This window comes from Phoca vitulina, unplaced genomic scaffold (genome assembly GCF_004348235.1).
Source record: "Phoca vitulina isolate PV1807 unplaced genomic scaffold, GSC_HSeal_1.0 scaffold5, whole genome shotgun sequence".
NCBI classification, from domain to species: Eukaryota; Metazoa; Chordata; class Mammalia; order Carnivora; family Phocidae; genus Phoca; species Phoca vitulina.
Window position 1 is genome coordinate 53874874 of NW_022589708.1, and position 144179 is coordinate 54019052.

The following is a 144179-nucleotide window of genomic DNA, read 5'->3' on the forward strand; positions in this document are numbered from 1 at the left end:
ATAAAGAAGCATGGCACAGTTATGATTTCATGTCCAAAACAGCCTAGAGGAGCTACAACTAGCAAATGAACCAATGGTGTAGACTCTCAGGGATATGTTTCTCTACTCTCCTTGCACCAAACAGCCCTTTCACCCCACCCACCCAGCCTCTGATTCTCAGTATATCTATTCAAACACTCTCTTTTACCCCTTCCTCAAAGTAGTCAGAACCGTGTACTGTGGTTGTTCCTGCACACAACAGCTATGGTTTGAAATATCCAATGCTTTCCTTTCCTCTTCATCCAAATCCTGTCCATCATTCCAAAGATAGCTCATGCTCTTTATTCCTCTGAAAATTTGTGAAACATAGTGATACTTCATTATACTTACCCTTCCCCTGTTGCTCAAGTGATTCATCTGTTTCATGTCTTACTGGCACAACTGGGTGTGAGATAAAGGAGAGAAAGAACTATGTACTGCACATTATATTATGTTGCAGAGAGATGCAGTTAGTAGATGTACAACTGTTGAATAAGTGATCCAGAGTGTCTGAATAAATAGCTCAGAACTTTGGAATATTTAATTAAATCAAGTTACATGTTTGTGTGGTGCCCAAGCAAATGTCTAGTATTTCTTAGGTATTCAATAAATATTAGCATTCCACTTGTAATCTGAGATATTGAATTTAGTTTTAAAATAAACCAACAAACCAAACTACTTCCCAGGTATGTTTTGAGTTCAGCCTTATCTTTTATAACTTATATATGTAGCACTATACTACCATATTGAGAATAGCTGTTTAGGGGCGCCTGAGTGGCTCAGTCGGTTAAGCATCTGCCTTCAGCTCAGGTCATGATCTCAGGGTCCTGAGACTGAGTCCCACATCGGGCTCCCTGCTCGCAGGAAGCCTGCTTCTCCCTTTCCTCCCTGCTTGTGCTCTATCTATCTATCTCTCAAATAAGTAAATAAAATTTTTTAAAAAGAGAGAGAATAGCTATTTAAAATGATGACTCTGAGGTAAAAATCCATAATTATTAAGAAAGAAAAGTTAAAATGTGTTTGATGTACTGAATTTATTTAATCCAATTTCCATCCCATCTTTTGCTGTGCCTCCTGATCCTAGACAATAGAACATAGTAGAATAAAAATAGCAAAACTGATTTTAGTAGGCTTACCATGGATTTACTCTAATCCTTACCACTTAGATCATTAATGCCAATCTCATTTTTTCATAGATTTATACACCATTTCATTCTCCTCAAACGTGCTAACTCTACACTGTCACCTTCTGATCCCTCCTTTTCATCTAAACAAGAACTCCTTGCATTTCCTTTCTTCTCTAGAATTTCCTTTTCCTTCTCTGACTGACTTATTTCATTTAACATAATACTCTCTAGCTCCACCTACGTCATTGCAAATGGCATTCACTCACATGTGGAATTTAAGAAACAAAACAAACAAGCAAAGGGAAAAAGAGAGAGGCAAACAAAGAAACAGACTCTTTAACTATAGGGAAGAAACTGATGGTTACCAGAGGGGAGGTGAGTGGGGGGATGGGGAAAGAGGTGATGGGGATTAAGGAGGGCACTTGTCCTAATGAGCACAGGGTGTACGGAAGTGTTGAATCACTATATTCTACACCTGAAACTAATATTACACTATATGTTAACTAACTGGAATTTAAATAAAGACTTAAAAAAAATTTCCTTTTCTTTTAGTCTTTCTCAAATTTCCTTTTCTTTTAGTCATTCTTTTTTTTTTTTTTTTTCCATTCTTTCTCAGAAGTGATCTTTCTCCTCAAGGCTACCCCCTTCCTCTCTGCCCTGGAGCCTCTTCCCACCTGGCCTCCTGGGATCCACTCCATGAATTACAGTCATGGTCTTGTATCTTCAATGTTGCCCTTTTCAAGAGATCTATAAGCATGGTCAGATTTCCCAGACCTTAGAAAATCCTCTTCTTCTTTTTTTTTTTTTAAGATTTTTTATTTATTTACTGTTGCACACATGTATGTGCGTGAGAGAGAGAGAAAGAGTGAGAGAGAGTGGGGGTGGGCAGGGGGAGGAGCAGAGGGAGAAGCAGACTCCCCACTAAGCAGGGAGCCATACGTGGGACTCGATCATGACCTGAGTCAAAGGCAGATGCTTAACTGACTGACCATCCAGGTACCCTAGAAAATCCTCTTCTTAACCCTTCTTGCTACCTTATAAATTATTGTTGTATTTCTGGCTTTTCATTTACTATCTTGTTTCTCAAAAATGCAATCAACATATGTTATCTCTGTTTATCTGCGTTCTTGTTTTGATGCATGGCATTCCTCCAGTCCTCACACCTGAAGCCAGGGATTCTAGTCCTAAGGGGTGAGTTTGTGCTTAGATTCTAGGTTAAATCTAGTCATAAGGAAGCAACTATCACCCTTTAGATTCCCAGTTTTGAATCTCTGTGTCAAGTGCCCCAACCTAGAAGTAGATTCTGCTTATTTCACTACTACTAGAACTTACTGAAGCCAATCACCTATCATCTTCAAGTTCTGCCTATTGCTGACCCCTATTACACTCCTTTCTTCTCCTTTCATGTTTGGACAAATAGACATCAAAATGTTAACTTCATTATTGATAAAGGTAATTGGGAAATGTGTCTGTAGATGTTTGGGCAAATAGCTTTATTGAATGGAACTTTGTCCTATTATAGAAGCCTAGAATGTACCCTCTCTGCACTTGGTTTGCAGGCTGGCTTAAAGCAAAGAGTCAGGGGCTAAGCCTCCTTCCAAATTAATAAAAAATAAGTCACTCATCTATTGGGATGAAAGATAAGCTAGAAATGTTCTTCCCATAATTTTCCATGCCTGGAGAATAATTAGATTGGCCATTCTCTTCCCTTTATGGAACTATGAGTCATGGGCAGTAAATGTTCCACACCACCCATCTTCTGCCTCCTCGCTGGGGCTTCTCCTAACTCCTGCTATGCCCCAGAAGGCTTGTCTAATCTTAGCCACCGTGCCAGCCCTGTTGCTGCCAAATACATTCATTCCTTAACCTTACACACTGTGATTTCTGCCTCAGAAATCAACCATAAGATCTTAATTACTTGATCTGGTCACACCTTTTCAGTCCTTATCTTCCTCTGACTTCTCAGCTCTAAAATTTTGATCACTTCCTATTTGACTGTGGAAAAAGAGGCAAAGATCATGGCGTCATGCATTATGCTTTTGTACACTAAGTTTCTTGTGTAATTGCCGTGGTTTCTAATCAGAAGAGAATTCCCTTAATAACCATGTCCCTCTATTGTAGGCTTTTCTAAAAATCAACATTTATGTAAAAATGACTTTCAACTGATATAGTGGAGGGATAGGAGCTTTGGAGTAAAAACAGATCAGAGGTTAGGTTTATTTATTTTATTTTATTTTTTTTAAGATTTTATTTATTTATTTGAGAGAGAGAGAATGAGAGAGAGAGAACACATGAGAGGGGATAGGGTCAGAGGACGAAGCAGACTCCCTGCCGAGCAGGGAGCCCGATGCAGGACTCGATCCAGGGACTCCAGGATCATGACCTGAGCCGAAGGCAGTCGCTTAACCAACTGAGCCACCCAGGCGCCCCCAGAGGTTAGGTTTAAATCCCAATTCTGACACTTACTAGTTGTATGACTTTATCTACTTTGTCATTGCTTCAGTACTTTTATTCATAAATTGAGAAATTTATGAAATAATTAGTACTAATTTTATTAACAGTAGTTAATATATACTGAATACTTAATTTTAATCTCTAAAAACTTTATATATATTATCTTATTTAACTCTGCAAGTCCATGATGTAAATCCTTGTATTATTCCCACTCCACAGATTTAAAATTGAGACTTAATGATGTAAGAAATTTGCCCAGTCACACCACCAGTCAGTGATAGTTTGGAACTAATCTAGTAAAACACGTATTAGAACTCAGGCTTATATAACTTCGAAGTTAAAGCTCTTCACAATTGAGTTTTTCTTCTTTCCTTATACTTACTGTGTACAAAGACCTCCTATAGTTCCTTGTACAGAATATGAAGTCATATTATCATTATCATCCTCATCTGCAGTAGGTTGTCACCATTCCTGTTAAACAAATGATCACATTCTAACTTGGCCAGCAGTCGTCGTGTAGTCCTTTATCAATTTGGTTTATTATCATGTTTCTGCTGAAAGGGGTCAACTCTTTTTCTCTGAAAACCTTACAGTGTTATTCATATACTAGAAGAAAACATGGCATGTTCCTTTATAAGGTAAGCATAGGGAAACATTTCCTTTGACATGAAATACAGGAGCAATAAAGAAAAATATTCATAACTTTAACTACATAAAATTAAACAACTTTTGCATGGTGAAAAATAAGTACTATAAACAAAGTAAAAAAAAGAATGACAAACTGAAATAAATATTTGCTATTTGCATCACAAACAAAAGATTATTCTGGCATCAAGACAGACATGCTGACAAATGAAATAGAATACAAAGCCCAGAATCAAATCTTCACATATATGGTCAAATGATTTTTGACAAGTGTGTGAAGACCATGCAATGGGGACAAGAGAATCTTTTCAACAAATAGGGCTGGAAACTGGATATTCCTATGCAAAAGAATGAAGTTGGACCCTTACCTTTCATCAAATACAACAACTAAGTTGAAATGGAGTTTTGCATTTCATGTGACATCATTGCATGCTAGGCTGGCTGCTTCCAGAACCCCAAGCAGATCTGCTCCTGTGATGGCCTCACCATCTGGAAAGAGCGAGGCCAGCCTATCGCTGGTGAGGGACGAAAGGAGCCGGCCAACCCCCCTGCTCATCTCTGAGCATGGCCTCAGCCTCTGGTTTGTGACTGTTCTCCCAGCTGAGCACTGTCCACTTCCAGAGAGAAGGGAGGGAGGCCCTGCTTGCCTGGTCCTAGGAGAACTTGGGTACAAGGTGTGAAGGGTCGCTATGATGTTCCCTTGGCAAATTAAAGTTTTATTTTTATATAAAAAAAAGTGACAACCTTCCAAAGATTGGAAGACCTAAATATAAGAACCAAAACAATAAAACTCTTAGAAAAAAAGGTAGAGGAAAAGCTTCATGACATTGAACTTGGCAAAGATTTTTTTTTTTTAAAGATTTTATTTATTTATTCATGAGAGAGAGAGAGAGAGAGGCAGAGGCAGAGGGAGAAGCAGGCTCCCTGCAGAGCAGGGAGCCCGATGCGGGACTCGATCCCAGGACCCTGGGATCATGACCTGAGCCGAAGGCAGACGCTTAACCGACTGAGCCACCCAGGCGTCCCGAACTTGGCAAAGATTTTGTGGATAAGATACCAAAAGCACAAGCAAAAAGAAAAAAATAAATTGGATTTTATCAAAATTAAAAATTTCTGCACATCGAAGAACAGAGTGAAAAGTCAACTCATGGAGTGGGAGAAAATATTTTTGAATTATATATCTGATAAAGGATTAATAATCTAGAATATATAAAGAATTCCTACAACTCACCACCAGCAAAAACAACTCAGTTAAAAAATGGACAAGGACTTGAACAGACATTTCTCCAAAGAAGGTATACAAATGGTCAATAAGCACATGAAAAGATGCTCTACATCACTAATCATTAGAGAAATGCAGATAAAAACCAAATGAGATATCACTTTATGTTCATAAGGATGGCTATTATAAAATAAGTACTGGAAGATATTGAGAAATTGAAAAACTTGTGCATTGCTGGTGGGAATATAAAATGGTACAGCTGCTGGGGAAAAGGTATGGTGGTTTTTCAAAAAATTAAACGTGGAATTACCATATGATCTAGCAGTTCCACTTCTAAGTATATACTCAAAAACAATTAAAAGCAGGGACTCAAACACATTTGTACATAAATGTTCATAGCAGCATTACTCATAATAGCAAAAAGGTAGAAAAAACTCAAATGTCGGTGGAGGGATAAATGGACAAACGAAATGTGGTGTATACATACAATGAAATATTATTCAGCTTAAAAAGGAAGGAATCCTGACACACATTACAACATGGGTAAGTATGAGATTATGCCAAGTGAAATCAGCCTGATACAAAAGGACAAATGGCATATAATTCCACTTACATGAGGTTCCAAAGGTAGTCAAATTCATGGAGACATAGAATGGTAGTTGCCAGGAACCAGGGGGAGGAGGAATGGAGAGTTATGGTTTAATCAGTACAGAGTTTCAGTTTGAGAATATGAAAAAGTTCTGGATATGGTTGGGAGTGAGAGTTGATGGTAACAGCACAACAGTTTGAATATACTTAATGCTACTGAACTGCACTCATAAAAATAGTTAAAATGATAAATTTTATGTTATATATATTTTACCACAATAAACAACAACAAAGGATTTTTATTGCTTATATGAGGTCCCAAAAAATTGAGAAGAAAAAGTCATCAACTCAATTTTTTAAAAGGGAAAACATAAAAAGAATTCACAGAAAAAGAAATGCTTATGGCCTTTAAACATACGAAAGTTGCTCAAATTCAATTATTAGGGAAATGTCAATTAAAATGCATTTATATAAAAGTCCACTCTCCTATCATGTGGGCAAAAGTCCAGAAGCTTGACAATGTAGTCTGATGGCAAGACTTTGGAGAAGCAAGCAGTCTCATATGTTGTTGTTGATGGGAATACAAAATGGTTCAACACCACAGAGAAAAATTTGGTAATATCAAGCAAAATTATATATATATATATCCATATATATGTAAATTATATATAAAATTCAACTTGGCAATTCTACTTCTAGGAATCTATTCCGAAGATATACTGGCTAAAATAGAAAATGACATTTTTGGGGCGCCTTGGTGGCTCAGTCAGTTAAGCATCTGAATCTTGATTTCGGTTCAGGTCATGATCTCAGGGTTGTGCGATCCAGCCCCTCCTCAAGGTCCTTGCTGGGCGTGGAGCCTGCTTAAGATTCTCTCTCTCCCTCTCCCTCTAAAACCTCCCCCTCCTCTGTCTCTCCCTCTCTTAAAAAAAAAAAAAAAAATGACAGGGACACCTGGGTGGCTCAGTCAGCTGAGTGTGGAGTACCCAATTTTGGCTCAGGTTATGGGATGGTCAGGGTCCTGGGATTGAGTCCTGCTTTGGGCTCCATGCTCAGTGGAGAGTCTGCTTGAGATTCTCTCTCCCCTCCCCCACTCACATTCTCTCTCTCTCTCTCTCTCTCTCTAAAATAAATAAAATCTTAAAAAATGACATTTTCACAAGGAGACATTCATTACAGTACTATTTATAGTAGCAAAAGATTAGAAAAAACTCAAATGTTCATTAAGAGTTGAATAAGCTATATGGGGACAGGGAGGGTAAAAAAAAAAAAAAGAATAAGTTATGGATATCCATTAGAATGGAAAGCTATGTAGCTATAAAAAAGAAATTGGAAAGACTCTACCTAAAAAGATTGATCTGAAAGTATCTTATTGTTAAAAATAACAACATCATTTTTATTTTGAAACAATAAATATTCATATTAATGTGATTTAACAACTAAGATTTTCAGCATCAGAGGGAAAAAATACACATGAAATTGAAGGTGTTAAGTAAAACTACATATAATCATTGAGTTGAAAATTCATGATATTTTTTTGTCTAAAAATACTGATATCTCCTAATTCCGCCCACTGAAAAAGCCAGGAACAATGACAACCCAAGTTGCCCTTGTAAACTTAGGTTGCATTATTATAAAACGGAGTCTCAAATATAGGATGAAATAGGCTTCTACCAACAGCTGATCAGACTATATACCTTAAGTATCAAATTCTGGTCTGCACCTATCAAGGTAGAGTGTAACCAGAGAGATGTGACTAGGATAGTGAAGGAACTTGAACTTACATCATATGAGTTGTTACAAAAGAATGGGGGATATTTAGCCCAGAGAAACAGTAGTTGGGCTGGACATGGGCTAAATATTCCTAGCTTCTTGAAACACAACTCATAGTCACTTTTTAAAAAATGTAGTTAAAATATATTGTTCATAATGTTTTGCAATTTACATTTTCTCTTAACTCAGTGAATTCATACTCTTGGTAATATGCATATTAATAAACACTTTTTCCAGTATTTAATAAGGTATATTTGGCCTTTCATTTTTTATTCACTCCTCTCTAGTGCCCACCATTTTAAATAGTGCTACATTTTAATTCAGATTCAAAGAATGCATACAATTTCAAGGACTTGGGAGAATATCGAATTTATTTGCCGAAATCGTGATGTATTAGCAATTACAATAGTTAATATCACAGAATACACATTTTCCCTTTGGTATATGGGATATTAAACCATGTTACTATGGCTGCTTATCAACTACTTGGTGCTTTTCCATTTCTCTATGTAGATTATTTTTCAAATAACCCTGGTTAAAGCAGCCATAATTGTACTAAACTGTATCTGAAAATTAAAGCATCTGGGAAACATCCTAATGAAAGCTCAAAACTCCCTTTGTATGAGAAAATTAGTACTCTCAAAGACCTAATAAGCATGGTGAAGGATACCTCTGATGCCAAAACTCTGAAAAGCACTCAAAACCCCTGTGCCATCAGCTAATGGAATATTGTAATTCTAAGGGAAAAAAGTGAAGAATATTTGAAAGTGATTAAAAAAGAGGCTATTTTCAATGGTGTTAAAAGTAATATAATAGACTTAGGAAGCTGGTTTCCTGAAAATGATTTTGCTACAAATATAATTAGGAAAGATATAAAGTGTAGTATTGGTAAAATTATATTAAAATTATAGTTAAACTTCATAATTATGTATAACCCATATAGAAACAATAAAAACAAAGTGAAATTTCCCCAAATTATCCTAAATATGCATTAAATTTATGATTAATATACAATATTCTATTAAGAGAAATGTTCTGATTTCCATTTTTTTAATTTCCATTTTTAATACAGATTTTCTTTCTATTCCCATACAGTCTCATTTGTTGAGTTGTATTTTCATAAAGCTTATTATAGCTTTCTTTTCTAAAGGATAGAACAATTTACCTAATTTTTCAATATATAAAACTCTTTAAAAGCACTGTTCAATCAAAGTATTTGTAATTGAAGAAGACAAAAACGTATTTCTTGTGGCTTGTTAAGCATGTTTACTTTCATTAGAGCTAAACTAAAAGTATAATTTCATTTTCTAGAAAAGCATTTTTTTTTAAAAGTTTTGGTATTTATAAATATTCAGACTTTGATTTAAAATCAAAGTGTGAGCTCTGAATGAAGACATGGCATTTTTTTCTTTTTTTTTTATGTTATGTTAATCACCATACATTACATCATTAGTTTTCGATGTAGTGTTCCATGATTCATTGTTTGCGTACAACACCCAGTGCTCCATGCAGAACACGCCCTCTCCAATACCAATCACCAGGCTAACCCATCCTCCCCCCCACCCCCAGAACCCTCAGTTTGTTTTTCAGAGTCCATCGTCTCTCATGGTTCATCTCCCCCTCCAATTTCCCCCCCTTCATTCTTCCCCTCCTGCATTTTTAATGGAAAGAAATGTGAGAAAATGAGAGAGTTACACTAGTTATTAGAAAACTATGCAGGAGTAAATGATATTGACAGATTGAGACTGAAAGGCTTGGAAGATGAATAATCCAAATTATTGAAATATTAGAAAAAGACTGGAACTTTCTGGAAAAGTGAGTGCTTTATATAAATCATTATGAACCACAAATTAAAATAATATCAACATTATCTAACAACCCAGCAAAGTTAATGTTACACCTAAGGGATGGAAGTGTCCCCAAAGAGGTCTCATTCTAAAGAATGACAGACACTTGAGGATGGCTCTACAGTCTCTGTGGAAAAGGCAGATGAAGAGAAAACTATGTGATATTTTCAGTCAAGTAGATGTACTGACATCTGGCTGGATCACTGCACATGAGTTAGTTAACATTAGTCACTGAAGACAAAACAACTCATGCAGATTGCAGGCGTGCTATTTTTTTTTGCCAAGAAGCACTGTGGGCTCAAGGAGGCATCGTCTTAAGAACACCTTAAGAACACCTTGATGAAGCTTCTTCAATACAAGCACACAGATTACATTTGTCTTACTCTGTCGAATAATGTCACAGGGAGTAATAAGTAATAGTAGATGAGGTGGACGATATGTCTTGACTTGAACATTTTGGACAAAAAATATTTGAAAATGTATCTTAGATTGTCAGTGTATTATCACTGTCTCTAAATTACCTTGTGCCATGTGGACTGAGCAATATTGGAAAACGTGTAATTTATGTGTTTTATTCCAATTTTGACATGATTGTTATGCCAGAGAGCTTTCTGGGTAAGAAGCCTTTTAAAACTATTTCCATATGAGATCTGATTTTGCTTTTGGAATACATCATTTCATTAATTAAGGGATTTAAGTTTCATTACTTCATGTCTATCTTCACTAGATTATGTAAAAAGCTCTGTCATTACCAAATCATATACTATTTTTATTTTTCTAAAGATTTAGATCCCAAAACCATCATTCAAATGGAAAATTATAGAAGAGAAAAAGCAATTTGAGCATCCCATTCTTAGCTATGTATTGAGTAAAGCTATCCTGCTCTTAGCATCTTTTTCAATTTATTTTTCCTGGTTTTGGTCATAGTTCAGTTACATTCAGGAGAAAGTTATATGATAACTAATGTGATATAGAAAACCCATTACTCACACTGCCAAATTTATCAGAAAAGAAAAAAATCCTTTCCTTAGGAATACATTATAAATTCAAATAAACAAATATAGCATAGGTAATTTTTGACAGGCATATAATTTTTAGCTCCTGATCATTAGCTTTAGTAATCATTAGCTTAATGAAAAATAAAATATTTATAATATTGGAAATATAAGCAACAAATCAAACAGTTGCAAAGCTACAAGTTCTTCTGAACCTACTGATTTCTCCTGCCCCCCCCAAAAATAGTCCCAAATCTCCTAACATTAATATAGACCTTAATGATTTTTATATGAGCAATGGATACCATGTACAATGTTAGGTGATATAGGAATTTAGGGTTTTTATTGTGATCACCTATGTGAACTTTAAAAGGTTCCAAAGCAATATTTATACGCAGGATTCCTCTTTCCTTAGCCAAAATGTTTACTGATATTTTCCCTCCTGTAATGTTAACTATGCATTTGAGTGCTTTTTAAAAAAAGACTTTAATTTTTTTTAGAGAAGTTTTAGATTTACTACAAAATTGAGAGGAAGGTACAGAGATTTCTCATAAACTCCTTGTCCCTACACATGCATAGCCTCTCTCATTATCAACTTCACTTACCAGAATGGTACCTTCATGTCATAATCGCCCGAAGTCCATTGTTTACCTTAGGGTTCACTCTTGGTGTTATACTACCAATGGACTTGGATAAATGTATAATGACATATATCCATCATTTTAAATATCATACAGAGTATTTTTGCTGCCTTAAAAATCCTCTGTTCTCTACCTATGCATCTCTCCCCTGCCCCCCCAGCCCTGGCAACACCTGATCTTTTTACTGTCTCTGTAGTTTTACCTTTTCCAGAATGTCCTATAGTTGGAATCCTGCAGTATTGTTGCCTTGTCGGATTGCCTTCTTTCACTTAGTAACATTCATTTAAGGTTCCTCCATGTCTTTCCATAGCTTGATAACTAATTTCTTTTTAGCACTAAATCATATTCCATTGTTTGGATATACCACAGTTTATGTAGCCACTTACCTACTGAAGGATATCTTGGTTGTGTCCAAACTTTGACAATTATAGATAAAGCTGCTATAAATATCTGTGTTTTTGTGTGGACATCAATTTTTTAACTCCTTTAGATAAATACCAAGGAGCACAGTTGCTGGATTGTATGGTAAAAGTATGTTTAGTTTTACAAGAAACCGCCAAACTGTCTTCCAAAATGGCTGTACCATTTTGCATTCCTACCAACAATGAATGAGGGTTCCTGTTGCTCCACATCCTTATTAGCATTTGGTGTTGTCAGTGTTCCTGACTTTGGCCATCCTAATAAGTGTGTAGTGGTATCTCGTTGTTTAATTCGCATTTCCCTAGTGACATATAATGTGGAACACCTTTTCATATGCTATTTGCCACCTGTCTATCTTCTTTGGTGAGGTGTCTGTTAAGGTCTTTCACGCATTTTAAAAATCTAGTTGTTTCTTTTCTTGTTGTTGCATTTTATAAAGAGTTCTTTATTTTGAATAACAGTCCTTTATCAGATGGATATTTTGCAAGTATTTTCTCCCAGCGTGTGGCTTGTCTCATCATTCTCTTGTGACAGTGTCTTTTATAGGACAGAAGTTTTTAATTTTAATGAAGTCAAGCTTATCAATTATTTATTCTAAGGGTTGTGCCTGTGGTGTTGTATCTAAAATGATAACACCATACCCAAGGCCATCTGGATTTTCTCCTATGTTAGCTCTCCTATGTTAGGAGTTTATAGTTTTACATTTTATGTTTAGGTCTATGATCCACTTTGAATTAATTTTTGTGATGGGTGTAAGGTCTATGTCTAGATTCATTGTTTTGCATGTAGATGTCCAATTGTTTCAGCACCATTTGTTGATGGGACTATCTTTGCTCCATTGTATTACCTTTGCTCCTTTGTCAAAATCAGTTGATATATTTATGTGGGTCTATTTCTAGGCTCTCTATTCTGTTACATTGACTTATTATTTCACTAGTACCACACTGTCTTGATTACTGCAACTTGATAGTATGTCTTGACGTCAAATAGTGTCAGTCCTCCAACTTTGTTCTTTCTCTTCAATATTGTGTTGGCTAGTTTTTGGTCTTTTGCCCCTCTCTATAAACTTTATAATCAGTTTGTCAATATCCATGAAATAACTTGCTGGGATTTTGATTGGGATTGCATTGAATCTAAAGATCAACTTAGGGGGCTCCTGGGTGGCTCAGTCGTTAGACGTCTGCCTTCAGCTCGGGTCATGATCCCAGGGTCCTGGGATCAAGCTCCACATCGGGCTCCCTGTTCTGCGGGAAGCCTGCTTCTCCCTCTCCCATTCCCCCTGCTTGTGCTCCCTCTCTCTCTGTATCTCTCTCTGTCAAATAAATAAATAAATCTTAAAAAAAAAAAGATCAACTTAGGAAGAACTGACATGTTGGTTATATTGAGTCTTCCTACCAGTGAACATGGAATATCTCTCCATTTATGTAGCTCTTTTTTGGTTACCTTCATCAGAGTTTTGTAGTTTTTCTTATATAGATCTTGCATATATTTTGTTAGATTTGTACCTAAGTATTTCATTTTTGGGGGTACTAATATAAATGGTATTGTGTTTTAAATTTCGTATTCACTTGTTCACTACTGGTATATAAGAAAGCATTGACTTTTTTATATTACCCTGTAACTTGCTATAATTGATTATTGGTTCCAGGAGGTTTTTTTCCCCAGTTATTTTGGATTTTATACTTAGATGATCATGTCATCTGTGAAGACAGTTTTATATCTTCCCTCCCAATCTTATACATTTTATTTCTTATTCTTGCCTTATTACCTCAGCAAGGACTTACAGTATGATGTTGAAAAGGAATGGTGAGAGGAACATCTTTGCCTTGTATCTGATCTTAGTGGGAAATCTTTGAGTTTCTTACCATGAAGTATGATGTTGGCTGTAGGGTTTTTTGTGTTTGGTCTTTATCAAGTTAAGAAAATTCCCCTGTATTCTTACTTTCCTGAGGTTTTTTTCATAAATTGGATTTGGATTTTGTCAAATGATTTTTATGCATCTATTGATGTGATCACATGATTTTACTTTTTTAAGTCTGTTGATATGGTTTATGTTAATTGATTTTTGGACATTGAGCCAGCATTGTGTACCACTTAGCCATGGCATATAATTTCTTTTATACTTTTTTGGATTTGGTTTGCTCATATTTTGTTGAGGATTTTGCATTTATGTTCATGAGAGATATTGGTCTGTAGTTTTCTTTTTTGTAATGTCTTTATCTGGTTTTAGTATTAGGGTAATGCCAGCTTCACAGAATGAGTTAGAAAGTATTCCCTTTGCTTCTATCCTCTGAAAGAGATTATAGAGAATGGGTGTAACTCTTAAATGTTTGGTAGAATTTATCAGTGAACTGGGTATTTACCCCAAAGATACAAATGTAGTGATCCGAAGGGGTATGTGGACCCCAATGTTTATAGCAGCAATGTCCACAATAGCCAAACTATGGAAAGAGCCAAGATGTCCATCAACAGATGAATGGATAAAGAAGATGTGGTATATATATATACAATGGAATATTATGCAGCCATCAAAAAATGAAATCTTGTCATTTGCAATGACGTAGATGGAACTAGGGGTATTATGCTAAGTGAAATAAGTCAATCAGAGAAAGACAAGTATCATATGATCTAACTGATATGAGGAATTTAAGAAACAAGACAGAGGATCATAGAGGAAGGGAGGAAAAAATGAAACAAGATGAAACCAGAGAGGGAGAAAAACCATAAGAGACTCTTAATCTCAGGAAATAAACTGAGGGTTGCTTTAGTGGAGGGGGGTGGGAGGGATGGGGTGGCTGGGTGATGGACACTGGGGAGGGTATGTGCTATGGTGAGCGCTGTGAATTGTGTAAGACTGATGAATCACAGACCTGTACCTCTGAAACAATACATTATATGTTTAAAAAAAAAAAAAAGAAGAAGATAGTAGAAAGGGAAAAATGAAGGGGGGGAATTGGATGGGGGGATGAACCAAGAGAGACTGTGGACTCTGAGAAACAAACTGAGGTTTTTAGAGGGGAGGGGGGTGGGGGGATGGATTAGCCTGGTGATGGGTATTAAGGAGGGCATGTATTGCATGGAGCACTGGGTGTTATATGCAAAATGAATCATGGAACACTACATCAAAAACTAATGATGTAATGTATGGTGATTAACATAACATAATAAAATAAAATTAATTAAAAAAAAGAATTTACTAGTGAACCCACTGGGCTTTGTGCTTTCTGTTTTGGAATGTGAATTATTGATTCAATTCCTTAAAAAATATAGGTCTATTCAGATAATCTGTTTCTATCATTCAAGGAATTAGTCCATTTCATCTAGGGTATCAAATTGTGGGCATAGAGTTGTTCATAGAATTCCTTTATTATCCTTTTAATTTCCGTGAGATCTATAGTGATGTCCCCTCTTTCATTTGTGATATTAGAAATTTGTGTCTTGGCCTTTTTGTCTTAGTCTAGCTAGAGGTTCAGTGATTTTACTGATTTCTTCAAAGAACTAGCTTTTGGTTCATTGATTTTCTCTACTGATTTCCTGCTTTTGATTTCATTGATTTTTGCTCTAAATCTTATTCTTTTCTTCTACTTACTTTGGAAATAAGTTACTTTTTTCCCCTAGTTTCCTAATGTGGGAATTTAGATGATTAATTTTATTTTATTTTTTTAAAGATTTTGTTTATTTATTCGACAGAGAGACACAGCAAGAGAGGGAACACAAGCAGGGGGAGTGAGAGAGGGAGAAACAGGCTTCCCACGGAGCAGGGAGCCCGATGCAGGGCTTGATCCCAGGACCCTGGGATCATGACCTGAGCCGAAGGCAGACGCTTAACGACTGAGCCACCCAGGTGCCCCTAGATGATTAATTTTAGATCTCTCTTCTTTTCTAATATATGCATTCAATGCCATAAATTTCCATCTAAGCACTGATTTTACTGCATTCCACAAATTTAGATAAATTGTGTTTTCATTTTCATTTAGTTCAAAATATTTTAAAATTTCTTGAGATTTCTTCTTTGATCTATTTATTGAGAAGTATGTAATTTAACCTCTACCTATTTGGAGATTTTTCCAGTTACGTTTTTGTTACTGATTTCTAATTTAATTCCATTGTGGTCTGAGAGCAGATATTTTATGATTTTTACTCTTTTAAATTCATCTAAGTATGTTTTACGGCCTAGAATTATGTCTATTTTGGTGAATGTTCTATGTAAACTTGAGAAAATATGTAGTCTGCTGTTGTTGGACAATGTAATGCATAGGTGTGAGTTGTATCCAGTTGATTGATAATGTTGTTGCATTAACCTGGGTCCTTACTGAATTTCTGTCTGATGAATCTGTCCATTTCTGATACAGTGATACTGAAGTCTGCAACTATGATAGTGGAGTTATCTATTTCTCCTTGGCAGTTCTATTAGGTTTTGCTTCACATAGTTTGATGCTCTATTATTAGATGCATCCACATTAAGGACTGTCATGTCTTTTTGGAGAATTGACCCCTTTATTACTATGTAATGTCCTTCTTTATCTCTGATAACTTTCCTTACTTTGAAGTCTGCTCAGTTATGAAATTAATACAGCTACTCCTGTTTTTTTTATTATTATTAATGTCAGCATGGTGTATTTCTCTATCCATTTACTTTTCATCTGTATGTGTCTTTATATTTATTTTTATTTATTTATTTTTTTTAAAGATTTTATTTATTCATTTGACAGAGAGAGACACAGCGAGAGAGGGAACACAAGCAGGAGGAGTGGGAGAGGGAGAAGCAGGCTTCCCGTGGAGCAGGGAGTGCGATGCGGGGCTCAATTCCAGGACCCTGGGATCATGACCTGAGCCGAAGGCAGACGCTTAAGGACTGAGCCACCCAGGGGCCCCTATGTGTCTTTATATTTAAAGGGGTTTCAGGGCACCTGGGTGCCTCAGTCGGTTAAGTGTCTGCCTTCTGCTCAGGCCATGATTCCAGGGTCCTGGGATCGAGCCCTGCGTTGGGCTCCCTGGTCAGCAGGGAGTCTGCTTCTCCTTCACCTTCTGTCGTCCCTCCTCTGTCTCTCTTAAATAAATAAATAAGTAAGTAAGTAAGTAAATAAATAAAATAAAATAAAAAATAAAGTGGTTTCATATAGACACCATATAACTTGTGTTTTTTTGATCCACTCTGATAATCTCTGTCTTGTGCATTTACATCATTGACATTCATAGTGATAATTGATATAGTTGGATTAATACCTAGCATATTTGCTAATATTTTCTGTTTGTTGCCCTTGTTTTTGGTTCATAATTTTTGTCTCTCATTCTTTTTCTGCCTTTTGTGGTTTTAATCAAGCATTTTATGTGATTACATTTTCTCTTCTTGGAGAATATCAGTTATACTTCTTTTTAAACTTTTTTTTAGTGGTTGCTCTTGAGTTTGTAATATACATTTACAACCAATCCAAGTCCACTTTCAAATAAGACTATAAGATTTCACTGGTAGAATAAGAATCTTATAATAACAAAATAATTTTAATTCTTTCCTCCCATACCTTGTGTAATTGCTGTCATTCATTTCAAATATAGAAGCATTAATAACATATTTGTATATACATAAGCATATATATGAATACATTGTTCCTAATATTAGTATTTTGAACAAATTGTTTTTTTTAAGATTTATTTATTTATTTATTTATTTATTTATTTATTCATAAGAGACAGAGACAGAGAGAGAGGCAGAGGGAGAAGCAGGATCCCCACCGAGTAGGGAGCCCGATGTGGGACTCGATCCCAGGACCCTGGGATCACGACCCAAGCTGAAGGGAGATGCCCAACCATCTGAGCCACCCAGGTGCCCTATTTTCAACAAATTGTTATCTGTTAGATTAATTAAGAATAATAAAAGTAAAAGTTTTTTGTTTTACCTTCACTTATTCCTTCTTTGATGCTTTTCCTTGCTTTATGTAGATTTAAATTTCTGACCTATATTATTTTTGTTTTCTCTAAAGAACTTCTTTAACATTTCCTGTGAGGCAGGTCTACTGGCAACATATTCCCTCAATTTGTCTGAGAAAATATTTACTGCTCCTTCACTTCTGAAGGATAATTTCACAGGGTACAGAATTCTAGGTTGGTGGGTTTTTCCCCCCTCCAACACTTTAAATACTTCACATCATTCTCTGCTTGCTTGCATGGTTCCTGAGAAGTCAGATGTAATTCTTATCTGGAGGTAAATCTCACAATGTTGTGGGGACCTCCTTCTGACTGGGCTCCCCTGGAGCCCCAAAGCACTGAGAGACTTGAAAGACTTATTTTATACCAGAAATCTGAGTAAGGAAGAATGCATGGGTAGAATAGCAGGCCGCAAAGAGGTGAAATTTGGCCTGCATACAGAAAAAGAGAATTAAATATGACCAGAAGAGGCTTTGTGATTGGGTAAGGAGGCTGACCACATTGACTAGAGAAAACAACTGCAGGTACAGCATAGACAAAAGGTAATGCTCAAGACCAAGAAGATCGATTACACCTCTGCAGAGGCCAGTGAGAATGGCACTTGCACCAGGACCCTTCCCCTGATGACAAAACAACATAAATGTACCCCCCAATCCCTGCCCCAGGAATTTAGGTTACTTCCAGGAAGAAAATGAGAAGGAGAATTCTGAACTGAATGATAACCCAAAAGAGACTGAATTTTAAGGCAAAAGTGTATGTGACAAAGGCCTTTAAGCAGAAGAGCTCATATTCTAAGCTAGGTTAAGTTCTAGAGAAATTTTTAAAATTAATTCATTTTCTAACTTTAGAGTTTGTGACCATATTGAGATATCACATTCACTAACTATATGATCAGGCTTGACGATACCCCAAGCTTTAGTTCTTCTTGGCTAATCTGAGAGCGTCCATCATCTGAAATGATTTTCAAGATTATAAAGAGCAAGGAAAGGAAAAATGTTCTTGTTCAAATAATACTTTCATCTGTCACAAAATTTTAAATAGGTACAGGTATTATTATCATGGGTACTTCAGAACACTACACTGAAAATTACTTTCTCAAATAGGCACATTATCTTAAACAGATTAAACCTATTTTTGTTATATCTTAATTGAAAAATAACTTTCACAAATATAACTCAAGGAGTTAGCTATCAGGTACAAATATTTTGAAACCTATTATAAACTTAAAAAGAGTTTAGAAAACTAGAATTTTTCTTTTAGAAACTGTAAATAAAATTATGACGTATAGTTATAAAAATAGCCTTTTAAATATGCAAATTAAATTGAAATATTTTTATACAATCAGCCTTAAAAGGTTTCAGCCTTGTCTTCAGCTGAGCATAGTGGGTACTCTCTACAATCTGTAGGTTTAACCATTTTTATTTGTAACTGCATTTCTGAGTCATGTGCCAAAGTTGATTGTGTTACAGCAAAGCCATCTGAAGTGTTAGCTATAATAAGCCATGATAATTCATAGTAGGATTATTAATGTTAGACATAACAGGATTATTAATATCAGGTTTTATATCAGCTATCCTCTTACTTAGTCTTAGGCATGAAGAAAGGTGAGGAGAAAATGAACTTGAGATACCTTTTTGATGTTGTTGCTTTGAAAGCATTACATCCTAAAAGTAAATATTTAAAAACCATTATCTTCAATAATATTTTTTCTGTTCCTAAAAATTTGATTCAGTGGAGCCATGAGAAGGAGCACTTTTATCTTAATATGGACAAGTTAAATTTTGAAATGTTGCCATGGACATAGCATATAACTTTCAGTGAGAAAAAAATACACAGTAGTCTACACTCATTAACATTCTTTTTTTTTTTTTAAGAGCTGGTATTTACCTTATAATGATGTTATAACTTCAAATTTTTCACAGAATAGTACTAAAGAATTTAAAGACAGAAAAGTAAACAAAAAATTTTATGCCTTGCAACACTCTAAAACTGTGTTATCTAATAACAAAGAAAAAATGATTGTTACCTTCTGAATAAGATAAAAAGTAAAATACCTGAAGCATTGAACATACAACATTATTGTAAATGTCAATATTTATGGACTACTGTGAAGACAGTGGTAAAAAAGCAAGTTTTAATAAAAAGTTTGAAACAGAATCATTTAAAATATCATAACAATTTAAATCATTGTAACTTTATGTGTTTCTTCTACATTTTTACTTCATATGATAGTGAAGGCAACATGTTTATAAATAGGCATTCATGAATAGAGTTATATCTTACATACTCAAAATATTTATACAGAGTCTTCCACTATTCTTCTGTAAGCATTCCTATTGTCTATCTACTGCTATCAATTGCAGGCTTGCAAGGCACTTTAGCAAACAGATTAACCGATTCAAAAAAAAAAAAAGAAAATATATCTGTTATTAAGACAGACCTCTGTTAGTGGATGCTGGTTAAGAATCCAAAGAATTTTCTGAACCTTTTGTCCTATCATTTTTGTTGGCATAGTCTGTGTTCTACATTGCCCTTTGGCCATGTTAATCTTTCATTCCAATGCGTTTTCTTAGTTCAGCTGCAGTTTTTTCCAGTTGGTGAATGTTCCATTGCCATTGTCTTTTATTTGACTGAAGCTTGTTCACCTGACAATGCAAACGCTTAAGAATTGCACCATATCTCTTATGTTGCACCTATTAAAAGAAGAGTACATGTCAACAGGGCTTGAGAAGGGTAACTAGTAAATGGCCATAAAGGATATTTTGACTACTCTAAAGAAGAAAACACTTGATTAGAAATTACTCACTGTAAATAATAATGGTAATAAAAATAAACAGTAATAATAACTATTCAACACTTATTACATGTTAGATACTATACTGAGAGCTTTTTAGATATAATTAAATTCTCATAATACCATATGATGTGGATAGATATTATTATCTCCATTTTTGTACCAAAAAATCTGAAGATTGAAGAGTTTAAGTAATTCAACCAAGGCTTCATAGGTAGCAAGTGATGGTGTTTGAGATCTGAATTCAAGCAAAGCATCTGTGATGGAGTGCCTTCGAGTTATCAAAATAGTTACCAGTTAGGAGAAATGGTTTCATTCCCTATATCCAGTGGTTCATTGAAACATAGACCCATCCATCTCAAAGATCCAAAAGATCATATAGTCATAATAATAAGTAGAGCAGTATATTTATGCTGAGCCAGACGGTGCTACTACACTGGAAGGCAATGAAGCACAGTGGAAAGTGCAAGGCTTTTGGTGTCAGGCCATGAGAAAGTAGAAAGGAAAAAATTCCTTATATTGGTGTTAGCTATACAAAAAATACCCAATCTTCTTTTTTAAGACAGCTTTATTGAGATATAATTCACATATCATACAATCCATCCGTTAAAGTGGACAATTCAATGGGTTTTAGTACATTCAGAGTTGTGCAACTGCTACCACAATCAATTTTTAGAACATTTACATTACCTCAAAAAGAAAGGTAGTACCCGTTAGCAGTGACTTCCCATTCCCACACCCCCACTCTTAGCACTAGACAATTACTAATCTTTCTCTTTATATAGATTTGCCTATTCTGGATATTTCTTATAAGTGGAATCATACAGTATATGGTCTTTTCTGATTGGCTTCTTCAACTTAGTATAATCCTTTTAAGGGTCTACCATGTTGTGGCATGTATTAGTACTTCATTACTTTTTATTGCCAAATAATATTCCATTGTAGAATAATACCAAATTTTATTTACCCAATTCATCAGATAATGGACATTTGTTTCCAGTTTTTTGCTATTATGAACAATGCTGTTATGAACATTCATGTGCAAGTTTTTGTGTGGATTTATATTTTCACTTCTATAGGGTCTATACCTAGGAGTAGAACTGAGATCATATGGTAATTCTATGTTCAACCACTTGAGGAATTGCCAGACTGTTTTCCATAGTGATGGCACCATTTTTACATTCCCATGATTCCTGTGTGAGGGTTCAAATTTCTCCACATCTTGAATCTCCTCTCTGCTTTTCCCCCAGCAAAGGATACTTCCTGTTTCCAAGCTCCTCCCTCAGCATGGCTTCTTTACTTTTATTATGCCATGGGTTCTTTCGACAGTATGGTGAAGACTATGGACTCCTTAGAATAATGTTTTTAATGCATCAAATAAAACATGCACGATTACAAAGGAAATCAATTATATTGAAACACAACTCTGCAGCAGTAGCAGAGGAACAGGGACCAAGACACTCTAAGTATTCCAAAGTACTGCTGTAAAAATGAAGTGAAAACTTGTCAACTAAAAATTCACATAAATTTCTATAAACTTTGTCTTTTTAAGTCTCCAGTTTTTGTTAATTCTGTAAATTCAGATAATCATTGAAATTGGTAAACCAGGCCTACTGGTATGTTGGCAAAATAAAAAAATGACTTGAAAAGGATTAGAAATAAATTAGTTTAAATTGAAACATCATATTAGATATGAAGCTATATTCAAAAGAACATTTTTTAAACATTGAATATATTTCTATTTAAAAATATATATTCACTATACATATTTATATATAATATATATTCATTGGTATATTCAATAGAATATATTCATAGGGAGAGTATAATAACTAAATATGCCCATACTCCTGTTCATAGAATATATTCATAGAAATAAAATAACTAAAACAAATTTTTGGTTAATCAATACATTTGGTCAGTTGCACAGTAGCATATTTCTAAAATTATTCTTCAGTAGTTAAGCTATGAAACTAATAGACAATGGATCAGAGTAGAGATGTGCAAAGTCCCCTTAGGGGGACCCCAGATCACCAGTCATAGCTAGATGTCACAGATGATATTAATGTATCTAAAGAAAGAATGTATCTAAAGAAAGAATATCTTCAGAAGAGGTTTTGTGAAGAATGTAGTACATACATAGGAAGGTAAGGAGTCATGCACTGGTAGGGTCTATTTATCTGACACAAGTATAACTCTGTTATGGAGATTGACTTGAGCACTCAGAGCCAGAGACCAAGAACAGTCAAACTCAGATGACTGACTTGATTTCCATGCTCACTAACTAAAAATTTGTGATAATTTGGTTTCCACTGTAGTTTCCTTATAAGGAAGAAGAAGCACTAATGACTGACATAAGTTATCTGGTTTCCTTGAGAGTTTTATTATTGTAAATTAATAAACTGGTATTTGAGTTTCATACATCAGTTTCTTGTGAACTCTACTAGCATCTCTCCATGTCTACTGAACACTGGGACACTAACAAGATTAAGTTTCTAAGTTCACAAGGCTAAAAGGCAGTTTTGACCAAAAAGTGACTTTATTTTTTTTCACATGCCAATATTTCATTTATCTTATTTTGTTTTATTTGAATTCCAGTTAACATTTAGTGTTATATTAGTTTCATGCGTATAATATAGTGATTCAACAATTCCATATGTCACCCAGTGCTCATCACCACAGGTGCACTCCTTAATCCCCATCACCTATTTCACCTGTCACCCACCCACCTCCCCTCTGGTAACTAATGGAATTTAATAAAAACTTGAAACTAAACAAACAAACACAACCAAATAAAACATCACACACACACACACACACACACACACACACATCACCACCACCACCACCACCACCAAATGAGCAAAGGGAAAAAAGAAGAGGGAGAGACAAGAAGTGACTTTATAAAGGCAAAGGTCGCATTGTGAGCCTTCTTGAAAGACAGGCATTTGTTCAGCCTCTACTGGTAACATTCAGACTTTGATATGTATCTTAATATTCAAACTTGAATATCTGTAGGCACTAAGGATGTAAATGGTTCTGTATAGAACATAACTTTTTGCCTCTAGGAAGTGGATGGGCTACTCCTCTCATTAATTACTGTTGCTGGCTAGGCAGAACTAAGAGCAATAGTGAAGGAGGGGTGGTGCCCACAAAACACAGTGGCAAAAAGAAAGCAAAGCCCTGTATAAGCCAAATCTCACCTCATTCACTACTTTTTTTTTTTGTTCCCTCCATTCTAGCCACACTGTTCTTCTATTCTCTGAGCCAACGTATGTTCTCATCTTAAGACCTTTACACTTGCTTTTTCTTTTTCCTGGAAAGCTCTTCCTCAGATCTGCATGCCTCTCCTTCACTTCTTTTAGGATTTTGCTGAAAGAGACCTACTCAGTAAAGATTTTGATGGCTGCAAGATCTAATATTTCACCTTCTCTCTCCCTGCAATACATGTATTACATATTCCCTTCTCTGCTCCATTTTTTTTTTTGTTCTTAACCCTATCCTTAGCTAACATGCTGTATGTCTTACACATCTTGTTTAGGTCTGTCTCTTCAACTAGAAGGCAAGTTCATGAAGACATATATTAGAAAGGGTTTTATGAAGAATGTAGCACACACATAGAAAAGTGAAGGAGTCATGTTCTATTTTATTCACCACTCTATTGTCAGAGCCTAAAAGAGGAACTAGCACATAGTATGAGCTCAATAAATAAGTTGAATAAATTACTGAATAAATATATGAATAAAATGAGACCGCTTTTGGAAACTAAATAACTGCTACCCTACTTTGAGAAGAATGTTATATAAAATATATTATTAAATTCTGTATTGTTCAGAATGTAACAAAGACTCCTAAAATGTCATTGTTTTACCATGGAGAAAATGCTGCACTTAAAAGACTTGGAGCTCACTGGTTACCATTTGAACATGTCCTGTAACTTCTCTTCTGGTTGTTTAATCTAAAATTATGGTTAAATATATTTATGGAAGTATAAGTACATAGATTTTTAAGGCTATGGTTAAATGACTTTTGACAAATGTATACACCCATGTTGTGTGTGTCAGTATTTCGTTCTTTTTATCACTGAATAGTATTCCATAACACGGAAATTCCTCAATTTGTTTATCCATTCTCTTTTTGAGGGACATTTGTAGTGTTTCTCTTTTGGGGCTATTATGAATAAAGCTTCTATGAATATTCACATGCAAGTTTTATTTTAAGACATATGTTTTCTTTTTTCTTGAGTAAACACCTAGGGATGGAATTGTTGAAACATACAATAGGTATGTGCTAACTTTTTAATAAACTGCCAAACCATTTTCTAAAGCAGTTGCACCATTTTATAATCTCACCAAAAATGCAAGAGATTTTCAGTTGCTCCACATCCTTGACATTTGGTATTATCATTCACTGTAATTTTAACCTTTCTATTGGTTGTGAAATGATATCATACTGTGGTTTTAATTTTCATTTCCTTGGTGGTTAAAGATGCTGAGCATCTTTTCATGTACTTACTGGCCATCCTATGTCTTCTGTGAAATTTGTTTATATCTTTTGCCCATTTTAAAATGGATTGTTAAGAGTTCTTCATATATAGGCCTTTGATATGTCTTCTCTCAGCTATATGTATTGCAAATATTTTTACTCCTATGATTTTGTCTTTTCATTACTTTTTTTTTAAGTGGGGGGAGGGGGTGGTGGGTGGGTGTGGAGGGAGAGGCAGAGAGAGAATCCTTTTTTTTTATATATATAACGATTTTATTTATTTTTTGACAGAGAGAGAGACAGCGAGAGAGGGAACACAAGCAGGGGGAGTGGGGGAGGGAGAAGCAGGCTTCCCACTGAGCAAGGAGCCCGATGTCGGGCTAGATCCCAGGACCCTGGGATCATGACCTGAGCCGAAGGCAGATGCCTAACGACTGAGCCACCTAGGTGCCCCAGCAGAGAGAGAATCTTAAGCAGGCTCCCTGTTGGGGGTAGGGCTCAATCTCACAACCCAGAGATCACGACCTGAGCCAAAATCAAGAGTCGGATGCTTAACCAACTGAGCCACCCCAGGCACCTCTATCTTTTCATTTTCTTGAGAGCATCTTTTGAAGAATGAGGTTTCAAAGTTTAAGGTCCAATGTATCAATTTTTTCCATTATGGTTAGTGCATTTTGTGTTCTAAGAAATCTTTGTTTAACCCAAATCTTAATGAAGATATTCTGCTATGGTTTCTTCTAGAAGCTTTACTGTTTTAGCTTTTACATTTAGATCTCTGATCTACTTCAAATGCAGTGTTATGTATGTTGTGAAGTAGGCACAGGGGTTCATTGTTTCCAGACAGATACCCAGTTGTTCCAGCACCATTTTATGATAAGGCTTTCCTTTCTTCATGGAATTATCTTGACATCTTTGTCAAATTAACAAAATGTGATGGATTTTTGAACTGTGTTCTGTTCCATTGGTCCATTTATTTATTCTTTCACCAATACTACAGTTTCTTAATAATTGTAGCTTCATAATAAATCTTAATATCAGTTAGGGCAGTATTACAACTTTATTCTTCTTTTTCAAGTTTGTTTTAGCTAACTAGATCCTTTGCATTTGTATATAAATTTTAGAACAGCTTGTAAATTTCTACAAAAAATATCTACTGGGATTTTTTTATGGAATGGTGTTGAACCTATAGATCATTTTTGGAGAAAGTTGACACTAAAATATTGAGTTTTATAGATCATGAACATATTATATCATTCCATTTATTGTTCTTTAATTTCTCATTAGTATTTTTATTATAGAAGTTTTATAGATTTTTTTCATTAAATTTCTTAGCAAATATTTTATGTTCTTTAGTGTCAATGAAGAGTTTTATTTTATTCATTTCACTTTTCAGTTGCTTGTTGCTACTTCATGGAATCTATATAGAATGGAAATAGAATAGAAAAAAATACAATTGATTTTTTGTTTTAACCTTTTATCCTGTGACCTTACTAAATTTACTTGCTTATTAGTCTTTTTGTAGATTCTTTAGGAATCTACATAAGCAATCATGCTGTCTGTAAATATAATTTTACTTCTTTACAATCTTTATGCCTTATTTTCTCTTGCCTTATAGCACTGATTAGGATCTCTAATATGATGTTTTAGGTAGGATAATACATCTTTGCCTTGTTTCCAATCTTTGGGGGAAAATCATTCAACATTTTATAGTAAACATGATGTTGTTAGCTGTAAGTTGTTTTATAGATGCCCTTAATTAGGCTGAGAAAATTTCCTAGAATTCTATTCTTAATTTGCTGAGCGTTGTTACTATGAATGGTGTTGAAATTTGTCTAATGCTGTTTCTGCAACTATCAAATTATTTCTTTTTAACTCCTTCAATTTTGTTAATGTACTGAATTACATTGTTTACTTTTTGAAAAGTGAAAATCAAAACTCTCTCTCTCTATATATATATAGGTAAATACAATAGACAAATGGAGAGGTCATAGCTAATGGGTATGGAATTTGTCTGGAGGTGATGAAAATTTCTAAAATTAACTGAAGTAATGGTTACAAATTATCTGTGAATATACCAAAAATCATTGAATTGTGCACTTTCAATGGGTGAATTGTATCTCAATAAAGTTGTTTTTAAAAATCAGAATAGTGGTAGCCTAAGGAAAGGGGCACAAAAGAATTTCCTAAGCATGAATGGGCAAGTTTTACATCTTGATCTAGGTAATGGTAACATGGGTGTAAATATATATCTTAGTCAAAATTAATCAAGCTAAACCTTTTAATTTGTATACTTACTCTTATAATTATACCTCAATAAAGAAGATTAGAGTAAAAAATTAATAGGTAATCTCAAATTCCTTTCCAAAATGCTTTTTACCAATTTACATTCATACCAATAGTATATTAAAATTCAAGTGCTCCACATATTACCAGCTATAATATTGATAATCTGAGGGACTAAATATGGAACCCCATTGTGGTTTTAACTATTAGTCTGTTATTATTAATTAGGTTAGTGATTTTTCCCATTATTTTTTTAATATTCATGTTTCAAAAAATAAGACTTTTCATATCATTTACTCAATGTTCTACTGGTTTGTTTGACATCTTATCTCTTAGTCACTTATATAAATCACAAATACCTTCTCTCAAAATGAGTATTCTCTTCTCTATTGTTATGGTGCATTTATTATTAATAATTAGAAATTTATGATATTGTCAAAAGTAATATTTAATCATGCAGTTTGAGTGTGTGTCTTTTAAAAGAAATACTTCTCTGACATAAGTGGGTAAGTTTGTCTCCTATACTGTCTTTAATCTTCCTGGAAATGGTTATATGTGTGTGTTATAAGACAGAAATACAATTTTATTTCTAAATTTGCTTTATTTTTCCATATGGCTAACCTATTTTGTTTGTACCATTTATGAATGATTATATCTGTATTCTTATTTCTATTTCATTAATCATTTTATTTCTATTTTGATGCCACTGATAGTGTCTTACTATTTATAATTTTATAGTAAATCTTGATCTAGAAGGTAAAAAAATAATCACTTATTCAGATTACTAGAAAAATGTAAGATAAAGTAATGATGTTTCTTAGATAAATGTTTTGTAAAGGTGAGGATTTTTATCTTCAAATTCCTCAGATGCTTTCTTATTGTGGCAAATTAGCCATAAGCAAATTAGTCACAAGCAAATGCATCTTTTTAGTTTTCAAATTAATGTCTTAAGGGTGAAAATGATTTATTTGCCCTCAACAACAGATTCTTTTCCATTTTTGTTCTCCATTCATTTAAATAATAATGACCATAGAAGTCTACTAGTGGTACCCCAAATTTAATCTCACTTTCAGTTTTGCATATCAGTTTTTTTTTTTATTCTTAATAATAGAAAATATAAAGTCAGAGAGGTTTAGAATACTAATGACTTCCATTGTCTCTTACTCTATTTTAAGGAGTTTCTGATGTCTCTCTAATAATGGTCATCCTTTCTGACTTGATAATCTCTGCTTTCTAGACATTAATTAAGAACCAAGGTGTTGGTGGAATGAGACCTATAATAATTCTAGGCCACATTTTAATAGGAATGAGTGCTTGCTTTGTTTGAATACATTTCACATATTTAAGTATCTAAATGAGGGAGTTATCTCTATTAATGATTTGAACTTTACTACTTTTTATAGTTCTTTTTTGTTCTCTAGCTGTTTTAGAAATTGAGAGTAAACTATGGAAATTATAAATATGGTATAAGCTTAAGAAATGATACCATAAAACATTGAAATCAGATAATTAAGACTTACCTCTATTTCTTTTCTTAATTTTTCATGTGTCTTTTTTTCTTCTTCAAGAAAACAAGTTTTTTCAGTGATAGATTCTTTTACAGTTATAATTTTATCCTTTAACTTTGTAATGTCTTCCTGTATGTTTATAAAGTTTAAAATATACAAGTCAAACAATGAATGGTCAATATAAGTCCAACATTTTCAGTATTTCTATAATTTAAAAAAACTAACCATCACATTTAATTTCAGTAAGCAGGATTAGAATATTACTTTTATAGGTACAAATAAAGAACTGTTATTCAAACAAATAAACCTTTGATTTAAAAACTTAACATTAAAACTAAATGCAAGTAAGATATAAAAAAAAGTGGTAGTCATACTGGCCATTGCCCAGCAACAGTAACTCATAATACAGTAAATGTTAATTAAATTGAATTTAAATTAAAAAAATAATAAAATAAAAATCTTAAATTAAAACTAAATATAAATAAGACATAAGAAAAGCGGTAGTCATAGTGGCAATTGCCCAGTAACAGTATAAACGATACTTTTAAATTCTCTAGCAAGAAATGACAGATATTTTAAGTTTATATATCCTATTGTCTTCAAAAAATAGTATTAAAAAAAGAAAAATTATTAAGGTACAATTATTAATTGTTATTGTTTGTATAATAGCATTAAGCATACAAAATTGATTTGAATTGGTCAGATCCATTAGCCTAAGAACATAGGGCTTCAACATTTTTGTGAGTCACACTTTCTGAAAAAATGGATTAATTGTTCACTGCAATTTTGTTTGACCATATATTTTTATTAATCCACCGAGGATTTGAGAACAACTCCCTTATGTATTTGTACATTTGGTGTAGTTGTTACATAACTCATGTATTTAAGTTTTTAAAAGTTGTGAAAATAGTTTCTGAATCTAGTTAAGGCAGCTATGGACATTTTACTAATGATAAATGTATTACTTAGTAAGTGTACTTGCAAAAAAGGAGTAATAGAAAAAGTTATAATAAGTGGTATTTCACACCTGTACTTCTTTTATGCGATTTCCGTCTGGATTTTGGAGATTTTGCATAAGTTCCTCTTTCGTTGTTTTTAGTTTTTTAACAAGATCTCGCTTTTCATGTAGTGCAGTCATGAATGACCATTTGCTTTCTACCTCCCCCAAACTATCTTTATGCTCTTTTATTTTTGCATAATATTCATTATATCTTATCATGTGTTCCTCAAAGTCTTCTTGGGCTGCTTCTATGTCAAATTTAAGCTTGACATTTTCTGTATGTAAGGATTTGATTTGAGTTTCCAGGTTCCCACACTGAAGTTTGGCATGCTCTATGGCAGCATCTTGCTGATAAATCTGCCTTTCTGTTTCTTTAGTTTCTGCAGAGACAGATGCTATTTGTTTTTCAAGCTTATGGAGTTCATTCTGTAAAATATTTCAATATTATTATTATTAATTCATGATATTCAACATTAAGAATGTTATTGTTTTGATCCATAAGTCTGTAGTAAAATCACAACATAAAAAATACATATTTATCAGATATAGAAAAATTGATATACAATAAAAGGAACCATTCAATAAGTAACAAAATTATTTTATAATGTTGGAGGGAGCCCAGAGTTATATATTTCTTACTTTTTAATGTTCATCTAATTCAAAATATTAAAATTTTATCATTTGTACCTCAAACTCAACAGGAGATTGAAGAAAAGAATAGCAGCAACTCTCTGAACAAAAAAGCGACCACTTTCTGGAAGGTAGGACATAGAAGTGAATCTGAGGCGATATATGGGAAGACAGACCTCAGTGGGAGGGAGCCTCCATCAGCTGCTACCAGCAAGCAATAGAGCAGTGGAACACAAAATCAGAAATTTTAGAAGTTTGCTCCACTGAGGGACGTCGCTCCAGTGGCTAAGCGGGGGATGGAACCCTCGCTGGGACAGTGTGGTCTCGGGACCCTTGGGGTCACAGAAAGACTGGGGGTGCCTGAGTACGGCAGAGCTCCCAGGTATTGGAGCAGGGAAGCAGGCTGCAAAGACGGAGCCGAGGAGTGGGCTCTCAGCTCGGGGTGGCCATAAACTGTGATCCATGGCATAGTCTGGCCACTGCTGTTCCAGCAGGGACCCAACAAGCGGCAGATCCGGGGAGACTCACTCCTCTTCCTCCCCTGGAAGGAGCGGCATGGGAGCGCACTGCAGGAATCTGCTGGGTTTGGAGACTCCACACAGGGTCGGGTGCCAGAGATAGAAATGCTCAGTCATGGTGAGCACGGAGTGCAGCCAGAGACCAGGGAGACAGGAGTGACTGACTGCTTTTCTCGGAGGGTGCACTGAGGAGTGGGGCCCTGAGCTCTAGGCTCCTCCGGGACCAGAGATTGGGAGGCCACCATTTTCATTCTTGTCCTCCAAAGCTGTACAGAAAGCTTGCAGGGAACAAAAGATACTGAGAGCAAACCCGAGCAGATTACTTAGCCTGGCCTCTGGCAAGGGCAGGGCAATTCTGCCTCAGGCAAAGACATATGAGAATCACTGCAACAGGCCCCTCCCCCAGAAGATCAGCAAGAACAGCCAGCCAAGACCAAGTTTACCGATCAATGACAATGGCAAAACCCCAGCACTAGGGGAATACAGCACATAGAATTCATGGCTTTTTTCCCCATGATTCTTTAGTCTTTCAAAGTTAATTTTTTAAATTTTATTTTCTTCTTTTTCTACTTTTTTAGTTGAATTTTTCTTCTTTTTCAATCAACGTCTTATCATTCCTTTTTTAAAATCTTTTCTAATTTTTCATTTTTACAGTCATATTCTATCTCTTCATTGTATTTAACCTTACTTTTTGTATATATATAAGTTTTTCTTTCTTTAAAATTTTGGGATTCAGTTTCTTCTCGCAGACCAAAATATACCCTAAATCTAGTGTATGACATTGTTCTAGTCTCCCGTCTATTCACATTCTCTTTTTTTTAAAATTTTTTTCATTCTTTTTTCAACCAACTTATCAATTCCTTTTTTAAAATCTTTTTTAATTTTCATCTTTATAGTCATATTCTATCACTTCATCATATTTACCCTTATTTTTGTATATATATATGTTTTTCTTTCTTTAAAATTTTGGGAGGCAATTTCTTCTAACAGACCAAAATACACCCAAAATCTAGTGTGTGGCTCTGTTATTTTCACCAGCCTGATCATATTCATTTTTTCCTCCCCTTTCCTTTCCCCCAGGTTTCAGGTCTCTTCTGATTTGTTTAGTGTATATTTTTCTGGGGCCATTGTTACCTTTTTAGCATTTTTTTAGCATTTTGTTGTCTCATTCATCTATTCTCCTCTGGACAAAATACAAGACGGAAAAACTCACCTCACAAAAAAGAACAAGAGGCAGTACTGACTGCCAGGGACCTAATCAATACAGACATTAGTAAGATGTTGGAACTAGAGTTCAGAATGACGATTATAAAGATACTAGCTAGGCTTGAAAAAAGCATAGAAGATACCAGAGAATCCCTTTCTGGAGAAATAAAAGAACTAAAATCTAACCAAGTCGAAATAAAAAAGGCTATTAATGAGCTACAATAAAAAATGGAAGCTCTAACTGCTAGGATAAATGAGGCAGAAGAGAGAATCAGTGATATAGAAGATCAAATGATGGAGAATAAAGAGGCTGAGAAAAAGATAAGCAACTACTGGATCACGGGGCAGAATTTGAGAGATAAGTGATACCATAAAGTGAAACATTAGAATAATTGGGATCCCAGAAGAAGAAGAAAGAGAGAGAGGGGCAGAAGGTATATTGGAGCAAATTATAGCAGAGAACTTCCTTAATTTGGGGAAGGAAATAGGCATCAAAATCCAGGAGGCACAGAGAACCCCCCTCAAAATCAATAAAAATAGGTCAACACCCCAACATCTAATAGTAAAACTCACAAGTCTCAGAGACAAAGAGAAAATCCTGAAAGCAACTCAGGACAAGAGGTCTGTAACCCACATGGTAGAAACATTAGATTGGCAGCAGACCTATCCACAGAGACCTGGCAGGCCAGAAAGGACTGGCATGATATATTCAGAGCACTAAATGAGAAAAATAGGCAGCCAAGAACACTATATCCAGCTAGGCTGTCACTGAAAATAGAAGGAGAGATAAAAAGCTTCCAGGACAAACAAAAACTACTTTTAGTAGTTTTTGTGAACACCAAACCAGCCCTACAAGAAATATTGAAAGGGGTCTTCTAAGCAAAGAAAGAGCCTAAAAGTAACATAGACCAGAAAGGAACAGAGACAATATACAGTAACAGTCACTTTAAAGGCAATACAATGGCACTAAATTCATATCTTTCAAGAGTTACCCTGATTGTAAATAGGTTAAATGCCCCAATCAAAAGGAAGATGAGGAAGGACACTACATCATACTTAAAGGGTCTATCCAACAAGAAGATCTAACAATTTTAAATATCTATGCCCCTAACATGGGAGCAGCCAATTATATAAGCCAATTAATAACAAAATCAAAGAAATACATTGACAATAATACAGTAATAGTAAGGGACTTTAATACCACTCCTCACTGAAATGGACAGATCATCTAAGCAAACAATCAACAGGTAAATAAAGGCTTTAAATGACACACTGGACCAGATGGACTTCACAGATATATTTAGAACATTCCATCCCAAAGCAACAGAATACACATTCTTCTCTAGTGCCTATGGAACATTCTCTAGAATAGATCACATCCTGGGTCACAAATCAGGTTTCAACCTGTACCAAAAGATTGGGATCATTCCCTGCATATTTTCGGACCACAATGCTTTGAAACTAGAACTCAATCATAAGAGGAAAGTCGGAAAGAACTCAAATACATGGAGGCTAAAGAGCATCCTACTAAAGAATGAATGGGTCAACCAGGAAATTAAAGGAGAATTTAAAAAATTCATGGAAACAAATGAAAATGAAAACACAACTGTTCAAAATCTTTGGGATGCCGCAAAGGCGGTCCTAAGAGGAAAGTACATAGCAATACAAGCTTTTCTCAAGAAACAAGAAAGGTCTCAAATACACAACCTAACCCTACACCTAAAGGAGCTGAAGAAAGAACAGCAAATAAAGCCTAAACCCAGCAGGAGAAGAGAAGTAATAAAGATCAGAGCAGAAATCAATGAAATAGATACCAAAAGAACAGTAGAACAGATCAACAAAACTAGGAGCTGGTTCCTTGAAAGAATTAATAAGATTGATAAACCCCTGGCCAGACTTATCAAAAAGAAAAGAGAAAGGACCCAAATAAATAAAATCATGAACGGAAGAGGAGAGATCACAACCAACACCAAAGAAATACAAACAATTTTAAGAACATATTATGAGCAACTATATGCCAGCAAATTAGATAATCTGGAAGAAATGGATGCATTCCTAGAGACGTATAAACTACCAAAACTGAACCAGGAAGAAATAGAAAACCTGAACAGACCCATAACCAGTAAGGAAATTGAAGCAGTCATCAAAAATCTCCCAACAAACAAGAGCCCAGGGCCAAATGGCTTCCCAGGGGAATTCTACCAAACATTTAAAGAAGAATTAGTACCTATTCTTCTGAAGCTGTTTCAAAGAATAGAAATGGAAGGAAGACTTCCAAACTCATTTTAAGAGGCCAGCATTACCTTGATCCCAAAACCAAAGACTCCATCAAAAAGAAGAACTATAGACCAATATCCCTGATGAACATGGATGCAAAAATTCTCACCAAAACACTAGCCAATAGGATCCAACAGTACATTAAAAGGATTATTCACCATGACCAAGTAGGATTTATTCCTAGGCTGCAAGGTTGGTTCAACATCAGCAAGTCAATCAATGCGATACAATACATTAATAAAAGAAAAAGAACCGTATGATCCTCTCAATAGATGCAGAAAAAGCATTTGACAAAGAACAGCATCCTTTCTTGATTAAAGCTCTTCACAGTGTAGGGATAGAGGGTACATACCTCAATATCATAAAAGCCATCTATGAAAAACCCACAGCGAATATCATACTCAATGGGGAAAAACTGAGAGCTTTTCCCCTAAGGTCAGGAACACGGCAGGGATGTCCACTATCACCGCTGCTATTCAACATAGTTCTAGAAGTCCTAGCCTCAGCAATCAGACAACAAAAAGAAATAAAAGGCATCCGAATTGGCAAAGAAGAAGTCAAACTCTCACTCTTTGCAGATGATATGATACTTTATGTGGAAAACCCGAAAGACTCCACTCCAAAACTGTTAGAACTCATACAGTTATTCAGTAAAGTGGCAGGATATAAAATCAATGCAGAGAAATCAGTGGCATTTCTATACACCAATAACAAGACAGAAGAAAGAGAAATGAAGGAGTCGATCCCATTTACAATTGCACCCAAAACCATAAGATACCTAGGAATAAATCTAACCAAAGAGGCAAAGATTCTGTATTCAGAAAACTATAGAATACTCATGAAAGAAATTGAGGAAGACACAAAGAAATGGAAAAACGTTCCATGCTCATGGATTGGAAGAGAAATATTGTGAAAGTGTCTATGCTACCTAGAGCAATCTACACATTTAATGCAATCCCTATCGAAATACCATCAACTTCTTTCAAAGAAATGGAACAAATAATCCTAAAATTTGTATGGAACCAGAAAAGACCCCGAATAGCCAGAGGAATGTTGAAAAAGAAAAGCAAAGTGGGTGGCATCACAATTCTGGATTTTAAGCTCTATTACAAAGCTATAATCATCAAGACAGTATAGTACTGGCACAAAAACAGACACAAAGATCAACGGAACAGAATAGAGAGCCCAGAAATGGACCCTCAACTCTGTGGTCAACTAATCTTTGACAAAGCAGGAAAGAATGTCCAATGGAAAAAAGACAGTCTCTTCAACAAATGGTACTGGGAAAATTGGACAGCCACATGCAGAAGAATGAAACTGGACCATTTCCTTACACCACAGATAAAAATAGACTCAAAATGGATGAAAGACCAAAATGTGAGACAGGAATCCCTCAAAATCCTAGAGGAGAACACAGGCAGCAACCTCTTTGACCTCAGCCACAGCAACTTCTTCCTAGACGCATCTCTGAAGGCAAGGGAAGCAAGGGTAAAAATGAAATATTGGGACTTCATCAAGATAAAAAGCTTTTGCACAGCAAAGGAAACAGTCAACAAAACCAAAAGACAACCGACAGAATGGGAGAAGATATTTGCAAATGACATATCAGATAAAGGGCTAGTATCCAAAATCTATAAAGAACTTATCAAACTCAACACCCAAAGAACAAAGAATCCAATCAAGAAATGGGCAGAAGATATCAACAGACATTTTTCCAAAGAAAACATCCAAATGGCCAACAGACACATGAAAAAGTGCTCAACGTTACTCGGCATCAGGGAAATCCAAATCAAAACCTCAGTGAGATACCACCTCACACCAGTCAGAATGGCTAAAATTAACAAGTCAGGAAACAACAGATGTTGGCGAGGATGCGGAGAAAGGGAAACCCTCCTACACTGTTGGCGGGAATGCAAGCTGGTGCAGCCACTCTGGAAAACAGTATGGAGGTTCCTCAAAAAGTTGAAAATAAAGCTACCCTACGACCCAGCAATTGCACTACTGGGTATTTACCCCAAAGATAAAAATGTAGTGATCCGAAGGGGCAGATGCACCCCAATGTTTATAGCAGCAATGTCCACAATAGCCAAACTATGGAAAGAGCCAAGATGTCCATCAACTGATGAATGGATAAAGAAGATGTGGTATATATATACAATGGAATATTATGCAGCCATCAAAAAATGAAATCTTGCCATTTGCAATGACATGGATGGAACTAGAGGGTATTATGCTAAGTGAAATAAGTCAATCAGAGAAAGACAAGTATCCTATGATCTCACTGATACAAGGAATTTGAGAAACAAGACAGAGGATCATAGAGGAGGGGAGGGAAAAATGAAACAAGACGAAACCAGAGAGGGAGACAAACCATAAGAGACTCTAAATCTCAGGAAACAAACTGAGGGTTGCTGGAGTGGAGGGGGGTGGGGTGGGAAGGATGGGGTGGCTGGGGGATGGACATTGGGGAGGGTAAGTACTATGGTAAGTGCTGTGAATTGTATAAGACTGCTGAATCACAGACCTGTACCCCTGAAACAAATAATACATTATATGTTAATAAAAAAATTTTAAAAATTTTATCATTTGTGTTAACATTTATTTGTAAAAGTTACTCTATAATCATTTAAATAATATATTTATGGACATCAGAAGTACTCACTGAAGAAAGATAATATGATAAAAATGATAAAGCCCTAGGCTAAAAATCAAAAGATCTGGGTTCCAGGGCCCTTACTGCCATTTACTAGTTGGTATGATCATACAAAGCAAACTTAATTGCCCTATCCAAATCTCACTTTCTTCATTTGTAAATGAGTATATAAAGATGTCTGCCTTACCTCTCTGGGACAGTTGGCATTTCTCACCAGCACCTCCTTTTTAAAACCTACTTTTCACACCACCATTCTTCTCTGGTTCTCCTCAGATATCTAAGCATTCCTTCTCAATCTCAATTGTTTCTTCAAACACAGGTCTTTTTCAGGGTGCAATTATCATAATTTCCTCTGCTCATTCTATGTATACTCCTTGGGTAATCTTATCCATACTTACATATTGAGCTACATATATGCTGATGATTCACAGAACACAGTGGCTGTTGAGTCCTACACCCAGGTGCCACTGGCCATCTCAAATCAGACTAATCCTCCTCCCTTTCCCATCCTGTTCTTCCTTGCATTACTTATCTATTGTCAGAACCATAAGACCTCAGTGACATACAATAAATATTTATTGCTCACATGAGTGAGAGCAGTTGGAGTTGGCTAGATGTTGACATTGGTTAGATTTGCTCAAATGTCTGGGCTTGATTGGCTGTAAGATGGTTTGGTTTGGCTGACTGGGCTGGCTGTGGTATCTTGGCTTTGCTTCATATGTATCTTATCCTTTAGTGGGCTAGGTTAGGCATGTCCTCAAGATGATAGCAGATGCAAAAGAATGGAAGTCCAATTATGGAAGAGCTTTATCAAGCTTCTATTTATAATATTTGTTAATATCTCAGCTAGTCACATGATGAAACTCACAGTCAAAGGGTAGAAGTATGCCCACCTACTGTAATGATACATGGCAAGGGCGTGACTGTAGACAAAGATGAAAAACTGGGACCAAAAATGCAAATTACCACTCCCCTAGTTTCCCAAACTAATTAACTAATGGTACTACTTTGGGAGCCAGCCTTAATTCCTTCCTTCTATTTACTATTTATATCTCTTCACCAAATTTTATAGATCCTCCCACCAAAACAACTCTGCAGACCATCGTCCATTCTTTTTTTTTTTTTTCCCCCCTATCTAGTATGGCATTCTCTTTAAATAAATTTATAATTTTGGGAAGGAGCAGTGCATTAAAAAGACAGACCCAGTTATCCTTTTCCTGGCAGAGATGAGAGAGAAAAGTACAACATGCTGATGAACCTCAATTTTTATCTCCAGCTCTGAGATTTCAAATGCCCACTTGACATTCCTCTTTGGATACTCAATAGACATCTAAACTATACATGTTCAGAAAAGAATAATCTATACACCCAACATGTTCCTCCCCTAGTCTTCCTGATTTCAATAAATTGCACCACTTTACACCTAATACTCAAGATCTACAAGTCATTCTTGATTCTTCTCTTTACCTAATCCCCCCACAACCTACTTACCAGCAAAGCTTGATGGTTGGGCCTCCAACATAAAATCCCAAATTCACTTCTGACCAATTTTTGTAGTGTGGCCTGCCTCCTGCCTGGTGTTCCTATTTCTATTCTTCCCCCTCTCCCACAATCGTGTTCCACATATTAGATGGAAGAATCTTTCAAAAACATAAGTCCTATCTTATTACCTCCCTGCTCAAGACCTTCCAGTGATTTCCTATTGCAGTAATAATAAAATTCAAATTCCTTAATGTGGCTTATAAGGTCATATATCCTCTAGTCACTATTTACTGTGCCATCCCTCTCATGTTTTACTCTCCCCTCTTCCAGCCTCCTTTCTGTTTATTAAATACGCCTAGTGCCTTCTCATTTGAGGATATTTGTAATTGCTCTCTCAACCTTAGGACTTCTCTACCTCTATTTATTACCTGTTGGGGTCTTTGTCTTTCACAATTCAGCTATATTATTACTCTTCAAATAGTCTTCCCTGAATTAAAATATAAATTAACCACCTATCCTTCTCCTTGAGTTACTCTCTACACATTATTGTATTTCCTTTGTAACACATCCATTAATGGAATTACCTTTTTTGTTTATTTCTTTATTGCCTGCCTTGCCTGACTAGAAAGTAAGCCCCATGGGTGCAGTAACTTTGTCTGTCTTCTTTACCATTATCTTCTCAGTGTTTAAAATAGTACTTGGTAAAATGAAGGTGATCAATAAATATTAAATGATTGAATGAGTGATGCACAGGGACATAGGCACAGCCAGCTAGATCAGGCTATTGACACTATTGATCAATATGGGGAAAGATGGTATTTCCACTGATTTGGTCATCATCTCTTCTCTGTTCTGGACTAATGTAATAGACTATTAATGTTTCTCCCTGGCTTTAGTCAATTCCTCCTTCAGCCCGTTTCTACCCTTTCACTAGAATTTGTTGATGTTGTTTTCCTTCTCCTCCTCCCCTTCTTCCTCATGCCAAAACCCTCCTCCTTTTACCCCTCCTCTTTCTTCTTCTTCCTTCCCTTCCTCTTCCCCTCTCCTTTTTTTTTGTTTATAGATTTATTGATGTAGAATTTACATAAACTGCACATATTTAAACTTTACAATTGATGAGTTTTGACTTACTTTTATGCTCATGAGACATCACAATAAAGATAATAAACATATCCATTACCCACAAGTTTCCTCCTGCTACTTTGCAATCCATCCTTCTCTCCCATCTTTCCATTCCCAGACAATCATTCATTTGCTCTCTGTCTCTAAAGATAAGTTTGCATTTTCAAGAATTTTACAAAAATAGAATCTCACCATATATACTTTTTTAGTCTCACCACTTTCACTCAGCATAATTACTTTTATTTATTTATTTATTTATTTATTTTGTATTTTTGTTGTTTTTGTTTTTTTTTGTTTTTTTCCATGTAAGCCTTTTGTTTTAATAAATAAGACCGATTAATGGCTTAGATTCTAAATCACATTTACAGATGAGAAACGCTTCTAGGCCCAAACAGGTGAACAGTGAAGCTACTAGTGCTGGCAGGAATGCATGCCCCCCATGCATCTGAAGCCTAAAGAGCAGAGACTGAATGTCAGAGAACACCATACACATCACCCTCTAGACTCGAGAACTGACAGCAGAAGACGAGAGGAAGAGCAGAGACTCAGGGAAGCTCTAGTAACCACCATCTGATACCCTCACCTTCATGCTACAGAAGCAAATGAAAGTTGTGCTACTTTCAGATAAGCTAAGAAGAGGTTTCCTGATCATAGTAAGTGAAACTTTCTCTCATGTTAACAATTAGGCCAAGGGCATTAGCTACAGAGAGGATCCACTGATAAATACAGAATATCAGAAGAGCGAAGAGGAAGCCACACAGATATCTTGTTTCTTCAAATATCAGAAACTTCTGCATGACAGCAGGAGAGCAATGGATGAACTCCACCTCGCCCAAACGTTTAGTCCAAAAAATTCCTGTTGGCATTTGCACCAAATAAGGCTCCCCGTACTTCTGGCATCATCTGCTGGGCTATAAGATCCAGCCGGCTTTCTAGGGTATTGGAAACTTTTATTTTACGATCCCCATTATAGATCTCAACTCCACCAGCTATTTCCTCAGGCAGGTAGGCCTCCTGATCAATTTGGACATCAACATCTTTTTTGGTGGCAATTTTGTACATAGGAATCGCTTTTTGCACTGCAGCCTTTACCAGAGGGAAATCCTGCTTCCTGCAATGAACAATCATTCGGGGCTCTAACAATTGGTACAAACCCTGAAGGACCAGTCCATCCAGCAGCACCTGGTACCTGGTTGTATCTTTTACCACTTTGCTGAGTCTCTGTTTTGCTTCATTTAGTAGGTCTGTAATAAGGTCATCTCAAGATAAAAAGCTTTTGCACAGCAAAAGAAACAGTCAACAAAACCAAAAGACAACCGACAGAATGGGAGAAGATATTTGCAAATAACATATCAGATAAAGAGCTAGTATCCAAAATCTATAAAGAACTTATCTAACTCAACACCCAAAGAACAAAGAATCCAATCAAGAAATGGGCAGAAGACATCAACAGACATTTTTCCAAAGAAGACATCCAAATGGCCAACAGACACATGAAAAAGTGCTCAACATCGCTCGGCATCAGGGAAATCCAAATCAAAACCTCAATGAGATACCACCTCACACCAGTCAGAATGGCTAAAATTAACAAGTCAGGAAACGACAGATGTTGGCGGGGATGCGGAGAAAGGGGAACCCTCCTACACTGTTGGCGGGAATGCAAGCTGGTGCAGCCACTCTGGAAAACAGTATGGAGGTTCCTCAAAAAGTTGAAAATAGAGCTACCATATGATCCAGCAATTGCACTACTGGGTATTTACCCAAGATACAAATGTAGGGATCCGAAGGGGTATGTGCACCACGATGTTTATAGCAGCAATGTCCACAACAGCCAAACTGTGGAAAGAGCCAAGATGTCCATTGACAGATGAATGGATAAAGAAGATGTGGTATATATATTTATACAATGGAATATTATGCAGCCATCGAAAGGAATGAGATCTTGACATTTGCAACGACGTGGATAGAACTGGAGGGTGTTATGCTGAGTGAAATAAGTCAATCAGAGAAAGACATGTATCATATGACCTCACTGATAAGAGGAATTCTTGATCTCAGGAAACAAACGGAGGGTTGCTGGAGTGGGGGGTGGGTGGGAGGGATGGGGTGGCTGGGTGATAGACATTGGGGAGGTATGTGCTATGATGGCTTTTATTGAACAAGAAGCCAATGAGAAAGCAGAGGAAATAGATGTGAAGGCAGAGGAAGAGTTCAACACTGAGAAAGGTCGTCTTGTGCAAACCCAAAGACTGAAGATTATGGAATACTACGAGAAGAAAGAAAAGCAGATTGAGCAGCAGAACCCCACATAGGGTTCCATGCTCAGCAGGAAGCCTGCTTCTCCCTCTCCCACTCCCCCTACTTGTGTTCCCTCTCTTGCTGTCTCTCTCTCTCTGTCAAATAAATAAATAAATAAAATCTTAAAAAAAAAATTCAGATGTCTAATTTGATGAATCAAGCAAGGCTCAAAGTCCTCAGCATAATTACTTTTAGATACATCTGTATTGTTGTATATATCAGTGGCTCTTCCTTTTTATTGCCAAGTAGCATTCCATTGTATGGATATACCACGCTTTGTTCTGATGGGTATTTGGGTTTTATGCAGTTTTCCAGTGAGCATACACTTTCATTTCTCTTGGGTAAACAAATATCTAGAAGTTGAATGGCTGAGTTATACAGTAATTATATTTTAATCTTTTAAGAAAATGTAAACTGTTTCCAAAGTGCTTGTACTGAACATCTGTGAATAAAAAGTTTTACTTACTTCTCTTAATCTGGATGCCTTTTATTTATTTTTCTTTCATGATTGCACTTGCTTGAACCACCAGTACCATAGAAATAACAGAAGTGGTAAGACCACATATCCTTGCCTTGTTCTGATCTTAGGAGAGAAACATTCAGTTTTTCACCATTAGGTATGAAGTTGGCTATAGGATTCATAAAGGGATGTATATGCCCTTTTTTAGATTAAGGAAGTTCTACTCCTAATTTGCTAGAATTTTAATCATGAATGGATGTTGGATTATGAAAAGTATTTTTTATGCATCTGTAATTCTCTTTCTAAAATATAAATGTAATCATTTGCTCTCTTGCTTAAGCCCATCAAAATCTTCCCATCACTTTTAGAATAATGTCCAGGTTTTTTATCATAATTATGTATCTCCCACCACTTCTCAAAACATACCCTGTGCTATACTGCCACCAAACTACATATACAGTTGACCCCTGAGCAACACAGGTTTGCACTGCCTGGGTCCATGTATAGGCAGATTTTTTATATATATAAATACAGTACAGTACTGTAAATGTATTTTCTCTTCCTTATAATTTTTTTTTAAGATTTTATTTATTTGAGAGAGAGAGTGAGCGAGAGAGAGAGAGAGCACAAGCCAGGGGGAGAGGCAGAGGGAGAAGCAGACTCTCCGGTGAGCAGGAAGCCCAATGCAACTTGCAACTCAGGGCTTGATCCCAGGACCCTGGGATCATGACCTGAGCCAAAGACAGACGTTTAACCAGCTGAACCACCCAGGCGTCCCCTTGTGATTTTCTTAATGACATTTTTTTCTCTAGCTGACTTCATTGTAAAAATACAGTATATAATACACGTAACTTAAAGATCTGTCTTAATTGACTGTTTATGTTATTGGTAAGTCGTCTAGTCAATAGTAGCCTATTGTAGTTAAGTTTTGGGGTAATCAAAATTTATATGTGGATTTAACTGGGCCAGGGGTTAACACTCCTAACCCCCACATTATTCAAGGGTCAACTGTAGTTCTATGAATGTATCAAATGCTATTTCAGGCCTCTGTGAATTTTCTCAGAAACCTGTTGTCCGGAATACCATCCTCCTCACCCCCTAACCCTTAAACGTGTCCTAGATACCCAATATTCAAGTGAACTCCAGCTGTCTTCTTTTAAACTCAACTGAAACATCACTTTGTGATCATTCCGTCTTCAGCGTTAAATTTGTGTTCATGCCTCTGTTGTGGACATTACTACCCTGCATATAATTATTTATTTCGTTGTCTCCCTCTTCAATAGATGAGTGAGGACAATGTTTGGCAAAATGCTTAATAAAAAGTAGGCCCTCAAGGGGCACCTGGGTGGCTCAGTTGGTTAAGTGGCTGCCTTTGGCTCAGGTCGTGATTCCAGGGTCCTGGGACTGAGTCCCACATAGGGTTCCATGCTCAGCAGGAAGCCTGCTTCTCCCTCTCCCACTCCCCCTACTTGTGTTCCCTCTCTTGCTGTCTCTCTCTCTGTCAAATAAATAAATAAATAAAATCTTAAAAAAAAAAAAGTAGACCCTTGATATAAGTGAAATAAGCCCTGTGAAACTCATTGAAGACTGAGAAGTTTTACAGAAAATTTCTTTATAAAAAGCTAAGATATTATTATTTTTATACTATATTCTCTTGCAAAAAATGTATTCTTTTCTAAAAATGACTATGCAATGCAAATATTTATGAGATCCATAGTACTAAGATAGTATAATTATTATCATCACAGCTCTGCTGATGCATTAATACCTAAAGCCAACATCAAAATCTAGCTCTATATTGTCCACCAGGGCCCCAGCAGGATACTTTACATATATTTACGAATATTAATTCATTTAATCCTCATGAAAACCTTGTAAGCAGGTCATATTATTATCTCCATTTTACAAATACAAAAACACAAGCACAGAGAAATTAAACCATGGAGCTAAAAGTAGCAAACCTTGTCTTTCAAACTAGGTAGCTGGGCTGTAGAGCCTAGTCTTCACTTCCATGATATATTTAATAATAACCTTTACAAAGCACAAAGTAAAGATACCATTTCCATTTTTGTTTCTTTAGCTATATTAACAGAGTATAGTTATATCTAATTGTACTGCATACAAAAAACAAGTATGGCTTCCAGATTCTCCACAGCGGAATTATGACTATATTATGAAATATAAGGAACACAAAAATGTTTCTTATCAACTTGAAATGTTCACTGACAACTAATAACTCAAAAGCCATGGCTTTAAAAACACTGGCTTAAAAATTTAACCTTCCTTCAATTTAGCATTTTAGGAAAAACTATCAAATAAAAGTGAGTTTAAAATAATTCTGTGTGATACATGGGTTTTATATGTACATACTACAGTTGTAAGGACATTGCTGAATCCTTGTATATTGGGTGTGTGAAATGTTCCATGAAACTAGAATACTTGTACAGACTTCACTTTGGGATAACATAATAATTAAGAAGGAGTAAGCATGAAAAACAGGAGTTTCAAATAGCCTCCCAAGTTAAGTATCCTTAATAACTTCCCTATTAATAATTTAATATAGTTCTGAAGATAGTAATGACTCATTTAAAAGACTATATGAAGTAGATTACCTGCAAATGGAACAGAAGTTTTTTGTTTTTTTCTATTTCTGATGTTTGTGATTGTTGTTGCTTTGCAACTTGTTCTACAGCATCAGTTAATGAAGATGTGCCTTGGTTAGCCAGAGCTGAACAAAAGAATAAAGTATATAATAAAAATGTAAGTTGCAAACACTCTAAGAAAGTTATTGTTTCTTCACACATAGTCATGAAAAATATGATGTTTCTCTAAATAAAGTAGATTTAGGGTTGGTAATACTACCTTTCTGACTATAAACAAAACCAAAATCAAAAGCCATAATAAGACACAATTCAGAATTGCCTACTGCAATGTTATACCTGTTCCTGTATGGAACAGGATAAATATTTTGATTGTCCTCATTTTTTTAATCCAGACCACTTATACATATGCATAATTACAGTGCTACCATAATAACCATATGGCAATTATAGTTGATGAATTTTCAGTACAGGCCTGCATTTTTAGGTTGTTATGCCTTTTCTAAACACCATGTAAGTTTCTTCCTGGAGAAATTTAATAGCTTCCCTCTATTCTATTTGGCTATACATTTTAACACAATTATCCTATCATACTACCTTTTTGTTGCTGCTTATCTTTTAATTATTTATTTCTTAAGATTGCTTCATTACCTTCTTCAGGAACTCCTTGACTCTTCCTTTCTTTGTTGCCTGACATTCTACTTTGTTTCTTTCTCCCTTTTTTGTTCACCTTCTTTATGCCTACAAAATAATCAATATTGACAATTTTTCACTCTTCTTTGTTTTTTTCCCCCATCATTTATCCTGGTGATACTGAAAGCAAATTCACTGTCAAATACCTCATAGGGATGGCAATGATATTTCATCTTTGTTCCAAGAATTAAAATACAATGGTTAAGTCAGAGAGTTTTAGAGAAAATAGAACTGTATTTGAATCTTGGTTCTCTTGCTTTTTAGCTGTTATGATTTTGAGCAAGTTTCTTAACTTCTTTGATCATCAGGGTCCTCATCTGTAAAACCTCACAGGACTGTCATAATAAAGTAATATATGTAGCATGCTTAGCATAGTACCTTACATATATAGTGAGTAATTAATTACTATGGACTCTGTCTAGGGTTTCCTTTGCTAGTTCCTCCTCAGCTTTCTCATCTAGGTCAGTGTCCCAGTGCTAAGTCCTTAGGCCTCTTCTCTATACTCACTCTTCAGGTGATGTCATCTAGTTGCATAGCTTTAAAATCCACTTATAGGTTTTATCTTATTTATATCTCTAACTTGAACATCCTTCTTGAGTTCCAGACTCATTCTAAATTGCCTACTTGGTATCTTCACTTGGATTTTTACAGTCATTTCAACTTAATATATCCCAAACTGAACTCGATGTCTCTGTTCACTCCATCACCACCACTAAACCTGCTCCTTCATAGTCTCTTCCTTTCAATAAATGACAAGTTTTTCTTCATCAGGCCCAAATCCCTGGAGACATTAGCAAGGAGGCCTCTAGAAGAGTGTAGAGCCCATGGAAATTCAACAAGACTTGTCCAAGATAATCATAAATGAGAGCTCACTGTTGATGTTTCATAGGCTCTTTGGGAAATCCTTTAAGACATTTTCCAAGTGTATGGCCCAGGACTTCTGCCCTAATTGTTTACTCAAAGGACAAACCAGAATCTCAACTTTTCTCTTATATGCTGCATGCAATTCTTTTAGCAAAACTCATTGGTTCTACGTTTAAATTATATTGGAATCCACTCACTGCTTACCACTTCTAAATAGTATCTTAGTAGAGAAGACTTCCCTCGTAACCTTTAAAACAGGACCTCTCCTCCTTCATTCTCCCATTTCCTTACCCTGCCTGATTTTTCTTAATAGCATTTGCCACCACTGATATTTTATATACAAGTGTTTCTTTTCTATCTCCTTTTACTAATGTAAGCTCCACAAGGGCAGAGATCTTAGAACAGTGCCTGGCACTTACTTAACAGGTGTCTATTTGTAGTCTATCTCCACTTCAATTTACCCTGTTCTAATGATAGAATTATGCTCCTAAATACTGTTCCCACCATGTCAACATCACAGCCAATCTTTCAACTCCATCATAGATGGCATCTTCTTTAAGAAGTCTTTCTTGGTAGATATGATCCTTCCCTCTCTTTAGTGCAATTGTTTCTATATCTCTATAACAGTTTAGGTCATACAGTAAGATAGAGCTAGCTTTGAACTCAGGTTGTACCACTTACTACTTTATTAGGTAAATTCTTTCCAAGCTGGGCCTAAGATTCTTTATCTATAAAACAGAAACAATAGTAATACCTGTCTCATTAGGACTATTGGGAGGACTACATGAAATAATGCATGACAGCATTTAGCAAATTCCTGCTACTCAAAAGTTTTTGTTCTTATTATTTCCATTATTTTATACTCTATTTCCCTATTAAACTGTAAGCTCCAGGAAGACAGATATAATGTCTTATACATTTTTGTATTCCCTAAAAAATTTGGTGAAGAAATCTAAAAAATGAAGAAAATTAGATCTATATAACAAAAAATAAAATAACTGGTACTTCTTGATCTCTATTTCTGAAGCAACATAAATTGAAAAACTCTTGGGTGACATTTATTTAAACCAACTATTTGTGAAAGGATATCTACTTTAAAATTGGGAAGGTTTTAGGGGCGCCTAGGTGGCTCAGTCAGTTAAGTGTCTGCCTTTGGCTCAGGTCCATGATCTGGTCATGGGTGGGACTGAGCACCAAGTGAGGCTTCCTGCTCAGGGGTGGAGTCTGCTTCTCTCTCTCCCTCTGCCCCTCTCCCCGCCCTCCCCGTTTGTGCTCTCTCTCTCAAATAAATAAATAAAATCTTTAAAAAAATAAAATTGGGAAAGTTTTAGTTTTTTCTGGATCTCTATTGTAGAGTGGACAAAAGATAAAAATGAAAACTACTGCCACCTACTGATAATTCATTACAATTGCTTAAATCAATGAAAACAGAGTTTAGACTAGACAGTATCAATTACTCTTTCATTCAAACCACATATGTAGGTACATATAATATGCAAGGTATTGTGAGGAATATAAAGATGAATTAAGTGACTCTGATTTAAAAAAACAGTATCTACAGTATTCCATAGTAAATGTCCAATTTACATCAAAAACACATTTAGAAAAAATATTTTTAACTAAGAAAATTAGCTTTACAGAAAACAATGTAATGCAGATACTATATTAAACTACCATTCTCTTATAATAACTATAGTCAACATTTATTGAGTACTTACAATTAACTAGCATTTTTCTAAGTGCTTTTATAGGAATTATCTTTATTTTCCCTCAGGGCAATCCTATAAGCTAGATATTATTTTTATTTATATTTTGTAGATGAGTAAACTAAGACTTGGAGAAATTAAGAAATTAGCCAAAGGCCACACATCCAACAAGTAGGAAGGATGGAATTTGAAACAATTAGGATCCAAATTAACATTTATTAGGCACTTAATATGTACTAAAGCACTGGGATAAGCATGATTTGTGCATTATCTCTTTTCCATTGAAGAGGCAAACCCCTCTATTTGACCCTTGGGAGAATTTAAAAAGGCCATGGTTCCAGCTTTTGGAAACTTATCATCTGGTACCTCCTTCACATTAATGAGCAAAATAAAGCAAGATTGTCAAACTACCCTGGGGCTTTTGAGAGCTTTTAGCTTAGAAGAATTAAGAGGAGGCAATTGTACATGTGCATCCATATCACATAGGCACTGTTTTTGATTCTGAATGGGAAAAGCTATCATGTGAACCTGCCAGATAGTTAAAGTAGTTAAGTTTATAATTTCATTCTACCCCTTTAGAATAGATACTTTATCAGAAAACAGATAATTTTTCCTTGGGTGAAACTGTTTTCTAAGGGTGGGGGGCTTAATATCTAAAGCTGACATTTAACTGAGAAAGCTAAAAAATTAGCCTGGGGAAAGATGAGATAAAAGAGTTCCTTGGTATCAAGCAAATTTTAAATTATGGTCTATATTTGCCATAAGCATGATGAAATCAGATTTGAGTGGTTCAATTCCAACAAGATAATAGTGGGAAAAATGTGACACACTGTACAAATGAGTAAGAATAAGACATATTTCAGGTAAAAAAAAGACCGTAAGTGTTTTCAACCACATGTTTTCAAGAGAAGTTACAACATTATCAGAGTCATCCAAAGGAATTAATTCATTGAATCATTAAAAATTTATTCATACCTATTATATACTTGTGTGTTAGGATCTGCTAGGACTAGGCATTACTCTCTTCTTTGACTAGGCAGTGAGATTAAGGTTTCAGGATGCTGAAAACAAAATAAAACAAAAACCCAAAGGATTTGTACTGTTCTTTAACTTCCTATCAAAGACAATACAGACAACATTAATATATTATCCACATTGCTTCTAGCTTTCTACCAAAGGTGAGATTTCTCTGAATGTTCTGATAGTGCTGGACTACCAAATGTGTCCTTTTAAAGTGTAGACATACAGAGACTGATCAGCAGCTTGAATCCAAGCTTTAAGGGATGGCTAGGCCACTGTTTCAAATAGAAATGCTAGGCCTATGATGAAATCCAGTCATAATCTACCTGCTTGTTTCATCGAGAACAGTAAGAAGCAAGGTCTTCTGTTACTCTACAAGTAAGCGTGATTTCTAAACCATAAGGAGCTTGTAGTGGGTTGAATGGTGCCCCCCGCCATAAGTCTATATCCTAACCTCCAGAACCTGTGAATGTGGTCTTATTTGGAAAAATAGTCTTTGCAGATGTAATTAAGTTAAGTACCTTGGATGAGATCATCGTGGATTTAGGGTGGGCCCTAAATCCAATGCAGGTAAGAGACTGGCTATGTAAAAAGTGATCAGACCATATATAAATACAGCACTTTCACCCACAACCTGCAGCAACCAATTCAGGAAACCAATCCGCTGTCTACAGTAACCAGACTAGGAAGCCATACTGCTATCTATGTCAGACTTGTAGGAAGCCAGACCACTATCTCTAATAACAATTCCAGAAGCCAAACAATAAGTCCTATAACAATTGGCCCCAAATGACCAGTATTTGATGAATAACTAACAGCTTCCCTAATTGGGGCCAATCAGAGGAAGCCAAAATGTACACTCTTAACCAATCACATAGGATGTCCTGCTTCTAGTTAGCCTACCTACAGCTTCCCCATCCCAGTAGCCTCCAATCGGGATATACCTGAAGATTTCCCCTTTTTCCACTATTAAAGCTTTCCTACTCTGCCAACACACAAGTGATGGCTGACTCCCTTGCCATAGCAAACTCTGCATAAATAATTCTTTGCTTGTTCTCATATGGCTGGTCATTATTTCCACACAGGTGTTTTTACAGCAGAAAGGCAGAGGGAAATTTGAAACTCAGACACACATTAAGAAGACCATATGAGTATGAAGACATAGAGTCCCAAGTCACACAGCTATATACTATCAAGTTCATCCTTATAAAGTGTACACTTCAGTGTTTAATTGACTTTTTCAACTTATTACTAGGCTATGGGTCCAGACTGCATCAATGAGAGGGTTTCTTTTGTATGAACAAAATGCTAAGGAAGAAGCAATTAATTCTGCCTGGTGAGGGAATGGGGATTCAAGGAAAGTTATGATTGAGCTTGAAAGATCTTAAATAAGTAGCAGTTAGGTAAGCATAAAAAGAGAAGGGTGTTCTAAGTAAAAGGAATAGCATATGTATGGGATAAAATCTTGTAGCTCATCCAAGAAACAGCCTTTAGTTTGAGTGGCTTGGGAATAAGGCAGTTGTTTTTCAAACCTAATTATGCATCTGAATCATCTGTATAGATTAAAGCAAAATAAACAGCAAGGAAAAACATGCCCGGACTTGACTCCCAGAGATTCTGATTCAAATGTATATCGAGTGGAGTCCCTAGATTTAGTTTTAAGTTCTGCTTGTAGTTCTGATGTACAGCCAGGAGAACCACTGGAGTGGGTCAATGGAGATGAGGTAAGAGAGTTAGATGAGGGTAGATAGTCTAGGAACAAATGGTGAAAGGAAATGGTATGTAAATACAACACAATGACAAACTATCTCTTCCCTGACAGCTTTCCTATTTTGAAATATTTTTAAATTTTTTACTGCCACTACTGTTTCATGAAAGAAAATCATTATCTATAAAAACAGGGATAAATGTTTTAAACCAGTGTTGTAACTCAAAAGATCTCTATTTTGCTTAAGGTAATATTTAACATAAAACAAACTCAGAGAGTGTAGAGTGTACCTTCTGATCAGGTGTACCATCTACCGCTCAGGGCTCTTAACAAATGCCCCACAAAAATCATGAAAATACAAATTTTCACAAAAATATCTGCGAGGGATACTGAACGGCAAGTTCCTATTCTGGGTTGGTGATCCCATTACCTAGTCAAATAGAATGGAAGCACTTGCCCACCTCCAAGTGCTCTTCTAAACTCCTAGATATCTAGGACTCTTTCTCTTTCAGGCAAAACTTCTTCAGCATTTATCGTCTGCGCAACAATAAAGACAAAAGGGACCTCTCCTTCCACCATAACCAGTTCCACAGGAAGCATCCTTTCTCCTACTCTTCAATGGCTGAACAGATTGTCCCTTTATCTTAGCATCTGCCCTCCATGTAGTAGTAGCTGTTCGCTATTTCTAAATAAACGTTATACTCTTTGAGGTTAGACAAGGGATGCTAATTTATCACAATTCTAAGAGTTACTGTCTTCTAATTTTCTACTAGTGACACAGATCTTTAAACGGCCTTACAAGACTTTGTCAGTACAAATAAAGGAGCTGTAAAGAGTGTTGGTCCAGTCAGCAAGTAAGGTGGAATCCGCAAAAAGGCAAAGGAAGGTTCAACCCAAGTGTTTCTGGGAACAAAAAAAACACACTGTGAAAAACACCAAGAAGAACAAACAAACTCCACCCAAGGAGGCCGATTAGTTGAACCCTGGATGGGGCGAACTGCCAAGGGATAACACAGGCTGTCTCAGGGTTGGGCTCTGGTGATTAAACCAAGTTGTCTGACCCACACTGCTCGTCCTCAAGCGTTGGGGGAGAGCGCTTCCATTCGCAGAAGGGAGTCTGCCATTTGTTCCCCCGGTCGCTCCCGCCGCCCTGCTCCCCTCACCGACTCGTTCCCCTCACCTGGCCCGCTCTCCCGCCGCCCTGCTCCCCTCCCCGGCCCATCAGCCTTCCAGCCGCCCTACTCCCCTCACCGACCCGCCCTCCCGCCGCCCAGCTCCCCTCACCCGCCCGCAAGCCTCTCAGCCGCCCGGCTCCCCTCAGGGGCCAGCAAGCCTGCCAGTCGCCCCGCTTCTCTCACCTGCGCGCCCGACGTCCCGCCCCACTCAAGGGCCCGCCCTCCGCCCCGCCCCCGTCACGGGCCCGCCTCCCTCCTAGCTCCCCTCGTGGCTCGCCGCCCCGGCCCCCGCCAGCTGACCCGGCTGGCTCCTGCTAGAGGGCTCTGGTTCCTGTTTCTATCGCCTCAACCGGGCGGCGGAGGACGGCCTCGACGGGCTGCGCTGACCCGGAACTGCTGAGGCGGCTGCGAGGGCCGGCGCTCGGCTCCTCCCGGGCTTTCCCCGCGCCTCTCGGTGCCCAGCCCTCTTCCCCCGAACTCGCTCGTGCCTCCCTGCGGATCGCTGGCCTGGCCCAGCCCGGTCCTCCGCAGTCGCGGGGCCCCAGCCGTCGTGCCCACGCCAGGCCGGGCGCCCGTGGTCGGTCGGCGGTGAGGTGGGTGAGGTGGGGCAGGCGCTGCCGCGGCGGAGTCGCGGGGTCGGGCTTAGAACTCCAGGTGCCACGCTCGTGGCTTCCGGGTTCCGTCCAGGCTCTGGGCGGCGGGTGGCGGCGGCCGGGCGCCTCGGAGCTCGCGGAAGACTGAGAGGACAAGCCAAGGCGGAGCGCCGGCAGGCGGGACGGGGAAAACTGCCTGCGTTGTGCGTCGGTGGGTCAGAAAGTCCCAAGGGTGCGGGGTGGAGGCGGTGGAGGCGCCAGGGCTGGTGGGGGCGCCAGGGCAGGTGGAGACCGAGCGCAGGACCGGGCGGGGCGGGGAGGACAGATGCTTTTTGTGGCATTTCCCAAGGCAGAAGGGAGTATGGTCGTCACCCCCCTCGCTGCTCTCGTTTTTCAAAATTGGCGAAATGAACTTCAGTGGGAGCCCAGTTCGGTACGGAGTGGAGGTTGGGAGTGGCTGCAGGAGAAAAGCGTCCTGGGCCAAGGGGGTCACCACCAAAGGCGGCCCCTGAAGAGAAACCGACTGCCAGGGCTGGGAGGGGAGAAGATCCGCGCCGGGGAGAGCGGGTGATGGTGGTGCTGGTACCGAGTAAGGAAGTAGATGGGTAGCACGTCTGATCCAAATCGCTCACCTGGAGTGCTGTGTAAATCCTGGAATCGTCTCAGCTTTTATCCCCTTAAAAAATGTATATTTTAGGTGCAGCTCCCATTAACCTATTGAAGGCCCCGATATTTCATATGAAGGGTATGACCTAACATGCCAGTCATGTCAGGATTAATGATATACATATAAGATAAATTGACACCCTGTAATTAAAAAGCAGGACTTTGTCTAAGTTAATAAGTAATTCCCTACTTAAAATTTGCTGTATGAAAAAACATCACACACACACACACACACGCACACACAGAGTAACTGTTGTTCTGCTGGAAAGATGTACAAATCACTTTCACAAAATGAATTAAGAGATGGTTCCACTCTTATGGTTCTCTTAGGACAAATAATGGACTATCTTTGCTTGGAATCGCCTAGATCTACTATTTTGTTACGTTTTTAGATCAGTGAAACTTTTTTTTTTTTAAAAAACGTAGGTACAAATTTGTAACTATGAGAAGATTGATATAATTTTGCATTCTTAGGCTAATTTTTCTTTATAGGTGATTTCTAGGAGGTACAGAAATCTTCTTTGAAGGGCTTTGTACCGTATTGAAGGATGGCAGAAGCAGTGTTGATTGATTTCTTTGGTTTGAAATGTAACTCTCAGAAAAATAGTCATCAGGCATTACTGAAGACATTGAATGCTATCCGATACCACCATGCTGCCAAGGCCAAGTTTCTTTGCATAATGTGTTGCAATAACATCAGCTGTGAAAGGAATGGTGCACATAATAACTGTGAATTAGAAGCAAGCAATGGATTATCAACTCTCTTGAGAGAATTTGAGACTGTTAGCAATCCTAGTATGGCTGCCTCCTTGTATACTATTAAGCAAAAAATTGATGAAAAAAATTTGAGCAGCATTAAGGTAATTGTACCCATGCACCGGAAGACATTACTGAAGGCTTTTATTGATCAACTCTTCACCAATGTTTACAGTTTTGAGTTTGAAGACTTACAGGTGACTTTGAGGGGAGTTCCTCTGAAACAATCCACTGAAATAGACATGATCACAGCTCAAGAAGTAGAAGCAATCCAGAATGAAATACAAACATATTTGAGAAGTCTGCCAGCACTGAAAGGAGAGTTAACCATTATCACATCTCCTTTGATCTCAGGTATGTTAAACACTGTTGTTTCTACTGTATACATGAAAAACTAGTCTTTCTTTAGAGGTTGTTCGCCTTTTTTTCCCTCCTTTCTTTTGTAGACTATAGGTTTATGAGCTCATTGGCATCAGTTGCAACATGGGAGTGTGAGGGATGTCAAGGGATATCAAGGGATAGTCCCTTCAGAGCCACCCTTAATAAATAAATTTGTTTTATGCAAATTCAGTTTTAAGACAAATCCCCCAGCCTTCCTTTAAAATGAGATTTATGACCCTAAGCATCTCCTATTTAGAAATTTTGATACCTTAACTCATTGGCACCTTCACAGAAGAATGAAATTTTAGAAAGTCAATCTTACTTCTTGGTTAAATGATATATAGTGTGGGCTATATGCTGTTAGGAATAACAAAAACAAAGGGGACAGAAGATACTCTGAAGAGCAATAATCCCATGGGGATGGTAAAGAAAACACAAAGCCATATGTAACAAGAACACATGAGGTACACAGTGCTGTAGAAATTGGAAGCCAGGAAAACATGCAGCTTGAGGTGATCATAGAAAGTCTTAGTGAGACACTGGGTTTGTAACATTTTATAGTCTTTTATATAGTGTATTTTTAATCTTTATTACTTCTATTCAACAGATATTTTCTTACATGGATTTACTACAAGAACAGGTGGAATATCTTACATCCCAACTCTTAGCTCATTCAATCTCTTCAGTAGTTCCAAAAGGAGAGATCCCAAGGTCGTTGTTCAAGAAAATCTGCGTAGGTTGGGGAATGCTGCAGGATTTAATGTGGAGAAATTTTACCGAATAAAGGTAAAATTTTGTTTCATGTTTTAGAAGATCTAAAATATATTCTTGACTGTGCTAATGACTACATGGACTTTAATCAAGCTATTTAACTTTTGCATCTTGTGTTTTATCTAAAATTTTAGGATAATGCTTATGGTTGTTTTTCTTAGATCTGTACACTATAGCCTAAAAATCAATTCTATGATAGGTATCTTTCACCTGAAGTTCAATGTATCTAAAAGTAGTCAATTCTTATAGTACCACTGCACTTTTTGATTTAGAAGGAAGATTCCAGAATGGTGGGAAAGGCCATTATTTTCTAAATCAGCATTCGGAGGAACTAGGATCTCTATTGATGCTTTGTTTCTTACAGAATTCTAGGTTTATTTGGGTCAGGAAAAGTAAAAATATCTTTAATTTGGTAATTAATTTAACTTCTTTCCATAAATAGTACTTTATGGAAAGTGCTGCAAGTAGAGATTTACCCATCTCTAGTAGGAGATATTTGTGATGGACTTTATTAAATTGTTAAGTGTTAAAGTCTGTTTTCCTTTGCATAAAATATGCAGAAATTATAACACCAAAAGTTAAATGACAAGTAAATTTGGTATTTTACCATAGAAGTGATATTTTTAATGCTTATTAGTAATATTAAACTAGTTATATAATTTTATACAAAATGAGTATTTTCAGAAAAAGCTTATGGTATGAGAAATTCTTCTTTCAAAATATTTTTATCACACATCTTTGGTATTAGACTGATCATGCCAGTGATGTCTGGATTATGGAAAGGAAAGAACCTGAATCTTATGATGGAATCACCACAAATCAGAGGGGAGTCACAATAGCAGCTCTTGCTGCTGACTGTATACCAATTGTTTTTGCTGATCCTGTCAGGAAAGCATGTGGTGTTGCTCACTCTGGTAAGTATACTTAATTAAGCATTTAGGATTTTACCAGTTTTGTAGTATAGGAAAAATTATAATTTCTTTCTGCTGGGCATGACAGTTAATTACTTTACATGGTACTAAGTGTAAAAATAGGGATAGAGACAGGATACTTTTATTATAGGAGCAGATAAAAGCAGTACCTAAGTCAAATTATGTGAATCAGAGTAGAATTCCCAAAGGAAGCAATACCCAGGCTGATTCCTGAGGAATTTGTAGGACTTGACTAGGTGCCAGGGTTTCTCAGCAGGGTCGCTATTAACATTTTGGGCAAGATAATCTTATATTGCAGTTTGCTTGGCTTTCAAAATTCCTAATGCCAGTAGCACCCCCAGTTGTTGTAATAACAACAAAAAAAGCTCCTACATGCTTTTCAGAGCACTCCAAAGGGAGTGGTACTGCCTCTGGTTGAGAACCCTTGAAGTCTAGGCAATGGGAAATAGGAAGATACGGCATGTCGGAGAAAGGTATTCATTGAAGATGAAGGTGCAGCAGCATGTGTAAAGGTATGGAGTTAAGAAGCAAGATATGTTTGGAAAACTGCATTTAGTTTAGTATGTTGTAGTCTAGTGCCTTTAACTATTCTGTATAGTTAAGAACAAAGGATTTTTAAATATTGTGTTAAGGTTATGGAATTTTGTTTTCTGAAGGTATTTTAAAATGCTATTTGGATTATCCTGTGGTTATAACTTTGTGAAATGAGGGATGATCTTTTAGAGTTCCTTCTGCTTGTAAATCTTTGACTACTTTGCTTTTTAGACAAAAGATAAGGAAGTGGCATATTTTTCTTTTGATCTAGCTAAACTTATAGGATTGGATGTCTAGCAGTCAGATTTATGATTTGACAGTATCAAAAAGTTATTTAACATTTGAGTCTTATTTCCTAGATACAAAAAGAGAATCTTATTTGTTATTTCTTAGGTTTTGAAACATTATTTTTAAATACCAAAGATCAAAGCTGTCAAAATGAAACACTCTTGAATGAAGTTAAAGGTCTGACACTTTCTGATTTTTAAAACTTGTCATAAAGCCACAGTAATCAAAACAGTATGGTACTGGCATAAAGACAGACATATAGACCAATGGAATAAAAGAAAGAGCCCAGAAATAAACATTTGCATATATGATCAGAAGATTTTTAACAAGGTGCCTAGAGTATACAGTGGGGAAAGGACAGTCTCCAACAAATAGTGCTGAGAAAACTGGATATTCACATGCAAAAGAATGACGTTAGATCCTTATCTTACATCATATATAAAAATTAACTCAAAATAGGTTAAAGACCCAGCACATGGGTAGCTCAGATGGTTGGGCATCTGCCTTCAGCTCAGGTCTTGATCCCAGAGTCCTGGGTTCGACCCCACATGAAGCTCCTGGCTGGCTCAGCGGGAAGCCTGGTTCTCCCTCTCCCTCTGCCTCTCCCCCTGCTTGTGTGCTCTCTCTGTCTCTCTCTGTCTCTCAAATGAATAAATCTTTAAAAAAAAAATAGGTTAAAGACCTAAATGTAAGAGCTAAATCTATAAAACTTATCAAAGAAAACAAAGTGTAAATCCTTGTGAACTTGGATTAGGCAATGGTTTCATAGAAACAACACCAAAAGCACAAGAAACAAGAGTAAAGACAGATAAATTGGAATTCATCAAAATTAAAAAACTATGCATCAAAGGACACAGTCAACAAAGTTAAAAGGCAACCCATGGAATGGGAGAAAATATTTGCAATTCATGTATCTGATAAGGGGTTAATGTCCAGAATATATTAAGAACTCCTACAACTCAACAACAGAAAATATCAACAACTCAGTTAAAAATGGGCAAAGGGCTTGAATAGACATTTCTTCAAACATGATAAGCAAATGGCCAGTAAGCAAATGGTGAAAAGATGTTTAATGTCACTAATAATTAGGGAAATGCCATCAAAACTATAATGAGATATCACCTCACACCCATTAGGATAGCTAATACTAAAAAAAACAAACAAAAAATAACAAATGTTGGTGAAGATGTGGAGAAATTAGAACTCTGATGCACAGTTGGTGGGAATGTAAAGTGGTAAGCTGCTATAGAAAATAGTATGGTGGTTCCTCAAAAATTTTAAAATAGAATTACCATATGATCTAGCAATTCTACTTCTGGGTGTCTATCCAAAAGAATTGAAAGCAGGATCTTGACAAGATACTTGCACACCCGTGCTTATAGCAGAATTATCCATAATAGCAGAGAGGTGGAAGCAATCTAGGTGTCCATAGATGGGTGATTAGATAAGCAAAATGTGATATATACATACAATGGAATATTATTTAGCATTAAAAAGGAAGGAAATCCTAACACCTGAATGAAGACCTTGAGGACATTATGCTAAATGTAATAAGTCAGTCACAAAAAGACACTGTAAGATTCCACTTATATGAGGTATCTAAAGTAGTCAAATTCATAGAAACAGAAAGTAGAATGGTGGGTGCGGGGGTGCTGGGGGAAAGTGGCGAGGGGGAATTGTTATTTAATGGGCATAGAGTTTTAGTTTTGCAAGATGAAAAAGTTCTAGAACTTGGTAGCACAACAATGTGAATATATTTAATACTACTGAAGTATACACTTAAAAAGAGTTAAAATGGTAAATTTTATGCTATGTATATTTCCCCCCCAATTTAAAGAAATGTGAATAAAAAGTGAAGGAGAGGAAGAAGACTAACATGGTATAATCCCAGTGGAAACTGAAAGTGTAGAATATTTTTAAAGGAAGTGGAAAGGACCTCCCATTAAGTATCTCTCCCATGTCAGATGCTTTTCATAGTGTACCTCATTTAAAAACCAGTGTTTTAGTTAATTGATTACTTAGCTTAATTAATTGATTTTGTGATTCATTTGCTATTTCTGACTTTGAAAAAAAGAAACTGACTCTGCTCATTTTTAAGTTAGATATAAATCAAGGTGAAATGTTATAACTTCCCTTATCTCTTTTTCTTCCTATTTACCAGGTTGGAGGGGTACTTTGTTAGGTATTGCTATGGCTACAGTGAATGCTATGATCACAGAATATGGCTGTAGTTTGGAAGACATTATTGTTGTACTGGGACCTTCAGTAGGACCTTGCTGTTTTACTCTGCCAAGGGAATCAGCAAAGGGATTTCATAATCTTGATCCTGAATGTGTACGGTTATTTGATTCACCAAATCCCTGTGTTGACATTCGTAAAGCCACCAGGTATGTTTGATTTCATTCCAGAACTGCAAGTTTGGTTATTGCTTATTGTTTCTAAAATGAAAATTATTTTAGACAACAATTAGTAACTCCAAGAAAAATTGAGGTGGCAGATAAATAAGTAGCTGACATATACATATATATAAAAACTTATTTTGATTATGAAATATATTCTCATCTACGTTTAACTAACAAATTTTCCTGTTATGTCTTAACTGACTTTAAAGTGAAGGAAGATATATTTGGCATATAGTTTTGAGAGATCTACTTAAACTTCATATAGAAAAGTTGCATGTACTTCATAGCCCTTCTTCAGCTAAAATCTCTAATGTAATAAACTATCAGGAAGATGATATTTTAAAATTATTTTTATTCTCTAATTAACTAGAGGAATATATTTCTTAGCAAAAATGTTAGATAATATAAGCACATAGTCACTTTCAAGCTTTTTATGGTCCCTTTCAATTTTGAATTATGAAATTTTGCTATTAAAAGCCATTATTTGTCTTTTCTAAAAAAGAAAATTGTCTGATCTGAATTGTGTTTCTATTCGTCAACAAAACCTTGCCCAGATTCTGCATGATTTAGCACATAAGTAGAAAGGATTGAAGTTGATTCTTAAATGTAACTTGTGGAATTAGTATCACTAATTTATAGTCATATTTCATATTGTAAAGTGTTTACAGAGAAGCAACCTCTCTGTGAAAAATTTTTTAATAGGAGGACAAGAGATGGGAAGGCCAAATGACTAAAAAGCATGCTCTGTCTGAACCAAATGAATCTTTCTGCAAATACCCTGGTAACTTTAGAAGTTTCTTCTAAATAAGTACTTGATTTTGATTATAAAATTCTGTACCCAGGTCATGTCTGCAGGACAATATAGAAGGTTTTACAGTTCATATATGAACTTAGATTAAGGGTGATAAAGTCTTCCATTTCTTGACTTTTTCATGTTTTATATCTGAAAACCAATTTGCATTGTTTCAAGCAAATCTTTCCCAGAATTCTTTTACACCAGTATCCAGATGTATATATTTTTTACTGCTTTGGCTATTGGTAAAATAAACTCTTGGTATCTTTTGAAAAATCTTTATCCTAAGGATTCTTCTAGAACGGGGAGGAATTCTACCACAGAATATCCAGGACCTGAACCAAGATCTTAACCTCTGTACATCCTGCCATCCTGACAAGTTTTTCTCCCATGTCCGAGATGGCCTTAATTTTGGTACACAGATTGGCTTCATATCAATTAGAGAATGAGGTACAGTAGGTTCTTTCTCTCCCTTTACTTCTCTCCTTCCTGTTTCCACCTTTCCCTCCCCTCATTTTTAAAAATAACTAATTATATTTAACTTTACCCCTTTATTCTTGGAGGAAGAATTAAGTTTCTACTTTTTAGTGAAGCAATAGAGGTAGAAAAGTTAATTTTTAGGGGCATGCTCTAATATAAAGAATAGCCACTCCTTTTCCTAGTTAATCAAGAATAATCAGGCCAGCACATAAAAATAAAAATAAAATCATTTATTTAAAAAATCCTGTATGTATACCATTTATCACCTATGTACTTGACATCAGTATATTTCCTATCATAACACCTTTATACCTTTCTTTTTTATTCTTTTGATTTTTGAGAAGAAATCTTTGCATAAAGATTTTAAATTCTAGGATAATAAAAAGTCCTCACATATCCAAACTGGCTTGGTTTTCAACTAGATTTGCAAGTGATTATCTATAGCAAGGGTTGGCCAATTTTCTTTAAAGGGTAGATAGTAAATATTTTAGGCTTTGTGGTGCATACAGTCTCTGTCTCAACTACTTAGCTTTGCCATTATAGAGCAAAAGCAGATATAACAACACAAACAAATGAGTTTGACTGTGTTTCAATAAAACTTTATTTATAAAAAACAGGTGAGGGACCAGGCAGGTTTGGCCCACAGACTATAATTTGCTGATACACGATCTGTAGTCATTGAGTAAGACTGAGTATAATTTCATTAAATTAGTATTTATTTCAGATTTTTTTTTAGAGTTATACAAAAATATTTCATGACAGTGATTTAGTGCTGACCCGTTAGCATATATCTAATTTTCCTTAAGTTTACTCTTAACTGAATTAATATTATTTTTAATCTTCACAATGTCTTTAACTCTTTAATATACCAAAGACTTTAGTAGGCTTAATGATCCTTACCTTGATATTGTAATAGCACTAGTAAGAATCTTATATTTGTTTTCTATGTATTTTTACAGATACTTGACTGGATTTTTATACAACTATTTCTTGCCTCCTTCTAAACTGACTACAAGAGAGAAATTTAGCTGTTTGATTTACTTAAAACCAAAAGGATTACAATGGATAATTCATCTTTAGGTATATTTTCACTATTCTCCAAAGCCAAATGACTTTCACTTGATTCTAGTAAAATCTAGATGAGGATTATTCTTAAAGTTTGTTCTGTTCATTATATAAATCAGGAATAGGTCTCTTCAGTTCATTATTTACTGGGTATATCCTATTTGTCAGGCATTGTGTGAAACATAAGTGAATCAAAGTGAATAAGACCTTTTCTCCTTGAGAATGCAGTGGAGGAGATAAACACTTATAATACTTTAATTTTGATAGCAGTGGAAGAGTACAGAAGAAGGAAGGGTCAGGAAAGTGCTATAGAGAAAATGATATATCACATGGGCCCAAAAGATGTACAGGCTTTTGATAAATGAAGAACAACCATAACAGGTAGAGGGAACACCATGAACTAGGGCATGAAATTGAAAGTGTAAAACATGTTCTAGAGAGAGAAGGGTGTAGGCAGAAGTTACTAGAAAAACAGGTTGGAAAGAGATTAGTTAGTCTCAAATGCCATGTCAAAGAGTTTAGAGTTGATTTTCTGGATAAAGAGTAGGCATAAAAAGTAGGGGAGTGTTTTTATTTCCTTAGTGTCATTTGTAACAGGATGGATTTAAATTGTGAGAGACCAAAGCAGAGCGACTTTTTTAAGAGGCAAAATACTTTTAAAAAGAAACAATGAAGACAGTGGAATTAAGATGGAGGAGAGTAGATGAAGAGACATTTCAGACATGGAATCAGTAGATCCTCTTAATAGATAATGAAGATGACAGGTGAGGAAGAGTGGAGAAGTCATTGATGACTCCAAGATTTCTGCTTGGTTGACTATCAACGACAGCAACAAGGGGAAGGAAGATGTTTGGGAAAAGGGAGAAGAATAATGAGTTTGACATGCAGACTGAAGTATATCCAGATGGAAATATTTGGTCAATAACTAGAAATACAGACGTCACATCTTGGTGGGAGCTGGGAGAAAGATACAGATTTAGAAGTTGGCTATGCAGAAATGAGGCCTGAATCTGTTGGAGTAGGCTGAATCATCTAGACAGAACTACAGGGTGAGAAAAAGGAGGTTCAAGTGTGAAACCTCATACAACACCTACATTTGAAGAATAAGAAGCTGAACCAGTAAAAAAAAAAAAAAGATGAATCATTAGAAATAAGGGGGGAAAAAACAGAGTATACTTATTTTGAAGAAAGTAGCCAGTATGAATGTGAGAGGTACTCAGAATTTCCAGAGATACAAGGTACAAGAAATTTTCAGAGATAGAATAAAATGAGGACTGAGAAGGAAGCCAGTGGATTAACCATATCAAAGCTGTTCTACAAGCAATGGTGGCAGAGTCTGATTTCAGTGCATTGAGGAGGAGGATGCATAAGTGTCCTCTCTTCTTTGATAGTATTTACTAGAGAAAATAAAGTACTGGGGGTTGTATCTCAAAGGAAGGGGTATTTTTTTTTTTTTTTTTTTTGATCAGTACTTTTAAGTATATTTGTAGGCTGAAGAGAGGAGTCAAGCTGTTTTCACTTGGGAGAAAATGGTGTGACATGTAATATATGACATGTTATTTTTAATGTGAGTAGTTATATTGCATCTTAAAAAATTTTCTTATTATACATTTGTTTCTAACTGAACATGTAGTAGAATAATGGAAAATTACATTTGTTAGGTATTTACAAAGGACTTTTACATACATTATCTCATTTTACCTTTATAGCTACTCTGAAATACATAGGTCAGTTGTTACTCTTTTTATTCAGGTGAGAAAACTGAGTCTCGTTGGAGCTTAAAATCATATAATTTGTGGTAAAATAAGATTTGAACCCATATCTTATGACTTAAAATCTCATTTCAGATTTTATAGTTAATCAAAGCTATCTAAGTTAATTTTTATTTTCAACTTTTTGTTAATATCATCCATTCATACATTCAGCCAAAATTTTGTTGAGATACAAGGATAGGTTAAAAAAAATATAGTCGTAGCCTTTCAGATGTTTAATATCTAGTGAAAGGTGGCAATCAATAAGCCAGCAATTTCAATACTGTGATTTATGTTGTATAGCTGTCACAACCTGATACCTTATTTAGTTGAATTCTTCTATGCAACTCGTAGCTCAGTGTAAAATTTAAATAAAATACCTCATTTCTTCCAGTTGGCGAAAGGCATTAAACACAAAGCATAGGACAATAATTTCAAACTCATGCAAAAAACTTTTCTGTTTAATGATAACTATAAAGATAAAGAATAATTTCACACATTTAGAAAGGTTGATAATTTTCCAGTTCTTCTGTGCATTATTTTTTTGAAGTTTACAAATTTACAGGAGTATTAGGTGGCTGGGGCACCTGGGTGGCTCAATCAGTTAGGTGTCTGCCTTCTGCTCAGGTCTAATCCCAGGGTCCTAAGATTGAGCCCCATGTTGGGCTCCCTTTTTAGCGGGGAGTCTGCTTCTCCCTCTGCTCCTCCCCCTGCTCGCTCGTGCTCCCTCGCCCTCTCTCTCAAATAAATAAAATCTTAAAAAAAAAGAGTATTAGGTGGCCATATTTCACTTTATGTACCAAAATCTTCTAAAACCAAATAAAAATTATATTTGATTATCTGTGATTTTAGATTATCTGCTTCAGAGTATTTAATGAAAAGTCTCCTTGCTGTTTTACTGAGTGAAAAATACTGATTCATAACTCAGAAACATAATGACTAGGTTGTTAAATCATCATATCTTATTATCTCTATAAGATCTCTGTCACTCTCAAGCATTTATATATAGGTTTCTGGGACTTTGGGGGTATGATCACAATGATAATTTTTATTTTTAGTAAGTTTTGTTTTCAATCTAAGCACTGCTACTAACTGCACATAGGAAATATTGGTTGTCGTTTTATTAAGAAGAGGAATTAAGTTTGTAAATCAGATAAGAGTTCATGACTTGATTATTTTGGAGGTACTAAGTATCAAACTAAAATTTAATTGTAATTTTAAATTGTGAATAATAGCATAGTGACTAAATATGCTATACTACAGTGCTTTATAAAACAAATAAAAAAAGTGATCTTTCCACTAGGAAGCAGTATTTCTACAAGTAGCTCTGCTCTGTTTCTTGATATAAAGTTGAACCAATCTATTCTCTGTATTTAGTTATACCAAAAAAAAAAAAAAAAAAAGGAGGGGCATTTAAACTTAATGAATGTATTGGTCCTACTTTATATGCAAATATCTTGTAGTTCAAGTATATAAAAGCATTTAGGAACCCTCACCCACCTGGAACTATCTCACTTCTACAGAATCTCTAGTAACTCTTTTTCTGTAAGTAGATTTTTTGGGGAAAAATTCACAGAAGCTTATTCTGTGACACATGACAAAAACATAAATAATACCCACCAATTCAGAAGCTGAAAGATAAGATGTCAATTACATATGAATTACATCATTTTATATCCCAAAGTGGATTTGATATGGTTTTCACTTGGTTGTCCTAAAGTTATACTTAGAATATATCCATCCTACTTTTTTGTGAACTCTTAGAGAATGCCACCAACCTATGGAAGTTCAGGGCTTTCAAGAAAGCACTGCTCAGTTATCTATGTGTTTGTGTGTGTGTATGTGTGGATCTGAGTGTTCATGCTAAATGGCAAGCAAGAAATCTGTATGTGTTATATATGATACATAGCCTCTTTGCCCTAAATGTAAATTCACACAAAACATATTGGATGCAGTGGAATTAATAGATTTCTTTCTATAAAGTTTTTGTAAATTGTGCAGTAAAGAATGGGAATCATGGTTTATGTGCTTACTGTATATGTTTATGGGAACTGTGGTCTGGGGCACCTACGTTTCCATTGTAGGCAGTGTTTTAAAACTTGTGATTTCAGAGACGGGGTAGCTGCTGCAAATAATGCATTATTCTGTGCTAGATACTTGCTTAGTGAAGGAATTAGAATCTGCCAGTACTACTTTTTCCAGGTTAACACATTTAGTTTGGACTCATGATGATTGCATGTCAATTTTGTGGAGACAGACTTTTCCTACTCTCCTTAGATGCATTTTTTTTTTTAATGGAGAAATAAATGCTTTACATCGTATTTCCCGAGTCCTTGTGCCACATGCCGGTGGTAAACTATGTCCTTTCTAAATCTGGAGCAGGCTTTTTGTTTTATTTAATTCTCAGAAGGCTGGGGTGTTCAGTTGTGTATTTTATTAAACAACTAAAATTTCCAGCAGACTCTTTAGCTCAGAATGTCACATTCCTTTCTAACAACAACAACAAAAAGAGTATTTTCATTTCATGAGAAACATTTGTGGAAAATAGATTTGTTAATGGTAACAATTGAGTTTTCCATTTTCTTAATTCTTAGTTTTGCATTGCACGTTGCTTCAATTTATATCTTACACGTACTTCCCTATTCCTTTACTTTCCTTAAGTACGTTTTAGAGTTATATTTTCTTATCCCCCATCATCCTTGTTTTCATAATTGATGTTTCATATTCATAAGGTAACTTAATTCTTTCAATTTTATACTTTCAAGTACATATTCAGACTTGGGTATAAAAGTTCCTTGTTGGACATATCCTATGGGCCCCTCAAAACAATATCCTCCAAGTTACCATTTTCCCTCCAAAATTTGTTCCCCTCTCATGTTCTATCTCAGAGAATGAAATCATTTTCCATGAAGTTGCCCATCCAAAAATCTTAGTGTTTCTGAATGTGTCTCCCTTTCCTTCACCTCTTCTTTTCCTATGCTTCTACCTTTGTAAATCTATCATCCATTCCTGTGTTTCTGTCACAGCTGCCAGATATTCAGATCATCATGTCTCATGTGCATCATTTGAGCAGCCTTCTAACTAGTCCTTCATTGAATCCCTTCTTTTACTGCTATTATTGATTATTCTAAAATGCAAGTCTGGTCATATTACATCCCTCTGAATTACTTTATGGCTTTTCCACTGTCCCCAAGATAAAGACCTGCTCACTGACTTTTATAAGTGCTATTATGATCTCACCCCTGCTTACCTTTTCAATTTCCACCACTCCCCATTATATCGATATCACATATTCTAGCCATTCTGCATTTTTTTTCATTTCCTAGAATATACATTAAGCTAGGTCAGGTCACAAAGGTTGGTTTGCATTCAAAGATAGACTAGAAGTCAAATTAGGTTTAAGGTTACTTTCACTTAGGCTTTCTACTGAATTAGAAAACAAGCAGCACCAAGGACATATAATATAAACACCTAGGTGAATGGATATAGCACTCCAGTGTCCCCCTAGTTCCTTAGGGAGATATGACCAAAATTCAGTTGTCAATGTAGTATATATTCAGTGAGTGGTACGCCGGTCATATATAGAAGAAGCTCAGTAGTTTTTGTTCCATTAGGCAGGGTGAGGGGCCATGTTAATGTTCAAAGTCTACCTTCTACCATATAACAAAATTTTGCTGTATCTAAACATGAGTAATTTTTTTTGGATGTCATTGGGTTCACAGCAGGTCTTACCATTATCTTTCATAGTGGTGATTTATCTTGCCTCCTGGCTTTGTACCTATTGCTGGCTCTGTGTGCATAGTTCTCAAACTCATTTTTCTTGAATAACTCATAACCATTCTTTAAGGCTCAGACAAGTGGTCTCTCTTCCAGAACATTTTCCTTGGTCATTTTCCTCGCTAGCATCCTGTGCATCACTTTTTATAGTCCTCAGTGTACTCATTTTTAAATGTTCTGTTTACTTGTCTACTAGTAAATGTAAGCTCCGTCAGAGTAAGGACCAGGTCTTACTCATTGGCTAGATATTTTTAATATCTAGCAAAGATTAACACATTGTAATCACTTATATCTATAGAAGGAAAAAAGGGAGGGAGAAGGGAAGGAATCTTTTAATGATCCAATACAAAGTCCAAAGATAAAGATTATAAAACATTTTGGGGGGGGGAGTGTGTGTGTTGTCATTTTTTACCAAGTAGTTTTCTATCTTCAATATTTAGTTGAATTTAAATAATTGTGATACATTAATGTCTTTTTAAAGAAAGAACATTTGTTTTAAAGTGTTCGGCCATGTTTCTTTAAAGAAAGAACATCTGTTTAAAGTGTTCAGCCATGTTTCTTAAAAACATTGGAATTTCTGGTTTCCAGTTTGTATAACAAAAAAACATTAAATTATTGCCTTAAAATACGTGTCTTCAGGATGCCTGGGTGGCTCAGTCGGTTAAGTGTCTGCCTTCGGCTCAGGTTACAATCCCGGGGTCCTGGGATTGAGTCCCACATCGGGCTCCCTGCTCAGTGGGGAGTCTGCTTCTCCCTCTACCTGCTGCTCCCCCTGCTTGTGCTCTCTCTCTGACAAATAAATAAATAAAATCTAAAATTAAAATAAAATAAAATAAAATATGTGTCTTCTATGGGAATGCCGTATGTTAGAGACCAATATGTATTTTGCAAAACTTGATTTTTTTCACTCCTGTAATAATATATTTTAATATTTATTTTATATTACACAAGAGCCATGGTCCCTGACCCCATGGCACTTACTTATTTACATCCTGTTAATGAAATGAATACAACCATTTAATCAAATCACTATGACAGGGATCCAGAGAGTGAAGGTCAAATAGGTAGGTCTTTTCCATGAAAATTAAATAACTTTTCAATAGCTCTCTTGATATTTGAAAGTAAAATAGTAAAATTGTTTTGTTTTGGTAGACTCTCTAGAGTCTTGTTTTGGTAGAATCTCTAGAGCGGTAGTTCTCAACCTTGGCTACATGAATAGAATTACCTGGTAAACTTTAAAAAACACCCAAAACCAGGGGTACCTGGGTCGCTTGTCAGTTAAGCATCTGACTCTTGATTTCAGCTCAGATCATGATCTCAGGGTCATGGGATCAAGCCCCATGTCAGGCTCTGAGGTCGCATGATGGAGTCTGCTTGGGATTCTCTCTCTGCCCCTCTCCCTTCTCCCCACTTGTGCTCTTTCTCTCTCTCTCAAATAAATAAAATCTTTAAATAAATAACACCCAAAACCAATTCAATTAGAATGACAGGTGGGAGTGTTAGGACCAGGCATCAGTGCATTTCAAAGCCAACTTTGAGAACCACGGGTCACCAGGTACTTGTATATCCTCATTTAGTTGAATTTATTTAAATAATGATATATTAATGTAGTATAAAGAAAGAATGTTTGCAATAGAGATCTATCTTCGGGCTTTCAGTCATGTTTTTTGTTTTTGTTTTTTTTTTTACCCATCATTAGACTTTCCTGTTTCAAGCTTGTAGTAAATTTGAGAATATTGAGTCCAATCTGATCTAAATTTAAAGCTTCTCTTCCCAACTTGGACCAGGCAGGCATTGCTTGATCCCATTGGAAAAAGGCATACTTCCTTACCACTTATTATATTATAAAAGTGGTAAATTCCCAAAATTCAGTATTCTTATCGTAGGACATAAACTTGTGTACACAAGAATATACCTAGGTCCCTCTCTGGTGCCCCCATGGGACTTTGGCAGCTAGGGAAACTAGCTCAAATGTAGTGTTCATCCTACTTGCTAATTGTGAATAATGAAGTCTTTTGTCCCTGACTCAGGCATCTCATGTCTTCTGCCAACATCCATGAAACAGTGATAGGCTGTTTATTAGCTAATTTATTAGCTTATAAGAAGGGTTAGATAAAGAAATTCCAGACCCAACAAAGAAGAAGCGCATTTGTTACTGGGCTCCCTATCTAGAGGTGTTCATAAGTGGATGGATAAGTCCCTTGATGGGGATACTACCTAAACATAGCAAGAAATAAAGCCCCAGACTAGTTTTCCTTGGACTTCTAATGTCATTACAATAGAATGAATTTTGGGGCACCTGGGTGGCTCAGTCATTTAAGCATCTGCCATTCAGGTCATGATCTCGGGGTCCTGGGATCAAGCCCCCAATCAGGCTCCTCGCTCAGAGGGGAGTCTGCTGGAAGATTCTCTCCCCCTCTCCCACTGCCCCTCCCCCTGCTCATGCTCTCTCTTTCTCTCAAATAAATAAAATCTTAAACAACAATAGCATGAATTTTATTATTCCTTTGAGAAGACCTAGTAAATAGGTTTATACTTGTCTACAGAATACCAGAAGATTCTTACGGAGTTATCCAATGAGAAGGATACTGTTGTGCCCCTCCAAGTTGAACCACTAGGAAATCCCTCCATAAACATGACCTCAATACATAAATGACCCAACTTCCATCCATTGTCTCTGTATATCCCTACTCTAATATTTGCTTTCAGATGAAGGGAAACTCAAGATTATTATGCCAAAAATATAATTGGTTCTAGACTTCATATCAAAGCTCTTAGCACCCTGGGGAGTCAAGATTTGAATCCCTAATCTCTGCCTTGAGAACCCTCTTTCTGCCTTATTGTAAGTTATGTTTTATTGGAAATTCATGGACATAAATTTCATTAGTATTAATGAGACTTTAGTATCTAACGCAGAGGTAAGAACACTCATAATACTTTCTCTCGTTGCTGAAAGCCTCTGATATTGTTTATCAGAATACTTTGAAAATGTATATTAAAATCTAGTCTGGCATTCTAAAAGAGTGGTGATTCAGGTTTGGATCACCTATGATATCTGGCCTTCACTGAGCATAAACAAAGCTTTAACACTAGCATCATGGTCATAACCTCTTAATGTCTTCCTTTGTCTTTCCCTTTATAAATGTTTTGTGTGTTATGCACATTCATCCACTAGGTGGCAATATGTACTCAAGAATGTATACTGTTTCTAGTCCCCTGTTCCTCTCCCACCACCCCCCTTGTAACTGAATTTAAGATGTGAAACTTTTTATCTGAAAAATAGCCATTGTATCAAATCATAAACAGTTTTATCTATATTCAAGCTCCAACCCAGAAGTGACTACAGAGACTTTAATAATGTTAATACTTCCTGCCATTGACTCTCAACCACATTCTCTGTCCTCCCAATATGTTCACACACACATTTGCAAAATAGATGATCCTTCATGGTCTTCTTATCCCTCACCATTTTAGAGTTATTCATACCTCACTCCTTAAGCACACACATGCCCTTTCTAAATTCCCCTATTTTTCAGCTCCAATAGTCTTAGTATCCTATCTCTTATTTCTGTGGCTCTTGCATGACAATGGACTTTTCCTTTTTTCCATATATACTTATTCAAAACCAAATAATATAATGTTAAGGGATTTTTACATATCATCAACTTTGACTACCTAATTTTTTTTCCAGATGAGCATACTGAAGTCCCAATATAAAGTCAATAATGTTAGTGCTGGACACAACACTAGAGATCATCTACTTAGAGAGTCTACAGACACCAGTGTTGAGAACCAGAGATCTGTTGACTTTCTTAGGGTCATCCACAGGTAATAATGTGGAGCTGTATGTTTACTGTCTTGATCCTCAGGTCAGAGCTCTTTTCACCACAGAGCTTTGTCTTGTTTAATCATTGATTTATACATTCAACTCATATATCTATTCATCAAAAAATGTTTAAGTAGCTGCTCTGTTCCTGGAACTGTGCTAAGGTTTGCAGGTACAAATTTATAGTGACACCACTTTAAAGAGCTGAAGCTAAAATTGAGTAAACTGCCACCAGGTGGCATAAGCCCTCAGATTGGAAAGGACATTTATAGGTAGTTTGTAGGTAACCATTCAGTTTTCCTTCTTAGACATTTTTTTCAAACTCAGATGATGAGAACTGGTTTGAATGTGCAATCAGACTTGTTTTCTATTAAGGTGCTGCCAATCTGCCAGCCTCCCAGGCACAAATCTTTGCGTTATTTTTCTGTTTCATTTCATGTTTTACTCATTGACTCACTGCTTGTTCAAACTGATTCCTTTCCTCACCTTTAGCCCCTTTATAAAAACCTGCAATTTAGCAACGTCAGAAAAACAACACCTTGGGCTAGTCTCAGCCTACTGCAAGTTCACTGCTACTTCTGAGCCTTTGTTCCTGCTGTTCTCTTCCCTGAAATTCCTTTTCTTGTAAACTCATCATTGACTTACCAGTATTCAACAAACATTTGAGTGGTTATTATGATGATGCTGATAAACTAGATGACAAACTGTGTACTCTATTTCCATACCAGAATCTGCTATGTCCCTTTCTACCCTTCTGAGAGTAAAGATCCAGTTGGTAAAATGGGTATATGAACAAATAGATTGAAGGCAATTACCAGGCCTAGTGATGACCAAAGTATCAGCCTTGCAGGGGTGGTCAAGAAAGAAATTGGCCCTTGAGTTAGGTCTGGAGGTAACTCAATAGTTTAAATGGATACAGAGTCAAATATGGTTTTATTTATGAAATGGCATGGTATTTCAAAGTCTGACAATTTTAGCATGGTTAGAAGGTATGATGTATAGGTAAATGGCCAAAGTTGATGTTAAAAGGAAAGGTAGGGACCAGATTATGAGGGTCCTTGAATGACATGCAAGGAAGTTAGGACTTTATCCTTTAGGCATTAAAAGTCATTACAATATTTAGGAAGGGGGATGACACAAATAGATTTGCATTTTAGAAAGATTATCCCCAGCTCTATATGGCACAGATTGGAAAAAGGTGAGACCAGATATAAAGCAACCAGTTAGGAAATGACCATAGAACCTGGGTGGGGATGCTAAGGCCTGAGCCAAGGTAAAAACTGTGCTTAAGGAGAGGCAGGGATGGATCTGAAAACATCAGCAGAATTTGATAATATGATATTGCGATTTATAATAAGAAATATATATTTGATCTTTGTCCCCTTTCCTGGCAGAGAGCTCCTAAAACCCATGGAATTTTTTAAGTGATGAGAACCAGAAAGATGTCTTTTATTATGTTAATAAGGTGGCTTTTGGAAAACTCCTGTGTAACCAAAGGATGGAGGCTGATTGCCAGGAGAAGGAAATGATTAGAGGGTTGGAACTTACAGTCCCACCCCCTGACCTCAGGGGAGGGGAGAGCGTCTAGGGGCTGGAGGTTGAATCAATCACAGATGGTCAGTGACCAATGATTTAATCAATTGTGCTACGTAATGAAGCCTCCATAAAAACCCAAAAGGATGGGGTTCTGAGAGCTTGCAGGTTGGTGAACACATGGAGATTTGGAAACAGTGCTCTAAAGAGTGACCAGTATCTGAAAAGTCAGGCAGTGGGTGAGGACAGTAGCATTAGGAAAGACACCAAGTTGGAAATGACCTCAATGTGTTCAAGGGAGATTGAGGACCATGGCCTATCTTGATTTGTCTTTTGACTCAGCCACAGAGAGCGGCTGATAGGTTGTATGACTCCTATTTCTGCTTTCCCATATCCACCTCTTCTTCATGATTCACTTTATTATTTTTCTGAGTTATAGCGAAGATTTCTAGTTGTATGATTTCCATGATCTCCTTTTCCATTTCCTTCTTGGCTTTTTTCAATTTGCATTTCATTCTGAATTTCTGCTTTTCTGACCTTCATCCTAAAAGTTTTGCTAAATTTTCTATTTCTAATCACCTTAGTTTCTATTTTTGGTAACATTCCCATTTGCCTCTGAGGTCCACATGCAGCCTTTTGAGGCAATGTAATTAAAATTCCCATTAGAATTATGTAATAATGAGATATTCTTCTAGCATATTTTCAAGAGCTGTGGACAAATAAACATGTGGCACTGAAAAATCCATCATGTGACAAGGATATGTATTAGTGCCTCCTGCACGGTAGACATTTGATAAATCTTTCCAAATGAATGGATTTTACATAATAATCTGTCAATAAAAAAAAGAATACATCGTTTCGGTGCACATTTTGCATAGCACTTTTTACTATCAGAAAAAGAAATACAGCAGGAGGTTCAAGGAATAAGCAGCAAGGCCATGGTTCTTCTGGATATGATGTCCTCTGTCTTCTTCAGTCAAATCAAGCTGACTTCTATGCTCTGAATGGAGGTGAGGGTCAGGGAACTGGTGTGTCAACCCCCTTCTGTCCATTGGGCCCTAGCTCAGGGATCTGTATGAAGTATATCAAAACACTAGTCCAAGTGGCTGATGTCTACTTCAGCTATTTGTTCACAAATAGGAGTTCTGAATGCTTTGAAAACAGTTTGTTCTTTAAATTTTGTGAGCATTCCTTTTATAATTGGTTTACACTGTTTAGTGAACAGGCTACTGATGTCTCTGTTAGAGCAAAATTAAAATTCAGCTAGGCTCACTTTGATGGTTGATCATAAATTCCAGATTAGCCAATTCCAAATTAATCATATTTTATTATCTATCTAAATATGTACATGTATATACATATATGTGAATTAAGAATGATAGCAATTTGGAACTGGAAGGAAACATAAAGAAGAATTCTGTTTAAAGCTTACATTTTACAGATGAAGAGATTTGTGACTGGTAAATTGTTCTTTTTTCTTGTACTCAAGAGACTAGTTCTATATTTAAACACAATCCAGAAATAACCTCTTTGCAGATATAATTTGCTACGATTCCATGACTCTCTGAGGACCAGGTTACATGTTATGTAATGCTCTTATTTTTATTAGCTGTGTCTTATCATCTCCTATAAGTCTATAGGAACTTTGAAAATAGAAATTTTGTTTTATCTTTGCATTTCCCACAATACCTGCTCCAGTACATCCCACATCTGATACTGGATTGAGCATGAAGCCATCTGCAGGCAGCCGTGATCCTACACTGAAATTAAGGAGATAGGCGTTAAGGTGGTAGGTCTCCTGTGGGCTTAGCACATTTTCTTTTGCTTCAGAACATCTGATAGTTTCCCTGGATAACCTTGTTTGCTATTTAGAGACCTGTAGTGTACACTCTTCACCTGATAGTTATAAAGCTGTGTCCCTACACTCTGGCGCTCCCATTCCATTGTTTCCTCACCCTAAAACCAACATCTGCATTGGGCTGGACTGGATTTGCCATTCCCTGGTTTGGACACAAATTAGAATTGCTACCACTGAACAGGGTCCCCTTCCTTGTGCCCCTCAGCTCATCCTCCTTCATCCTGGCATGCTGAATGGAGCTCGGGCATCCTGCTATAATCCTACTCTGAGAGCTAAAGCTCTTGCTTGTCTATCACTGTTACATAAAAGAAATTGGTGTTGAACAATTTGAAAGAATTAATTTTGTCATTATTCACTTGACAAATATTTACTGAGTACCTAATATATACCATACTACATGCTGTTCGGGTGCTAGAGATACAACAAGGAACAAGACCAAATCCCTGCCCTCATGGAGTTTACATTCTAGTCTAGATGGAACATGATAAGCAAGTAAATGAATAAATACATAATATAAAGTTGCTGCTAAAAAGTAAGTGCTGTGAAGAAACAAAGCAGGGAAAGAGAATAGAAAATGACATCATTAATCAAAATCACTAACATGAAGGAAATGCAAATCAAAACCACAATGAGACATCACCTCATACTTGTTAGAATGGCTATTATCAAAAAGACAAGAGATAACAAGTGTTGGCAAGGATGTGGGAAAAAGGAGTCTTGTGCACTGTTGGTGGGAATGTAAATTGGTGTAGCCACTGTGGAGAACAATAGAGAGGTTCTTCAAAAAATTATAAATATAGCCACCAAAACTGAGTGACTGAAGCCACAAGTGAGATGCCCAGTGACCATGGGGCCCTAAGGACAATCTCAGCCAAACTGCTTCCATCATGTGAAAGTGGGCTTTATCATGGGCTGAGAAGTGGGCATAGAGCCACCATCTGACCCAGCAATTCTACTTCTGGTATTTATCTGAAGAAAACAAAAATATTAATTTGAAAAGATAAATCTACCCCTATGTTCCTTGCAGCATTATTTATGATAGCCAAGATACGGAAACAACCTAAATGTCTATCAATGTATGACTGGATAAAGAGGATACACACAATGGAATATTACTCAGCCATAAAAAGAAGGAAATCCTGCCATTTGCATTGACATGGATGGACCTCAAGGGCATTATGCTAAGTGAAATAAGTCAGATAGAGAAAGACAAATACCATATGATCTCACTTACATGTGGAATCTAACCCCCCCCAAAAAAAACCAAGCTCATAGATACAGAGAGGAGATCAGTGATTGCCAGAGGGAGGGGGCAAATGAATGAAGATAGTCAAAAGGTACAAACTTCTTGTTATAAAATAAGTAAGTCCTGAGGATTTAAAGTACATTATAGTGACTATAGTTGGTAACACTATATTATATATTTGAAAGTTGCTAAGAGAATAGATTTTAAAAGTAATTCAGAAAAAAAAAATAACAGGAGGGAGTGCTATTTTAGAAAGAATGGTCAGGGAAGGCCTGGACTAGAGACATTTTGGAATCATCTGCATAATGTGTTACTGAAAGCCATCCATCCATAGGACAGATGAGTGAGATCATGTAGAGAATAAATGTACTTAGTAAAGAAATGTCTGAGGACTCAGCCCTGGGCATTCCAGCATTAGAGGTGAGGAACTGAGGAGGATTCAGGAAAGAAGATCAAGAAGGACTAGCCACTGAGATAGAAGGACAGGCCAGCAGGAGAGTGTAGTGTTCTGGAAGTCGAATTGAGAGAGTATTTCAAAAAGGAGGACAGTCAGCTTAGACCAAGAATCGACTTTTGATTTTGGCAATCAGAAGTTAATTGGTGACAAGGAAATAACAGTTTTGTTGAAATGGAGGGGACCCTGATAGGAGTCTGCTCAAGAGAGAATGAGAGAAGAAATGGAGAGTGAATATACACAGTGCTTTTGCAGCACATTGCTACAAAAGGAAGCAGAAAATGGCAGAACCTAGAGAGAGCTATGACCAAGAAAAGCTTTGATTTTTCTAAAATGGGAGAAATAAAATACCATTTTTGTGAGCAGAGAACAAAGATACAGCAGAGAGAAGCTGATGATGGCAAGAGAGAGGGGTTATCATATAGGCAAGAGGCAGTGAGATTCAGTGTGTGTGCAGAACACATTTCTTCCAGTAAAAACAACTTTCAGCCAAAGACTTAGGGCGTTGCCAAAGAAGGCAAACAGACAATAGTAAATTAATCATTTTGGCAAGTGTGCATTTCACTTCCGCTCTGTTTTGATTTCTCATCATTAAATTAAGTGAATAAGTGAAGTTATACTGATAGTGAGAATGTTGATATACAGAATTTTAGACAGTGACCAGTCAGTGAAGTCAATGGTTATCTTAGTGAATTATTTGTAGTGTCTAATCCTAGAATAACTTGAGATGTACACTCTCCAGTGTATGGTAATCTGTCACATCACATTATTGTAATTAGACCCACATCATTAAAGCAATAGCAGCTTCTTTTTGTAGCATGTCTGCTAATGGGGCTTTAGTTTTTTGAGGAAAGCCTCAGAGAAAACCCAAATGGGAAAAGTATGACCCTATGAACAGAAAATACAACCTTTCCTGTTTGGGTTTTTCTCTTTATAATACTTCAGTTCTAAGTTCTCAGGCATAAATAGGGGTGGAAACTGACCTAAGGTCCAATGTACTTTTTACCAAAAAAAAAAAAAAAGAAGTATTCTACAGGATGAGAAATTCAAATGAGATAAATAAGAAACAAGATTTTCAGGACATCAGTTGTGATCAGAAAGAGGGAGCACCCTCAGTGCCAATAAAACCTTAATTAAGACAGGTGTGATGAATTCCTGTTAATGTAAAACTAGAGACTTATAGATCTAGAGAAAGACAATAAAGATCATCTATTCCAACCACTTTATTTTACAGATGAATAAACTCAGTGACCAAGTGATTAAATAACTTACACGAAGATGCAGAGGTGATTATTTGGCTGTGTTGGGTGAGTTTTAAAAATTAATAAAAAGAAAACTAGAATAGTAATAATAATAATCACACTTATTGAGTGCTTTCACATACCAGGCACCCTGCTGACTACTTTACAGTCATAACCTCGGTGAAAATTTCCAGCAACTGTATGAAGTGGAAAGTAAGAGATTTCTTAACCAAACTGCTACTTAATTGACTTACCAATTTCACTACTTATATCTCTATTACCTTCTCTTTAAAAAACTGACTGATGCAGGTAGAATGATGAATACTTTAGGCTGGTTAAGTCTTTTTCAAAAACTTCTTTCCATTTATCTAATCTGTAACCTGCAGGCACATCTACATTGGTATCAGTATCAACTGAGAACTTGTTAAAAATGCCGATTATCAAACTACGCCCGGACTCCAAGGCTTGATACCAAGTGTCTTTCATCCTCCTTGGACTAGTAGCTACTCAAGGCATACTTATCTTACGGTGAAAGGCAGGAGTTCACGAGAGCAAGCCCAGCTGTGCAAGTACAGTTCACACCTCTGCTCATGTCATGTCCACTAACATCCTGTGAGCCAAAGCAAAGCAAATGGCCAAGCCTAAATTTAAGGGGTGAGAAAATACGCTCTTCTCATTCAGGAGAGGGATGAGGATGAATATCTGATAAACAGGGATCTAATCTACCATCTGAATTTAAAACTGGTATTTTCTTCTTTACAAAAATAATGTTTAGTATGTTGTTATCAAAAGCAGTGCAAATAGTTGACTCAGTACCATTTAACAAATATTTATTGAGTGATTTTTATTTGTTGGTGTGTGTTAGGTATTCAAGAAATAGAGATGGATGAGACAGTCCCTGCCCTCAAGGAGCTCAGAGACTGGGCGCCTGGGTGGCTCAGTTGGTTAAGTGTCTGACTCTTGATTTTGGCTCAGGTCATGATCTCAGGGTCATGAGATTGAGCCCTATGTTGGGCTCCACTCAGAGCAAGATCTGCTTGAGATCCTCTCCCTTTGCCCCTCCCCTCACTCGCATGTGCTCCTGTGCTCTTTCTCTCTTAAATAAATAAAATAAATCTTAAAAAAAAAAAAAAAAGAAGATAGTAGGAAGGGAAAAATGAAGGGGGGGAATCGGAGGGTGAGACAAACCATGAGAGACTGTGGACTCTGAGAAACAAACTGAGGGTTCTAGAGGGGAGGGGGTGGGGGGATGGGTTAGCCTGGTGATGGGTATTAAAGAGGGCACGTACTGAATGGAGCACTGGGTGTTATACGCAAACAATGAATCATGGACCACTACATCAAAAACTAATGATGTAATATATGGTGATTAACATAATAAAATAAAATAAAAAAAAAAAGAAGCTCAGAGACTGACCTATAAGCAAATCAAAATTTCGTGTGATGAATGCATCAAAAGCATTTACAGCTCTCTAGGGTTGGTGCCATTATTTTCATTTTATACATAAGAAACAGACTAAGAAGGATTAAATGATTTGTACAATATTATATAACAGACAAAACTGAAATCCCACCCCTTTTTAGGGCAGAGGATTAAAAACCTAAACTTCCTGTCATTCCACATATCCTTCCTCAGAAAATGAACACAAAAGTGATTCCGTCTAATATTTCACTTGACGCTGAATCCTTGTATCCTTAAGGCAGCAAAAAACCAACATCTCAGTGAATTGAACACCATGATAATGGATACAGAATGGATTACATATGCTTTCTGCTGATTTGTAAATCTTTCCTTTTTACTATTTGACTTAGATTCTTCATCAAACTAACCTTTATAATATTTAAATCATAAGTCAGATTTGCATACCTATCCTGGGCTAATAGAAATCTGGGCTAGTAGAGATTTAAAACTTTGGTCAGTTTTAAAAATATCTGAGTTACAGGCCATAGTCTTTTAGTGGATTGAATTTTTGTTAATATAGGCTATTTTGATGATAAAGGGAAAAACTAAATGGACCATTGGGGCTTCCATTCCTGAGAAGTAAAAAGGATTATGGGCAGTAATAAGGTATCCTGAGGACTGAAAGGTATGTATAATTATGACTTTCAGCCCTGTTAACCACTATGAAGCTATTACTATAATGTTCTATATCAATATTTAATAGTGTGTAATAACAATTTCAATATGAAATGGCTCTTCATATTTGTTCAGAAGAATATCCATGAGCTAATGTTTGCAGAACATTCGCCATTACCCTGTTAAGGCAAATTATAGGTACCATGTTATTGTTTCCCTGTTAAAAAAAAAGAGAAACCAGCACTTCACTAGGGTAAAGTAACAGGTCATTGGAAGAGTCCAGTATAGCACACAAGTCTAGTGACTACTAGCCTGGATGGTAGACTTTTGGCTCTTGAAACAACACTTTTGGGGAATGTTAAAGGCACAAAAATAAACCCAATCACTAAGGCTTAATTCTATGTGGCCTGTCAGAAACTAATGAACACATTTAATGCTTGGGCAAGAACCAGGATAATTATGAATATTAGAAAGGATAAGGAAGCTTGGTGAATCAGAAGAATTTTTCTATGCCATCATTTACACTGGAGGATGTTTGTGTTCTGTTCATTTCTTGCAGTGAGTTTCATGTTGGTTATTTAGGGTCTGGATTTTGGTTCACTTCAGTTATAGTTAATGTAATACTAGATGCCAACATTTATTACTTCAATTTTCCCTCTTCTTTCTCATTTCCAAAGCTTGTCAGCACTAAAGGGAACCCTTCCATGATGCTTAGTACTGAAAGTCTGTCTCAGTACTGAGAGCTTCTTATACAAACAGAAGTCCAGTCAAAGCTGCAGACATTATTTCCACTTCTTGATGACTGAGTATTGGAGCTGAGTTGGCCTGTTCTTCAGGGAGTTCCCAACTATTTGATCTGTTAGAAAATATGCATGGTTATGATCTCAATCTTTTTGTACTGGTTGAGGGCTGATTTGTGACCCTGATCTATTGACGCCTGATCTATTCTGGAGAATGTTCCATGTGCACTCGTAAAGAATGTGTGTTCTGCTGCTTTAGGATGCAATGTTCTGAGTATATCTGTTAAGTCCATCTCGTCCAGCGTCTCATTCAAAGCCATTGTTTACTTGTTGATCTTCTGCTTAGATGATCTGTCCATTGCTGTGAGTGAGATGTTAAAGTCCCCTACTATTATTGGATTATTATCAATGAGTTTCTTTAAGTTTGTTATTAATCCATTTATATATTTGGCTGCTCCCAAGTTAGGGGCATAAATATTTATAATTGTTAGATCTTGTTGAATAGACAGACCCCTTTATTATGATATAGTGCCCTTCTTCATCTCTTATTACAGTGTTTGGTTTAAAATCTAGTTTGTCTGATATAAGTATGACTATTCCAGCTTTGTTTTGATGTCCATTAGCATGATAGATGTTTCTCCATCCCCTCACTTTCCATCTGTCTTTGGGTCTAAAATGAGTGTCTTGTAAGTAGCATATTGATGGGTCTTGTTTTTTTTATCCATTCTGATACCCTATGTCTTTAGATTGGAGCATTTAGTCCATTTACATTCAGAGTAATTATTGATAGATATGAATTTAGTGCCATTGTATTACCTGTAAAGTTGCTGTTCCTATAGATTGTCTCTGTTCCTTTCACTTTCAATGGACCTCTGATAGAATCTGGAGAATAGTGACAAGAAAAAAATATATACATCATCTTAACTTCAGGTCTAGATACTCAAAGAATTTTTTATTTACAGTGGGCAAATATCTTTGGAGAGTTTTAGGAGCTATTCCCACCTGTGTACATTTGAAATAGAAATGAGGTCTCAGGTTGCTTGTATCTCCTGGAGAGAATATTTGTTTACACAAAAGGGAGGTGAGGTGATGGCATGAGATTTTAGAATGACTTGTCCATGAACATATGTGAGCAGGCCACTGGTATAAAGAACTAGACCCATTAGGAATCAATATATTTTCTTTTTGTTATTTTTCTTTTTTGTCTTATTTTTAAAAAGATAAGTGGATAGAAAAACTTGTTGGCCTTCTTTATTTGGATGAGAAGGTAAACATTCTCTCATCTTGGGATAAATTATTGGAAAAAGAGTAAATGAAAGAGTTAGAACAATTTGAGATGGGAACGCTTTAGCCTATCTTTATGCCAGTAATGGATATTACTTCATGTCAGTGCTTGAGATTTTCCTCAGCCTGCTTGTAAGGGCTGGAATTTATCAATTCAGGTATTTCCATGACACCAATTTGATATGTCTCCATCTGAATTTCACATAGTTGCTTCTAGCTCGAAGGTAATTTTCCTGGCTCTTTATATATTTAAAAAAAAAAAAAAAGGTTAAAATGGCAAAAGTTTCCAAGATCATTTCTACCTTTTTTTAGTCTCTTTTTTTGGTAGGACTACATTGCTTCAATCGTCAGTTGCCCAATTAAATGATTATATAGTTAATAATCCCCATGATTTGCAGGATTATGGTTTTAAAAATTAAATCCTACAGACAACTCACGTAACTTGCCCTACCATCTTTTAGAAATTAGATCCTTTAAAAAAAAAAAATCCTGCCATTTTTATCTCCCATAGAGATTGAATTACTTGTGTACACTTTTTGTTTTAAGGCAGACTGTTTGATTTCTTTCAGGCCATTGATTCAATCATTATATTCTCTATGATAAGTATGACTCAGCTAAATTTATTATTATGACTTTTAGAAAAAAAATTTCTTTCTTTTATTTTGAGAATTGGATTGGTATGCTAGTGCCTTTCTTTCCTGTGAGGAAGCCTTATTGCTGTTATTTACCAATTTATTTGGACATCTCTAGATATAATTTAATTGTTTTATGGTGGTGGGACTTCTCTTTCCTTTGGACTGACACCTATTCTGTGCCTCTCCCTTTCTGTAATTTTATCTACTCATGATTCAGATGGTATTGCCCGTCTAGCTTTAGAAATCAAGCAGTTTTCAGGTGTGATTCACATTTCTTTTGTCCTGTAATAGGGAAAGCAGAAATTATTATTTAATGAAGAAGTGTACAGAAATGAAAACTAGAGGTTGAGATGGATGAGCTGTTTTTCAAAGTGCCTTCAGAATGCCAGTATCAGGGCCAGAAAGCAACTTTTTCTCTCTGATTTCAGATCCTAGATTTGTTTATTGGCTTTGTTGTCTCTCTTCATTGACCAGTCTCTGAGACAGAACAATGACTGAGAAACAAAAGGAAGCTAGTTTAGATATTCCAGGTCAGATTTGGCCCTCTCTATGGGCCAAACTATGTCCTTACCTAAGTAGTTGAAAGCTCATTGGCACTCCGAAGGAAAGGCATTAGAATTTTTTATCACTCATCCATTAATTAAATCAATATGCATTACTGTTTACTAGGCCAGGTACTGTGGATATGCAGAGATAAATACACATAACAGCTTCCATTTATTGAGCAAGCTCTATTCTAGGAACTTTTCATGTCCTCTTTCTAATCCTCACAACCATCTTTCAAGAGAGGAATTGTTTATCCCCATTTTACAGATGTGTAAACTGAGACTCAGAGAGATGAAGTGACTTGTCCAAAGTTACACAACTAGTAAATGGCTGAATTGAGATTTTAACTCAGGTCTATCTGATCCCATACTCATTCTCTTTCTCTTATATCACATATCCTGCTCATTAACTCCTCCTTCCATGAATAGGACTTTGTCCTTACCTTTAAAAGATTTTTAAGTATCTAAATGGTTCCACTTATATGAAATATGCAGCAAAGGCAAATCTACAGAGACAAAAAGGAAAATTAAGATTTGCCTAGGGCTGGGGGTAAGGGGGTGCAGAGTGCCTGCTAATGGTACAAGATTTCTTTTTTCAGTAATGAAAATGTCCTAAAATTGTTTGTGGTGATGGTTGCATAGTTCTGTGACTATACTAAAAATCATTCAATTGCATACTTCAAATGGGTGAATTGTATGATATGTGAATTAATCTCAATAAAGTTGTTATTTTTTATAAGGTTAACAATATAGTAAAGAACACAGGTCTATAAACCGTTAACATGATACTGGGAAATGTGAAACAGATATGAACAATGCACTCTGGAAACTCAGGGAAAGGTGCAGTTATTAGGTCTAGGGGGCTGGAAGATGGCTTTATGAAATAAATGCATTGGAGCTGAAACTGAGAGCAAAATTAGAATGTTATAGGCAGCAGAGACTAGAGGCTGAGAAAATAGCATGGGCAAAGTCACAGGCAGGTGCAAGGACTGGATTTTTCTGGGAGATTGGCAAATCATGGCAAGTCATCAAGTTGGAAGTTGGTGAATGGTGAGTGGGGAATACAGAAAGAAAAGAAGTTAGAAAGGGATCTATTTGGAGGGTCTTGAATGCCATGTTAAGGAGTTAGGCTTTATTCTATACACTATAATCTTTTTCATGGTGGGAAAGAGTAAATTTTTTAAAAAAATTTTCAGCTTATTGGGGCACCTGGGTGGCTTTGTCAGTTGAGTGTCCAACTCTTGATTTTGGCTTAGGTCATGATCTCAGGGTAGTGAGATCGAGCCCTGCATCAAGCTCCACACTGGGTGTGGAGCCTGCTTAAGATTCTCTCTCTCCCTCTCCCTTTTCTCCTCCCCCCTGCTCGTGCACACTCTCTCTCTCTCTCTCAAATAAATAAATAAATCTTTAAAAAAATTTTCAGCTTATTGAGGTTTAATTGACAGCACTGCATGTATTTATAATGTACAAAGTGATGATTTGACATACATATACTCTGTGAAATGATTACCACACATCCATCACCTCACATAAGTACCATCTTTTATTTGTGTGTGGTAAGAATGCTTAAGGTCTATTCTCTTGCAAATTTCAAATGCGTAAGGTAGTACTATTAACTATAGGCACTGTGCTGTACTTAGATACCCAGACTTATTCATCTCATACCTAAAGGCTTGTACCCTTTGACCAGCATCTCCCCATCTCCTCTACCTCCAAATCCCTGGTAACCCACCATTCTAAAGAGAGTATATTTTAAAACTGGATCTGAGTTGACATTTTTATTTTATTTATTTATTTATTTATTTATTTATTTATTTATTTATTTATTTGACAGAGAGAGAGAGTACAAGCAGGGGGAGTGGCAGGCAGAGGGAGAGGGAGAAGCAGGCTTCCTGCTTAGCAGGGAGCCCGATGTGGGGCTCGATCCCAGGACCCCGGGATCATGACCTGAGCCGAGGGCAGACGCTTAACCGTCTGAGCCACCCAGGCGCCCCTGAGTTGACATTTTTCTATATGAGAGTTCTACTTTCAGCAAATCCATACGTTAAACTAAATTAATGTTGCAAATTTGAATTTTACTTATTTTGTTTTAATATGTATAGTATATAAGTATAAATTTCTTTTGGTTTCATAGTTGTGTAAGTGTTTAAAGTGTAAGGAATTTATATATAGCCCCACTCTGTACTAGGGGACACTACTCTATGTCCTTTTCTGGAGTGCTGAGAATCTGTACCTAAATCTCAGCACTACAAGTACATTAGAGTTTTCATAGAGTAACAAAATAAGACTATTATAGTTTGTTAATACAAACATAAGAGGAGGAAAATATGACCTGTTAAGAAATGAAAATTTAGATAGTTGAACCATTTGGAGTAGTACTAGGCATGATCTTAATGTAGGATGGAATCTTTGATATAGATTTTATTTGATGACTTCAAACTTTCATTGGAAGTAATATTGCTCTAGTCACTGCTATGGGTAGCGTAGGGAATGAATGGATAAATATCCAGCAACTTTCCCCCTTGTCTATTCACTAGATTTAACACTTCGACAGACTCACTTGACAAAAACAGATTGGTTGATCATTTAACCCTTCTACAAAACGGAAGAAAGGAAGGAAGGAAGAAAGAGAGAGAGGAGGGAGGGAAGATGGGAGGAAGGAAAGAATAGAAGGAAAAAGAAGAGCTTCCCAGTATTTTAACTAATAGGCATTGGGAAGTAGTAATCCTTTTTCCTTTCTTTGTTTCAAAGAGACAATTGTTGTGACCTTGAATACAAGCTCAGGGTCTATTTTCTGGTCAAAAAGATATAGGAACTTTGAAAATAAAACAACAACAACAACAAAGAACAAAATTTCCCCCCATCTCCTTCTATATTTCAACTCCGCAAATTGTTGTATCATGATGCCTTTCAAAATAATGCAAGAAACAATGTTAGTATATTTTTTCAAAAGGAGACCTTGTTAAAACTTGAAAATTTCTAGATAACTTTTCTAGATAACTATATTTTTATGATTCTTTAAAACTTAAAAATTAAAGCATTAAAAAATTCAAATGTTTATATGTTCCTTATTGTCAACATTGGAACTTCTTTCAAGATACATCTCCAAAAGCTAGTGAAACAAAAGCAAAAATGAACTTTTGGGACTTCATCAAGATAAAAAGCTTCTGCACAGCAAAGGAAACAGTCAACAAAACAAAGAGGCAACCCACAGAATGGGAGAAGATATTTGCAAATGACACTACAGATAAAGGGCTGGTATCCAAGATCTATAAAGAACTTCTCAAACTCCACACCCAAAAAACAAATAATCAAGTCAAAAAATGGGCAGAAGACATGAAAAGACACTTCTCTGAAGAAGACATACAAATGGCTAACAGACACATGAAAAAATGTTCATCATCATTAGCCATCAGGGAGATTCAAATCAAAACCACATTGAGATACCACCTTACACCAGGTAGAATGGCAAAAATGGACAGGGAAAGAAACAACAAACAAATGTTGGAGAAGTTGTGGAGAACGGGGAACCCTCTTACACTGTTGGTGGGAATGCAAGTTGGGACAGTCACTTTGGAAAACAGTGTGGAGGTGCCTCAAAAAATTAAAAATAGAGCTACCCTATGACCCAGCAATTGCACTCCTCAGTATTTACCCCAAAGACACAGATGTAGTGAAAAGAAGGGCCATATGCACCCCAATGTTCATGGTGGCAATGTCTGCAATAGCCAAACTGTGGAAAGAGCCGAGATGCCCTTCATCAGATGAATGGATAAAGAAGATGTGGTCCATATATACAATGGAATATTACTCAGGCATTAGAAAGGATGAATACCCAACTTTTACATCAACATGGATGGGACTGGAGGAGATTATACTAAGTGAGATAAGTCAAGCAGAGAAAATCAATTATCATATGGTTTCACTTATTTGTGGAACATAAGGAATAGCATGGAGGACATCAGGAGAAGGAAGGGAAAAATGAAGGGGGGGAAATCGGAGGGAGAGATGAACCATGAGAGACTATGGACTCTGAGAAACAAACAGGGTTTTAGAGGGGATGGGGGAGGGGGGATTGGTTAGCCCGGTGATGGGTATTAAGGAGGGCATGTACTGCACGGAGCACTGGGTGTTATACGAAAACAATGGATTGTGGATCACCACATCAAAAACTAATGATGTATTGTATGGTGACTATCATAACATAATAAAATTAAAACAAACAAACAAAAAAACAAAAACAAATTCAGTAAAGAAGTAGGTAAAAGGAATAGGAGGGAGAGGTATTTTATAATTATTCAATTTTTACCAAAAATTGTTATCTATACTCATTTCAATTGTTCCTCTTTTATTTTTATTGGTATATCTGACTCCCTTTTTGTCACTTTTTACCTCCCTCATTTCCTATCTGCCTTTCTCCTTTTTATTTCTCTTTATTTATTGCTGCTTCTCTCTCTCTCTCTCTCTCTTTTGCCTCCTCTTCACTCCCTTTTCTCCCTTTCCCCACTTAATGGACCATACTTGGGACTAAAGGGAAATTTTTTTTTTTTAGTTTTATTATTTTTTAAAATTTATTTATTTTTATTATTATGTTATGTTAATCACCATACATTACATCATTAGTTTTTGATGCAGTGTTCCATGATTCATTGTTTGCATATAACACCCAGTGCTCCATGCAGAACATGCCCTCTTTAATACCCATCACCAGGCTAACCCATCCTCCCACCCCCTCCCCTCTAGAACCCTCAGTTTGTTTTTCAGAGTCCATCGTCTCTCATGGTTCATCTCCCCTTCCGATTTCCCCCCCTTCATTCTTCCCCTCCTGGTATCTTCTTTTTTTTTTTTTTTAACATATAATGTATTATTTGTTTCAGAGGTACAGATCTGTGATTCAACAGTCTTGCACAATTCACAGCGCTCACCATAGCCCATACCCTCCCCAATGTCTATCACCCAGCCACCCCATCCCTCCCATCCCCCACCACTCCAGCAACCCTCAGTTTGCTTCCTGAAATTAAGAATTCCTCATATCAGTGAGGTCATATGATACATGTCTTTCTCTGATTGACTTATTTTGCTCAGCATAATACTCTCCAGTTCCATCCACGTCGTTGCAAATGGCAAGATTTCATTCCTTTTGATGGCTGCATAATATTCCATTGTATATATGTACCACATCTTCTTTATCCATGCATCTGTCGATGGACATCTTGGCTCTTTCCACAGTTTGGCTATTGTGGACATTGCTGCTATAAACATCGGGGTGCACGTACCCCTTCAGATCCCTACATTTGTATCTTTGGGGTAAATACCCAGTAGTGCAATTGCTGGATCGTATGGTAGCTCTATTTTCAACTTTTTGAGGAACCTCCATACTGTTTTCCAGAGTGGCTGCACCAGCTTGCATTCCCACCAACAGTGTAGGAGGGTTCCTAAAGGGAAATTTTTAAGGGTAATTTAGAACAAATTTTGTGTATTGAGTATGATTTAATATTATTTATTGTTCACTTAAAATGTGATGAGTTAAACTTTTTATATTTTTTCTTCCTAAGAAAGCAAAACTATTAAGTTACTTTTCTTTTATGTATAACCATTTATGAGAATGATGGACTCCAGTATAAGGGGTGATGAATCGGATGTGTGCAGGAATAATACCAGCATGCACTCACTGTAATTTTCTTTAGTTAAGAGAATTCTTTGTGGCTTTTAGTACCCATACTAAGGTCTTTTCTTTGCCTTCTTCTTCCTCCCTACTATGGTCCTGGTATGCAGTGTTCATCTGCAGTTAGATTATATGAATTTAGTATGAGTTTTGCTTGCATATAAATCAGTTCATTTTCTCTAATTCTAAAATCAGTGTGCATATCTTGGCTTAATTGCTCCTGCATTGGTGAAATAATCAGGAATTGGAAGCAATGTGTGGGCACTCCTTTTTCATATTTCAGCAACACTGCTGAGAAGGGGAAGCAGAGATTCCTCAATCTCTCATCATAATAACCTTCCTTTCCTTCTAGAATTCATAGATTGACCCCTCCCTCACCTCTCAATCATTTGAGACCTCAAATTGCCTCACCAACACATCCTTATTAAAACTCTTGCCCATATAGGAAGTGAAATTATTATTTCTACTTATTGAGACTGAAGAACAGGAAGTGAAATCATTCTTGTGGTCACTGAGCAAATCAACCTGGGAGCCAGGAATGGTCCTCAGGAGTACTACAGGACACTTGACCATTTAGTATTTAAAGAAGGAAAAGGGAGCATGTATAATTATTATCCTTCCAGTGAATTCTCTGAATGAAATTTTCAAATTTTCTAACATCTTATGCCCATGCTAATCACACATTTACAAGTACTAGTCTTTATCTGAGACTTTTCCAGGGGCATTTCTGCTAGAAGATGGAGTCAGATTTTGTTATAAAAATATAATGAGAGGGGCACCTGGGTGGCTCAGTCAGTTAAGCATCTGCTTTGGCTCAGGTCATGATCCCAGAGTCCTGGGATCAAGCCCCATGTTGCAAGAGGGAGCCTGCTTCTCCCTCTCCTCCCCGCTTGTGATCTCTCTCGCTCTCTCTCTCAAATAAATAAATAAAATCTTTTAATTACATATATATATGATAAGTATAGATAGTAGAACTAATTAGAAATAGCTAATAATTTCATTAGTAACTTAAAAGAGATAAAAACATGTGGGATTGTGTATAGGTTTGGAGGAATGTTCTGAAAATCTATGGAGCTAGATATTTTTTGTTAAAAATAAATTTATTTTGGAAAAGCTTATTTATGGCAGTGGAAAAGTCCGAGTCTAGATAATCAGATAATCAATAGTTTTTTTTTGATAAAAGTGAATATTTGTGTTATGGAGAAAGGATGTCAAGACAGCAATCTCCCAGGGAACCATTCCCTGCTTTCTGTATTACATCAATAAAAAGAATTGACAAAAATATACCAGCCACTAATAAGATACTCAAATTGTTAACATCTTGTGAGAAATATCTCTATTTAATTTCTTTTCCACTGTCAGGCACAAAGATTGATGGCCTCTGACTGGAAGATGGACATCTGTGAGAATACGGATTTTCTGGTTTAGCCAGAATATCCCCACTCCACCTATCTAAGTAAATTGGGTGGTTTTTTGAGGCTTCAAATCTAGTGGAATTTAATCCTTTTAGGAAGAGAGTGTCAGTTCTGGGGATGCTACTATTTGGAGTTTCTGGTCCTCACTGTAGTGACTTCCTTCAAAAAGCCTCAGCTTCATTTAGTTTCTCTTCTTTCCTTCCATTAAGTGACTCACTCTCACGTGTTCTCATTCTAAAGTCTAAGCAAGGAACTCAGTTTGGGCCTCATCGGTCTTTGTTTCAACTTGCTTAGTTAATGGAGAAGAGGTAACGCTGTACTAATAGAGCAACAGGGGTTGAGGGTGAAAGGCCAATCACAAAGAAGGGGCGGGGACTCAGCGGATACCCTGAAATTCGTCTACTTCAGGATTGGAGTTTTCAATCATCCACTAATTAAAGACAGGGCATTGGTGATTTATGAAAGAGTCTATCTAAGTTTAAAAGAGTCACAATAAGTGAGTGCCCAGGAGAACTGGAATTTGAGCGAGGTAGGAACTGTGCCTAAATATGGTCTGCAGTTGTAGATCAAAAACAGCCTAACACTACTTAATGAATGGTGGAGGTTCCATTTCGGGCAGTATGACTGAGAATTTTCCAAAATTCATGAAGGCCACAAATCCTCAGATTTAGGAAACATAATGGGTCCCATGCCAAAAAAACATAGTAGACAACGAACGTTATAGTAAGACCACAGAACACCAAGATAAAGAGATTAAGCAACTAGGGACAAAAAATTAAAATATGTAAATCAGTTACAAAAGGTAACTCTTAAAAAGCTGTGTGCGTTTGGAATTTTAACTATGAATTCAATTTTTTAAAAAGATATGGAGGGGCTAATCTAAGCTAGCTAATTCTTAGGTGAGCTTTGGTTATTTGTGTGTTTCAAGGAATTTTTTCATTTCATCCAAGTTGAGAATTTATTGGCATAAACTTGTTCCTAATTTTTCTTTTAGTGACTGTTGGATCTTTAGCAAGGATCTTTCAATCCTGATATTGGTAATTTATGTATTTACCTGACCAGTCTAGCTAGAGTTTATTCATTTTATTAATTTTTTTCAAAGAACTGTTTTTTTTCACTGATTTTTCTCTATTGCTTTTCTGTTTTCTATTTCATTGATTTCTGTTTGTATCCATTTTAATTCCCTTTTTTATCCTTATTTTGAGCTTACTTTGCTCTTCCCTTTCTACTTTATTGAGGTGCACACTTTAGTCATGCTGTTTGAGCCCTTCTACTTCCTAATATAAGCATATTATGCTATAAACACTTAAACAACTATATGATGTTCCTAAGCACTCTTTAGCTGGATCCAGCAGATTTTTAAATACTGTGTTTTCATTTTCATTCAGCTTAATTTTTTTTTTTTTTTTTTTAAAGATTTTATTTCTTTATTTGACAGAGAGAGACACAGCGAGAGCAGGAACACAAGCAGGGGCAGTGGGAGAGGGAGAAGCAGGCTCTCCGTGGAGCAGGGAGCCTGATGTGGGGCTCGATCCCAGGACCCTGGGATCACGACCCGAGCCAAAGGCAGACGCTTTAACGACTGAGCCACCCAGGTGCCCCTCATTCAGCTTAATTTCTAATTTCACTTATGATTTCTTCTTTGATCTATGGGTTATTTAAAAGTGTTGTTTAGCTTCCAAATATTTGGAGAAATCCTGCATATATTTTTGTTATTGATTTTTAATTTAATTCAATTGAAGTTAGAGAATATACATTATATTATTTCAATCTTTTAAAATTTATTAAGACTTATTTATTGGTCCAGAATGTGGTCTAATCTGGTGTTGTGGGTTGACTTGTGCCCCCCAAAAGATAGTTCAAGTCCTAACCCTGGTCCCTGTGAATATGACCTTATTTGGAAATAGGGTCTTTGCAGATCTAGTGAGGTCATACTGGATTAGGGTGCCTATCTTTCAATGTCTGAAAGAGAACAAATTTCTGTTGTTTTAAGTCACCTAGTTTGTGGTATTTTCTTTTCTTTTTTTTGGTAGCCCTAGGAAACTAATACATCTGGTAAATGTTCCATGTACATTTGTAAAAAAATGTGTATTCAGCTGGTATTGGATGAAGTCTTCTGTAAGTATTAATTGGGTCCAGTATGTTGACAGTGTTGTTCAAGTATTATACACATTTAATGATTTTCTGTCCACCTCTGTCAATTATTGAGAGAGCAGTCCCATAGTGGAATTGTCTATTTCTTTTTCCAGTATTATCAGTTTTTGCTTCATGTATTTTGAAGTTCAGTTAAGAGGTACAAACACATTTAGAATTGTTATGCCCTCTTGATGAATTCCTTCTCTGTCATTATAAAATGACCCTCTTTATCCCTGCCTATAATTTTTCCTTTGAAATCTACATTATATGATATTAATACAACTACTCCAGATTTCTTTTAATTAGTGTTAGCATGAACTGTCTTTTTAATCCTTTCACTTTTAACCTATCTGCTTTTTCATATTTCAAGTGGGTTTCTTATAGAGAGCATATAGTTGTTTTTTGATATCTGATCTGACAATGTCTGCTTTTTATTTGATGTGGCTAGACCAATAATATTTGATATAATTAGTACTATTGTTTAATTTAAATCTATGCTTTTTTTCTATTTACTTTTTATATATGATCATACTAAATTACAAATTTGAGAAAGCTGACAAATACCACAAACATCAGGAAATCCAGAAATAAGCAACATGTTTTTAATTAAATGACTGCCTAAATATATTTGGGTTGCATATCTTTTTACCCTTTGATTCTTCATAGGACAATAACTTTTATAATATTTTCTATAGAAATAATAGAAAGATGATCCTCTCTGTGGTTAATTAAAATTATTTTTCTTATTGATAATGTTTAAAACAGTTTATTTTATTTTCACAACTCATTATAGGAATGATCATATACATTTTTAATGCTATCAAATTTGGAAAACCTCAGTAAAGTTTCTTTCGTATATAATTTTAAAATTTGGAGGAATTTTCCATAGACTAGCCTCTAGCTCCAAACATTTAATATCTTATTTCACTTAGCATAGTGGCTTCTAGGTCCATCTATGTTGTTGCAAATGGTAGGATTTCCTTCTTTTTTAAGGCAAAATAATATTGCATTGTATATATATACCACACTTTTTTAAATTCGTTAGTCTGTTGATGGACTTTCGGGTTGTTTCTATATCTTGGCTATTGTAAATAATGCTGCAATGAACATGGGAATGCAGATGTGTCTTCCAGATCTTGATTTCAATTATTTTGGTTACATACCCAGGAGTGGGATTGCTGGATTATATGGTAGTTCTGTTTTTAATTTTTTAAAGAATCTCCACATTGTTTTTCATAGTTTCATCTTTTACCACTTTCATACAAACCATTTGCCAAATTGACCCTGCCATTCTCTAAATATTGCCCACTTTCCAATCTCTGGGCTATGGCACAAGCTCTGGACATCACAATGTGTTCTCTGAAACATCTCTAGATCTGCTTCTTATCCTTCTACTCATCCATCAGCAGTCAGCTCAGTGTCATTGTCACCCAGTTTCATTCAGATGCCCCTCTTTTATGCTCTTATAGTATCCATATCACACATTTGTCTTTCTAACTAGACCACATGCTTCTAGAGTTGTTCCTTAATGCCTTAATATATTTTCTACTATAGTCACTGATTATTTTTGCATTCAAACAAAATAAAAGAATTGTAAGGGAATACTTATTGAGAGGATTGGTGAATTGAGCTGCAGAAGAGAATGGCATGGAGGGGTAAGGTGAGCAACTGACGGATGATGGGTCATGATACCTGTTCCCAGGGCTTTCATGGTAAAAGGTTTTAATGTTCATCTGGTGGAGATTGCAGGGAAGTAGACTTCCTCTTGATATAAGAAAGATGAACAGAATTGTCTGAAGAAAGAGAAGGTTACTGGGTAAGGAGGAAGTAAATGAGTCATTTCTGGGTCTATTTAGAGAAATGTTTTCCGTCTGTCTCTGATAGAATAATTTTCCTGTTGGAGGAAGGAAGTCAACTTCTTCTGGAGGGTATGCTCTGGCGTACATGAAAGCATTTCCTGAAATGTGGCAAATTGTCAGTCCTGGCAAAGGGAGAAGGGATGTCAATTACAGGGTGAGAGGTGACTAGCACCACTGAGAATTAGGAGTGACAACATGAACTGAGCTCCCGGGACACTTGGGTGGCTCAGTCGGTTAAGCATCTGCCTTGGGCTCAGGTCATGATCCCAGCCTCCTGGGATCGAGCCCAGCGTCCCCACATTGGGCTTCCTGCTCAGTGGGGAGTCTGCTTCTCCCTTCCCATGCTCTTGTGCTCTCTCTCTCCCTTTCAAATAAATAAATAAAATCTTAAAAAAAAAAAAACCCAAAAAACTGAGTTCTCATGTTCTGACTTAGCCTCAAGTGGTCCTCAGGAGAATCTGATAGGTAGAACCTCACCCCTTCTAACACACACACTGACCTGTGGATCCAGGAAATATTACAAACCCAGGAATTCCATCTGTTGTTAATGTTGATCAAGAATCATATACAGTATGAGTTAGGAAATACCAGAATTTACAAAGTAAGAATGTTTCTGTCTCTTTTGTAGGCATCTAAAAATGGAATTATCTGCCAATGGGAAGGAAAGAAACAACCAGATTTTTTGAGAGGAAAAGCTTTGATTCCTCTTTTTTTTTCTTACAGATTTTTTGTGGCTAGCAAACTATGCTTATCAGTCCCTTGGTGTTGACAGCAAAATATCGCACAGTATCTGCCAGGTAGCTGTTGATCTGTAAATCATCCACCTTTCCCAGATTTGTTACATTTGGAAAGACCCTAAGGGGCAGCATCCTTCTTGAAGTTGAAAATAATTGCTTATCTTTATAAAGGCAGAGAGAGGCCTGAGGGAAGGAATAATGGGAATAGATACTAGCAGTAGTGGAAAAAGGGGAGAGTGGTTGGGGAGGGGGGGAGCTTGCATTTTAGGGGCAGACTGAACAGTTTGCAAAGTAACATTTTCTTCAAAAATCCAACTGAAGGCATTGACAAATCTGCACATCCAGTCCTGTTGGCTGGTCTTCTATAGCCAGAGATGGGAGATGAGGACAAGCCTATGTGAATCCTGGGTTCAGGAAGGATGTTCCCGTGGTGTGCCCCATGGGACCTTTTGCCTTCTAGCTGACAGAATCACCTATTTCAAAAAAATAATAATTTTTTGTGTGTGTGCTTCCAATCAAGACTGAAGCTGAGAAATTTTCCTGACAGAGTAGAAGTTGTAACATGCATTGTCTGTTAGATTTGCTTTCTTTGTTCCGTGAAACATAAAGTCTCTACTCTACTAACAAACCTAGGATATTCTCTCTTTCTCTCTTTCATGCACACACTCACCCTACCTCCCACGTGCATGCATTCGTACACACACAACCATCTTATTACTTTAGAGTCAGGTCTCTCTCTATATATGGTTATAGTTATAGATAGAGTCTAGTTTCTCTCTCCATCTCTCTCTCTCTTTCTCTAATGTTTCCTAGATTAATGGCTAACTTTCCACCTGCATTTGGCACTTTCAGGGCCACCCTAATAGGATGAAGACTTTCTACTATTAAGGATATTTGAAAAAAATTTGCCACCAGGCCTAAAGGGAATACCAAAAGTTCATTCCAAACAATTTTTTTGAGCAGGAATTAATTGCATAAATCAGTGAAATAAGTGACAGTTTCACCCAATGGCTAATTTGAAGGAGACAAGAAGCACCTGGAAGTACAGAGTTTGGTGTGCTTGATAAAAACAAAAACAGTCCCCTTAGTTTATAATTACAGCTTGTGTTAAAGGTTTCTTCTTTTGTGGAGATGTTGCCAAGGCAATAGCTTGGCAATCTTCTACATGGCTGCTTTTCACATTAATCCACATAGGCTCCATGGATATTAATCTTTATAACACACCTATGCAGTCCAGAAGGGCAAAATACATTTTTTAGTCTGTTTTTCAGGGTAGGGAAAGAGCATTAGAAGACAAGGTTTTCTGGTCTCCTTTCTCCTTTCCAGGACATGCCATCAGAACCAGGCCATGAATTTTGAAATGGCCTCAGTACCTCAGCCCAGTTCTATGGGGAAAAGAGAACAGGAGACCTTAAGAACATGCAACAAACCAGATCAAGGACATAGCTGATGGTCAGAGCTGGAAGTTCTGCTACTGAGACAAGGTGGAAGCCAGGAGGAGGAAGCCCAACAGGAACCAGAGCCAAAAGTCACAGTTGGCAAAGCTCAGGGCCAAAGCACAAGAAGGAAACCAAAGGAACCATCAATCTTGAGCAGGATTTAGAGTTGCTAATAATGTGTTTGGATAATTCACAAGAAATGGGGGCCATTTTGTGTTCCCTCTTTTCTCTGTTGGCTCAGAGATACAGACAGATTAAAAATGTGATTTTTGTTGATGAAATAAATTAAGCGGAATCAGAGACACCTCAGGAGGACTAACACTGAAGGAGTTACAACTACTAAACATTATCCCAGCAATGCACACCTGGGAAACCAGAAACACACCAGGATCTGTGGCAAACCCTTGAATCTCACTTGCCTAGTGACTGTGCTGAGGTTAAGCCTCCAAAATGTGGAGTTCATTTATTCTGGCAGCTGAATGTACTGGCTTTCAAGTTTCAAGGAAGGGAAACCTATGGACAGAATGAAATTCTAAATTCACACACTCCCAATTTATAACCTATGGCATTTGTTTGCTAATTATGTTCGTAAAACGTATAACTAGCAACTATTATACATTGTTTCCATAACTCTCTTCAAAAGAAGGCGTCTTTTATTTCTGAGTAGCCTCTGACAGCAGGGCAGAAAAAAGAAGGCCATGTGGCCATAACTTCCACTCTTGTGTCAAGGAGAAAGAACCTCCTGGGGACATGCCATTGCTTCATGTTTCTTTAATATTAAATCTAACAAGTTCTGTGTCAGGTTTAAATCCCCAGTCTGGCCTCATCCCAGAGGAGGCCCAGAGCCTGTCAGGTCTTACAGTGACCTGCCTTTGTTGATTGATTTCTGCTCATTGAAATTCAGCAGCAGAGGAAGAAGGTGCCTCCTCCCTGCAGCCAGCTCCTCTTCCTGAGCAAACAAGACTTCGGCTCAAAGGCAATGTAAACCAAGATTTCCATGGCCAATTTCAATACTCAGTTCCTCTCTAAAACCAGTAACTAGACCCAGAAGGCAGACACACCCGTCTAGATAAAGAATGTATTTATTTAGGTTCATGCAGAAACCAAAGAATGAAGAACACGGTAGATGAGAAAATCCTATCCTGGACCCTACAGCTGAGCTGAGAGCTATTTCATGGAGGCTGGCTGACCGCCTCAGCTTGCTTCTGTACACATATAATGCCTTTTAGACTTTGGCATGCCTTGTGTTTTCAGTTTGATTTTGGCATTTGCTGTTTGCATAGATTTTTCTTCCTTGTATTTCCACATATCTCATGTCATTGTTAAAAGTGTGTTTTGGATAGACTGGTCCTAACAATTGAGTAAAAAATTATGGCTCTGAAGAGTATTATTTTCAATAGGATCTTATAAACTTCACTATCTGGAAATCAGCTGGCATCTAATATATCCTTATATATCTATTGTACATAGATATACAGATAGTTCTACACATAAAATATTAAGTATATATGTGTTTTTCTTTAAGTAACTGTATGTAAAATCTAACCTCAGTTCCACTTGGCTTGAGCAATAAGCCAGCATCTAGTTTTTCATCTAATTGGCAAATCTACATAATAAATTAATTTAAAGAATATAATTTTTCCTTTTGTTTTCTTTAAAATATAATTTGAGATTGGAGTAAAACAGAGTATATATCAATGGAGGTTTGTTCTTTCTTTCTTTCTTTCTTCTTTCCTTTTTTTCCCCCCAAATATTTGTTATCCTGCAGATGACATACAAAAAGAGAATGACCTTGAAATATTGGGTTGTGACTTCTCTAGACCTTTATATTCTGTCTTTGAGTTACAAAAAAAGAAAGAAAAAAAGAAAAAAAAAAAAAACGCACACAAACTCCCAGTCTAACAATGAAATTGCTCCCTCAAATAACACTCCATAGATTATCTTTGGTTATTTTGATAGGCATTATAATTAGTTTTATTTTATTTATTTTTAAAGATTTTATTTATTTATTTGAGAGAGAAGAGAGAGCAAGAAAGAGTGCACACCAATGGGGGAGGGGCATAGTGAGAGGGAGAAGCAAATTCCCCACTGAACAGGGAGCCTGACATGAGGCTTGATCCCAGGTACCCGGGATCATGACCTGAGCTGAAGGTAGACACTTATCTGACTTAGCCACCCAGGTGCCTCCATTATAATCAGTTTTAAACTCATTCATTCAAATTCAACAACTATTGTGTTGAGAACCTACCTACTACATGCCAGACAGGTAAGGTATCTGTCCTTATGATGTTTAGTTTTAATTGAGGGAGATATTTAATAAATGAGAGAACATTTTTTAAAAGCAAAATAATTTCAGATAATGACACATGCTTATAATTAATTCTATGATGACCTTTCCAGATACCCCTTTGGGTCTAATGTTCTTAGACATTCCCATTGGGAATGCAGTCAGCCAACAGCCCTCACTTCTCAGCCCCCTCTGAGAATTACCTTACCTAAAGAGAGTCACCTTGCTCAAGGTCATGTTCCTTCTCTAGGGTAGTCCATATCCAATAACTGGTCAACATGGAGGTATAATGGATGGACACCCTCACCTTTGCTCAGAACAACTCTAAATGTCCATACCAGCTTTCTGTAGGGTCAGCTGAGGCTTTTGTTAATGCATCATGGCCCAACTTCTTCCTCTGCCCAATCCTATTTCCTTTCCTTCCATAGACAAGGACCCAAGAGCACTCCCTAATAAACTTCCGATTACTAATCTCTGCCTCAGTCTGCTTCTTGAGAGCCCCGACCTGCAAAAGTTAGTATCATCATGGGACTAAGAAACCAGACGATAAATTAGAATTTGGCATGAGGAACCCAAAGTGCTCAGGGACCAACAGTCCTTTTGGTATCAGAAGGGGATTGATGACTATTACACAATGGAGATAGGGAAAAATATATTTGGCACCCAAGTGATTTATTTAGGTGCCTCTTGGTACTCCTTTGTGCAATTTTGACATTAATAGATAAGTTCAGAAGCCACAGTCAGAGAAAAACATAGTGACTTGGAGCTCAGACCCCTCAGGTCTAAGGGTCTTGTCACGCCACCAGGTAAGAAACCTAGACTTGTGGAGATGCTAGGTGAGGTTGGGGAAGATATAGAATGGAAAGTAAGTAAAACAACGAGTTTCACGTGTGATCCTAAGGTTGGCTGCAGTGGCTGGGGCTGTATTTCATTCCAGTAAATCTCTGTTAAGTTTTACCTGAGAAAGATACAGCAGCATCCTAACAAAGCTGCTTCCAGATTGTATACAAAGCAGTGGATTTAAAGGGAGACTCTGGTGAACTTTGTGCAGTGCTACCCAGATCCTCATTTAGTATAAAAAAAACATACTTCTGCAGCTCTTTGGGATGCTACAAACAGACAGTGTTAGCTGTCAGCTTTCTTTGGGAACTGTCTCAACTGAAGAGAGCCATTGTGTCTCCTTGGGGCTGCTGGCAGCCAGTAATTGGTTGATGTGGGGATATAAAAATGTGTCCTCCTGCCTTGCTGATCTATCTCTAAAGGGCCATTGCAGCTTCAGAGCTCCCTGTGGGGTTGGGTGAGGCCTTTGTTGAGACTGAACTTGTAGCTCGACTTCTCCCTTTGTCCAAGCCTCTTATTTTCCTTCTCTTCGTCAGATGTTGACCAAGAAGATCTCTAATAAGCTTCCTATAAGCAAAGCCACCGCCCAGTCTCTGGTTCCTGGGGAACCCAACCTGCAACAGTGCTATGAAAAAAAAAAAACCACGAAACTGTCTTTTGGAATAAATTTCAGTACCACGAGGGGCTGCTGTAATTAAGATGGTCAGGTAAGGCTCTTCTGAGCAGCTGATATTTGAGCTGATGTGTGAATATAAGAAAGTGCACAGAAAGAATTGAGGGAGTAGCATTCCAGATGGGGACACATGAAGACCTTGAGGTGAGAATGAGTTTGACATGTTCTAGAAAAAGAAGGAAGGCCAGTGTTAACTCAAGCATGGTTAATGAGAAAGAGGCTGGTAGAAAGAGTGGCTGGATCATGGAATTTGATTTTTATTCTGAATTCAATGAGGAATTATTAGAAGTAACTAAAAACATCACTTTGACTTCTGTGCAGTGAATGACTTGTAGGAGTTAAAGAGTAGAATAAGAAAGAATAGTGAAGACCATATAGTTACCCAGGAAAAACATGGGGTTTTTGGAGGAGGTGGTGATGGTGAAGTGTGGTTGACTTTTAGTATATATTTTGCAGGGGAATCCAAAAGAAGTTGTGATGGATTATATGTAGGACAATGAAAAGAGAATAAAGACGACCCTTAGGACTGGCCTGAGCAACTGGGGCAGTGTCACAACTAGGAAAGACTAGTAGAGGAGTATGTTTGGAAGAGGAAATTGAAAGTAACCTAAGGTTGTATATGGGTTTGATATGATTTCAAATCCATTTATTTATAACAAAAATAGAATTGTTAAGAGTAAAGTTGTTTTTGCTATAAGAGTAAAGTCCACTGCAGCAGAGTGTTGTCGTCTCATCTGTTGCTGGTGATAAGCTGAGCTGCTGAGGGGGTGCCCCTGGGGGCTTATCAATAAAAACATGAAGAAGCGACTATGGCAAGGGGACATTGAGACTATAAAGACTGAGGGTTTGTGAGGACTATCCAAGAGGTCTTCATTAGCTCCTGCCGGTAAAGACAACTCTTCCCTGCAGTGGTGAAGACCATGGAGTGGCCCTCAGAGATCTGCTTGCTGGACAACACCAACACCATGGCCCACGTTCCCTAGCAACATGCTTTAGCAACAGGGGACTCTTGCACTAGCAGCTGGACATCAGCTCTCCTATAAAGGGTACACCTCAACTAAACCTGGACTTTATTCCTTTCCTCTCCCCTTGCCTGGAAAAATAGGGTGGTTAATCTGTCATTAGCTTGGAGCATAATACTTCTTTATTGGCTTATTAAGAGATATTATCCTGTTTGCTATTGGCTTGTGGAACTTCTGGAGAAAAGGAACAGATTCAAAGGTTAGATTACACAATTAAGTAGTGAATTAAACTCTGTCAACATTTTCAATCCCTGTGTACCTCAGTTTCTTAGTTTTCCATTCTTTCCTAGGCACCTATGAGATTTGGCAGGCCTCAATCTGAATTATCTATAAACTGGTTTATATTTCTCAGAGATTCTGTATTTTCAGCAACCTTGCAGTGACACTAATGCTGTGGACATTTTGAACAGCAAAGGTTCCAGTGAAAATAGCATTGTTGTGTCAGACAGACCCAGCTTTGAATGATTTTCCAGCCAATTATTAGTTGTATAATATTGGGCAAGTTTAAATCTTTTCAGAGCTTTAGTTTCTTGTAAAACCAGGAATAATATACCTACCTCATAAAGTTTCTGGGAGAATTAAATGATGTCATGTCTCTAGAGCATACGGCAAGTAACCCAGTTCCTTACTCACAGTAGGACTCACTAATTAGTTTACCACTTTCTCCCTCTCAAAAAAGGCTGTATATTCACAAATTATATTAGAATTTAAAAAAATGATTATAAGACCTTTGGCATTCAGGGAATTAATATGTGCAGTTTTGACTATTGCTAAGTAATTCCAATAGTCCACATTATGTAATAGTTTGAATTTTGCCGAGGTACACAATTGAATCCTACATGTGGAGAGGAGGCTAGTTGGCAGGAGTGAGTCACATTCTTCAGGTGGAGCCTATACAATGCCAGACATCCTCATCTCAGCTTGACTTTATGGTTCTTAGCTCATCCCCCCATCCATGCACATTCTGTGAAGCAAGAAAGTCTGTATTTTATGGAAAGTGCCGCTGCTAAACAAAGAAACAGAAAAAAAACCAGACAACTAAAACCGACTAGGGAATAAAAACAGTGTTGGTGGGGCGCCTGGGAGGCTCAGTTGGTTAAAATTCTGACTCTTGATTTCAGCTCAGGTCATGATCTCGTGGTCATGGGATCGAGCCCTGAGTCAGGGAGATTCTCTCTCCCTCCCCCTCTGCTCCTCCCCTCACTTGCTCAGGCTCTCACTCTCTTAAATAAATAAATAAATAAAATCTTTAAAAACAGTTGTCATGGTGTGAAGAGAAAGTTAAGCAATCTAAGAAATAGATGATGCTTATACAGAGAAATAGATGTTTGGGATAAATTATTGAGAGGGAATGCTACATTGGCAGTGGCTTGGATCCACGATATGAGTATTTTTACCATGTGCTCCATAAGGAAATAAGGAAAGGCAATTCGCAAACTATTTCAATAAATTTTCCAGACAGAATTCATACTGTTAGCTTTATAAATGAGTCTAGTCTTATATTTATAGAATTATAAAGGTCTTAAGGGATCAATTAAAAGTTTTTCGTGATACTTGACTGAACCCCACGGGAGAAATTCTATACTATAAATGGAATCTGTGATTTGAGGAGTTTGTAAATGTCTCAGGACATATATATTAAGAATGTCAGGGTCTGCTGTGATTACTTTTACTACTACCACATAGTTCCTGTAAATTGTAAAATGCAAATTATTAACTAACGGGTTGGTAATCAAATCACATTGTAAAGAGAGAATTTGCATCTTTAATTTCCTATTTTACAATAAGGCTATGGCATTTGCCAATAGATAGTCAACACCATGTACACAAGGGTTCATGCTACCAAGTACACAGACAAATAAGACATGGGTCCTGCCCTCTTTTGAGGAAGGGAAACACTGGCTCCATGATGCAAATATAACCCTGAGAATTGGGAAGGTAAATTATCTTGGGAAAGAATATTAGGATCTTGCAGAAAGCCATAATATTGGTGCATTTAAATAGCTGTTAATCCCCTGGTAATCATCTAGGGAGAAAAAATAGAGCTATCATTTATTATGATACTGAAAGCACAGAGCTAGCTCTAAAAAGTCTGACATATCCCAGATGTGATCAGCAAATCTCAGCACTTTTGATCTCTGTGAAGTCACTTAACTTTGATTGGATACTCCCTGTGTTAGGTAGAGCTAACACATCTAAAGATAGATATATTTCCATGAAAAGTGATTTTTACATTCACATCCATAGAAAATAGCAGTCTCATTTTCATAAGGCTCAAAGCAGTCTCAACATTGTGTTCCTTTCATTTGAACTTTGTAGTGTAGGAACAATGATCCCACATTCCATTGTTGTTTGAAGAGTCTGAGTTGAATTCTGTGGACCAGTTAGGCTATGTTGCAAAAAGACTGGTATTTCTTAGGGCAGGTTTAGGGGAGTCAACCACAAGATTGATTAAAATTCAGCTGGGCACTAATTTCTTCATATTATCTTATGAAATCCTAATTTAAAATGCAAATACTCCAGGGAGGGTAATATATTAAAAGGCATTAGGGAGTAAAGCTATCAAGAGAACTGCCAAGGCCTATTACCATCCTACTTCTAATGACTTCCACAGAATGTCACTCATTCTTAGAAATCTTCTCAGGAATTCATTTGGAAGTCTTATCAGAGGAGATTTCCTGATCTCTCGAGAGGAGGTCCTACTGTTATTGCCCCAGTGAGGTGGGGGAGGGAAAGTATAGTGTTGTATTCAAGTGTCTTAATCAAAGGAGGGAAATAAACTTTTGTTGAGGGTCTCCCCTATACCTGGTTCTGTTCTGTGTGCCTACAATATGCCATTTCATCAAATCTTTCTCCAATGCCATTATGCCATTAATCACCATTTTATGGATGGGAAACTGAGGCTATGGTAGGTTAAGTAACTGTAATGAGGAACTAGTAAGTAGATTTTGGAGTCAAACTTGACCTACCTCATTTCAAAGCTCATAAACCCAAGAAAAAGAGGAATCTTGGGCGCCTGGGTGGCTTAGATGGTTAAGCGTCTGCCTTCGGCTCAGGTCATGATCCCAGAGTCCTGGGATGGAGTCCCGTATCGGGCTCCCTTCTCCTTGGGAGCCTGCTTCTCCCTCTACCTCTCTCTCTCTCTGTCTCTCATGAATAAATAAATAAAATTTAAAAAAAAAAAAAAAGAAAAAGAGGAATCTTACCCATGGAATTTTTTTCTATAACATTTTGGTTCTCTTCCTCACTACCCAAATCTACTTGACTCTGACTTGTTTTACAGAGGAGCTTAGAGGCTCCTTCAAGAGAAGAAATGTAGGTTAAAATGTAAAAACACTAACTATTCTGAGATCTCTTACTAAGGAGGACTGAGGTAGCAATGGAAAAAAGGCCATTTCCAATGTTCTGTTCTGAATAAACACCTTATTTTTTTTATATTTAGAATGTTTAAAAAATTATCTATTACAAAGTTGAACATAATCTTACCATATGACCTGTACCCCCAGGTATTTACCCAAATGAATTGAAAACTTCTGTCCACAAAAAACATGCACAGTTGTGTAACTATTTATATCAACCTTATTCATAATTGCCAAAATTGGAAGCAACCAAGATGTAATTTGATAGGTGAATGGGTAAACAAATTGTGGTACATCCAAACAACGAACTATTACCCAACAATGATTTTGTAAAAAGTGCTATCAAGACATGAAAATATGTGGAAGGAACTTAGTGAATATTGCAAGTGAAAGAAGCCAGTCTGAAAGGCTATATCCTATATGATTCCAATTATATGACATTCTGAAAAAGGCAAAACTATAGAGAGAGTAAAAATATCAGAGGCTGCCAGAAGTTTGAGGTGGGGTGCAATAGAGGAGGAGGGAGGTGAACAGGGGGGAATACAAGGCATTTTTAGGGTAGGGAAACTATTCTGTATGATACTGTAATGATGGATACATGACATTACGCATATGTCAAAACCCATAAAGGGCACCTGGTTGGCTCAGTTGGTAGAGCATGACTCCTGATCCCAGAGTCATGAGTTCAAGCCCCACATTGGGCATGGAGCCTACTTAATATTAAAACACCATGAAACTGTATACCACAAAAGGTGAAGCCTAATGTAAACTATGGGCTTTAGTTAATAATATTGTATCAATATTGCTTCATCAGTTGTACTACATCAATGAAAGATGTTAGTATTAGGGAAACTAGGTGGAAAGATGGGTGTCTTGGAAAGGGGGTATATGGGACTCTCCAGTACTTTCTGATCAATTTTTCTCTAAACCGAAAACTGCTCTAAAAAGTCTATTTATTTAAAAAAATTATTCTAGAACTATCTCGTTCTTCATGTCTTTTTAAAGTATAACAGATATAGGTAGAGAGAAAAGAAGAAATAAGAATAGTGTAAAGGAAAGAAAAAGGTAGAAAAAATATGAAAATTACAAAAAGATAAATAAAATGGAATTTATGCCACCAGAAAAAAAATTTTTTAACTGATAGTCACCCCCACACACACCCATTTTCCTTTCTTTTTTTTCCGGGGGGGGGGGGCGGTTCTTTAGGTGAAGAAGAAGACTTCAGCAAGCTTAGAATGTGAAGTAAGATGACAGCATGGAATCTTAAAAATAGTCTATGCACTTTCTGCAAGAGCAGGAATTTTACTTAGGGCTGATGGAAGGCCAGGATATCTGGAACATTAAGCTTGAGATGGTTAAACTCTAACTTCTGAGTAGTTGGGGGAAGAAGGTGTTTAGTGTTGTGACACTGGAAAACTCATGGGCTGAACAACTGGGAACCTGCTTTCAGCTTGGACTCTAAGAGTAAATAGGGCACACAGAGGTTCCTGGAAACCAGGGGTAGTAGCGACAGGGAGACCCTGAGTGAGGTGAAGGAGCTTAAAAAGATGTCCCCCAAACAAACTTTTCTTTTCTATTGAGGTATATCATATATATATGTGCATTAATCTTAGGTGTGTAGTTTATTGAATTTTTATTTATGAGCATACCTAAGGATCCACAAGCCAGATCAAAATACAGAACATTTCCAGAATCTCAGAAGGCTTCCTTGTGCTTCTTTCCAGTCACTATTTCTGTCCTCAGAATAATTACTATAATTTGTATTACTAAAAATTTATTTTGCTTGCACACCTCAGATAAATAGAATCTTGCTGTATGTACTCATTTGTGTCTAGCTTCTTTCACCCAACATAATGTCTGTGAGATTCATCCACATTGTTGCATTTAATAGTGGCTTGTTCTTTTTAATTGCTACTTCATATTCCATTGTAGGAAAATACCATAGTTTATGTATTCCATTGCTGATGAAGATTTGGGTTGTTTCCAGTGTTTTTCTTTAATGAATAAATTTGCTATAACATTCTCGTATACATCTTTTGGTGGATGTATGCATACATTCCTCCCGAATGTATGTATTACTAGGAGTGGAATTACTGTGTCATAGATACTGAAACAATTTTCCAAAGTGGTTATACAATTTACATTTCTGCATATGAAGATTCCAGTTGCCCCCCTTTATCACCAACTTTTGCTATTACCTGTCTTTTAAATGTTAGACATTCTGGTGAGTGCACAGTGGTATTCATTCTGGTTTTAATTTGTATTTGCCTAATGAGTAATGAAATTGAGCATTTTCCCCCAAATAATTATTGCCCATGTGGATATCCACGTTTATAAAGTTCTTACTCAAGTCTTTTGCCCATAAATTTTGGGTTGTCTACCTTTATACTATTGATTTGTAGTTACTTATATATCCTAAATTCAATCCCTTTGTCAGATATTTGTGTTGTAAACATCTTCTCTCAGTCTGTGACTTGCCTTTTAAGTCTTTGATTTATAGAAGTTCTTAACTGTGATAAAATTTATCAATCTCTTGTTTTATAATTAGTGCTTTTCTTATGCTACTTAAATCTAACCCCAAGTTCACAAATCTATTATTCTGTTCTCTTCTAAAAGCTTTATATTTTACTTTTAGCTCTATAATCCATGTCTAATTAACTTTTGTATATTCTGTGAGGTAAGGGCCATGGTTCATATCCTCACCGCAAATGGATATTCAATTAGTTCAGCAATATTTATGATGAAAATTCCAATCCTTTCCCCCTAAATTACAGTAGTGCTTTTGTTGTAAATCAGATGACTGTATATGTATAGATCTTTTTCTTTATTCTATTTTTTTCATTGCTTTGTCTATCTTTATGCCAGTAGTACACTACCTTAATTATGAAGCTGTATAAAAAGTACTTATATCTTCTAGCACCTGGGTGGCTCAGTCAGTTAAGTGTCTGACCCTTGATCTCAGCTCAGGTTTTGATCTCAGGGTTGTGACTTTAAGCCCTATATTGGGCTCCATGCTGAGCCTACATTAAAAAAAAAAAGTATTTCTATCTTGTCTTGGCTATTCTCAATGCTTTGCCTTTTCATATACATTTTAGAATCAGTTCTAATTAAGCTCTTCTTTCTTTATAATTTCTATTTTTTATATTTAATTTTACTTTTAATAAAAATTACTTATATACACAGTTTAAACAGCTCTTTAAATCTCAAATTGCTCTATAAGGCTTTCAGTAAAAAACAATGGTCTCTTACTTTGCCTCTTTCTACTCCATTTCAATCCCATTTCAAGAGGCAATCCCCCTCATCTTTTAGTTTCCTTCTTGTATTTAATTTCATATTTGTCAATAATATCCTTCTAGTTTTATTACTTGATTTTCAGTGTTAGATATTATCCACTAACTTCCTACTATGGAAGATAATTTAGCTCTCACAGTTTTCTCAACATACATTTTTTTAGATCAGTATCCATTAATTACATTATTATTCTCTTGTAAATATTATTCACAGCATTTTTTATACCTGTTTTCTCTAGACTAATCACCTTCTTTTCTTCAATTTTAAATTTTATGTACTGTTTACTACCATTAATTCATTCTTGAACTTTCTGCTAGAAATACAAATCTCCTCTGAATATATTCAATTACATCAGGTAACCTATCACATTATGTTTTTTTTTCTTGAAGACACATCTCTTGTAACCTTCTATCCTCCCTCAAGTCTGGACTGGCTGTCTAGACCTGCCACACAAATGTTGCCAAAGAATCTTCTTTCATTACGATTTTTGAGATTTCCTTTGCCTCTCTCCTATGTTGGACCTTGGACCATACTGTTTTCTAGATCCCATGTCTTCATCTTTCTTGGTTTCCTCTACTGTTTTGATGGAGCGTATCTTGTAATAGCTTCTTAGGAAAGAGTTCATTGAACATATTTTTTTGAGAACTTGCTGTCTTTATTCTAGTCTTGTAATTAATGGATCATTTGACCAGGTTGTTTGAGTGAAAATCATTTCCCTCAGGAGTTTGAAATATCACTCCATTATCTTCTAGATTCTGATGTTGCACTTTATTTTGCAGTTGCTGTAATAACATGATGTAATCAATGTTAGTTTGATTCCTGATCTTGTATGTTTTTCACTCTCTGTAAGGTTTTAGGATTTCCTTTTTGTCCTTTAGCTCCTAAAATTTCCTGACTAAAGGAATTGATATGGATCTTTGCTCATGTATTGTGCTGGGCATTTTATGGGTCTTTCCCTTTGCAAGATAATTTTTTTAGTGCTGACACATTTTCAAATTATTTCTGTAATAATTTCTACCCCTCTGTTTTATTTTTTTTCTCTTTCAGAGAATTCCATTCAAATGATGATGGGCCTCCAGATTGATCCTCTAATTTTCTTATCATTCTTCCTATTTTCTATCTCTAAATAGATATGTCATACTTTCTACTTGACTTAGTAAACTTTATCTCATATTCCTTCAATTAAAATGTTTGTTTCTGCTGTGTCCTCCTATTCCCAAGAGTTTGTTTTTGTTCAGTAAATGTTTCTTTTTTATAGCCTTCTGTTCTTGTTTGGTGGATGCTATATCTTTTTCATTTCTCTGAGGATTATGAGTATTAATTGTTTATTTGAAGTTTTCTTCTGTTTCTTTCAATACCTCTTTTCTGATTCTTTTTTGTTTTGTTTTGTTCAATGCCCTTTATATCGTAGGTTTTTTTCATATTCAGTGTTATTATTGGCTGTGTACTCATATTTTAGGCACCAAAAAAGGTTGCTTAAAAACTCTGAATGAGTGGATAGGCCTTGTTGAGTAGTGGGCTTCACTCTAAAATAATCTGGCTGAGGTGTTTTCTTAGAGGATCCAGCTGTCAATATCAATGCGTCTTTCTGCTGGCTCAGGTTCCCTAGAGATGAATCCTCCATTTTCATGCCTTAAGGTTATGAGTTCCTGCCAGCTTCTGGGACTAAGTAGAAGAGGCTGGGGCAAATGTGGAGGAAGTTCACCTCTCAGAAGTTTCATAGTTAATCTATTCTCCCTGTTTTTAGTACATTTCTTTTGTATTTCATGGCAAAGTAAGGCTGGAATCTCTCTGGTTCAGTTTCTCCAGTGATCAAACCTTTTGTTTTCTTTCACGGTGAGGGAAGAGGTGGTCATTTGGCTGAACAGGCTGGGGAAGGAGATCTATGAGGTTGTTTCTTATACAGGTTATCAACTAAGTTTCTGGCTTTCTTCCTCACTCTAACCTCCACTTTCAGAGGTGATTGATACCTGAAATACCCAGGCTTTCTGTGGCTTTAGAACATGCATCTGTTTGTTTCTGAAGTTACCTTGAGGTTTCCCCACCTCAAACCACTTCTGGGCTTTTTCTAGTTTCCTAAGTTAGTAACCACTCATCCATCTGATTTTCAGCTTTCAAAATTTTGTCATTTCTTTTTCCATTCTCTTTACGCTTATGGATGTATATATCTTAACACCTTTACTGCCTTCTTAGTGAGGTTTCTAGAGAGAAAATAGTAAATACTTGTTCAATCTACATTTTAACTGGAAGCTAGTTAGTCAGTATTCAAAAATTCAAAGTCAGCTCTTGCCTGAAAACAGAGCGAACGGCTCTTGAAGTCTCTGAGACAGAAGTAAGAACTGCTACTTTTCCTACTGTTGTTCTAATAGCCAATTGATAAAGAAAAATGCCTCTATTTAGCATGTTCCTTTGGGGAATATGATGGAATGGAATGGGAGCCAAGATGGATCATTGCCAAGGAGACATTTGGGGGCTGGCTTCTCTGGTCATATTTAGGATCAAGTCCCCACAAGAAGGTGACAACATTATAATGTAAAACTGCTGTTCTGGAATTGTTAGCTTGATTATTACAGGGTGAATACAAAAGAAACAACAGAATATAATCATTATTGAACACATGGTCTTTATTTAGGAATGATTATTTTATTCATTTGTTGCAAAGATGAGAAACCTAATTTGGAATATCAATGGAACATTCAGATTTTATTTACAGGAAGTTCTTCAAGCATTTGAGTGTACTTTAAATATTCTCTACTTACAATTTGAGTCTTCACAGAATTATTTCCGTATTTTACAGATAAATGTCACTTGTGTTGCAACAAGTCATAGGTGACGATTCCAAAAAATACACATTCTTGAGAAACCTAACACTAATTTGTGATAATTTTTTTTCCACTTTGCTTTGTGCAGCTGGAAAATTAGGCTGCATTTTTTTTAAAGGAATGAAATAAATCTTGGCAACTGAGGGAGCTTGGTAACATGTGGCTCACATGCCATCACTTGTGACTTGCACAACCTTGTCTCAGATAACTGCTTTATTAGCTTCCATCATCATGGAAGATTTATTTCCCATCAATAAGGGACAGTCTTTCATTACCAGATTTAAATGCTGCTATGATCAACATTACACAGCCAGAAAAATTAAAAGATAGGAAGAAAATGTGGCAAAGTATGTTTGAGAGTTGTAAACTAATAGGGATAGTCATAAAACTCCTGTAAGGAGACTTCAGAAACTTGAAATTTTTCAGATATCCAAATACATGGAACATGTAAAAGTGCGGAATGTAGAGAGTGGCTGAATGAGAATTATTTCAGACATGTGACCCTGTTTGTAGGAGTTTGTGAGTAAAAAAAAGGAAAATGAATGGAATTACACTTAATTAGAGGGAAGGAGATATATGAAGAGTGTTGAGTGAGTTGGGGAAATACCTGGACACTGAAGAGTGTCTTGAGTGTTGTGTATGTATAGTGAACTTTTTATAAAGTGAATGACAACTGAAGTTGTAGCAGAGAAACTGACAAAGTGTTGTGGAATTTAGAGTTTGGGGCTGATACAATACTTATAAAGCTATGACCCATGTGGTCATGTTCCTAAGCAGTGTCACATTTACAAAAGCACAGCACAAATAGGCAATCCAAGCTGTAATATGGTTCTCAAAAATATTTGAGGAAGTCCAAGTATGTGATTCAAAGCATTTCTTACTAAAGTCCTTCTCTTTTCTAATCTGTAGCACCCAGCTCCCAGGTGGTTATGTATGCAGGTCAATAGACAAATGTTTTTATTGAGCAAGATATCTAATAAACAAGAATAGAACCTGTTTGGGGCTATTACTAGTAGGATTTTGAGAAAGATATTGGTATAAATATTGCTCAAGTAGCTTCTAGATCATAGAAGCCTGGCCATCCTTTACTTTGTATCTAGCCAACTTTAAGGGAAAAGTGAGCCACCTATGTTCCTTGGCCTTCCCATGAATGGTTCAGAATTCCATTGGTTGCCATGCTATATCCTCTATCTTTGGATAAAAGCTTTACTGATATGACTAGGTTGTTACTAAGACAGTTGTTTTGACCCAAGTCCTTCTTCTTGAATTATTATCTGCTCAGGAAGGAGACTAGATGGAGGAGTTTAAAGAAGAGAAATGTTTTTTGAAGGGGCCATAAGTCTCTGTTGTGTATGCCCATGTAAACCCCAATGCATTGGAAAAAAAAGATCAAGTTTTACTTTTTTATCAATAAGATGCCTACTAGTGCTGATTGAATCATTCAAATCTGCACTAAAAGCAGTGATTAGAAATATTCCTGTAAAAATAACTACATTTGAAACAAAGCAATTGATTTAATAATTCAGCTTAAGTAAATGTTATCCTTGATAAGTAATAATTGTGAGAAAATTTAAGTTTGCTTATCACAACAGACTAAAGGACAGATCCATTTCATTAAAAAATATTTTCCCAAATCTAATCCCATAAAGTCATACATGATTAAAACATAAAATTTGGATAAAAGTTGACATCAAAAATTATCCTGTATTTTAATTTTTCACCCTTGAGAAATCTTAGAGTAGATTTATGACTCTTTATAAAATCAAATCAGAAGAATAACTATTCATTAAGGACATATGATGTGCCAGGCTTTGCCTTAAGTCCTATGGGAGGAACAAAGAAGGTTCCTGGCTTCTTAAAATCTTGTAGAGGAGAATTGTTGAGGACTAAAAGTTTAAATAACATCATAAGACATAAGTAATACTTTAAGACAACAGTGGATAAGAACACACAAGGGCAGTTATCAATACCAATCAGACATTAAAATTCCTTTGGGAATCAGTAATTCAACTATTTGACTAAAGAACAGGATTTTTGAAAAATGGTTCAGGAGACAAGCCTAGAAAGATAAATTGGGTTAAAATTATGGGCTTTAGATGCCAGGCTAAGGTTTTAGAACTTGATTTTATAGGGAAACCATTGAAAATTTTAATTCTAACCTTAAGTGCAGAAATGACAAAATCAGAGCAGCATGTTGGGGAGATGGAGTTATCTCAGTTATATGCAGACTGGACAGAGAAACTTCAGACACTGAGATGGACTAAAAGGATACTTCCCTTTTTCAGATTGTTTAGGTCACTCTGTGGATATAAGATGGAGCTCCCACCATGCAAAATTTGATTTGGATGTCTAGACTGATGATGCCACACACACACTCTAAGAAGGGATGAAAAGGTTTACTACTCACACAATGAGGCTTTCTAGAGTGAGCAAAGCAAACTCCCAAGTAGGTCCACAAGGCTTAGGAGAACAGAGAGGGTGACCACATGGATTTTTATGGTGGTTGGAGTATATGGCTGGAGTGAGTATTCCCTTCCATGTGCTGAGGCTTGCATGGTTTGAACTTCCTGCTGCTGCCAAAGGAGGAAGCACCCAGACTTTTTTATCAGCTTGTCCAGATATGGAGCAGAAGGAGGAGGGAATGATGTGGCTTCAAACTGTCAGCAGTCAGAAACCAAAAATGGAGTCAGACTCTTTATTACAGACACATAGACTGGTAAGAGTTATAAAGTGCTGAATGAGGGTGCTATGTTAATATTATAAATGAACTCGAAGCCTCCATCTGATAGAACCTGCATTGTGGAGGCAAGTCTCTGGGAGAACGGATTTTAATAAGCATGTGGTTATATAATATTCAATTTACAAGCCCACTGAGGGCTTTTGGAATGTTGAGGAGGTCTCTGGGGCTCTGAAATAAATATCCCAGCAACCCTTGACCTTTTGTTCATTGCATTAAAAAAAAAAAAAAAACTAACATATTGCTTATGTTTTGGAGAAAGATTTTTAAAAAGATGCAAAGCTAAATGGAGACTGTGTGCATCTGAGATCAGAACTACAGATTCTATTGTTCAATAAATCAGTCAATTTTGGTTTGAGTGCCAGTTACATTGTTGTCAATGTGTGTGTGCAATAAAAATCATCTAGGAAACTTGTTTAAAATATCCATTACTGCCCTCAACCCAGGGATTCTGGATGAAAGGTCTTGGGTGGATCTCAAGAATGTGCCTCATGACAAAAGTTTCTGATACAGGGGTTGACATGCCTCACTTGAGAAACATTGCTTCATTGTGTGCCCAGTACTATACCAGATATTCCCAAAGCTTCAGGCAAAGTCTAACACAATCCCAATCCATGACAAGTTGACTGCTTTGCTGGCTCTTTCCTTGCCTAACCCATCTTTTATGAGGTTTGTAAAAGAAAAAATAAAAGCCAAAATGGCAATTCTGTTTAGTTACTGTTCAGGATTTAGCAGTGCTTGAGTGCTTACTATGCCAAAGAGCTTTCTATGCTTTTTCTAATTTCATTTTCATAAAGTCAACAAAATTACCACATTTTAGTGTGGAAAATTGAAGCTCAGTAAGATTATGCGACTCAGTAATACAGCCACCGTGGTAAAATCAGGTTTCAAACCTAGTTTTGTCTAAATCAAACTTGTATTATGAACCGTGACATCCTATTACTATAGGAGCCTGATGTTACCTTTGCAGCCTCACTTGAGTGATGATGGGGATATCCTGGCACTCAGGGAAGAATTAGGCAGCTGCCCATTTAGTTTTCTCATATATTGACTGTAGAATAACAAATGTTGGTCTGATGTCAGAATAAAGCTTCCTCATTGGCTGACATCTCAGCCCTTCCGTGGGTTTCTGGAAGACCTGAGATATGTAGGTAGCTTACCTGTAAACACAGTTTATCTGGTTCAGAATAGCACTTTTAGGACCAGGCATTTTTAAGAGACTATGAGGATCTAGAGTGGCTGAAGGAGAGTAAGTTGGGGAAAGGGGATATGACTTGGGGCTAGGGAGAAATGTAGGGCCCAGATCATACAGGACTTTTGGGGTCATGGTCAGAAATTTAGTTTTTATTATCAGTACAGTGAGAAACAAATGAAGTGTTTTAGACAGGGGAGTTAGTGGTCTCATTTTATATCTTTTTTTTTAAGACTTTATTTATTTGAGAAAGAGAGAGAGAGATTGGGGGGAGGGGGCAGAGGGAAAGGGAGAAGCAGGCTCTCCGCTGAGCAGGGAGCCTGACACGGAGCTCTATCCCAGAACCCTGGGATCATGACCTGAGCTGAAGGCAGAGGCTTAACTGACGGAGCCACCCAGGCGCCCCTCTCATTTTATATCTTAAAAATAGTCTTTTGGTGGCTATGTGAAGAATGGATGAGAGGGAACAGAATTGAAGAGGGGAGATGAGCAAACAAAACTCCATTTGCCTGAGATCATTAGAAATCCGTTTATCGCTGAGGATTTTTGTGGAGGGAGTGGGGGAGGGTAAAAGAAGATGGATTATGGCATAACCAGAAGACCATTTCTAATTAAATATTCCAGTAAACATTTTTCTTCTCTCACATCTCTCTCCTCGATCTTTGTTGCCTCTCTTCCTCCTGGTGCTTAGCCTTTTTACCTCCTGAATATTCGTCCACCTCTCTCCCTCTGTGTCTATCTTCACCCCCTTATACAGAGCAGTTTCACTCCTGCCCTGCTATCTGCTGGCAAGTTATAACCTGTGCGATTGGTTTAGTGAGCAGGCTGGATGCTAGGGTATAATCCAGAAACAACTTTTGCTCCTCTTGCCATTCTATTCAAATGCTGTGGTGTCTCCTTCTTTTCCCCCTTGATGACAACCACAGATTCCTAACAAAGGAGTAAGATGGGATTCTCTCAGCAATGGTGCAGATCTGCCAGGACTAATGAAAAAGCATGATGTGGAAAGAAACCAAGAGGTAAAGCCACTGGAAGTCACTCAGAAATAAGGGACGAGTGGGATACTCAAAAGACAAAATTCCTTCTGCAAAGGAAACTAAATGGCTAACCAGATTAAGATCCCTACAAAAGTAGGCACTGCTCAGCTTCAGTTTCAACAGCTAGAATTGGAGATGCAGATGCTTTATTATTAATGAGGTTGACCTTTGTATGTATATCTGCATCACTTAAGGGTATTGATCTGCTAATGATTTTTGATTTGAAGAAAACTGCTTTCATCATTTACTCTGTTTAGGAGACTTTAATTGCCATCTCTTTAATATCCTACTTCCCCACATCCATGGGTTTCAGGTCTCTTTCTTAGGATTAATGAATGAAGATAGGAGCTTAATGGTGAACAGGATGCCTGCAGATCTCTGAGCAGATTCCTTTCTTTCTCTGAGCATGAGTCAGAAAACAGGCTGGGCTCTGAGCATGACCACAAGCTGACTGCCTGAGTCAGTAGTTCAGGGTGAGAAGTGAGAACAAGAGTTAGTGATCTTTGATGTGTGGAGGCATATTCCTGATCTTCCCCACCCTTGACTAGCTTGGTAACTCATACACTCTCAGGAGCTCCATCAAGTGAAAAGAGGCCTTGGCTGGCTTCTGTCTCACAAGGAGGAGAGGTCTGAGGTGAGGCACAGATGGATTCTTGCAATACAGCCAAACAATGTGATTCTGAAGATTTAATGAAATCACTTTGTTAACTGTAGAATGTTATATAAATGTCACTGGATTTAATTTTAATTTTCTGAGCTGCTGGTTCACAAGACTAGGACTATTAATGTAATTGAGCACTTAATTATGTAATTGAGTACATATAATGACAACTTTAGGTCATTCCTTAGAAATGATTGAAATGTATGCTTTAAGTGATGATTTCACATCTATGTATTTGAGCCTTTCATAAGTATGAGTACCTTATATGCGTGGGTGTATTTGTATGTATAGTGTGATTTTTTTTCTTCTTTTCTTTTTTTTTATTATGTTATGTTAATCACCATACATTACATCATTAGTTTTTGATGTAGTGTTCCATGATTCATTGTTTGCACATAACACCCAGTGCTCCATGCAGAACGTGCCCTCCTTAATACCCATCACCAGGCTAACCCATTCCCCCAGCCCCCTCCTCTCTAGAACCCTCAGTTTCTTTTTCAGAGTCCATAGTCTCTCATGGTTCTTCTCCCCCTCTGATAGTGTAATTTTAATCTTGCTGTTTGTGAAGAGCAAAGGAACTTGAAAAGGTTTGCAAATAAGAAATTGTAATGATGGAGTTTTAAAAAAACTGACTTCAGAATGGAAATAAATGCCTTTTATTTCCTTCTGATTAGAAAAATTTAAAAGCCTATAAAAATGTCCGGTAATTAAGACAAGTGTAAGGAGAAAGTTAACAATCATCTATAACTCTATGGTAAAGAGATTACTCCTGTTAACACATAAATGTATGGAATAATGTATAAAATAAATCATGGGTGGGCGCCTGGGTGGCTCAGTTGGTTAAGTGTCAGCCTTTGGCTCAGGTCATGATCCAGGTGTCCTGGGATTGAGTCTGGCATCGGGCTCCATGCTGACTGGGGAGTCTGCTTCTCCCTCTGCCCCTCACTTCGCTCTCATGTTCTCTGTCTCTCTCTTTCAAAATAAATAAATAAAATCTTTTAAAAAATAAATCATGGGCATTTTCCCATTTTAATAAACATAAATCCTACATCATAATTTTTTATAATTTATTTTGAAATAATTTCAAACCTAAAGACCGCCATATTTTCTTTGTTCAGATCCCCCTATATTAACATTCTACCACTTTTACTACTCCATTTCTCTCTATATCTATACACACACATATGCACACCACATATATATATATGTATATGACTCCATTGTCATTAGTCTCTTTCTGACTCATTTGAGAGAAAGTTGCAAACATGATGCTCCATCATTCTAGACCCTCCATTGTATATTTTCCACCTCTACCCTCAAAAAAGGAAACTTTTCTATGTTTCTGCCATATAAGCTGCTGAATTAGGAAATTAATATTGATGCAACACAACCCCTCAAACCATAGACCCATTCACATTTCCTCAGCTGTTCCCAAAATCTCTCTCTCTTTTTTTTTTCTGCTGTAAAACCCAGTTCATAATTATGTGTTGCATTTAGTTGTTGTATCTCTTTAATTTCCTTCTCTCTGGAACAATTCCTCACTCTTTTCCTGTATTCTGTGGCCTTGACATTTTAAATTCTGTATCTGTATTTAATTCTGTATTCATTCTGTATAATGTCCCTCACCCTGGGTCTGTTCAGTGATTCCTCTTGCCCAGAGTCATGCCATGCATTCTTGGCAGCGATACCCCAGGAATGCTGCTAACAGTGCTCCTCACAGGGCACCCCACAGGAGACAGTGTGATGTTGACCCATTCCACCATAGTGAAGTAAACCTTCATCACCTCATGTGGCAGGCAGACTACTGGCTCCCAAAGATGTCCTAGCCCTAATTCTAGGAACCTGTCGATATGTTGCCTTAAATGGCAAAAAGGACTTTGCAGGTATATTTAAGGTTAAAAACTTTGAGATGGGAAGATTATTCTGGTGGATAACCCAGGTGGGTCCATTCTAATCATATGAGTCCTTTATAAAGACCAGAGCCTTTATTAGACTGGAGAGAACCAGAGAGATGGCAGTGTGAGAGAGACTCAATCCACCATTGCTGGCTTTGAAACTGGAAGAAAGAGGCTCTAAGCCAAAGAATTTAGGCAGCCTATAAAAGCTGAAAAGACAAAGAAATGGATTGTCCCTTGGAACCTCCAGAAAGGAACATAGCCCAATAACACCTTGATTTTAGCCCAGTGACACCTCTGTCAGACTTCTGACCTACAGAACTGTAAAGATAATAAATTAGTATTCCTTAAGCCACCAAGTTTGCGGTGATTTGTTACAGCAGCAATTGAAAATGAATATGCTTGGTCAAAATGTCATTCTTGGTTGAAAGCCACTGATTGGGCTTATCTGAGCATAAGAGGGCATTATGAAAACGTCCTGGTTCTCACAGATTTGATTTTAGGCTTGAGAACAAGGGCTTAGCAATGGTCAGAAACCAAGGGAGATCTGAAATGCCAAGAGATAGGGAAGGGAAAATAGTATGTTTCAGTCTCTGACCTTACCCCACCAAACCAATGCACAATGGGTAATGACATTTTCCAAAGAATTAGGAAGGAGAATAAGAGGCTAGATTCATTAAAAAAAAAAAAAAGGATAAAAGAAAAAGAAAAAGAAAAGAACAGATATGTACTTACCAAAGGAGTTTGTATAGATTTTATCCCAAAGACTTCAGAGAGGTTCTGGGGGGCCTTAACCATTTTGTGACTTTACTCTGTAAAAATGAAGTTTTCCACCCAGCTTCTCTCAAAATATGTGTATTACAGTTTTCCAGTTTTTAAATGTAGCTTCTAATTTTCTTGAACTCAAGTTCGTTAAAAGTCCAGATCAGTAGCAATCCTGATTCCTTTTGAACTCCCCTCCCTCCCTCCCTCCCTCCCTTTCTTCCTTCCTTCCTTCCTTCCTTCCTTCCTTCCTTCCTTCCTTCCCCTTCCCCTTCCCCTTCCCTTCTCCTTCCTTCCTCCCTCCCACCTTTCCTCCCTCCCTCCCTCTGTCCCATCCCTTCCTCTCTTTCTCTCTTTCTCACCTTTATTACATTGCTCTTTTTTTGGCTTTCTTACTTTTTTTCTGGTCTTTTCTCAGTCTTTATGAAAAATAATGCATATTTCTGGGAAGTTCCCCAAACATGCATTGCAGATTTTCCTGCCACATTTTGTACTTACTGTCCATTCTGCCTGAGTCGTGCCCTCCCCTTCTATGCCTGGCAAACCACCACTTATCCTTCACTACCAAGGTTAAGTCTCTGAACTTTCTCTAAGTCCCCCATGGTAGATCATTTTCTTCATAGAGGCATTACTGTACCTTCCCTATTTCTCAACTGTAGTACATATTGACATTCTTTCTCTCTCTTTCTCTTTTTATTCTATCAGACCTTAAGCTCCTTTTCAGAAGTTACCCTCAGCGGCTTTGCATTATGTTTGGCCCATGGTTGATATTGATTGAGTGGATGAGAGACTGCTAAGGACCCTTTCTGAAATCTGCAAAGGTTGGTATATCCTCCTAGCAATCTACATATGCAGTTCATCATAGGACTGTAAGATGTGTTTCATAGAAGAAGAAAATGTTTTCATTTATGTATACCCTGCCCCAGGCAACAGGTCTAAGCAAAGAGTCACAGAAAACAAAGTGGGTGAAAGGGAGGCAAATGATTCTGAAGTTGATTACATTTTTCCATAGAATCCCAATTATTTGGGATTCTTAAAAGGGTAAATACATTTAATATTCCACACCCCCCCACCACCTCCTTTAAGAATCACTTCTGTAGGGACTAGGGTAGCTGATGCAAGTATGCTACTAATCTCATTTTTGTTGTGCTGTGGAGGCATGGGAACAGAGACGGTGAGTCCTCCTCATTCAGATTTTAATGTTGAACAGAACCTTCTGGAAGAATCTTGAGCACAGGAACTCTTACAGATAAGGGCTTCAAGAAACACAGAGAAGAGTGGTCACAAGAGCATCAAGAACTTACAAAACTGTTAGTGCAGTGACTGCTTATAGATTATAGAATAAAATAAAGTTTTAGAGCTGGAAGGGACTGTCACAAATATTTACAACAGATTTTTAACCTATCAATTGTAATGAATTATGGATTGACCTTCTTGATGGGCTGCCATGTTCCTCTCACCTCGCTTTCCTGGCACTGCCAGCACGGGAGCTTCCGGTGAATCACTGTTTTAAAGGCTGGAGCAGTGGAGTCCTGCAGCAGCCTGCTCTGCCCATGCTGAGGGTAGATCCAAAAGATGAAAACAATGGAGCCCTAAGGAGAGCCCATCCCCATTCTTAAGATCATTTATTTGCATATTATTTATCCCTGTTTTAGTCCGAAAATTATTTCAGATTGTCTCTGAAAATATATATACAATGTTGCAGGATAACTGTATAGAAATCAGAGGAAAGGAAAAATAAGGAAAATAAAGTAAAACAGGAGACAAGATTAATACACAAAATACTTGAAATAACAGCCTGAAGAGGGTTTCAGATTTGGCTCTGAGCTTCCTAGCTGCCAAACAAAATGAAACATAATTGATTACAATGTTTAGAATGTCTAAAAATGAAAACAAATCATTTTTTTCAGAGATGCATTGCTCTTCCCGATATTGAGAGCTGGCAGAAACATCTCCTGTAACTTCTCAAGGAGATCAACATCCTTAACAATACTTCTGCAATAAATAAAATGGCAAGTTTAGAATGACTTCCTCTTGTTACTTCCCTGTATGCAAGTTAAAGGCACAAGGCTGAAACATAGTTTGCATATGAGGGACCAAAAAGCAATGAAATCTAAAGCAAATTTTTTTTTTCTCTTTAGCTCTTTTAGATGGAAGAGAACCCAATCTCCAGGTTACTGATAAGAGGAAGTTTCCTAAATATATTTAGGGAATATAGGGATTTTAAGGAAGGGCAGGCTTGACTTTTCTGTATGAAATTTTATGAGTATTAACTAAGGGGTCTAACCAGGGAGTGTGGCTGCCTGGGTGGCAGCCTCACCCTCACCAGGGTTTGGTAAATCCTTAGGTAGGGCTAAGAATTTCCCCAGGAAATTAACTAACTGTTTAACTAATTTAAGTAATTTAATTAACTAATTGTTTCACTTCACCATACAGACAATCTAGAAGTATTATGGGATAATACATGCCCACAGAATTTTTAGCATCATGGAAAATGTTACAATTAGGTGATATTAATCAACTGAAGTATCCATTAGAAAACCAAAGATAGTCTAATTTAAAGAACTAATATAAAACACTATTTAATACAAACTAACTAAAATTTAAAGTTTCTGAACTCAAAATGATGGATTTTAGAATGGTTGATGTTCATTTGTTCATTCTGTTAGTAGGAACAGTTGTCTGGTTTATGACACTAAACTATGTCATCAATTCCCAGCTATGATGGAAGAGCTTGTGGCATACCTGTGCTCCCACTGAAAAATTAAAAACCATTAAAAAATTATTTTTGAAGTCTTGCAGAAGCAAGCAGGGCTTAAGGTGATAAAATCCCAGAGAAAAGGGAACAGCAGAGGGAGGAATTGACTTCAGTGTCTGCTTTTCTCCTTGGGTGTTTGCTGATCCTTGGCGTGGAGCAAGAGATGTGAATCTGGGCAGAGAGCTGCACGCAAGACGCAGATGATTAAATAACTAAAAATAGTAACTCTTGGGGGAAATATAAATATGGAGAGATAACTATGTGAAGAAAAAGTGAAACAGAGGCACATAAAAGTCACTAATTATATATCAATATTCAGCCACTGTACTGATATGTGTATCCTGCTCTGGGCAGAGAAGTCAGTCTCCCCTTCCCACAGGATTACTTTGCTTTCCCGACCCATTGCTGATGTGTGACCCACAAGGGATTGCAACCTCTGCACTAGGATGCACTCAGTATGTGGTTTGCGAGGTGGATGAGAAGCTCTCCCATCCCCCAAGGCACCTGCCTAGGGCACTGTGGTACTGCCAGCCCAGGATGGGAATGCCACCTCCACACCCAGCCCAAGGTGGTTGATTCTTCTGGTGTCTAGGCTCCAGAAGGGGCCAGAGGGCAGCCAGAGTCCTGGGAAAGGGCAGGAAGGGAAAGATGGGAGTGGCCTGAGGCACTAGGGAGTGGAAGAGTGGGTGGCTGAAAGGAGGGAGAAGAGTTGAGCTGGGTGGGGCCTCTCATGAGCCAAAGCTCCCAGCCACCAGCACATGCTCCATTGTCTCATGAGACTTCATTTAAAAAAAACACAAATTCAAAGATAAAATGAACAATTTCAAGATGACAACCACAGAACATTAAGCCCCAAGTACAGGGCCAGTGAGAGTGTGGGGCTCTGAGAGACTGCATTGGTGGCAAGTTCATGAAGCCGGCCTTGTTTGGAAATGTGTTAAAGGTCATGGAACCCAGTCATCATCCGTTGTTTCTGTCTTTCTCTTGTGCCAAGTTCTTTCTTGCTTCAGCCTTGATTTTTGATGTATTCTACTTCCATCTTAAACACAGCATTCTTTTTCTTGCTAGTGATTAGCTTTAGCAGTTCCCCATATCTGAAACCTTCCATAGAAAAAGTAGAATAGGTGTACTGCTAATTTTCAGGGATAATGCATTGGTATTCTTAATTTAAACAGCAGCAACAACAAAAACCATTTTTGTTGATTTTAACTGGGTTGGGTTAACTTTTGTGTCTATGATTCCCCATCCTTTCTTTATTTTGATCATCAAAGGCACTATTTTATTCTCCAAGGGACCTCTTCCGACATACTAGTTTTCATGGTTTATTTTGAGTGGAAAATTAGAATCTCACACTGGTTTGCAAGTCTGGGTATGATGAATGAGAACATTGTAGGTTGAAGGTCTACTTGGAAAAATACATTTCAAACTCCCAAAGAGGTGAATATGATCGTTTCACATGGTTGTTTTTATTTTGTTTTCAAGATTTCTGATAAACAGTGGAGCCCAAAGCCAAATAATCCTACTAAAAACGCTTGGGGCTAAGATTGACTAATTCCTATAAAGCCCTTCTTCTACAAACTTGTATGATATTCTTACATGGGCAACCAAAACAGGATCTTGAAATTATACCTTCCCATGGCACAGCCGAGACACTTCGTTTCCTGGCTCTAAAGCAAAATATAATCTTAACATGTGTCCAGTACCTCTTAAAATATACTCTGACTCATCCCCCAAACTCCAGGCCCCATATTCCTGCTGTAAGTTTGATGTCTAAATACAAATTGAAGTCTCAGGGGATGTGAGCTGGGTTAGAGTTGAGCCATATTTATCATATGCAATTTCCATTTGTTTTCCTTATCTTTATGAGCGATTTCTGTCTTCTTCAACAGAACTGGGTTGGAAGTATTAGTGAGGAACCCAGCAGTGTAGGCAATGTAATAGGGAAAAGAAGTCTTTGAGGAGGGAATGGACACACTGAAGGCCAGCAAGATTGGACATGAAGCATATAAAACTGGACAGAGCAGTTTTCTGCAGGTTTAACCACTTCTGGAGCTCATTCTGTAGCTCCCAATTTCTCCTTGCTAACAGCCTCCAAAAAACACTTTGTTTCTCTGGTAGAGTACGTTGGTTGGGGGCAGTAGCTGAAATGATGTGGTATTGGGAGGTCATGCTGATAGGAGGAGAAAGCGGTTTTGAAAAGGTCAGCTGGTATGCCCTGATTCAGTGTGATGCTGGAGAAGGCTTGTATTGGCTTGAGAGATGATTGTTCAGGATCCTGGTAGCTTGAATATGGACATGCAAATTGGTATGTGCTACAAATAACCTCCCTCATCCCACCCACCAAGAAATGGTTTCCCAATAGGACACTGTCTGATTTTAAGCTTATACTACTTTCTAAATCTGTTCTCTGGCTTCCTCTGATGGCTTGTGGCACTTTCTTTGGCCCTAATCTCCAGGTATCATTATTATTTATGTACCTGCTTCAATTCCTGGCCACATGGGCCATAATGTCTGGCATAGAGTAGATGCTTAATAAATGTCTGTTGTATCAGGGGACCCATAAAAGGCACAGTTTTCACACTCACATTAAAACTAAGAAAAGATACATCTTCACCAGCAGCAGTTTTTTAAATCCCTTTTTCACTTTTTAACACTTAATAAGCACCCGTAACAATGTACTCTGTCCTGTGGGATTTACCAAATAGTAGGGCATGCTTCCTTTCTTTAAGCTCACAGTTTTCTGGGAAAGACATATCCAAATAATCACACTTACACTTACATCTATGTACAGATTTCCCCACTATCTGAAAGTAGAGCTTTTCTGTGAAAACTTTCCTAAGCTGAAATAACATAAAGCAAAGAAGCAATTACCATTAATTGATATGGAACCATTTTTGAGCATTCTCATATCCAAAAATTAACCCCACTTAGGCTTTTCTGATACCTTTTCTGATCTTGCTAACAGATGCGCAGAAGAAATCGAGATAAAGGACAGATGCTCACAGACACTCTTTAAAGCTATAACATCTTGATGCTAAGATGCTGAATGTAGCTCCTGGGGAAGGAGCTGGGCAGGGCCACTCTCCTGGCTGTTCTAGCCTACATTGCCTCCATAAGGGCTTGCTGCAAAACAAATGCTGAATACTATTTTCATTTTTTGCCTTGTTTCCCCAAAGTGCAATTCCTCTTTGGATTTTTTTGGGGGTATCGAAAACAGGTACTAAGGTAGGTCTTTTGTAGAAGAGAAATGACTAACGCAAACTTTTGAAGAGTGGGGGGTACCTTGTATTAATAATAAACTATGAATAAAGATAGCAATGTTCAATTTTAAGAATGAGTGTATTAGAGTATGAGTGTGTTTTTACAATGAATGTGTTCAGGATCGTTTTCAATAACATAAAACTTGAAACATTATAAATATCAATCAGTAAGGGACTAATTAAATAAATTAGTCCAATACAATAAAATGGAATAGTATACAGCCACTAGAATTAGGTAGACTTATATATACTGATATGGTAAGAATCTCAAAGATATATTTTTCGAAGGAAAGAAAAGCACAATCAAAATTTGCATGTATATAATAATCCTTTATTATTAAAAGGACATATATATTTATATATAAATATATATATTTATATATATGTACATAAGAATGCTATTATAGACATACAAAAATTTGTTAAAGGAAACCCAGGGGGTTACCTTTGGAAGAAATTGTATTTTTGTTTTTATATTTATATATTTCAATTCTGTATTGTAAATTTCAGTGGAGACTATGGGACATTTTTGCTTTCTTCTTCATACTTTTCTATAATAAATAACTCCTAAATATTCTTTAGAAAAAAGTGAGGGACACTATTAGTATGTGTTTAAGTTTATATAACCATTTGGTAATATTTATCAAAAATTTATCAAATATATTTATCAAAAAAAGCGCCTACCTTTTGTTCCAGTATTTTGACTACCAAATATGTATCCTGCCAATATCCACAAACAAGAGCACAAAGGTTTATGTAAAAGGATGTTTGGAGCACCACCTATACTAATGAAAACCTGGGATAAAATGCCCATCAACAGGAGAGAGGTTAAAAAAATTACGGTACATCTAAGCAATGGCATAACAGGCAGTGGTAAAAAAAACTATGAAATAAATAAAAACTTGAAAAAATGCTCATGGTTGCAAAGCAGTATAATACACTCTCATTATAATTACAAAATGTATTCTTATATGCAATGGAGTTACATCCAAAGAGAGGTGCTCAGTTGAGATAGCATCAGTCTATCATAAGACTGAGGTCCACATTGATACCATTCATACAGAATGTTTCTTTGGTTATATACCCAGGCAGTTTAAAGTCAGATCTGCATTTGTGAGCACTAGAATCACACTCAGCTCCATGAGGTGTTCATCCTCCACAGGCCTGGAAACTTAGTTCTCCCAACAGGCAGTAGAATCATGCCTTGCATACCAGCCTCTCTCAGGACTTTGTACTCATCGAGTAGAATATGGCCTGAACTTCTCTGTTTAGACTGCTTTCTTTTTGTATGTTTCTCTCTGTCTGTTCCCATGTATTTTTTTATGGGTGCATGAGTAAGTTATAATGCAACTCAATACACAAACATTCATACACTGAAGAAGATCTAAAGGGCTACCCACCAAAGCATTAACAGTTTATTCTGAAAGAAAAGAAGTGGAGATAGAAGAAGAGAATATTTTTTCTTTGTGCCATTTATATTGTTTGAATTTTTGAGTGTGTATTATTTTATACTTAAAATATCTAAAATGAAAATTTTTTAATTGGTATGGTTAACACAAATTCAAGGATGTGTGAGGGGGCATGAAACAAGAGTTTGGATTTGATCCTGTAGATAATGAGAATCACGTGGAGATTTTTAACCTGAAGGGTGATGTGATTTGATCTGTATTTTTGGGAAGGACTGAGAACTATAGGTGGCACCGGTGAGAGGCAGACTGAGTTTGATGGATTAGTTCTCTTCTGGTCTTTATTTATACAACAAAAGTGTTTATCTAGTTTTGGATAGAAATAACTTGCACGGGGACGCCTGGGTGGCTCAGTCATTAAGCATCGGCCTTCAGCTCAGGTCATGATCCCAGAGTCCTGGGATCAAGCCCGGTGCCAGGCTCCCTGCTCAGAGGAAAGCCTGTTTCTCCCTCTCCCGCTCCCCCTGATTGGAGTTCCCTCTCTCGCTGCCTCTCTCTCTGTCAAATAAATAAAATCTTAAAAAAAAAAAGAAAGAAAAAAGAAATAACTTGCACTAGGAGTTCATAGGGTGTGATACTCAAGTCTTTGCATGTCTATACACATAGGCACACAGTCCAGACATTGTTCTTTCAGCTCTAATGTCATCCCCATCTTGTATCCTGCCAATCTTTAAATATTCACAGGTGTCTCAGGTAGGGGGAAATTCAGTCTGCTTTTGAGTCATATGGGTGGACCAACAGTGGTTAAGGGTAGAAAGCTCCTAGTAGAGATTGGCTTTGCTGGAAATACAGAGATGGAAGCTTCCTGTTCCTAAGGTAGTCAAGAATGTCAGAGATGGTCTAGGCTGTACTCAGTGGCAATGACTTCCAGCCAACTGACCAGGTCCCTTTGAGTTATAATGATTTCAATTCCTTCACATGGTGACATTCATGTAGTACTAATCTCCTTTAGGGCACATTCACGTGAAAATCACTGTGTGAATATAAGGTGGATGAAAGCCCACTGGGGGAGCAACCACTCTTTTTGAAGCACCTCATGTGGAATGAGATGACCCAGAAACCCTGCAAAAGAAGAAGAGTCAGACAGGGAGGGGACACACCATTTGTATATTAATTTGACTCCAGAATGTTGCCTGCTCTTGTTGGTGAACAGAGTGCTATCCAAGAACATGCAGTGGGGCTGGGTGAGATCCTCTTTGTTGACACAGCCCTGTCCTAACCTCAATAAGCCTTTGAGGGAAGGGCACTTCCTGTCCATTGCTCAGTTGAGATAGCATCAGTCTATAAGTCTGAGGTCCACATTGATACCATTCGTACAGATTGTTTCTTTGATTATATACCCAGACAGTTTAAAGGACTGGCCTTCCCAGGAATGGTGGGTCAAGACCAGTTCTAGTGTCTTTCACGTCACAGAAATTAAGTAATTATCCCCTTCTCTATTTCTAACTCAAATCTAGGGCCAATCTATTGGCTCTATCTCTTTCTACCTTTGTGATAACTTAATTTTGGACATTTTGTTATCCTTTCTGCCCACTGACCTTATTTGGTACCACCCTAAATAGATCTTTCCAATTCATTCATTCATTCATTCATTCATTCATTCATTCACTTATCTTCTCTACAAGTACTATATTTACTGAGTGCTAATGTGGGTCAGGCACTCTGTGAGGCCTTAGAAATATAAATATGGGTGAAGAGAGTCATGGTCTTTGCCCTAATGTTGCTTAAAGCCTAGAGGAGGATTGAGATATTAACAAAGAGTAATGATATAAATACAAGGTCAACTGTGATAAGGCAGTGATGGAGTGGTACAGGAGAGGTTACATAAAAGAAGAACCATCTGGTCAGGAAAGTCTGGGAAGGCTTTCCTGGGGGAGTGACTCTGCTGAGCTCATCCTTCAGGGGTAGAAAAGCCTGGCTTCTGGCCAAGTTGATCTACTTCCTACCAGAAAAAGGGCAAGTCATTCTAAAAAACAAGAGAAATAAAGGAGTCCTATTATACTATAGTTCTAGTTCAATGGAGCTTACTCAGCCATATTCATATAACTGAGGGCTACTCAAGTGACTCTGAAGGACAGGACAGAAAGGATAAATAGAAAGCAAACATGTACCCTGTATATTTATTAAAATGTTGCTTAATATTTATATAATATCACTGAAAGGCATAGTCCCTTCCTGACATCTGACTCTGTGGGACTAAGAAGCCAACCATTTTCTACCTAGTTTGGGTACTTTTATTTCTCTCTGAATGTTTTGTTCAGTAGCCAGCCTATTAAAGCTTGTTTCTAATTTTTCAAGGTCCTTCAGGATTTTGATCAGCAATTATTTCTTTTCTCCTCATAGAGACATGCTGTAAGTTGTCTACAACTAGAACTGATTCAGTTATTTAATTATAATGCTGAAGGAGCTTTGAGAGGTAAATATAGTTGTCACATGACAAATTATGCTTTCTGGAATTCCCAGGTTGGAATTTCCAGCCACAAGCAAGGGTGCTAGTTGGCATTTCTGGACAGAGAGTCTGACTAACAAGTTCCCTTCTCAGGAACTAGGAGTGCCTGTTGCCTGGCATTCATTATTAGCAGTTGGGGGACTGTGCCCCACCAGTGATGTGTTGCAAACTTCTCTTTAGAATTCCCCCAGCTAAGAGAGGACTAATGAGTCACAATGTTGGGAACTACATATTTCAGGCACCTTGATTTTCAGAAAAATTTGTCTGGCTCAAAAATCACAAAAATTAATAAATTCTATCTATTTAGAAAGAGATAGAGAGATGTGTAGGTGTGGAGAGATTTAAATGGGTACACACGTACATACAATACCTCCCTATTCACCAAAGAGACCCATAAAAATGAAGGCTTCAGGGGCAAATGGATGAAAAGGATTACAATTAGTTTGAAATGTTAACATTTTTTATAAGTCATTAGATGCTGTATAAGAGTCACAATGCAGTGGACTCACAAATTAAATAGGATTGACTGGGAGTAAAAGAATAAATTAAGCAATATAAGGGAGTGTTCAACTGTTGCTAAGAAACTGATCAACTCTAACACGTAGGGGTAATTAAAGATAATCCCCAAATAATGGAGCTTATTAATGTTGCAAACAGGAAGAGACAGTCCAACTGTATTTATTTAAAATACATATATTTTATACTTAAATTGTGTATTAATTTTTTATATCCATTATTCATTATGAGCATAATCATTATGATCTCTTTTTTACATGTTGATATGAGCTTATTTCTCATTTCTGACTATAAACAAAACATGTTTACCATGAGTAATTCAAAGAGATAGAAGGAGAGACATAAAAGAAATTCACAGAGAAATTCCAACTGAGATCATAATTGCTAAGAATTTTGTCAACATCCTTGCAGCCACTTTTATGCAAATATCAGTAGGTAGCAGTATAATGATTTTGCATTTGCTGCAAGGTTAAGACATCATAGTATATGCATAGTCAATCTCTTCCTCCTACTCCCTGGGAAGGAAATTTTGTTCACTTGGCATTTTCTTCTTTCCCCACCTTATTATTCAGATTATGGTAATCACTGAAAAGAGAACCAAAGGAAGAGGAAAGAGGGAAAAAAAGATGAGTGATTGGTCAATTTGGGGGCATACTTTGTGGTTGAGACTAGGAAAAGGCTGTTGAGGACAGAGAGCCTTCAGCACATTTCTAATGCTGAAATGTGTTAGAGATAAGAAGATGAAAAAGGTGGGGTACAGAGGTTATTTTAGGATGTGGTGCTGTGGGTTAGGAATTATATGTTCCTTAATGTTTTCTGAAAGTTGAGAGCAAAGACTAAAATTACTTTATAACACCTTTTGGTAGCTGAGCTGTTTCTGTGAAGGCAACACTGCTGAGGTGGATCACAGCAGGATCTGGGATTTACATGATTTACACATACATGGGATTATATCAACTACACAGCTTTGTAATTCCTTTTCGTTAAAAAATATGTCATGGAGTTTCTACTCAAGTCAACAAGTACAAATCTCCATGATTCTTTTTAGTAGGTGTATACGTTCTCTTATATGAATATACCTACCATATCTTTTTTCACTAGTCCCGTGTTGGTGGATGTTGAGGTTGTTTCTAATTGATATGAACATCTTTGTGTATCTTTGCATATTGATGTGGCTATCTCATTGGGATAGATTATTAAGTATAAAATTTTCTGTATAAAATGATATATACATTTTGAGTTTTACTACATAGGGTCAACAGAAAGTCATGCTAATTTATATTCCCACCACCAAGTATAAAATTCCCATAGCCACACATAATCTCATTCTTACCATTTATTGGTTGAGGAAGATAACTACAATATCGAAGGCATGTATATGAAGAAGCTGAAACCCAGGGAGGTTAAGGGACTCTCACTTAAGGTGTTAGAACTGAGATAGTTTCAGACTGTTGGCCTCTCTAGAGGTGTCCTGTGCCTGGGAGAGCCAAATGACAACAATGTCTCTTAGGCCACATGGAAACTAATGCTGCCCAGAGGGTAAAGGAAGATACTTAAAACTGGCAAGTGAAACTAATTTCAGTTCAACTCATTTGTGTAACAGGGGCACACACACCATGGTGTTGAGATGACATGTGTAAAAGTACTTTAAGTCACTAGAGATTGAGGCACCACTGGAGAAAACAACTACCCCCTTTATCTGAAGAGTTAGGACTGTGTGCATTCACTAATAGAAAGGAATTATAAGCCTTTGCATTTCACCGTGCATTTCAGTGACATTTTTATCTTTGGCAACCTGATAGCAAAATTCCCAGTAAATGAAGCATTTATTACAAAAGTGCTGACAGGGTCAGTGCCAATCTGGACCACTTTTCCTTGCAATACCCTGATGATTAAAAGACAGAATGTCCGATTCTGTACCATCTTGTAGCAAATGTGCTGTAGACAGTATCTTCCTCTGTAAATCCATGTCCCCAGGTTGTGTCTGACCTTGGCCCAGGAGCTCTGCTGACTCCATGCTTATTTATGCTCATTTTCTCTCTAGAAAAGCTGGTTCAGACAGCCTTCTCTGAGTTTATTTTACCAGCTCAGGTCCTGCTGGACTCTTAAGGATTTCAGACACCAGAACAGCTGTGTTTAACCTCGTCTGTTAGTCCCTGCCCAAGAAACCCATCTGAATTGGCAGTGCTTCTCATAACACAAGTGACACCAAATTACAAATGGAAAAAGTGTCTGGGTTAAAATAAACTGTCACCAGACAAAAGCTTTCCTTCCATTTTCTTTTTTTCTGAACTGGCCTTGATCTTATTCTTAGATGAGATTTGTTGTTCTAATCTTTTTAAAAGCTCTTATCTCAGAATTTCTGATCAACAGTAGGAAGGGGGAACAGTTATCTGCTTGTAGTAATAAAGATCCAAATCTAATTTTGCAGTTCTGCCTTCTAGTTTGAAATGGAGTAACACAGAAAAAGTGGACCTTGCAATTGGAGCATGTCTTGTGTTGCCTGGTTACTGGGGCTCTCTGGAGATTAGATTGTCAGGATATTCAGATGCACAGAAAAGCAAACAAAACTCTTACCTCTCTGGTACTACCTCTGCAGGGACAGGACAGCCTCTAAGGTGGGAAACCTACGTAAGGGGGAAAAATTGTTTCTGTTAGCAGAGGATGATGAATAGTAATTATTTTCAACTATGTCTTCCCTAAAAGGTGGTCTCTCATCTGAGAGATATGGTCAGTGGGAAGTGCCTACATTCAATATGATGAATTTCATATTGCTTAATTCTGGGAACCTTCAGATGATTATACACAGGCCTACTTTTCTTCAAAGTAGAAGAGAGCAATCTGCAAAATAAGAGAAGAAGGTCTTGTAACTCACTGGTCTTGAAAGAAGTAAAATAGAAGCAGGCTTTTAGCTATCCCTAAGGAGGGCACTGTAGGATTTGTGTTGGAAAGGGATCGGAAGACCCAGGAGTGACTAGCAGGTCAGAAATGTAGCCCTGCGCCAGTTCTCTTCCATCAGCTAATTTAAAACTGTCTAAGCTTCTGCCAAATGATGTTCTTAGCTCAGCATCATCATTCCTCTGTGTCCTGCGTCACAGGAGAGACATTCAGAATGCCATTTTTCTGAATCCTTTTCCAGTACAGTTCTGGGTTAAACCTGCCAGTGATAGGAACTTAGGTGAGATTTGGAATGCAGAAGAGGAGAAGGTAGTTTTCTCTTATGACAGCCATCGTAGGGAGCTGTGATCATCACTGATGGCTTCCCTCAGCTCTGGGGTTCCTTTAGACAGGCAGCTGAGGACATCAGCGGTGGCTTCCCTGTGATCACTGCAGGTCTTCTAAAGTGGCCTCTTGACCCTTGCTCCCCCAGCTCTTCCAATGGTATGTGAAATTTGAAATTTCTATATTAACTATCTCTTCACTCAGAATTTATACAGTCACTTTTTCCTCCCCAAATAAACCTGAATGACGCAAGGCTTAGGCACAAAGGCCCAATACTTTGGTCAGTTATATTGATAAATCTGAATTTTGATTAACACCAAATTATGACCAATATATGGCTTACAGATATAAAAAGATACATATGGTATAATTTCATTGTAATAATGTTCAAAAGCAGACTGATTTGTGATATTGGAAGTAAGGATAGTGTTGGGGAGAACTGAGGGGTTGATAGTTGGGCGGGCCATGAGGAAGTCTTGGGATGCTGGTAAGGTTTGATTTCTTCATCAAGGTGGTGCTTAGTTGATTGAGTTCTTCTTTGTGATAATTCTTGAGCAAGATAATGATAATTTATGCATATTCTTTGGAGATATTTAACTTAAAAAAATTTATCTAAAAATTTAAGGTTTGTAGGAAATTTTAGTTTTTAATGTCATTCCTAAAATGACAATTTAATCATTGAGTCCAGTCTTACTCTTTGATACAGCTGAGGCAGCAAAAAACCCAATGACTTGCTCAAAGTCTGCCTTCAAGTCCAGTTTTCTATCCATTTATAATCTGGTTTAATGAGAGAATTTTTAAAAATTAGGTTTTCCTAATTCTCTTTTTCCCCCATTTTTTTTCTAATTATAGTAAAATAGAAGTAAACTTTACATAAAAAAATAGATGAGGAATCATTCCAAGCTGATTTGTCATCTCAGGCATTACTTAAAAAATGTTAAGTCCAGTGAAAAGGTCTACGGGTAACATTGGTAGAGAATGTGCCGATCTTGCCAAGGTATTTAGAATTTAGGAGTAGGAGGCAGAGAAGCTGCTTCAACAATGGACCATTGTGAATTGGATGTGGCTCTAAATCAAGCAAAAAACACATACTGTAAAATGTCACCAAGAAAGGTAAATTGGATACTGCTTAAAAACCTGTACTAATTTTGTCCATTTATCCATTTCTCATAGTTTTTTTCTACCTTTGTGCCATCTAGATAGTCATCTCTTAAGGCTTGAGATTCCTAAGGCTTAATATACCCAGTGTTAATTTCCCTGCCATTCTTTTTTTTTTAAATTTTTTATTGTTATGTTAATCACCATACATTACATCATTAGTTTTTGATGTAGTGTTCCATGATTCATTGTTTGTGTCCCTGCCATTCTTGCCCTGAGAATATGTGCTGACCTATAAATGCCCACCAAGTGAACCCTGTATTGCAAGGAGTTTCAGCAAAGGAGGGCTACTTCCCTGAGAGCCAGGAATTTCAGTTAACAAAGGATGAGAAAGTTCTTTCTACAGAGTTCTTCCTCCATGCTGCCCCCTCACAAGGGCCTAAATTGTAATATATCCTAGAACGTTCTAGTTTCATTACAACACACATATGGCTTTGAAATATTTTAACTCATTATTTTCAGAAACCAACAATAGTGTATGCTTTTGAGATTCTCAGAGTTTTCTAAGCTTGCACCCAGCACAATTCAGAAAACGCTACTTCTCATAATCTATTTGTTCGACATGTATTTGTTGAACTTCCAGGATATACCTGGCATTGAGCTAGGTGCTGAAGTCACATGATAAATAAGATGCAGTCTCTGGCCCCAAGAAATTCATGATTGGTTGCAAAACAGTCATACAAAATAATAGTTTAGGTACAGGAATGAATTTTGGTACTGGTTAAAGCATATCATTTAAGTTCTAACTATGAGTTTTAAATTCTGTTTTCTTGATAGCTCTTTTCTGGTGAACTTCCAATATGAGGCTCACTGTTATTTTGGGTAAAAGGTTGAAAATTCATCCTGCTTCACTTCATTTAAATGTACTAAAGGTGGGTATAGTTTGGGGGCATTTCAAGTTCAGATGATGAGAAGAATATACCTGTAGGAAATAGGCTGGGATTTCTTGCTTAAAATTGATACTGATTAGAAATCTTGGGAGGAGGGAATTTTGTAGCAAAAAAACTTCTGTAATAGTTACTTGTACACTGTTTGAGAAGGTTCTAAGACATACTGATGTTATTTTTAAAAAAAGGTCAAATATAGTGTTGAGTATGTTTAATTGTCACCTATCTTTTTTTTTTTAAGATTTTATTTATTTATTTATTTATTTATTTATTTATTTATTATGTTCTGTTAAACACCATACATTACATCATTAGTTTTTTTCTTTTTTTATTATTATGTTAATCACCATACATTACATCATTAGTTTTTGATATGGTGTTCTGTGATTCATTGTTTGCATGTAACACCCAGTGCTCCATTCAATATGTGCCCTCTTTAATACCCATCACCAGGCTAACCCATCCCCCCACCCCCCTCCCTCCAGAACCCTCAGTTTGTTTCTCAGAGTCCATAGTCTCTCATGGTTCATCTCCCCCTCCGATTTCCCCCCCCTTCATTTTTCCCTTCCTGCTATCTTCTTCTTTTTTTTTAACATATAATGTATTCTTTGTTTCAGAGGTACAGATCTGTGATTCAACAGTGTTACATAATTCACAGTGCTCACCATAGCACATACCCTCCCCAATGTCTATCACCCAGCCACCCCAGCCCTCCCACCCCACCACTCCAGCAACCCTCAGTTTGTTTCCTGAGATTAAGAATTCCTCATATCAGTGAGGTCATATGATACATGTCTTTCTCTGATTGACTTATTTCACTCAGCATAATACCCTCCAGTTCCATCCACATAGTTGCAAGTGGCAAGATTTCATTCCTTTTGATGGCTGCATAATATTCCATTGCATATATATACCACATCTTCTTTATCCATTCATCTGTCGATGGACATCTTGGCTCTTTCCATAGTTTGGCTATTGTGGACATTGCTGCTATAAACATCAGGGTGCACATACCCCTTTGGATCCCTACATTTGTATCTTTGGGGTAAATATCCAGTAGTGCAGTTGCTGGGTCGTATTATAGCTCTATTTTCAACTTTTTGAGGAACCTCCATACTGTTTTCCAGAGTGGCTGCACCAGCTCGCACTCCCACCAACAGTGTAGGAGGGTTCCCCTTTCTCTGCATCCCCGCCAACATCTGTCGTTTCCTGACTTGTTAATTTTAGCCATTCTGACTGGTGTGAGGTGGTATCTCATTGAGGTTTTGATTTGGATTTCCCTGATGCCGAGTAATGTTGAGCACTTTTTCATGTGTCTGTTGGCCATTTGGATGTCTTCTTTGGGAAAATGTCTGTTCATATCTTCTGCCCATTTCTTTTTTTTTCTAAAGATTTTATTTATTCATTTATTTGAGAGAGAGAGAGAGAGAGCATGAGAGGGGGGAGGGTCAGAGGGAGAAGCAGACTCCCTGCTGAGCAGGGAGCCCGATGCAGGACTCGATCCCGGGACTCCAGGATCATGACCTGAGCCGAAGGCAGTCGCTTAACCAACTGAGCCACCCAGGCACCCTTCTGCCCATTTCTTGATTGGATTCTTTGTTCTTTGGGTGTTGGATACTAAAGGGCTAGTATCCAAAATCTATAAAGAAGTTCTTTATCTGATATGTCATTTGCAAATATCTTCTCCCATTCTGTCGGTTGTCTTTTGGTTTCGTTGACTGTTTATTTTGCTGTGCAAAAGCTTTTTATTTTGATGAAGTCTCAATAGTTCATTTTTTGCCCTTGCTTCCCTTGCCTTTGGCGATGTTTCTAGGAAGAAGTTGCTGCAGCTGAGGTCGAAGAGGTTGCTGCCTGTGTTCTCCTCTAGGATTTTGATGGACTCCTATCTCACATTTAGGTCTTTCAACCATTTTGAGTCTATTTTTGTATGTGGTGTAAGAAAATGGTCCAGTTTCATTCTTCTGCATGTGGCTGTCCAATTTTCCCAACACCATTTGTTGAAGAGACTATCTTTTTTCCATTGGACATTCTTTCCTGCTTTGTCAAAGATTAGTTGACCATAGAGTAGAGGGTCCATTTCTGGGCTCTCTATTCTGTTCCATTGATCTATGTGTCTGTTATAAGAACATATTATGAGCAACTATATGCCAGCAAATTAGATAATCTGGAAGAAATGGATGCATTCCTAGAGATGTATCAACTACCAAAACTGAACCAGGAAGAGATAGAAAACCTGAACAGACCTATAACCACTAAGGAAATTGAAGCAGTCATCAAAAATCTCCCAACAAACAAGGGCCCAGGGCCAGATGGCTTCCCAGGGGAATTCTACCAAACATTTAAAGAAGAATTAATACCTATTCTTCTGAAACTGTTCCAAAAAATAGAAGTGGAAGGAAAACTTCCAAACTTGTTTTATGAGGCCACCATTACCTTGATCCCAAAACCAGACAAAGACCCCATCAAAAAGGAGAATTACAGACCAATATCCTTGATGAACATGGATGCAAAAATTCTCACCAAAATACTGCCATAGGATCCAACGGTACGTTAAAAGGATTATTCACCACGACCAAGTGGGATTTATCCCTGGGCTGCAAGGTTGGTTCAACATCCGCAAATCAATCAATGTGATACAATACATTAATAAAAGAAAGAACAAGAACTATATGATCCTCTCAATAGATGCAGAAAAAGCATTTGACAAAGAACAGCATCCTTTCTTGATCAAAACTCTTCAGAGTATAGGGATAGAGGGTACATATCTCAATATCATAAAAGCCATCTATGAAAAACCCACAGCGAATATCGTTCTCAATGGGGAAAAATGGAGAGCTTTTCCCCTAAGGTCAGGGACATGGCAGGGATGTCCACTATCACCACTGCTATTTAACATGGTATTAGAAGTCCTAGCCACAGCAATCAGACAACAAAAAGAAATCAAAGGCATCCAAATCGGCAAGGAAGAAGTCAAACTCGCACTCTTTGCAGATGATATGATACTTTATGTGGAAAACCCAAAAGACTCCACCCCAAAACTGCTAGAACTCATACAGGAATTCAGTAAAGTGGCAGGATATAAAATCAATGCACAGAAATCAGTGGCATTCCTATACACCAACAACAAGACAGAAGAAAGAGAAATGAAGGAGTCAATCCCATTTACAATTGCACCCAAAACCATAAGATACCTAGGAATAAATCTAACCAAAGAGGCAAAAAATCTGTACTCAGAAAACTATAAAATACTCATGAAAGAAATTGAGGAAGACACAAAGAAATGGAAAAACATTCCATGCTCATGGATTGGAAGAACAAATATTGTGAAGATGTCAATGCTACCTAGAGCAATCTACACATTTAATGCAATCCCTATCAAAATACCATCCACTTTTTTCAAAGAAATGGAACAAATAATCCTAAAATTTGTATGGAACCAGAAAAGACCCCGAATAGCCAGAGGAATGTTGAAAAAGAAAAGCAAAGTGGGTGGCATCACAATTCTGGACTTCAAGCTCTATTACAAAGCTGTAATCATTAAGACAGTATGGTACTGGCACAAAATTGTCACCTATCTATTATTAGACAACACTTCAGGGCAAACAGCTCAGAGCATGGAAACTTAAGGGTAGCTTTTCCAGACTGTGAGCTTCTGTATCTTCCCAGAGCAGAGAAATTCTATCTTAAAACAAGAGATACCTACTTGTAGTTATTCCTGATTTGTTGTTGGGGAGATCAATTATCTGCCAAATGTGATCAGAGACTTGAACCAGAAGAGATTATCAGTCACTCAAGATGTCTTTGACCTAATTTTTATTGCCCATAGGTTTAAATGAATCAGGATTTGGTTAAAAATTTTGCTACATGATTCTCCTTCAGCCTGAGGGAAAGATCTGGTGATGAATATTCAAAAGACCAGAGATCACAAGTAATGTGACTTGGGCTGGATGATGGGAGTGCAGGCAATGAGGTTGAAGTGGAGGGTGCCCACCCTGTGTTCAGGGGCAGCCTCTGCTTAGCTGTGACCAATCACTGTATGTGGAAATGTAGGCCTAGTATGTTCAAGAGAACCTACTCTAAAGGGAAGCTGGAAATCTGCATATTTTGGGGGGTTTCCCTAATTTTTAATGGTTGTCAGTTAATGCAAAAACTAGAAAAAGAGAAAAAGAAAAGATGTGTGCCTCCAGCTACACTATGGAAAACTATGAAAGCTCTTTGCTCTCATGGTAACAAAAAGAAAAATCCATACAGAACTTAAATCATACTTTTCTATGGGGCTAGTAAAAAGCAGTGTAGACACAGGGAAGCTTTGATGAGGAGAATTGGCTCAACAATTCTCCCTCCAAACCCAAATTTGGCTGAGAAGGCCAAAGTAAAAAAGTAAAGGATAAAGTATAAAGTAAAGGAAAGGATGGTAAGCAGAAAGGAAATAACATATTACCTTATGTTCCCATGGTAATTGGATTCCAGGACCCTGATTGAGTTGAATCTAAATGTGATGCCCCCAAATAAATAAATAAATAAATAAATAAATAATAAAATAAAGGTGAACCCAAAATACCTTCAACTGCCGCCGACCTTTCTTATAGCTCAAATATTGAAAAGATCAAAAGGCAGTGACAAGGAAGGTTGGGTTGTGGTCAACATGAGTTTTCATCGGAGAAATGCAAATTGAAACCACAGTGAATGAGATACCATTTCATACCCACTAAAACGGGCTAAAATCAAAAGCATGACATCAAATGTTGGCAAGGATGTGAAACAGCTGGAAGTCTTACACACTGCTGGTGGGAGTGTAAAATGGAATAACTACTTTGGAACACTCAATGGCAGTTTCTCATAGTGTCATGTGTACCTATCTATGAAAAAGCAATTCTGTTCCTATGCATATACTTAAGAGAAATAAAAAATTATGTCCTCCAAAAGACTTGTAACAATGCTGTTCTTTGTAGCAACTTTATTCATAGTAGCCTAAAATACTCCTGAAAATAAGAGATGTTATTTCCATCAAATCCCACCAACAAAAGAATATATAAATAAATTGTGATAGCCACACAGTGGAATAGTATTTAACAATAAAAAGGAGTGAACTACTGATGTATGCACCAACAATATGAATGAATCTCAAAAACATTATATTGAGTGAAAGAAGCCAGACACAAAATAGTGCATATTTGTAAATTTCATTTATATGAAGTTCAAGAATACCAAAAACTAATGTATGATGATAGAAATAGTAATAATGGTTGCTTTTGCAAGGAAAGGTCAGGTTTTGACCAGAAAGGGACGTAAGAAAACTTTCTGGGGTAATGGAATTGTCAGTATTCAATGAGCTTAAGTATATGCATTTCCCTTTGTAAAATTATATCACAATAAAAAATAAAAATCTAAAATAATAACGGTCATAATAACATGTGGACCAAATAGAACAGTTTTATGACCTGTTTCCACCTGTGAGTTCAGTCTTGTCACTGAAAGAGCCCTGCCAGCAGGCACCAACCCAAGGATTTATGGATGGAAGAATGGCCAGTAACCACTCCTCTAGGCTCAAGAGGATCTCCTTATTGTGTGGGCTACTAAGAGATGCTCAGAATTTTTCAGCAAGAAGATGCATAGGAGTGATCACAGCTTCTGGGTCCCTTTCTGTCCCTAGCTTGTGCTCATCACTTCCCCACGGTTGTGGCCTAGACTTGAGAATGAGGCTCTGTTGGCTCTCTTCTCCCCTGGCTTGGTTTCTGGGTTATGATGCTCTCTTGAGCAGCCTGTTCCTGTGTTTAGCTCTTCTAGGATGCTGCCTAACATCCACCACGTTTATCCTGAAACAGTTTGCTTGAGTCACAGCCAAGCTCCTCTCTAAATCGGGAAGTCTTCACCTGAGTCTGATCTCTAATGGATCTCTGGATAGAATTCCAGAACTTGAAAGCAAAAATTCCATCTTTATTTTACTAATCAGTGATGAAAATTTGCATTTCCTTTCATTATGAATGTAAGCAGCAAACTATAATAATATTAACAGTACCTGTGACCATCACGACTAGGAATCACAGGTAATTTATGTTATGTTATAGCTATGCAGGTATCTCAAAATATTGTTAATGACCATCACTATTTCAAAATTACGGTAATTATACTTGCCACAAAATCTTCTTATTTAGTGAATTAATAAAGAGATATATATATATCACTTTAAAATACTTAGGGGCACCTGGGTGATTCAGTTGGTTAAGCGTCTGCCTTCGGTTCAGGTCATGATCCCAGGGTTCTGGGATCAAGCCCCACATCGGGCTTCCTGCTCAGTGGGGAGTCTGCTTCTCCCTCTCCCTTTTTCTGCCACTCCCCTTGCTTGTGCTCTCTCTCTCTCTCTGTCAAATAAATAAATAAAAGTCTTTAAAAAATGAAATAAAATAAAATACTTAGATAACAATTTCAATATAATTGCTTTCCATTGTAACACTATGCATTTTATTTATGCATTTACAAACATTTCACGAAGAGGTCTGTATTAGTTTTCTATTGCTGCTGTGAGAAGTTACCACAAACTTAGTGATTTAAAACAACACAAATTAATATCATATTGTTCTATAGGTCCCACTCGATGGAATCTGACATGGGTCTCACTGGGCAGAAATCAAGGTGTCAGTTGGGCTGTGTCCCTTCTTTAGGTGCTGGGGAGAATCTGTTCTTTGCCTTTCCCAGCTCCTAGAGGCTGCCTGCAGTCTGTGGCTCAGGACTTCCTTTTTCTATCTTCAAAGACATGTTTGAGTCCTTCTCAAATCACGTCACTCCAACTTTCCCTTCTACTTCCCTTTTCCACTTAGACTTTTGTGATTACATCAGACCCATTTGAATGATCCAGAATAATCTCTCTTTTTTAAGGTCAGCTGATTAGCAACTTTAATTGTCCTTTGTCATGTAACAACATATTCTTATGTTCTAAGAATTAGATAAGGACATCTTTGAGGGGCAATATTCTGCCTATCATAAGTTTCATAGATTTCATCAGACAGCCCAAGGTGTCCATGGTATAAAAAGTCTAACACCGTGCCTAAAACCTGGTCTGACTCATGTTGCCTGATGCAGGTTGTCCTCCTGAATTGTGCCAGCCTCACTTTGGGTACCTTTGTAGCCAGTTGGTCAGAAACCCTGTGAGAGGCACATCCAGACCAAATCTGGGGAAGCCTAGAGTCTGAGAGAGGAAATTACATGGACTTCAATATAAAGGGTCCTAGCCAAAGGGTTTGGGAGCCCTTTTACTGTGGGTAACACTATGGAAATGGCCCAGCTCCCTGCCTGAATTTTGTTATGGCCAAGGCAAGACCCTATTCTGGACTTGTGGATATTACAGGGACAGGGGACATGGATATGCCTCCTCCATTGGTATACGACAAACTTGAGACACCTGTGAGCTGTCAGAGTTCCCAGAACATGGAGCAAAGAAGGGACTGGAGGTCTGAAGTAGGATAGACTAGATTTCTGAACTTTCTGTTGTTATTGGACCATAAAGTCTTAACCTTTGCACTCTGGGGATTTATATGCTAAATTGAGTAGAAGGATATCCTGGTTTTATAGAAAACCTTTAAAGTTGAAAATAGTTATTAAAATGAGAAGGAGAGCACATGGTCCTTCAAACTAGAGCCTTAAATGATAGCTCAGTAATACCCTTAAGTTTCATTTCCACCTAAGCTTCATGAGAATATAATGGCCTTAAAGATACGTTGTCCTGTATTTCTTTGCCTGATGACTTTGTTATTTTCCTCAATAAAATTGTATGCAGTGCAGAACTGTCAATCATCGTTGGTCTAAAAGTGAAAAATACCTGGATTTAGCCTTGGTTTTACCTCTAGTCAGCAATATGATGCTAGCAAATTATTTAATGTCACTTGAAGAGCTTATTAAAAATTTAGGTGCCTGGGGCATTAAGCACACACTTTTTGAATCAGAAATGTCATTGAAGAGCACTGTATATTGAACATCTGTATACTGAACAAACACGTGATGATTCTCACCATCAAAAGACCACTGGACTCAGTAACTACATTCTGGTAGTGGATGTGTTCACCTTCCTAAAGAAAATCATCAGGAGTCTTTGTGCTTAAAATAATAAGGCACCAAGGGGTCAACTTTGATTTTGCTTCCATTGGTGAACAACTAGGTAGTACAAATGGCATTTTCTTACAATGATCTCTTTAATACATGGTAATTTTTTTTCTTCTGGCAATCAATACTAGGTATTAGTTTGCTTTCTATCTTGCATGGATTAGGAATAAAATTAAGTTTGAAGTCCTCCTCCATGAAAACAAGTTTACCAAATATCAATCCTTTTAGCAAACCATTGAGATTTAAATTGCACCTTAATATTATTCTTCCATCTTCTAGTTTAGCCAGAAGATTTTTGTGGGAATAAAAATCTGAAACCTGAAGGAAGGGATGAGGTGGGAGGGAGACAATTTCACAGGTTTAGCAGATAAGAATTGGCATGCTAACCCACATTTGTAGTGTTTCTTCTTCTTCACTAAGGTTAAACTAGAAAAAAGTATTATTTCTCCAAACATTTCTCCTGATCACTTTTGCATGATTATCATTTACAAACATCTTGTGCTGAAAGTCTGAACCCAGAGAATTGACTTCATTTCTGGGCTGTTGATTGAAAGAGGAAAATTATGCCAAGTGCCATAGGTACTTTCATCTAAGGACACTGATTGCATCCTTTTATTTTTCAGCTGAAGAAGGAAAAACAAGAGAAATATGTGAAATGAATTTTTTCTAAGTCTACCTCGTGAGCACACATGTGCATAGTTGTGCATGCACGTACATGTGTACATACCCACGAACATGAACAAAGTTCAGGTTAGCAACCTCCAGGTTACAATGGGAGGCCTATTTACCCTGGCAAGTGAGTGCATAAGGATTCAGGGCAATGGCTGGCAAATTGCCCTATGTTCTTTTCTCTGATACTAGCCTGGCTGGTGTGCAGCAGGCCTTGGGAAGTACAGGTACTGAAATCAAGCCCTGTGAAGCCTGTCAGGCTGATTGATAGAAATGAATCTCAAAAGTCCGTCAACCCTGCCTGTCAAACACCTGCCAAGCATCTTCAAATGGAAGGCATGCCAGGCTGACTCAACAAAAAGCTTAGCATTGCCCAGCAGGAAAGGCTGCTGGAGGAAGTGAAGGAAGACAGAAGGGGGGAAATAGCATTGATTTTACATGGGAAGAAGAATCTGTTTGACTTGTTAGGTTTGATTTCTGTGAACAATCAAGGCAGTTTTTCTTGGTGTCATCTTAATTACTTCTGTGCAAAGGGGGAAAAAGGCAGTAAGTGGCAAAATTATTTTTCATTATAAATTGATTATTATTTTTTCTTTCTAGAAATTCTTCTGACTCACAAAGCATGTTATAGAGCCATCTGTTTTCCCCTAAAGACGAATTCTGTTAGATTTATTCATTTCTGTCTCCTCAGAAGTACCAACATTGCCAATAGTGGGCATCTGTGTGTGTGAGGGATAATGGTGAGGGAGGGGTGGGTATTTGGTGGTTTTACTTTTTCCTACAGGTTAAGTTTTGTGTCCCTTGAGGGAACCCTTGAAATTTCTTTTGCTTTCTGGTCTCCAAACTCCAGTATCCATTCTCATGTAGGACCAGATGCTGTGTAGAAATCAGAGCTACCCTGAGGGCTTAGATGGGAAAGAAGCTTTCTCAAGGTGGTACTGAAGAATTGATTTAAATGAAAACTTCAAAGGAGGAAGAAGGTCTGGGTTCTTTTCTGGGTTGGCACTGTTTTTAGAAGGTACTTCACTTATCCAGTCAGTTTTTATTTTTTATTTTTCTTAAAAAATGGAGAGAGCAGTGCATTCTCCCTCTTTTTGAAAAAA

The 144179-nt window shown here is 37.0% G+C and overlaps 3 protein-coding genes across 7 annotated transcripts; 1 reads left to right on the forward strand and 2 right to left on the reverse strand.

The window, feature by feature from the left end:
- Positions 1–19972: 19972 nt before the first annotated feature.
- On the reverse strand, positions 19973–46562 carry CCDC122 (coiled-coil domain containing 122). 2 transcript variants are annotated; one of them, XM_032402973.1, is made up of 5 exons: positions 45623–46562; positions 44984–45099; positions 29753–30151; positions 28738–28854; positions 19973–20348 (listed from the first exon to the last, which is right to left on the reverse strand). In XM_032402973.1, exons 1-5 carry the CDS (start codon positions 45666–45668, stop codon positions 20199–20201), a joined length of 828 nt encoding a protein of 275 aa, XP_032258864.1. In that variant the 5' UTR covers positions 45669–46562; the 3' UTR covers positions 19973–20198. The 2 variants fall into 2 exon arrangements, with proteins under 2 accessions (XP_032258864.1, XP_032258865.1); XM_032402974.1 differs by lacking the exon at positions 19973–20348 and adding an exon at positions 26333–26351 and having other exon boundaries at positions 44984–46562.
- Positions 30448–119368, forward strand: LACC1 (laccase domain containing 1). Of its 4 annotated transcripts, none has more exons than XR_004299222.1 (8): positions 52456–52730; positions 53889–54506; positions 55141–55319; positions 56053–56218; positions 59220–59445; positions 60543–60703; positions 61693–61813; positions 119300–119368. XR_004299222.1 is itself a non-coding variant. In XM_032402971.1 (7 exons), exons 2-6 carry the CDS (start codon positions 53945–53947, stop codon positions 60700–60702), a joined length of 1293 nt encoding a protein of 430 aa, XP_032258862.1. In that variant the 5' UTR covers positions 30448–30486; positions 53889–53944; the 3' UTR covers position 60703; positions 61693–64173. The 4 variants fall into 4 exon arrangements, 2 of the variants coding, with proteins under 2 accessions (XP_032258862.1, XP_032258861.1); XR_004299221.1 differs by lacking the exon at positions 119300–119368 and adding an exon at positions 77478–77550; XM_032402971.1 differs by lacking the exons at positions 52456–52730; positions 119300–119368 and adding an exon at positions 30448–30486 and having other exon boundaries at positions 61693–64173.
- LOC116631366 (V-type proton ATPase subunit E 1-like) lies at positions 40454–42553 on the reverse strand. The gene is made up of 2 exons (XM_032402518.1): positions 42430–42553; positions 40454–40872 (listed from the first exon to the last, which is right to left on the reverse strand). Exons 1-2 carry the CDS (start codon positions 42551–42553, stop codon positions 40454–40456), a joined length of 543 nt encoding a protein of 180 aa, XP_032258409.1.
- Positions 119369–144179: the final 24811 nt, after the last annotated feature.

Excerpts from the sequence above, each read along its gene's own strand:
- LOC116631366 (XM_032402518.1), bottom strand. The coding sequence starts at position 42,553 with ATGAATCCTATAGCCAACTTCATACCTAATGGTGAAAAACTGAATGTT. Across the intron at positions 40,873-42,429 it reads CTATGGTACTGGTGGTTCAA|ATGACCTTATTACAGACCTA; the intron begins GCAAGTGCAATC and ends TTTTATCTTGAG.
- CCDC122 (XM_032402973.1), bottom strand. The coding sequence starts at position 45,668 with ATGTCAGGCAACAAAGAAAGGAAGAGTCAAGGAGTTCCTGAAGAAG. Across the intron at positions 45,100-45,622 it reads TCAAGGAGTTCCTGAAGAAG|CTCTGGCTAACCAAGGCACA; the intron begins GTAATGAAGCAA and ends TCTTTTGTTCAG. Across the intron at positions 30,152-44,983 it reads AACTTCTGTTCCATTTGCAG|AATGAACTCCATAAGCTTGA; the intron begins GTAATCTACTTC and ends AATATTTTACAG.
- LACC1 (XM_032402971.1), top strand. The coding sequence starts at position 53,945 with ATGGCAGAAGCAGTGTTGATTGATTTCTTTGGTTTGAAATGTAACTCT. Across the intron at positions 55,320-56,052 it reads AGAAATTTTACCGAATAAAG|ACTGATCATGCCAGTGATGT; the intron begins GTAAAATTTTGT and ends CTTTGGTATTAG. Across the intron at positions 59,446-60,542 it reads GACATTCGTAAAGCCACCAG|GATTCTTCTAGAACGGGGAG; the intron begins GTATGTTTGATT and ends CTTTATCCTAAG.